The sequence below is a fragment of the Pelecanus crispus genome, chromosome 1, assembly GCF_030463565.1.
Source record: "Pelecanus crispus isolate bPelCri1 chromosome 1, bPelCri1.pri, whole genome shotgun sequence".
In the NCBI taxonomy this organism is placed as follows: Eukaryota; Metazoa; Chordata; class Aves; order Pelecaniformes; family Pelecanidae; genus Pelecanus; species Pelecanus crispus.
In genome coordinates this window covers 63,298,868-63,443,046 of record NC_134643.1, presented here as the reverse complement: position 1 = coordinate 63,443,046, position 144,179 = coordinate 63,298,868, and the positions used below count along the sequence as shown (strand labels likewise).

Genomic DNA, 144,179 nt, shown 5'->3' with positions numbered 1-144,179 from the left:
AAACTTTCTCCTATCCATCTTCAATCCTTTCCAGTCTTCTGCTACCCAAGATGGTATTTAGAGTCCCCAAGCAAACCCACTAAAGACCACATTTCAGGGATGTATTTGGCCATTTTACATTTTCACCTGTTTCCCAAACAATATCCGTGATGTGTAGGTTACATACTTATTTGTTCTACTGCTGAATTGACCCAAATGGGTCCACTGTGTTCACATGTAGGTGAAAATCAAGCAACATTCAAAAGCCAAAATATGCCAGCACTATACTGTCAGCAGTTCTGAAACTACAGGTCACAATAATAAATGAGGGGGTTTTTTTAATCCCAGGGATCACAGGTATAGTCCTGTGAAACTCTGTATGGAATAGGCTATCCTTATTCTCAAAACTGTTTCTATCCCCTCCACTATTATTTCTTGGAAGTTTATTGTTTGTAAGTTCCATACAAATATCTATAAAATCATTAGTAACTCCATGAAATGCAACAAAATTTCATTTTACCCAACTACCACAACACGCAAACACTGTGTTATAGTCTCATTTGCACTCAAAGGATCCATCTGTAAGTAATAGATAAAGTACATAGTACCAAAGGCCTTCTTTTAACAGTTTAATTTCTAAAAATTAAGCACTGGAAAGATAATAACTTCTCCATTTAGAAGCTAACCTACAGTTCCGTGTGACACATCTGTGCTGTTGCCCTCTTACCAACTTTACTCTGTGGCCTAGGATTCACTAGAATTATTTTTAGGGGAAAAAATATTATTAATGTTATGCATGTGACAGTTCAAATTGCACTAGGATATGGAGAGGGGAGCCTAGAACTTACTCCCCTTTTTGCAAGATTACCTATGTCTGGCAATCAGAAAGCAGAGCTCCCTGGCATCTCCGAATAAAGCACATCTAACACATCGATGCAGCATCTGCTCAGACTGGAGCCACGAGTGTGCAAAGATGGAATGACATGAAACTCTTTCAAATATAAAAGTCTGTCAGCACAGGTAAATAAAAATATTTGGACTGAGTTTAGTGATGAGGAAAAATGACTTTGAACGATGTTGAGCCAGATAATTAGGTGGTAATGAATGTGGAGCTGCACTTAGTATTCCACTCCAGCACACTGGGGGCGAGTGCGGGCGGGATGTGGAGCTGGGTCTCCGCCGCTCCTGCCATGCATCACTGAGGCCATGTGCAGCATGGCCTGAAGTTGATTATTGCTGCTTTCCAAAAGGTTGTCAAAACATGTAAACTGCCAGCAGGAGACACACTTTTAATAAAACTGCCTAGTCTCCAGTGATATTTTTCAGTTATGAAAACAACATCCTTTCATATAACATGTGCATGTGAGCAAGAGAGCATGTAAAACACTGCAGTAGCATTCCCAGAGAACAGTATTTTCATTACAAGTAGGCAAATTGGATGTCTATGTAGACTAACATTCTCCATGCTGTCTGTTATATGACAATGAGATGATTTATTGTGAACTGACAAATGCACTGTATCTGCAATGTGAGTAACATGAAGTTTCATACTGTCAGTCAGTCCCTCAATTTTTTCAGTTCCTATGTCTTAACTTTTACTCTGTTGGGTGAGAGCAGGCAAGCCCAATTCAGTATTGCTTGTTTGTGTGTGTGTGTCCATGCATGTGTGTGTGAGAATGGATGAGGACTGCAACACTAATGTTTTAGATGCATCAAAACACCCTTAGCACTCAGTAGGTCCCAGAACTCTGTGGCTTCCTTTGATAGTGTCTCCTGTCCTTCTTTAAGAGAAGAGAAGTGGAGATGGAGCCCAGCTAGTCCATAATGCCTGCAAAAGTAATCTCTGGAGATGTAGGGGTAGAGTTGACACAAGCATGTCTTTTATGTCCTGTGTCCCATTTCAAAAACAAAAAAAACATTTAACAAATGCCAGTTTCAGTAATTTCTCTGAGATTTAGGATCCTACATTTCTAAGCTGCTTTAAAAATCTTACCCACTGAGCAGGGGAGGGGAACAAGAATTAAAGAGATGCTATGGATGCAATGGACATGAGAGGAGGGTGAGGGCTGCCTCCTTCTAAGCAAACATCAAGCACCACCTGCGCTCCATTTACAGAGAAGGAATATAAATGCAGGTGAGTGCGTAGGTGAAATTACAATTAGAGGTCTAAATTTTGACACAAGTTCCAAAGGGCTGGCTGGGCATGGCTGTGGAGGAAGCCAGGAGCTCTTTTTCAAAGCCCCTTGAGTCACAGCGCTTCAGTTCAAGAGCTTGGCAGGGGGAGCGAGGGTTGTAGTGACGTAGTGCATACAATCATTTCATCATAGGGGAAGAGCAAAACCAGGATAGCAAACATAGCAAACGCTGACTTTCACCAATAAACAGCTTTTTTCCCCTTTATGATACATTTTGTTAGAAGTGTCTTCTAGACAGCTAAATACATAGGTGTTACCTTGTTGCTGCAGTCTATTAGCATGGCTTTTTTTTTTTGATGTTCTCCTACCTCCCACAGTCACAGACTCAATAACAGTGCCAATGCTTCATTAACTAATCTTCTTTTTTTTTAATTCTCTAATAAATGATCTTATTTGAAAATAGGATTTTCATTGCATTGATCAATACTAGTGGGAAAAATAACAGCAGCTTTTTCAAGAAAGACAAAGTAAAAATGGAAAACAGGACTCCACATACCGCATCTTTCACAAATACAAGTCAATTAATACATTTGCATTTGCAGAATTTGTCTTTTGGCCCAGTTTATCTTGGATTTAATTTCAGACAGAGTCTTTGCCTTTTCCACAATTTGTTTTTCCTACCACTTTACTCTTCCTTTGTACATCATTCTTCTTTGAAGTTTCTTCCACCTCCCCTTTTTCTGCTCATTGTATGGGCTTTTTTTCTTCCTTGCATTGTTACAAATGCCATAGAACTAGCAAAAGCCCATTTAATTTTTCTTTGCTATAGGAGAAATTTAAAATCATGTAGAAAAATAAGCTGACAGCAAGGGAACCCTTTATTTAAAGGGGAAGGCTTCCCCTGCAGTAGCACTGCCAAAAAGGAAGACAAAAAAGAAATGGTCATAATTTTCCATGCCTCCTCTTTTGTTCTTAGTACCAGAAATAAACTTTCTCAATCTCCGTTGCCAAACAGGGCAAAGATTACCTTCTCTTTGCATCTCAGAATCAAAGATCAAAACAAAGCTGGCAATAGGTGTACCTACACTGGTATTTGTCTTCATAAACAGTTGCTTTTTATTTAAACTCATAATTTTCTAAGCATTGTAGCTTTCTTTTGCTTTTTTTTCTGCCAGCAACAATGTCTTGAAGCAACTTTCTGTCAGGGTGCTCCATGATTAATAATCCATCACAAGCAGACTAAGGTAAGTAGTGTGCTTGATTCCTCTGCTGATGGAAATGTTTGTAAACATGGAAGAGAAAAAAAAAAAAATCACATTATGTTGTTAGGAGTAGTTAGAGAGCAGGAAAGTCGAATGCAGAAACACCCAGAAGCCAGGCAAGCACTCATAGCAATGGTTTCCTCTCTTTGCTCAGCCAGTCGACAGCATGAAAAAAAGACTCAAGCTATTCTTCAGTGCTTTCCTTCATGGAGAAATATGAATGCTAATCAGGAGGCTGACAGACAAATCAATAGACAATGTCTATCAGAGCCCTAATTAGCATACATAACCCAGTAATTCTCTCTTCATAAGAGACTCTGCTTACCACATTGTTTTGGGAATCATGCAGCAAGGAGACTCGATAGTTATTTTCAATCTTCTTTCAATCAGAAGGAGCTCCGATTTAACCTCTACCTTTTCTAATGGCTTTAGTTTTATCAGCCAGCATCTTGCCTCTGGCAACACACTGGTTTTGCATCGATGTCCTCCTGCTCACCGGTGAGCAGCACGGTACCCACTGGGACAGCACCTACAGGAGCGGTGGCAGTGGGCATCCGCACTGCCCTCACCTCCCCTGGCTGCAGGGTTCTGCTTCTCACAGGCTGACCCCATCTGCTCCAACTTTTGTACCTTTCCACCCATGTTGGACCTTGTCCTGCTTTACACTTCCTTTGACAACTGTGCAGGTTTTATCCTTGTTGGGCTCTGACACTGAGATCTCTCTTTCTGTCTCAGACTTTCTTTTTTTCTTGATGTCCTGACTGCAAATCCAACACATCCATGTTTCGGGAAAGTGCTGACCTTTTAATACAACTTCATTCTGGAGAGGATAATTTCTGTGGATTTACAAAGCCTGGCTGTGCTGTTTGGGATTATTCCTGAACTGCTTGACAATGTGAGGTGTTCAACACCAAAATACGGAGCTAACTACTGCCTACAGAGTTAATGAGACTTTTTCTACAGTCTTCTTTTACAGGTACACACTGATTGCAAGCACAAAATGGTGCACTGTTTAAGGCTTCCCATATTTCTTGAGAATTTCACCACTGACAGAGCATTTAATTGCTGTTTTCTTAATCGTTTTTACTCCTGGCACACTGTGGTATTTGGGGAAGTCACTGTGCCTGCAGGAACTCTGTTTTAGTCAGTCTGCCTCCTAACATCCACACACACAATCTTTGTAACACCTACTATTTTTCAAAAAAAATGCATTCCTAAAGGACTCCAAAATACCAGAATGTCCATATGCTGTCCTCTCTTACCATAGCGGGCACTCTGAGCTAGAGACCATCCTTCCCTACATACAATTCTTAAACCAGAGAGGGGATCATCTCTACGAAACCTCTTTATCAAAATCAAATTCAAGCTCAGTGATTGACAGTGAGATTGTCTCTACTCTGCAGGAAACAGTTGCAGGTCACCATGGAATTTGCTGCTAACTTGCTACCTCAGGCCCTAAAACCACCTGGGCCTTGGCAGCACAAAACGCAACGCAAGCTCCAAAGGTCACACAGAAGCTGGATAAATGATCATTTCTTCTGTCATGCTGAGACTACACTGCTACAGCTAGGTGCTTACTATAGCTACACGGCAGTAGTAACCCCTGCAGTTAGCTGAGAGGTAGCTCAGCTGTGTGTCCAGAGGAGCATTCATACCATTTCATCACATTAAACACATACATCTACACTAAACATCATGTAAGCAAGGCTTCTAGTCCACCTATTTATTAAATCTATATTTCTAGTCTTCTAGGGGGAAAAAAAAAAATCTTTAAAGGGTTTTTAAAAAGCTTTTTTAAATGCCCTGTTCAGTTTTCAGTGAATGTTCTTCAATTACAAGATGTATGATAATGCATATACTGCAGGAGACTGCTGAAGGTGATTCAGTTTCAGTGTTTGTTGACTCTTACACTTCTTTTTCACAATGTTAATGTTCTCAGCATAATGTGATGTGTCATTTTAAAACCGCTTACACAAAATTAGGAACAGAAGTATAAATCCCAGAGGCAGAGGTGCAATTATCTGAGGAGCCATATCTTTTAGACAGTATCATGTACAATTTCTCCAATAAAATTTTATGGGCAAAATGCTGAATGTGAGATAGCACGAAGCAGAAAACTTCCTTTCATCACTGTCTCACGTTAGTCTGAGAGCAGGACTCCACAAAGCTTTGTTCACAGGGACCACATCATGAGTTGGACATCACAAAATCTAGCCTCAAGCCAATATATAGAATCATAGAATCATTTAGGTTGGAAAAGACCTTTAAGATCATCAAGTCCAACCGCAGACCTAACACTGCCAAGTCCACCACTAAACTATGTCCCTAAGTGCCACATCTACATGTGTTTTAAATATCTCAAGGGATGGTGACTCAACCACTTCCCTGGGCAGCCTGCTCCAAAGGGATAACCCTTTCAGTGAAGAAATTTTTCCTAATATCCAATCTAAACCTTCTCTTGTGCAACTTGAGGCCGTCTCCTCTCGTCCTATCGCTTGTTCTTTGGAAAGTTCGTCTTCCGCATTTCCCTCCTCTGCTCCCTCCAGTCCTTCCACCTTCCCCAACTGGTCTCCTGCCCTGTCTCTTCTCACCTCTCTGTGTCCCTGGGACTGAGGACAGCACCTTTGGAAGAGACCTTGCAGAAATGCCACCCAGCAGGAGATGGGGAGTCAGCAAGAACATGAAGGAGGCAACTTCTGGTCTAGAAGCTCTCAGCCCCACTAACTAAAGTTAGTCAGGGTTAAACCAGAGGATATCAGTGGCTACCACATCAGGCTCCAGCAAGTTCAATTAACAGAAATAATTCCATGATATGGAAAGATATTCATCTACCCCGTTTACCCTTTTAAACAGGATTCTTCTCTGCCGACTTGATGCCAGTCTTCGTGTTCCAACACGTTATTGACATGCTACCATGCTACGTTGGGCTCTTCATGTTAGCCATTGCCACATACATCTAGGTGTTCTCAGTTCCCTGTTGCTGGTACACCTAGTTTCATGAGCTCAGGTTATGAATACAAATGTGATATATATTATTCATATTGCTTTCTAATTTTAAGCCATATTAGACTTCATAGTAAGGGCCATATTCTACACTCAGCAGGCTCTACCCAGTCAGTCTCCATAGGGTGGTACGCAAGTGAGAACAGAAGTGAGAACACAACTTTTCCCTAACTACATTAAAACTCAAAAAATCAGCCAAGCTAAGCCAGCCTTATTTTACATTCAGCTTGCAAGCAATAAATTATTCCTTTTTCAAAAAGATGCTTTTCACAAGAATAAGCATAGTCAGGTGGGCTTTAGTAACAGTGCAATGGTCTGGTAAGTTAGGTACACATGAAAAGGCATATAGCACTTTTTTAATCATTTTTTAGTGAATTGGGTCCAACTTATCAAAAGTATAATCACAGGGTTTGCAGCCAATAAGATTTGTAGTTCACTTAAAAAAATCATCTTTTCATGTATGCTAATTACTAAAATACTGAGAATAGAAATATGTCTAACAATGCTTTGCTAATGATCTAGACCTATGTTTTTTTCTTTAACGTTTCAATCTCTAATTCTAAATTCTGCATGAAATGGGCATGCAGATGGTTCTATACACTTTTAAAAAAAAATATCTGAAATAACCGAGTTCTAGCCAACTTCTCTGGATGAGAGTATGGAAAACAAACATGTCTCTTCTAAACAATGGACTACCACACTTATATCTAATCCCACTCTTGTCTGTGCTAACATAAATCAGGACAATAACTAAAGCCAATAGGATGACATGGGGTCAAACCAGTTTGAAATCTGAATGAAGACCACACACTTTTCATCCTTTAGAAACACTCATACCATTTTGCTGTTGCTTCTCCTAACTAGTCTTCACTTTCTGGTTTTTAAATACCAGCATACGACTAACACACAGACATTCATGGATTTAAATTGAAATTAAAAAAAATAAATCCAATTAAATGCTTCTCTCCAAGGGTAAGGCAGACAAGTTATAAGCTTTCCAATGACTTTTCCTTTAATTACAGGATTATTAAAACAGTAGTTTTGATGTAGTTTTCAAATTGAAAATTGCTATTATAAAAATTCCTGATCTGGTTATTTTTCACTGCATGGTGAGCCTAGAGAGCTTTCTCAGCTTGACCAAGGCATCAGGGGAACAGTTCCTTCAGTCTCTGACAGCAAAACAAGATAGTCATTGACTCAATAGAAAGGACACCATCCAAAAGCTCACTGAACTCAAGGAACCAATGGTGGTTTGGACCTGAGGCAGGTGAAAAAGGAAAACAGATATTCCAGCAATAGTTTGTCATCCAGAAAGGCAACAGACTCACAAGGCAGGGAAAGCAGCTCTCTATTCTGCACTCATTGACATCTAAGAATCACTGGATAATACTGTATTTTGAGGTCACAAGGCAATGCACGAAAAACTACATAATTAAATGTATTTCACATGTTTTAGCATATGTTTTGCTGCAGTGGCATTATCTTTTCTTTTTTTTTTTTTTCTGTTTTCTTTTCCCTTTGATGTTTAAATTCAGGTGAAAAATGCTAATGAAAAACATTCAGTCATGGTGCAATGTTTTTCCCTGTTTCATTCAAACTGCTATGGAGAACTTTATTTACATGCTTTCCTTGTTACATTTTCTGAGGTTTTTCTAATTAGCTTTATGTTTTGTTTCAAATTCTTTTCCCTTTTGTTTTAAATGTTGGAACTCATATCTCACTCTGTTTGTGGCACACAGATTCCTTCTGCAGCCTCAGATGGGAGTTTATGCTCTTCAACTGCACATGGTTCATTTTAAACAGTAGCTTTGTCCTCTTCAGTTTGAGATAAAAATCCTTAAAATCAAAGGCTACTAGTTAGAAGAGCCTACATTTGAAGCGCCTTGAAGTCTTTGGTTTTCCTTTCATTTCTGTGGGCCTCGGATCAGCCTGTACGGTCATCTTTGTTCATTTATAACCACAAAGAGGAGATTCGCTTTCATTTATCAGAACCGTAGCCACTTGGATAAAAAAGAAATTTTTTTATAAGTGATGTTACGGAGTTACAGCTATTTAATGATCTTATAAGCTAAAGGCTCATTACGTGTCTCCTTTTAGACCCCTGCTAAGGATCTGAGCAGGACTAGCCTACGCACAGAGACCGGGCTGGTCTAACTAAGCTGAACCTGTGTCTGCAGAAGACCCAGACTCATTAGAGCGTGTCGTCAGAGCAAAGCCAAGCACGAGCCCGAGGTGGCTTGCCAAAGCTGGTGGGGTAAATCTAGAGCCGGACTTGGCCCCACGCGCCTGTGCTGGAATCTGAGCTGTCACCACCACATGGAGCCAGGATTGACTTATTAAGAGTTTGATGAGAGGCACTTGGTATTCTGCGAGGAAGGCGGCCTTTGCGTGTGCATTGGGAATGAAGGAGTTATGGCGTTTCTATGGGTCCTGTGAGCCTTTTATTTCATTCAGCTCTCCGCTGCTGCACAGCATGAACTGACTGAGCCCCAGAAGAGGTTAACGAGCACAACAGCCATCATTTGTGAGGAGTGGGAAAGAGCCATGTGCTGCACCAGCTTCTTTTCAAGGCTCCTGATTTTTTTTTGTCTTCACACTGGCACAAGGGCAAGCACCCAGCGTAGCTCGTCTTGAGGAGCTTGGCAGCGCTCTCCTCTCCTGGCAAACCTGATGAAGCCAAATAAAGTAATCTGTGCATTGTCTATTCCTTCGCTTGGGTGACTTTTAAGTTCAGAAAAAAAGGAGCAGGGGGGGATAAGACTTTTGGATTTGGGGCCCTGTTACCATTCATACCATAAGCACCTTGCTTAGGACAAACTAAGTGAAATTGTCTATTGAAATCCCACCTATTAAGTAGAAATTATTTTTTGAGACAGCTCCCTCTCCCCCCATCCTCCTCCCCTCTTTTCTGAAGCCATCATTGCATAGATTTATTCTATTCAGCCCTCACATTAGCAGATGTGAATGAGGGAATCTGACTGAGCCTGTCAAGGCAAAGAAAGCCATGAAAGAAGAGAGAGAAGAAACATTACACAACTATAATGGCAGCCACAATGGAAATATGCTGGCGTGAAAACAATTAATGCAATCGGTGCTCTAAGTTCACGGCTTACCCTGAAACCAAGCAGCCCCTGGAAGCACGAAGCTTGTCGCAATGTAGGGACAAACCCCAAGCCACCAAGAAAAGCGTAAGTAAAAAAGCATTGCTGTGCATACAAAGCTGGTCCAGGAAGGGGCTTTAGCAAGTGTCTTCTTTGCCGTAAACTTCTGCGGCAGCTGTCACATTCCGGAGCCTTGCTCAGGGACCACAAGGTGGCCAAGGTAACGTACCCCAAGCCTTTGCCTCGCTGATGTGCACAAACCCTTGCAACCATACCACTGGGTGTGAGAGGTGGTCTAAGCAGCCTTCCTCTCCTCTGCCTGTCCGAGGATCCAAAATCTTTCCCTTCCCAATGGAACAAAAAGCCAAAATCCTGAAAATGTTTGCAAATCAATAGCCCAGGGGACAGAAGGAAGGGGAAGGTCAGCTGAAATGTTTTCTTTTGATAATCTCAAGTGCTCCAAACCAGAAAAATGAAAATTTTCATCTAGAAAATGTTGAAATAGGCAGTTTCAAGAATTTGTCCTTTCCTGAAAACAGGCTTTGTTGTAACTGAATACCATCTCACAGGAAAAAAGAAAGAACATTTCTGGAGGTATCTAACCAGCTCCATGACAAGTACACCCATCTACAAATGACTTCAGATGTCCCTCACAGCACTATGAGTCACGCAGGACTAGTAGTGCAGTACAACATTTGCACAACAGAAGTGTCAGTTTCCCAAAGCTCATGCCACTAATGACCCATGGTAACAGAAGAAATAATTGGACCAAAAAAGCGAAGTATTACAGAGCATGCAACTCCTTACCAGCCTGCATGGCAGCAGGTCTAAAACAGGATTAAAATTTATATCCTAATCTGGATATTTTTGCCTTCCAGGATTACTATAAACAAGACAGAGGAAGACAAGGGAGAAAAGTGGAAGTTTTCCCCTCTGAGGTGTTATGATGTAGGAAGACATACAAAGAGAGACCGTCTGCTGATGTCACTGATCAGATGCATGACCGTCTAAGTCACTAACCACCTCCTGGTCCTCAAGCGCAGGGATCAGGCATGTTAAGGAAGGAGTTGCTAAGGCTCCCTCTGAGCACCACCAAAGATTCTGCCCACCCATCTCCTCCACTTGCAGGAGCACCCTGAGGGGGCAATGAATTTTACCCATTGAGGCAACATGATACAGTGTCTTCTCCACAGCCTCTAATTTAGGGGTTTTCTTTGACCTGCTGCACAGTTACAGCAGCACTTTGACACAACTGTTACTAGATCTCCCATCTGGTAGGTACACATGTATAATTGCTCAAGAGGGCATCCAACAAACCTAGCTAGTCCCTCTTATAGCATACTGTGCACGTCCTGCTCATGTCAGGATTTACTTTTAAAGTACCTTAGCAATCTGAATTACAGACTGCATAGTTTAAATATATATTTTTTAAAAAATATTTTTTTGTTATTTACAAAAGAACTCTTTTTCTTTTCTAAAATTATATTTGCATATATTATGCAACAGATTTCTAGCTGTCTCCTCACATTGTACCATTTCATTTACATCATGTTTCCTTTTAATGCAGCAATAAAAGAATGGTATACATATTGTAGTTCTATTTATAACCTATCTCCTTGTATAAATAGAAATGATCCCTCAAAACGCAAAGGAGATTCATCAGGGTCTTTTTCCTTTCTTTCTTTCTTTTTTAAACCACTTCGTTCCTTTGTAGTTATAAATAAGGCTTCTTTTCTTCCCGTTTGTGAAGTTTAGGGTAGCTATCAGTCACTGCTGTAGGTCACAAACTTGTTACACACTGTGGTGATAAATCACTGTCAGGAGGTAGCTACTGTATGGTTAAACAGGGCTCTGTCCCACATTAATGCAGCAACACATACAAGTGGACCTGCAGTATCCCACTTCACATGAAAATCCTAAAACACAGTTATTTTCCAGAAGTCAGGGTCCCAGCAAGTCTTTTCTCCTTTACATTTTCCAGGGGAGATGCACATTTCCACTGAGCTCTGTAGCAGCCCAGGTGCCCCAGGGCAGACACTGTCAGAGCGCTGAGTTCGGAGATCTTGGGGGACTTTGCTGCTTTGCCATTCCAGGTCTGGCCCAGGAAACAATCAGTGAACCAGAGGGAAAGGGAGGGAGGGAGGGAATAAGGGGGAGACGGTAGGTGACACAGAAAATCTGGCCCTAAAGAAGAAGGGCTGAACAATAGTTTTACTGTTACAGAAAATAAATGAGTTTAGAATCAGTGCAAACATACAGCGCTATCGAAAATCGCAGCTTGTTAAGAGAAGGTTTGCTGAATGCCGAAAAATAAACCAGGTATTGAGTGTCGTACATCAACGTTTAAAGTAAACTCTGAGCCTCAGTCTTCGTGTGCTATGGAATTAGTTCATGTCTCAAATTTTCATTTCAAAATGACAAACTGCATATGCATCACCCAGTTACCTTATTGTTCCGCAGTCCCTAAGGCAGTACTTAAGCTATCCAAAGGAGCATATTTTCTCCACTCCTTTTTGTTCAAAATAGAGTAGACAACATAAACAAGATGTTATAAGCCCTCTATGCTAATCAGATTATTATTAGAACACGCAACATCTAACTATTTCACAAAAAAGCAGAGAAAATGAGGAGAGCAGCAGCAAGCAGCAGTGTTTGCCAGCTCCCTATTATGACAGGGTGTAAATAGAGGTTAGGCTCATGCCTCCGTCTGCGAGGAGGTCACATCAAACCGCTTTCACCCCACAGGCAAGGTGAAAACAAGACCACACAGACAAAGAGGAATTGAGCTTCAGCTGGCATGACTGGAACCAATGCCAGTCAAAGAGTTCATTGAACAGTTCAATCATTTATCTTGACAGGATATGATTCTTTTCAGGCTCCTTCTAGCACTCAGGCACAGCCAGCTCCTTAAATACTGACACAGTATTTAATAGCTCTAATGATCCAAATGAATATTTAGTCTAGAAAATTAACTTTTGATAACAGTGGCTGATATACCCTCTTATGGCATACTGTGTTTATCAAATGTTACGGTAATTTATCACTGGGGAAAACAGAATGTTAGCTTTTATGGACAGACTCCAGTACTCCTTTTTTAAATGAAAGTTTAGAGAGGCATTTACAGTGGTCCGTACCACACAGGTTGCCAGAGTATGAATTTGATGTCCTTAATGCCAAAACACATACCTCTGTCACTTTAGAGGAAGCGATAGTGCTGCTGGACCTCCCATTCAGCAGGGTTTAAATCGTGCTTTACACATTCAACCTGCTTAGTCTGACTTAAACCTGTAATTACAGAAATTTCACTTTCTCATGAATTACATTATTGTCGTGTTTTAATATCTCTACACAGGGAAAACAGAATTCTAATAAAGGTTTAGCCAAGGCTGAAATTAGACCGTAGCTGGTCCCAGTTTTCTTGTAGCTTTGGTGCAGCTGAGGACTTCCCAGGTTTCACACGAGTCTTGCTGCAAGAGGGGCCATATGGGGATAAAAGCACGTAAGTTTGCAATAAGATTCCTTCCCAGATCCATACCATGCTGCACCACAGCACTGTGCGGCTTCCTGTGTTTTACCATTGATTTTAAGGGGAATGGATCCAACCCTAATTATTTTTGTGGTCCCACCTGTGACATCTCTAGACCAACTGGACTCAAAGCCAACAGCCTATTCTCCCTTTTTAACCAACTTTGGACAAATCTCTCGCTTTCTTACAACTAACTGCCTCTTCTTCTAGCTGCTCTTGAATGGATTTTGGAAATACCTCCTGAAGTCACAAATCACAGGTCTTTTCCCCTTGTTCTGAAAACATTTCAATTACATTCAGGGCAATTTCACTACTCTCTGCTGCCACGAAACCACTTTTGGGGCTGCAACAAATACAGTACTCAACCTACCTGATAAATTCAGCTTTGGCGTCACTAACATCTCTTTTGTAACAACCCAAAATCAGATTATTTAAGTGAAATGTGCCATCTTGTCCAGTCATACTTCAAACATGCACCTAAGCCCAAATTTGCAACAGGGCTAAAGGCCCAAATTGCAACTTGGGCAGAAGTTAAGGACCAGTCCTCACAATCCACCCTAAACCCTCCAGCACAGCACTAAGTCCCACTCATAACTACGACTACTGTCGCTACAGCATCTGCTTTTAAAAGATACCTGAAATCTTCATTCAGTGCTTGGAGAATCCAGCTCACACCAATAGGTTGTTATCTGGACTAATTGCCCCAGCTATAAAAAATATGCATTACTTTTCTCTTCTGAAATTGTCTAGCTATGCTTTCCTCCTACATTACTGCCTTTGTTATAGAGGTACTAGCTAGCATTTTTGGCATTAGTTACCTCTTGGCTTTGTGTAATTAAACAGACTTAGCCTCATTAATATCTTACAGAAAACCAGATTTTCCAAGAGCTTCATTTTAATAATAATACATTGATATTTGTGCATTGCGGCAATTAATTTTTAATATCAATAAGAGTTAAACTTATGTTATTGTCTGTGTGTTCATGTCAGAATTCATAATTGCCAGTGTTCATAATAGAAGCAGGCAAAATACGTGAACTGATATTTTTGGACCAACGGCATCAATATGAAAGTTTCAATGAAAAACCTTAATTCTGCTTCATATTCCTAAAAGGAAAAAATATTTCATTAAAAATGTTCTGTTTCCCATAAATTTTACATGGCATTTAGAAAAAAAAGTGCTTTCCACCAAACAATTACAGAGATACCCTTTTAGGAACACCGTTTTTCAGCACGGCAGCATGCCCTGTCCCAGGGCCGGTGACATATTTTGCAGCGAAGAGACGATCGAAAAATAACCAAAGAGATCAAATCCCCTGTTTCCTGAATGCCTGCTCTAACAGCTAGGCTGTTCATGAGAAGACAAGTGGCAAGTGGCACCAGCAATGCCCTTGGCACCTACAAATGAACATATATATATATAGCATCTACGAACCACGTACATCCTGAATTTGGCGCAGACCACACTGCCCACGCTACTTTGCACGACAGGTGGGGAAGAGCTGTTGTAATCTTTGGTGGCAAGCATGGAGTACAATATCATTAGCAGCACAAATTAATAACACAACACATACACTAATACAGGCCTGGCAACTATTTAGGAAGGACAAGAGAGAGAGATCTGCTCACCTCTCCATCAGGTTACTCAAGCCAGTTAGGTGCAACAGGCTTTGCTCCGCTCCTGCCAGGCTGGCAGTGTTTCCAGGCACCCACAAACTGAGAGAGCGAGGGGATCCCCAGGCATGTCCCTTTGGGACAAAAGGTGGGTGCACACAGGAATGGAGGTGCCCAGGTGTGTGTGGTACTTCTGGAGCTCTCGTCATTTCTACTGCTCAAAGAAGGCAGGGCGAAGCGGCACCCAAATGCTTTGTGATCCCAGGCATATGTGTCTTCAGCTGCACTCAGTTGAGTTTTTAATTGATATGGCCATACATCCAAGCACTTCCTAAGTATTAACACAGTAAAGAGAACAAAATCCAAACCCCTTCTGAAGTCAGCAATAACCAGAATGAGAGAGATTTCCAAATACTTCTGTAAAGGACTCTGTGTGACCAAGTCTAAGAGATAAAAGATCTTTGTGCATCTATCACATGGAAGGCAATTACAGAAAAGCAATCTGTAGCACTTGCTGAACAAATAATAATTTAGGAAATAGAGAATAAAATACACCCTACCTGGAATCATAAACTCTAGTTTCACCAAGGGATTTTCATGGTGTTATTAAGTTTGAGAGACAAGCTCAAGTGGTTTAAATAATAGAAAGAAGAAAATACAACTTCCACAACATTATGTCTCAAAGCACACTTCCTTGTATGTAATATATAGGGCAGCCTCACTCCAAATACATTTGAGATTTTCTATTTCATGTTCTGCAGATGATGTTTGCAGCTCTGTGCAGGTATCTAATATCCAACCAATCTAAGACATTACACCGGGGGCAGCATGAGGTTAGAGCAGCAAGCCAGTCAAAAAACAAATTATTTAAAGACTGCTCAAAATAATACTGTACGTCTATCTATTGTGCAACCTTTGCTTTCAAAGGATAGAGCAATATGCTGTTCACTGGACAGATTTTTCCTAAAAACTAACATAAAATAGTTTAGATATTCTTACCCAACTTTAAGCAAAAATAATCAATATTTCACTTTACATTATCACTGCCATACTAATCTTAGTTCTGCATGAGTCCCAAATGACCAAACGCTTTATTTTCTCTGCCTCAAAGGGTAAAAATAAGTGGGAGTATAAGTCTGCACCAACACCTTGCCTTTGGGTAAAGAAATGACAGATGAAATACAACATTTTTACAGCAAGATGATGACGCATCTGAGCACCTTGGCCAAGAAACTGAGACAACAGATTTTCTTATGCAGCATTTACAAGAATAGGAATAGATGATTAAAGATTTGTGAATTCTTTAAGACAGTCTACTCTTCCAAGGAGTGTAGATCCCCAACTCCATCAGAGCTATACCCACTTATATGACCCAGCTACTTAGGCTCCAGAGTGTAATAGCCCTTTACAAAAGCCTCTGAAAGAAACCAAGTGATTATGGAATAAAGTTCCTCCAGTGGATTATTAACTGACTGAAACACAGAAAATAAAAGAAAGGAATAGATTGCCAGTTTTTCATGTTAGAGAGAAAATATTGGCCAGGAATTGAGACACATGACTATGCTGAAAGCATAGGTGAAAATGGAGTCAATAATGAGGCAACAAAGCATATCATGTTACAAAAATATTTGCAGAGGTCAACTGTAAGGCCAATTGAGTGAAGAGCTGCAAAAGGATTTCACAGCAAGTCGGGGGAACAAACAGGAAATGAAATCTTGCATTAATCCACACAACATGGAAAAAATAACCATGACCCAGGGATGGTCTTTAGATTGGTATTTGCACTCCGTAAAAAGATGTGGGAGCCTTGTGGCTCCCTCTCTGAAACATCATCTCAATGTTCAAGAGTAAGGCAGAAAAGCATATACAATGCTAAGGATTTTAAGGGGAATCGAGAACAGAAAAAATACTGTTATATAGCCATATAAATATATAAATGCTGTAGGCAGCTTGTCTCATCCCATTTCCAAAGCAACAAAGGTGAACCAGAAAAGGTTTTAGCTCAGAGAAGGGCAAAACTCAGGTCAGAGGTCCAGACAGACTCTCATATGAGGGGAAACTGGATAAACTATAACCCTTGTACATGGAAAAGAAATAACGGAGGCAGAGGGTGGAGGGATACGATACAATTCCACAAAGTCCCAAAGAGATTAGCAGCTATTTCTCACACCCCAGCAAGTAGGGACATGCAACCACAGTATCTGACAGGAGGTTTGAAATAAAAGAGATTTTTTTTCACACAGTGTGCAACTACGTTGTGGAAGTCACTGCTACAAGATGCTATGGAGGCAAAAGTAAGAACTTAAAACAGCTAAAAATAGGTTATAAGTGGAATCCTGGAGAAGTACTTTAAAACCATTATTCTACGTTTGGCCTGTTTCTTATACTCTTTTGCTAGACATCCAGTACCGGGCACTGTCAGGAAGAGGATACCAGACTAAATGGGCCTTTGATTTTACATGGTGTTGTTGCTATGCTCTTGCATTTTCAAATACATTAAGGGTTAAATTCAGAATAATGTCTTCACTCAGGAGTTTTGCCAAGAATACAAATTTGGGCATTTTGCCTCTTAAGCACTGTGACAGGAATTAGTTAAATCCAACTTTGTAAAAGATGCAGTGCTTAAAACCTTCACTGCTGTTGTCCTTGGGTGCAAGACTGTCATCAACACAGTCTCTTTTCCGCTTAGTCTTTGGTCTGAGGTATAACACTAACTGAAGAATTCACCCTCACTCTTCTACCATGTCTCCTCTTATTACTTATCAGCAAATCTGGAAATTTTGCTCAATAATGGCATTCAAGTTTTAACATGATAGGACCATCAGTGGAAAAAGACTGCATTGTATTGATCCTAAACTAACAACAGTACACCCAAGTGCAACCTCTAGCTGTTCCACTATTCTATTTTTGTGGAAATTGTATTTAAAACAGCTCAAATGCTGAGAACATATAAAGGCAAATCACATACAGGGAACATGAAAATTTAAGGATGATAATATACATCACTTTGTGGTAAGAATGTCCAGAAAGAGTCAGCTTTTACAACCAGACTCAGATGCTATTTACTCACCTAAACAATTATTAGGAGGTTTTCAAAGGAGCTCAGCACTCAGTGTGCTGAAATCTTTTGAAAACCTGGTCATAATAGTCACAATGGGAACTGAGCTCTTTTGAAAAACTAGTCACAGCTGAGAGTGCCAAGCCAGCGAGAGCTGGATCTCAGACAGAAAACTTGCATCATAACGTCTCTTGAAATACTCAGCGGTGGTTGATGGGAACAGATGAGTATCTACTCTACCCTCTGATTGCAGCCTGCATCAGATGAACAACCAGTTGTGATTTTTCCATTATATTGATTTCCCAACAGGAAACCTGGGTTCCAAAAAACCTTTTCTGAGAGAAGATATTGATTTTGAGGCATGTTTGATTTTCCCTCAGAACACCACTTCCACGCTCTGCAGCTCCCAGGACCTCCAGGCAGCCTGTGCTTCTCGACTTGTGGATCCACAGAAGCCAAACTAGTGAGCAAGAAGGAAATCTATGTCTTTAAAATTGTAATTCTATAGAATTTCACCTAATGGGACCTTGGAAAGGAAACATCTGTGGCTGTCTTAGGCCCAGCCCTCAGCAGTCCCATAAACACTGCAGCTCTTCATGCTTTCAGGTTTCTACTTCCCTGGAGTCCTTATGCCCACAGGGTGTGTTTTAGTTGCCTAGGACTGTTTCAGATGTCTCATGGTATCCCACATGACTGCCAGGTGCTACTCCAGAAGGCCACAGCACTCACAGTCCTGAACATCCAAAGGCATCTAAAGAGGCACTAGATGCCTGTGTTTAGGCACCTGAATTGCTCCAAGCCTTTCTGCTCCTTGGCAGAATTTGAGAAAAGCTACTACCTCTCTGAGGAGTCCAGTGTGCCAGGCAGATGGTTTACCCAGCAGGCAAGGTAGAAAAAGGTGAACATTTTCATTTTTTTCTGCATTAAAATGTCTTCAACTCAACCTGTGAATACTTACATTCAGAGTGGAACAAAACAAAGTTATTAAAAATCAAAGTATTTTCTACAAGAAAGAAGAGTTTGCTTCTTACAGAGTCTAGCTAAATGCTGCATAGGAAGTCTGTGAAACAGAGTTTTCTGCCTGGTTCCTCTCAATCACAAACTTCTAAGAGATATGAAGACTTACCTACCTACAATTAGACAATAAGAAAATAAGAAGTTGCACTAGCAGAAAGGACTGAAAGTTTTTTAACCTCTAATTTACAAAGAAATAACTTACTTTTGTCGTTTTTAAAGGTAATTCTTTCAAACATTCTCTTATTGCAGAATTACAATAAAAGAAAAGGTAAGAATTTCCCATTTACCCTCTCTACACACTTCATAATACCTCTATTCATTTTATCTCTATTTAGTCTTCTGTCTACACTACACAGGCATTTATCACTTCCTATTTTTCTAATCTTTGCCATTTTCATTCTCCAGATCCTTCCAGCCCTTCTATATCCTTCACAGGATGGGATGAATGGAACTGGACACCACAGTCAGAAGAAGGCTGAAGAGAATTTCTGTCATTAAATTATTCAGGCCACGTGTTTAATTATCTATTTGGTCTTCTCCTAGGAAGCAGAGGTCTTTCCCCCCAGGAGGTCAAACCAGAAGCTAACATTTAGTTCACCTTAGCATATTAATGCTATTGAACAAGGTGAGGTTCATTTGGTTATGCCACGTTTTTCTGCGATAATGTCATTTCCCCAACTAATACCTGAAGCTTTTACGTAATTTCACATCTGCAGGTCAAAATTTAAAAACAAACAAAAAAAGCTGAAGTTTGAATTGCATTGTCCTACAGTGCTGTTCCTTATCCCTAAATAGCTACACACAGCCAGCCAGCATTTGTCATGTATGTACACTCACGTGGTACAACTTATTGCGTCCAACACATGGTAAAACTCCAGGGACTTTTTGATTCTGGCTGGTCTAATGTCATTGATCATGCACAAGAAGAGGATGCTAAAGAGGGTGTGAATGTGGAATAGTCTGTCTTTACACTGCTAGAACGTTGCTTATGCTAATGATGTTAAAATACATTCTGCAATCACAGAGACATAGCACTGGGTGAAAGTCTTGGAAGACTATCTGACAGGGCCAGGCAAAGATACACCTGCAAAGACAGGTGATATCACTGGAGCCAAAGAGTTAACATTGTTCCTGCTTAGAGTTTCACACCATCAGACCTTGTTTCTGTTGCTTATAACCTCAGTGGACTTGAAATAACTACATTAATAGATCCATTTACAGGTTGTTTTGGTTTTTTTTTTTTTTTTGATGTAAGTTAGTTGATTACATCTCCAAAAGTTTTAAAAAAAAAAAAATCCATTTTTAAAATTTGAAAACAAGTCAAGCACTCGGAAACTAGAAAGTTTCTAACTCATAACTCCTCCATAACCTAGTTTTTCCTCTCTTCAGGTGAATACTTTGTGTTTCTGTCTCTAATTGCTAAACTGAATAATTCTCTTGGGATTTTTATTTAATTCCAGACTCTTCATACTTCTAAATACTAGACTTCTCCAACAAAACTTTCAAAACTGTAGTGCTTCTTTTTATATTTGACATATCCAAAACTTATCTATGTACGTAGATGAGGACTTTGCATGGTTCTTCACAAGTGCCTTTCTGTACAGAGCCTTGCTACACATATGTGAGCCCTTGAAGAGGTTTTTCTGTATATACCTGCTGAGCCTAGTCTCATTGCTAGTTACACTGACTTTACATTTTTACGCTTATTTAGACCTTCTGGTGTGTTTAACACAAAGTATAGTCTTTTTACCATACCTTTTGTACAATCGGAAAGGATGCTTGTATGTTTATTTCACCACAGTAAGAAAACAGTAAGCTTTCTACGAAGTTTAGTCTTCAACATACAAGGTACAAGGATTCTTTTAGATGGAACTTCAGTAGATGCTCCTATGCGTTTGAAATCACTCAATTTTTTTATTCGTAGTGTATATACAACTCAGTAGGAGTCAGGGGAAGGGGAACAGTTTCCCGGGTGCTCAGTTTTTGAGATGTAGCGTATGTTTGTGCAGGTATCTATATGTATCCTTTCCCCTCTACCTCGTGTCCTATGTAGTCTCTGCAACTAGATGAATGTTTCCAAACTTCTCCATCATACAAAACCCACACATCATTTTATTATTGCCATAATCGCATTTTTATATATTTATTTTATAGAGAATCATAGAATCATAGAATGTTTTGGGTTGGAAGGGACCTTTAGAGATCATCTGGCCCAATGACTCTGCAGTGAGCAGGGACAGCTTTAACCAGATCAGGTTGCTCAGAGCCCCGTCCAACCTGACCTTGAATGTTTCTAGGGATGGGGCCTCCACTGCCTCTCTGGGCAACCTGTTCCAGTGCTTCACCACCCTCACTGTAAAAAATTTCTTCCTTATATCCAGTCTAAATCTATTCTTCTTCAGTTTAAAACCATTATTCCTTGTCCTGTCACAACAGGCCTTGCTGAAAAGATTGCCCCCATCTTTCCTGTAGGCCCCCTTTAAGTACTGAAATGCTGCAATAAGGTCTCCCCGCAGCCTTCTCTCCTCCAGGCTGAACAACCCCAACTCTCTCAGCCTGTCCTCGTAGGAGAGGTGCTCCAGCCCTCGGATCATTTTTGTGTCCCTCTTCTGGACCCGCTCCAACAGGTCTGTGCCCTTCTTGTGCTGAGGTTACATTATTTTTATGATTATTTATGAGGTTACATGATTTTTATTTTAGGTTACATGATTTTATTTCATGAGGTTTACATGATTGTACCTCAATCATGTAAACGTGTTCACACTTTCACACCCCTGTGCATCTTCTGGGTTGCAAGTGGGGTTACCCACGCAGGGAGCCGCCTCTCCCCCGGCTCTCGCAGGGGGTCGTGGGGACCGAAGAGCACCTTCTTGGTGCTGCTGCCTGCGGGTTGGGGCAGGGGGGGGGTTGAAGCCGTGGCTTGGACTCTGCTGCCCTCCGGCGGTCCCGTCGGGAGGGTCCGGGGCTCGGAGGCGGGGGGGGACGGGTGGGTGTCCCGGGAGAGAGCGTACGCCCGTCCCCCGCCGCCTCCGAGCCCGCTGCAAAACCGCCCCAGAACAGAGCAAGCCGGACCCCGGAGATGCCAATTAGTAAGCCCACCCTTGTCTCTCCCCTCCCTAGCAGGCTGCGGCAGGAAAGATTTAAGAAAAAAATGCCCCAACTGAAGAGGGATGGAGGATGCAGGTGGAGAAACTGCGTGTTATTCTTCTACTGGAGCCATCCCCGCCCCAGGTGTCACTTTTGGAGGCACTGACACACCATCGTGTGCCCATCCTGGAAGGCAGGCAAACTATAGAAAGGCAGAAAGGAGAGCAGATGTAGCCAAGGCAGAAGAGAGAGCGGCTTGTCCGCATGTTTAAGCAATGGAGCCAAAAACGCAGCCTGAGCTTCCTTATCCCAAGCCCAGCTCTATTTCTTAGGGCAGTGGTTTGCAACCTTTGCTGGCCTGCACCCAGCTAACACACGCCCGGCAGCACCACACTTGGCTCTTCCCACCAATATCAGACATCCCCATGGACAACTTGTTGCCCTTGGGTCATGGCTTAGGGATTACCGTGCTGCATACCCACACTGCGTTACCCATCTAGCGCAGCACGTAACAGATCCCTGTAGCCTGATGCAAGCCACAGCAAGTTTATTTATCATAAGGATGAAGACAATGAAAGATAACATTGTGTTATTCTATTTGTGGAAATCATGCCAGCTTGTCTTCTGCGTGATTTTCTTTCTCAAACAAATTTTGAGATGTTTTTTCCTAGACAAGATAATTGGCTGAAATCAATTCAGTATAGCCATAAACACGCACGTTTGGATAATGTTATAAGGGCTGCATTTAAAAGAAATAAAAAAAAAAAAAAAACCTGAGCAAAGGTTGATTGCTCAACATCATTATCTGCAATTTAGTTCTATTACTAGTAAATTATTAACTATATTAAGCTAACTTTGTTTAAGTCTGACTCGTCAAAACAAAAGCATTACTATGAAAGCATACAAGCTCTATGTAGGCCAAAATTACAGCAAACTCTGCATTGTCTAGAGCAAGGGGGGAAGTCACCAGGTAATAACACCGCAGTAGTAACACAGCCTCTTCTGCTTCCCCCAGCTCCACAAGCTCCCTTACCTTACGGTGCCTGGGGTTTCCAGGTCCCCAGTTCTACCACGGCAAACTGCTAAGATCTGAAACATTGTGTGCCACTCTCTGTCCTGCTTCTCTACCATGGAGTTGGAGAAACCAATGTAACATTTACAGCACCAGAAATCCATGCTCCACACCCCTCTGTCCCACCCAAATACTGGAATCTCAGGATTTTCCTGGTATTTTGGCCTTACATTCTGCAATCTTAGCAGAATTGCAGAAGTACAAGACACACATACAAACAACCCCAGTCTCCTTCCTGCCTGGATGTTTATAAACTGCAAAATTGGTTTGCTTGAGAATTGCCATCAGGATCCATTTCAGCCACCTTCTCATCTTGTGTAAGCCCATTATTTGTTCCTGGTTTCCAATATCCTTTGATTGCATCTTAAAGCTGAAGCTTTTTACATGTTGACATTACACAAACAGACAGATGTTTCAAACTACAAGTTCAAACTACAAGTACAAACTAAAAACATGTTCAGACTACAAGTTTATTTTGGTGTATTTATCTAGCAGCTGATAACTGTGATTAATTTTATTCCAAATCTGTGCAAGAAATGTGTGTATTTATACTCCATTAAATATGAGATTTAATGATTCTGAAGAGTGTTATACTGCCAAGAAGAGCCACAATGTTCAACAAAGTCAAGATTTTGTACCAGGGCACTACCTTCTGCATTTACCATGCTGCTAGCTGGCAGCAACATGGGACCAGAGTCTATGCATGGTCTATCAAGAACTGCAATGCAGGAGATGCAGACAAACATGGCTTTAATATTCCTCTATGCCACCAGCACTTCCAGGTCCAAGTTATTAAGCCCTTCCCTTCACCCCCATGGTATTGCTACCCAGCAACCCTGTAGCTTCATCCCCCTGTACATCTTGGCCTGAATGTCACACAGCTGAACATGGGGAATGCTTCCCACAAGTCAGGGACTTATAAGTCCCATATCCTGCTGGACCTACAGGGCATGGGGCCTTACCTATGGCTAGAGCATGACTTTCATTTTTTTAAGCAACATGTTATTAGAGCATGAAAGGGTAGCAGAAGTACCCGTGAGCAGACCCTGGTTTTGTGGTTGTTCCCTTTAGAGCATGGTGCTGATTATAAGCTCAGCCTTACAGCTCACCCATCTAACACCCCCTTAAAATTCGTAGTAAATAACATTGTCCAAGTTAGTGCCGCGTACGCTACTCTCCTCATGTCTCCCTAGCAAAGCCCTCTCCGCCACAGCCTTAGCTAGAATGCCTTTTGTTTACAATTTCACCAGCTGAAAGACTCTTTTGAGAACAAAAAAAAAAAAAAGAGAGGAAAGAAAGAAAGCTGAAGAGGCCACTATGAGGATCTAATCTATGGCTAAGACCACCCCTTGACTGGCAGTCTGCATTGCCATCAGCTGTATGCATCATGAACGCATTTGGGTTTAGATCAGCTGTCTGTGCCTTCTCCCTCATTAACATTGATAAAAGCGATGGCCTCTGCCGGGCGCACGGCATTCCTCAGCATACCAGCTGCAGCTCTATCTTAATGCATCCTATGGGCTTGGAGAATTAATTAGTTCTGATAGTCACCGTGTTTCAAAATGATGGCTGTCATAACCCCACAGATAAAATTACACACCCCTAAAATTTTCCACATTGCCCATTCAGACTCTCCATGGGCCACCGTTGGCTTCCTCAGATGTATGGCACTGGCAAGATTTAACTTGCCAAACCTTTTTTTTTCATCTCTTTGTTACGTTCCAATTAAGTCTGTGTTAATCAAAGGCAGTATTTCCCAAATATTCCCCCCCACCCCTTCCCCCAAGCCTCCTCCTAGGCAACTTGATGGTTTGTGCTCCCCTTCCTCCCATCTACAATTAGCATTCAGACGTTTCTCTTGGCAGAGCCAAAGCCTCCCTCCCCCTAGGAAGCTTTCTTCTTCTGAGCACATTTTATCTTTTCCTACCCCTCTGCAAGGTGCTTTAGCCAGTGTCCAAACAAAGAGCAAAGTGACTTTCCTCAGACATGTGGAGCCCCAAACCGTATTCAAACACCCCTGGAACAGTTTCCCTGCTGTGACCGGCTCTAAAACAGAACCCACATACAGTAAAAAACAGTAATTCATTTATTTTCTGCTGCTTACTTTCAAATTACTAAGCAAGAATATTAAATTTAGCTCAAGATTGCCCTCACCCTTGACACTCCCTAAGATCTCACTAACAAGGCTGCTCCCCTGGGAGAGGAGCTGAGCTGCAAGTAGGGTGGGATGTACCAAAAAAGCAGTACCAGCTTTTATTACACAGAGCTCATGAATGTTCAGGCTGCAATGAGTGCTCTACTTCAAAATGGTCATATTTCTTTTTTATTTCTTCCTCTAAAATGGTGCTTTTGTCATATGATTGTTTGTGAAATGGCTGATCTTTGTATCAGTCTCTGAGAGCTCATCATATGCTGTTCAGCCACCTCTGGTTGAGAGTGCTTCACATTCAGAAAGCTCAAGGGAACGATATACAATGCGAGTCATGTAGTCAATAATAAATTAAAAATTTTTAAAAATGCAAGAACTTATGTGGTTTTCAAAACTGTGTAGAGGAAGGTGAGTGCTGCAACCATCGTGTCTGGTTTTTATTCACTTTTAAACTGACCTCATGCACCAGATGCCTGGCTCTGAGAAAGAACTGCTAGCTCATTGTAACACTGAAATAAGTTGTAGCACAAAACATTGTTTTCAAAAACACCTACATAAATGAACCGTCGTGTTTTCTCTGGTTGGTTGACATTTTCAGCACAGAAATGGAAGAGGCAACTTGGAAGAGAGTCAGTAGGTGGATGAAGAAAGTAAAAAGGCAACCAGCTCACATCTACTTAAAGTAGGAGCATCCAGTCCAGGAATGCAATAGCAAAGCGGAGGAAGGCTGTGACACACGCGAGTGGATGCCACAGCACATGGTATTTACAGTATTACAGCACACACAATGACTCTTACTAATCTTATTCACCAGGCTGCTTGCAACATGAAAGTTTTTAGAGGTACAAGGGTGACTAGCAGCTGAGACAGGGAGCATCTGAGTGGTCGGGATATTCCCAGGGAGGCTTGGCTGGGCTCCTCCATGTCAAATTGATCCCAGCTTTCAGGTGCATCCGTGCCCACAGTCACTGTCACTCCCGCGTTCCTAGCTCTCAGTTCCCTCACCTGTATCAACATTATTTAAAAAAAAATCCAAGGGGACCAACTCCACAGGTACATTTGTAGTTTGACATTTGTCATCTAAGGCTTCCAAAATTTTCACCTTCTTGTAGGAACCAAAGAGATCCAAGACCTCTCCACTCCAGCTGGACACAGCAAGAGGCATAGCACAAAGATAAAATAACATATCCTGCTAAAGCCAGGAAAAAGTAAGAGTAGGAAATGCCTACTCTTTTTTAAGAGTTGCTTAAAAAAGAGCATGAAGGCCTCAGCTGCACTGTATGAGTGGCAAGATAACGAGAATACGGTAGCTTGCCACCACGACCCTGGCGGAGGACAGCCCCAGATATACGCGGGCTGGACAGCCAGGACAGGATACAAACACATCAAGGGCAGGAGCTGGAGGAGAGCCAAGACAAAAGTCCGCGCAGATGCGGCGATGTGCAGGGTAACACGCCGACGGGTGAAATCCCCACCAGGGATCCCAGAGGTGTGCGGACCCCTCGGCAGTCTGTGGCCCTGGCACCAGCAGGGGAAGGGGAGGACGGATGTGGGTTCCAGACCACAGAGACCACCACCATCACATTTCTAAAAGCAAAGGGTGAAACCCAGCAGGCAGGGCTTCCTGCCCACGCTGACGGCATGCCAGCACCCAACACCAGCACAGACAGCAGCGCCGGAGCCGGCAGCTGCCCGGTACCTCGGGCACTGGCCAGGCTCCCGAGGCAGCCTCCTCCCGAGCAAGGCAGCACGTCAGCTCCCTGGCCAGCTGGCAGGTACACTGCCATCAGCAGCGGTGCCACACTGCACAGGCTGTTTTGAGTGCTGGAGTGCCACCTTCCCACCCCCTGAACCCCCAGGGAGCCCCATCCTGTGCGCCAGGTGATGTTTTAGCCTGTATTTCTGCTCAAAGCAGGGCAGAAGCTGGCCAGGCGGAGTTACAGTCGGAGCCTGGCACAGTCTGTATTTAACGCCTGAGAACAAGGATAATCCCTGTCACCGACACAAGGAGGGGGTGGTCTGTCCCTCTGGAGCACGGAAAGCGGTCATCGTGGGGGTTGGTGGGGAGACCGCGCTCCAACATGAAGGGAGAGGAAGGAAAGGGAAAAACAGTTTACTTCACAGAAATGCCTATACGGGAGGTAAGAGCAGATAACAAGAGAGCTGATGTGTGTTGCTTTTTATCTCAATCTACAGGACAGGAAAGGGACGTGCTTGATTTACAGCTCCTTTCACCACTGTGCTGTCTGAAGTGGCAACAGGCAAGAAACCCTGCTGACCTCAAGCTGCTGCGGATGCTGTCAGCTTCTGCCACGACGCATGCAGGGACCAGGCAAACGTGTTTTGCCCAGGTAGCGCAGACCCTTCCCAGAGAGCCACCCTGCCCACGCTCCAACAAGGCACAGCTGCAGAAGAGGGAGGATAAAGTTTTACTCCCAAACATCCCACGGAGGATGGCATGTGGCTGTGGGCTATCATCAAAGGGGAGAGAAGATCCTCCAGGATTCTGCTCTTTTGGAGAAAAACCTGAGACATTCCTTCCACCAGGCCAGGCTGTACATTGTATGCAAACCAAAGTAACACAAAAGGCCTTGACCTCAGAAAAGAGAAATGGCACTTCTCAGGGCCATACGTACCGTCAGCATGTACGTCGTGACCCCTGGCTGCTATGTTGTCTGCATAAACAAGAAATTATTTACTTTCCTCATTGTATAGCAGAAAGGAACAGGATCTGATGACCGCGCAGGAAACATCTTGCCCTGCCATCTTCTACCAGCAATTTTCAGTATTCAGTTAGAGCATATAACAACAGTAGATTAATTTGTGTATTATATATGTATTACCACTGAGTTCTTTAGGAAAATGGAGTTCAAGATAATAGGTTACAACTGCATCAAGCACTACATTTGTGGTCTAAAGGTGAATGCAGCACCTAGCCATGACTACCAATAGAAATTTGGGAGAAAGCACTACGTCTACAGCACTGTACTTCTGTGGATTCTTCAGTCAAAAACATAACATAGTTTTAAAATGCAACTTTGTATTAAGGCATGCTTATGCATTGCCTTCAAATGACTGAAAAATTATAATGCCAGGGGCACAAAGCAAAGCTGGCAAACCAGAGGAAGCCAAATTATTAGCTATTTAAGAAATGGGAGAGGCTGTCTGTACAAGACTGACCAGAGCAGCAGCAAAGAGCAGCACTAGAAAAGAGCTGAAGAACTCCGAGAGGAAAGAGGAACAATTTTGATTTGGGCAACTCAAAATGTCTGTCTGTCTACTCATCCCTCCTACCAATATGCAAGTAACATAGCCGAGTTCCAGGAAACCAGTGAAAATGATTTAACCAAAAAAAGCAACAAGAAAAAAAAAATCCTCTTTTTTTATCCAGCTCACCAAAGCTGCAAGATGTTCTTTTGGCCTCCTGAGATAAAGTCGGTAGTATTTCTCCCAGAACCACATTCAGGGGACCCACCCTTACGTTATTAGGGCTGATAAGCCAACTTCCAGAGATCCTTTCTCTGCCTTAGATCAGTTGAACAAATGTAATGATAACAGGCACAGCAATTACTCCAGTTCCCTGTCCATGCCCACCTAGAAGAAGAAAACATCTTCTGTCCTAACATTTCAGTGTCCTTGGTTTTGTTCTGTCAACAGCTTCAGAGAGAGGGATAAATGAACAGAGCCCCGTCAGGATTTCCTGTCATTCAGTTAGGAAGGGTTTATTCAGCTTTGCAGTGAAAACTTTCAGCAAATACCCTGCGTTTTTGAATTTTTCCTGCCTGCAGGCAAGCTTCGCATGCTGTATCCTTCACTCATATTCCTTCGGGAAGACAAGAGTCCTGTTAAACTATTTGCCTAAGAATGCAGAAGAAATAGCACCTCCAATGAATGATCACTTTACGTCAGAATTTTAGTTCTCGTATCTGGAGGGCTCTGAAGGAAAAACCCCAAATTCTTCACAATGGAAAAAAATCCAGTTGTTTTACTCTTTTTGGCTTTTTTGGCTGCAGTGAAACTGTGTTTGACATCACAAGTCCCAGATGAGGTAAGAAGCAGCTTTTTATTTAAGTAATGAATTATTATGTGTCTGTATTACATTATAGGGGTGGGGGTTGTTTCACTGTTATGGAGAGAATGGTTATCAGATACTGTGTCTTATAGAAGAAAAACCCACTTTATGCATCAGTCACTGATGCATATGACACTGAATTATAAACTAAGGTCTGTAATTCAGTCCTCTGAAATAACAGAAATGCATCTGTTTATTCCACATGAGAATTTGGTTCAAAGGATATGTCATGAGTACACTGGAAAAGTCTCTAAAAAGTGTCAAACATGGCAAAAGACTGTAGCTGGCACATTCATCAAAAACAACAAAAGAAAACGGTTAGAATTTCTGATAAGTCAGAAGATGATTTTTCCATAGTGAAAATTATCCACTCTACCAACCACGAGGAGGAAAAGCTATTTCAGACAAGTGGGGAAAAAATTCTAAGGAATTGAGCTACTGGAAGTAATTGTAGGAAGTTATAAATTTACATAAAAGATTTGTAGAGTTTTGGGGAAGTGGTGCATTTGGCATTACAAATCCTATGGATTTGTGGAACTTCACAAAATCTGTTTTCACCGCCCTCATAGAGAGGCAGAAAGTGTTTGGTTACAAATCTGAACCAGGAGTTCAACAGCAAGACATTCACTCAGTTAAACTACCTCTCAACATGAGGCTTTAAATTACAGTGTTCTGGAGAAAAAACACTTGTAGAAGAGGAAACAAAAGGACAGGGAGAAATGGGGGGGGGGGGGGGGGGCGGGAAAGGGCAGCCACTCAGGTTGGTTTTTTTGTTGTTTGTTAGGTTGAGTTTTTTAAATGGAAAAATAATTTGAAAAGTACAAACAGGTACTGGGTAATGGGTTAATCTTATTCTGTCTCTAAAAAAAGAGCCACTGACAAATCACCTTTCTTCCATTATTCCATAATAGCAAAAGGGAAAATGAGGAAATGGGAGAAAGTGGAAATAACTCCACCATTCCAAAATAAAGAGTTTTTTATAGCTGATAGTAGGGAAAGGGTACAACCTATTTTTATTTAGATTTTACCTTTTCAAGATCTCTTTGAATTTTCTTGTTCCAAATATGAAATTTTGTAAGGTGCTTTTTTGATGACCACTTCTGCAGTGAGATCATTTCAGCTACTCCTACCAACAGTTTTTTCAGTTCTGAACCTTCATATCCTACAAGCTCAGCAGTTTATCCAGACTCTTAATGGCTCACCCCAAGCACCTGTGAGGAGCAGGGCTTAAGTAGCATACTTGGTTAAAGACTCAAAAATCAGCCAATGCTCTGAGTTTATGATTCTTCAACATTAACAGTACTGATTTGACTCAGTGGAAATGCTCATAGGAGTTAAGGTGCCCAGACTGCGCGTTTGTGCTGTGTTGGTTCTTGCTGTGGTGCACGCAGAGTCTCTTGTTAAGGGTGGGCCGTTACGGTGCCTGCACTGGTGCTGAGCACCAGGGTTTTGAAAGGCTTGAAGCATTCAAGCTCCCTCATGTTGGTGCCTCATGAGGTGGTTTTGGATGGGAAGCAAGGTGCAGAGATGCTCTGGTTTGAGTTTGTGGGAGCCACCTTAGACCTGAAGCCCAAAGAGATGGGTCAGTCCAGTGCCCCACCAGCACCAGGCTCTGCCAAGAGGGCAGGGAAGCTCCTCAGTCCTCCTAGCATGGCATTGCTCACCACTGCTTTGCCAAGTGTCTGATCGAGCTGTAACCACATTATACCCACATCTGGAAAAAGGTCTCATTTTTATTTCACACACCTGAAATGCATCTACGCAACAGTAAGAGGTTTCACTACCCAAACGCTTGAATGTTACCCAAATCAGATGTCAACAGTACATTTATAAAGACTAAAATGTCACAGCTAAAATAGATGTTGAAATGTACTTATGACTGGGTGATGACTAGCAAGTGGATTCCCTCAGAGCTCATAAAACTTAATCTCCTTATCAGTGTCTGTGATACATCCTTACAATCTTCACTACTGAAATGCGTTGCTATCGCAAACCTTGAAAGAAGGATAACTAACAAGGGGAGAAACCACTGGGGTCAGGGCTTCATCCAGAACTACCAGGCTGTGGCACATGTAGAAATCCTTCCCAAGGTGCCAGTGTACCTTCCCAGGCCAACCGTGAGCTTCTGCAAAGAGGCTGCAGCATCCCACATGTGCCCAGAAGGTCCAGTACTGCCTGGACAGCACAGGGTTGCATGTGCACATACATTGTTTGGGAATACCTGGACAGAAATACTAGAGGATATCTCCATTGAGCAACACGTAACAGCACTGCGATGGGCTCCATCCTTGGAAGTGGTGGCTTTGAATATACCCTGCATAGGAAATAACCTGAAGCTCCTGCTGTGATGCTGCTGCACAAAGGGTTAACAGTCAATTTGCCAAGGCAGGGGATGGAGAAGACCTTGCAGGGGGAGTGTGCAGGTCCCATTCATGTGCACAGGAATTGCCCAGACAGGGTGGGTCTGACGTTCCCCATCCAGCAGGGCTATTGGCAAACCGGGCAGGCTCCAGAGGAGAGCTGGGGGGTGACTCAAGAATTCGGAAACCAGAGTCATAGCAGGGAATTCAAGAAATGCTATTTATTTAGGTGCACAAAGAAAATATACTTTGATCTCAGACTCTAAGTATTCATAGGACAGGAGCAGTAAACTGTGTACCAGAACAGATTCCTACCTGTCGTGCAAGCTACAGAAAAGCAATGGCTGGAGACTGAAGCAAAACCATCACAGACAAATTATGACAGAAGCAACATACCACAGTTTGTTTCTCCACAACTGGCCATTTCCAAATCAAATGAATGCTTTCTAAAAGATCTTCTTGTTCAAACCAAATTTCATGCAAGAAGCTCCATTTTCCTGCATTATGCTCCTCTGGTATAATTGTCCTTCTGGCTTTCTCATCTGGGAAACTACTTAAAACATCCACAGACAACTATTAACATATGTAAATATTTTCAAATGGATGATGCTGGTAGAACTGGCCCCTACATACATACACACACACATGCATGCACGCACGCACACACACAGTGGGCAGGTGCAGTTTTTCAAGATAAACATTAAGCATTTCCTCACATTGGCTGGCAATGATTCAGATGCTGTCTTAATTGACTACTCGACTGCTTAATTGAAATCCCATTCAGAGAGCTCATTTCAATTCTATTGTGTCAGATAGGAAGTCTCTCTTGGTCAATATCGCTTGAGTGAGTTAAGACCACCTAAACGGTTCCATACTTAGAGAACAGTGGATAAATGGTTATCTTGGAACAGAAAATGGAGCACTTCACAGTACTTCCTCTCCAAGAATGATGATTTCATTTGTTACTTTTTGTTGGTTTTAAAAAATAATATTTTGCATTAGATCATTTCTCACCATTTGTGAATTACAAACTTCTACAAACACTCACCAGGAAGAAAGAAGATGAAGCCAACATTAGATAGAGTTCAGCAAAGACTTTTTGCTTTAAAATAGGTTGACTATTTTAGTAGTAGGAAACAGACCCTATTTTGGTATACAGACATTTACAAACCTATGACTTCTACAACCACAAAATACAATGCCACCACTGTGACAATACCCTAAGCCTTTTCTACTTTTTGCCACCTTCTCAAGTCATTTGTCAGATTTGCATTCTCGAAACTGGGACCTCCACAGCAAGGGGCATGAGCCCTTGGCATTGGAGCTAGAGGACTACGGCCAGGTTTCCCAAGTTGGGCTGGTTCCTTCTGTGGCTTTCTCTAGGTAAAAAAAGAGGAGGCTCCTCTTCTCAGTGTGCTCTGGTGGAGTCAGGCACGTAACCTCTACCAGATTTGAATGCAAAGCTAGACGTCATTCTTTTACACCAATTTGAAAACACTAGCCATAGTCCCTTAGTTCTACATGGTGGTGCTGATAATATGAAACCCGCTTTTGAGAGGAACAAAGGCTTGTGCTGTGCTCTGTGCACACAGAGCCATGAGCAACTTCCTCCACACCTTATGTTTAGCTTTTCCATTGAATGGAGAAGGTACTTGCCGGCACTTGTCTTTCTCCATCCTGCTTTGGGTTTGTGAGGCAACTTCAGAACTAACGCTCCATAGGCTGATGCCGTCTCAGTAACCTGGCTTTTAAGTCTGCTAAACTTAGCATTTGTTGATAAAGCATCCTTAGGAGAAATATGACACTTGGAAGGGTTTATCCTGCAGTGGTTGGACATGACATATTTTGGGCAGACAAGACTACTGCAAAGCCCTAATATGTGGTCTATTACATAGTTTATCTCCAGAGCAGGGAGCTCCTGCTGAACAGGACAGAGCTTGTGTCTGTGCATGAGAGCAAAGCTGAGTTAAATTTGTCATTTTTCAGCAATGCCAATGGGGGCAGAGTTAAACCAATTCAGAGAACTTTTTCCTTCTTTTTAATTAATCTTCTCCTATTACAGATGAAGAAGCAATGTGATCAAAAGCTGCTCATTCGAATGAAAACTGAATGTGTACCTTGCTCTTTAAACCTCAAAACCCAGTGCCCTGCTGGTTACACCAAAATTACCAATGGGACTGGGATACCAGATTGCAGGTATATCTTCTGTCAGAGCTTTTCACTGTGAATACTGTCCTCCATGAATTAGGAAATGTTAATTGATATTACAAATGCTCTGTTCTATGCAATTTCTACGCTTCACCAACTCCAGAACTCAAGCTTCTCTCAAAGTACTTTAAGCCTAAAGTTAACCAGCAAATGATATAAAAGGAAAATCAACATTGCTATTGATGGCCTATCAGATTTTCTTTTGAGTGATATCATAAAATCACTTCCTTGGTTATTCTGCATACTTGATATGAATGATATGTAAATATCATATGATCTACATTATCATGTAAGTGATATTTATATATCATTCATATCATATATTATCATATAAATAACAGATTTTTCAAAACTGCCAGATCGGGGAGGTTGGGGGGGGTGAAGGGCAGGAAGAAATATCTCAAAACAAATTTGAAATCTTGCCTTTCAGATTAGAAAAAAAGAAAAGCACTATTTTAGGGAAAATGTAACTATTTTGAACTTACTTAGCATTTAAAGAACCTTGATACTAAATAATTTTTAAAATACTATTTCAAGCCAAGACTTAGAGAAAATTTGTGTGTTTAGGTTGCAGAAATGAAAAAAAAAAAAAAAAGATAAATATACTATGCAAAAGAAACAGCTCCAAGCATCTTTCTAGACCTAGATATGCAATGTGTGCTTTAATGAAGAAAAAAAGACAGATCAATACCACTAAGCTTAAAGTGCTCTTGTCTGACACTGAAAGGAGAAGAGGAGGTTAAGAATTTCATTTTTCCCCACAGGAGGCTTTTAAGTACTTTAAAGCAGGTCCAACTTCTTTTCCTCAGGTACTATCTAGAAATTAAAACACACACACTTTCTTTTCCGGGATGTCGGCATCATTGTATGAAGGAATTTGAACAACCTGAGTGTTGCCAGGGACACTGGGGCCCAGACTGCATGGGTAAGCTCTTTTTTTTTATTATAGAATTTGAGTAGAAGTAAAACAGTGATTTTTCTTCTTTTCAGAAACTATTCCCATGAGAAGATTGCTCCTCAGAGCTTATTATAGGAGTAGAAATAAATAGCAGTTTTCAGCCAAAACTTAAGAGGATTTGGAGAAAAACACATATTCAAAGCTTCACTTAAAAAGAAAAATTCATAGAAAAATGCAAAAAACTCAGAGAACCCCCTTGGTTTTGAGATTTTCAAAACAAGTTATTTCAGTCAATGCTTGCAAAGTGACTTTTCATCTGGGAGGATCTCCACAACAGATTTTAAAAATTAAAATTTTCAAACTGCAAGTTTAAATGTTTCATTTTAGGTCAAAAATACCCTCATCTGAGTCTGAAATATTTCCAAGTCTCTTTAATTCTTTACTTTTTGATGCAAGGAGGGTCTTTCCTTTCAGCTCAACTTGAAACAGGTTTTCCCTCCAAGGTTTTTGAACCTCCCACGAATGCTAAAGGCCATTACTGAAGCAGGGGTAATCAGGAGTGCCTCTCTTCCCGGTGCCCCTTCCTCAGGAAAAGCCTTTCAGCATCTCCACAAGTGCATCAAACCTCAGGCTACTGAGGTGGGCATCAAGGCCCGCAGAGGAAGTTTCCCTGCCCAGAGTATTTCCTCCTTTAGTTAATGGTTTAGATAACAAAGTAAAGGTCTGGTTCAACATCTGTGAAGTCCTTTTGTCCACAAAATAGATAATTTTTTAATTATTATTATTTATTTTTTTTAGGTTGGAAAAGACCATTAAGATCAAGTCCAACCATTAACCTAACAAAACCAACTCCACTACTAAACCAATTAAGGGTGGAGTAATAATTTCATGTTTCCTGGCTTGGTGGCTGGATTATTTTTCAATGAGTAAAACTAGGAATCACTAAGGTTGGAAAGGACCTCTAAGATCACCAGTTTTTAGCATGGCCCAAGCTATGATTTAAATACCAGTCATTTATCTACTAAAGCAAAATAGTCAAACCCCAACTTACAGCTACTTCTAGAGAAAAGATAGGCAAATAGCTGAGTACGTAGTGTGTGGTCCTGTCTTCTTCTGAAGATAACCACTTTCGTGGTGATTTACCATTTTTCCACCAAATGCAGCCTAAGGGCCTGGTAGGAGGAAGGCAATGCTACATGTGATTGTCATCCCATACTTCTGGGCGTTCTGGGAGGCCATGCAAGGGTCATGGGCGTTTCTAGAGAGGGGCAGAGCTCGCTGCCCCCGAGCCAGAGTCCTGCCTGCACTGCTGTGGGCAGGAGGCTGCAGAGGCGAGGAAGCCCTCTTTTCCTTTGGACAAACTTCCTGGCCCCAAAAAGCAAAGAATCAAGGTCTCAGCATTGTTTCTGCGCTCATCTGGAGGAAGAAAATAGCTCTTTACATTATCGTAATCTCTCTAAGAGCATATGGCATGCCTTGAGATGTTTGGAGGAAAGTCGGTCCTTCCTGAGGCCAGAGAAAAATCCCTGATTAGGGGTTTACTTCACAATTAGTATCTGACGGCAATGACAAAATTAGGTCTTAAATAGCACTCTGACTTCCTTAAATGATAGGACATGCTGAAATACACAGTGTGAATGAAAGATGTTTTGTCCCCTTCCCTCCCCACAAAGCGCCCCAAGACAACAAGCCGCACACCCATCCCTCTGTAAAAAGGCATCAAGGAATAAAGGGAAAAGTACGGGCACTGGGGAAAGGTCCAGGGAAAAAGAGCACAGCCTTTTAACACTGCCAGTGTCATCCAACCACAGATGCCAAAACTGGTGGAGCTCAGATGCCCCACATATGCAACTGATGGGCTTCAGCAGGAGCTACTCCCTACCCCAGCTCAGGTTGCCACTCTGGGCAAATATTTGCATGGCTCCAAAGAAAAGCCTGGGTACCAACTGAAAGGTGCCCGGTATGAGCAACTGAGTAGAAAACACTACAAGAAGAAAGAAAAAAATGTGAAAAAGAAATAAAAAGGCCAAGAGAAAAGATAATAAACCTAATTCTATCAAATTATACGTCTAAAATACATCTTCTTTACAAGTTCTACCCACTGCTTCAGCCTGCAGGGGTAATCCAAGAAGAGGCTGCATTTGAAAACACATGGGAAGTGCTGAATTAAACTCTATGAGGTAAAAAAGCTGGCAGATTTAAGCTCGTTTGGCCTAGGTATAAAGATTAGGCCTTCGTCCTCTGATAGCAGTAAGAGTTAAACAGAAACATCTCTTTTTTACTACTTTTCAAAAAACATCCTCAACAGAAGTGACGGTCTTGCTCCTCTCTGGTACCAGAGTGGCAGCAGGTGACTGTGCCAGCGTCACTCCAGTGTCCCAGCACTGCCTCCTATGGCCCCGCCAGCCTGACCAAACTCATACAACAATATCGTAATTTGCTAAACTTCTGATAAAGCTGTCTCTTGGTGCTGGTATCAAAACAAGAGACCAGAGGTAGTGAAGACAAGGGGAAGCGTAAAGAGTATCAACTGCAAAAAGAAAGTTTTGTCAGCAATTTTAAAGTATGCTTTCCTAGAATTTATACCATAAACTGAGTATTCTTGTGATTTCTCTATCTTTGCACATTCAATAAAAGCATCAGTGCAGTTAAAATTGTTTCCATTCAGAGCAAATATTCAACAGTTTGTGCCTGTGTCAGTCCTAAAGATGAGATTTAGCTATCACACGGTAGCCAGAAAACAAGACTCACTAAAAGCCACTTTAAAGATTAAAGTATATGTATTTACTATTTTACCTCATTTCTGGTTACGTCATCTCAACTCTTAATAAATCTTTTTATTTCAGCAAGTATGAAATAAACTGCACTAAAATTTTCATCTTTGAATTTCTTGGTCTTTTCACAAGAAGCTGACTCAGATCCAACAGACCTCACAGTCTCATCATTAAGGAATAAATTGAGAAATATTGACAAATTGATATAAAGCCAAAGCCTTCACTAAAATTAGATGTATACATATACACATCCACTTATTTGCTCATCACTCTGTCCAAATCAAATTAATTTTCATGAAAACTTCCGTATCACTTAAACACTCTAAAAGAGGATTAGGTTACTCAGTGGGAGCATAAATCCAGTGCTGCTCATCTCAACCCACACAGAACAAACTGAGACTCTTTATAAGCAATAAATCTACCAGTAAGGTACAGCAGAGAACCTAAGAGGGCAGTTCAAGTTTGCTACATTTAAATACCACCTGCATCAGGATTATGGTTCTTAATGGGAATTCCGATTATGGGAAGAAAGAGCTTATGGAAAGGAGTTAAATTATTTCCATGGAGAGGTTGCACAACTATAAAAAAAAAAGATATCCCTACAGGGGGAAAAAATGATGGAACAATCTGACTAAAAATATGTATTTCCTACAGGCAACCTTTCAGTAAAAATTCAAATATTGAAAAATATCAGGCAAAAGTTAAACTATTTTGATTTAAATATGCAGTTATTGTTTCTTAGTCTCTCCTGCTGGCTGGGGCTTTTGGTCAGACTCTGTCTCACCTCCTATACCACTGCCTGTAATCATGGTTTTAGCGCCAGAGGATCTGAAGAACACAGAACATCATTGGCACACAAGTTTTACTAGTAACTACAGCCCATTGGACAGAAGTGGGTAATGAGATACCCAAATTTCAATTTCCAAGATAATTTGAATCAAATATCAGAGTCTTATGGGAGGCAGCAGGAAGAATGGAAAACTTTCCACATAAAGCAAATGCCATTTGTGGGGAAAAGAAAAAGGCTTAGTTAAACTCTAATTTAGCATCAAATATAATTCTGACAGCACATTTTCAATCAGTCAGAGTTGTATTAACAAACAGAAGTGGTCAGGCAAACTCCACTTGTATCGAAAAAGTTAACGGTTTAGAGTGGCTGCAGATAGAGGTGGATCAGCAGGAATAAAATCAATATAGTACTCTAGAATAAGAAAACCTTTTTTTTGTACAATCTATTGATTATAGTCACTAGCTTAAGTTCCCATACTAGAGAGGGTGACAATCTCTACTGAAGCCGAGATTCTAGTGAAGAGATTCGGGCAGCTGCAAAATAGCAGCAGTCACTCGAGGTCCCTGTCTGGCCCCAAACCATGCAGCCTCTGAGGTCATCACCCTTAATGTGCAAGGGAGGCATAAGGGCCAGAGCAAGTTGACTGATGGCTTTAACGCTGTCATTTCTAGCCTGTCCGGGAGGAGCTGCATCACCATGCAACAGGAGAGGACGCTGCTCCCAGGGTATAAATGGGGATGGAACGTGCACTTGTCAGGTACGCCCCTTCTTTTAAATGAAAAAATACAGTAGCATATAAGCTCTGCTAAGAAATAATGCATATTATGTGGTACAAATACATTAAAGGAAAGTATTTCAGAAATAGCAGAGATGATCTGTTCATTTTTTGCTTAGTTTGCACTAATCTTCACACTATTATTTCTACAGATGAGCAAGTTTGGGTGATATTATTAAAGAGCTGTTCCATCTTGTCTTCCTGAAAACAGGTGGTTTGGGTTCCTCTGGTTTTAAGACTCTGCTATTACTTATGACTTTTTGCCCTAATTAGAAAGGACTTATACTTGGGACTAATACTCTCAATATAACGTTCCTTTGCTGAGAGTGCAATGTGCAGTGCTTAATAACTTCAGCCAAAAAGATTTTTTAAAAAAACAACTCGAATCTTTTCCACTTCCCCCTCTACTGGTTAATCTTTCCATTACATCAAAAGCACATCTTCTGGGGATGTGTAAAAAGAGACAGAGTGAGTAGTCAGAAAATACAACCTAACAATTGTAAGAATGATTTGGGCATTAGGCTTGATTACTGTTCTTTATTGTTAACTTGATATTCATAACATCTGATTTGATTTGAAGTGTAAGACCTAAAAATTTAAAATAAAAAAAAGACACAGAGAGGAAAAAAAAACATTCAAAAGACAATGTTTTCTAGATTGCGGTAGTCATCTCTGATTTTCTGACTGAACCTTTCATGTTATTTTCTTTTGGCAGCTAAAGATGCTGTTTTCAGGCTGCTAAGTAAGCATATATCTATATATAGAGATAGATGAGAAACTTCAGTTTCAATTTCCATTCTGTAATTCACAGAAAGGCTTTGGCGGGACAGCCTGTGAAAAATGTGCTGAAGATTATTTATTTGGTCCTCACTGCACATCAGGTAAGTTTGAGCTTTCTTTACTGAAGTGGGGAAAAAACCTCAAGATGTACATAAAGTTACTTCTGAAGAGAGACACGAATGGCCTCCCTTTAAACGGTCCGTGTTGGCCTTTCTACACTAATCCAGCACCACTGCTGACTCAAAGGCCCTTTTTCCACCAGCTGTCCACTGGATGCCAGTGTTGATACACAGAAATGTAACTGAGCCAACATTTTCATGAAAATAGGGTACCTGAATGAATGCAAGATTGTAAATGTAATTATTTTCCAAGAAGCTACCAGAGGACTCAACTGCATATTAATTTAAGCAATATTTTACACTTCAGCTTTCAGATATTTGAGCTCCTCCAAGTTTTCTAAGCACCTATATGTACTGTGCGTTTGTGACTAACTGCTTTTCAGCAATGCCTTAGACAGCCCTGTTTTTTAGATTAGGACTGCTAACATAGATAGAATGTTACTAATTAATTAATGTAGGTGATTCGCATGAACACAGGATATGTTTGTAAAGGGAAGAGGATACGCTACATCACTGCAGCTTAAACATGAAGTCACCAATACAACTCTGTACATCTTAGAGGCATTTCCAAGTGTAACTGTAAAGGACCTTTTTAAAAAGCATCATTATCATAATTGAAACAGTTACAACTAAAAAGCTTTTTAAGTATACTTAAGTCTTCAAAACCCACTTATAAAAGGGTCTCATAGTTGCCTGGACTCTGAATACAGCACTTGTGTGCATATTTGTCACAAGGTTTATAACCAGAAATAACAGAATGTAGCAACAGGACCAGAAAAAAACCCTGAGGCCTACACAGTGATTAATTACCCTTTTAACTAAATAAATTGTTCGGGGGGGGAAAAAGTCACAAAACTCATCTTTTCTGGAGGTGTTTGAGAGAGGCAAACAGAACTGAAGCAAAAATGAGCAATTTGTTAACAGTCATAAAAACAGTCTCTGTTACACGTTATATTCAATTTTGGCTCAGGGCTGTATGTCAAATTTCACAAGTTTTATGGTATTAGCAACTAGTCAGTTTGGTGTTTATAGCACATGTCCTGAAGATTTTCAGGCCCCAGGCTATTAACAGCCTGCAAAAATCAGTGTGTTATTTACTGATGTATGCAACTGTCAGTATTGATCTTCTCATTAATGGAAGCCTATCAATTCAGGAACTCAGGTCAAAGCTTGGTTTGGCCAAAGTTGTTGGCCAGGACACTGTTTGCTATGGGTAACCACTAACGATGTCTTTCCAAACACCATTATTATTCAGTAAAACCAATCCATCTCTCCATATAGTTTGCAACTGTGTTCATGGAGTATGCAACAGTGGAATTACAGGGGATGGAAGATGCATTTGCCTGTCTGGATACAAAGGGCTCAGCTGTGATCAGCGTAAGTAGATTGTTTTCTAGATAAGATATATCCAACAGCTCTGATACAGTTAGAATTGGCAAGGACGAATGTAAAATTAGTCTCAGGTTAGTCACTCTAGAGCAACCAAACATACACTGAACCTCAAACCCTGTGTGTGAACTCCCATAACCATCATCAGCACTTCAATTGCCAGAAAAATTATGGCAGCAATGGGATCGATGGTTCCTAGACTGGGCGTACTTTGAACTACTATACTGCAGAACACAATGCCTCCTGGCACAGTGTGCAGACACAGCTTAACCTGTCACACTCTGTCCCTCAGCGATAGCCGAATGCAAGGCCTTGCGGTGCCCTGCAAACTCCAGATGCGCTGCCTCAGGCGAGGATGGAAGACAACTACAATGCACGTGTCTGCCCAACTACCATGGGGATGGTACACAATGTGAACGTGAGTGATTTGCATGTCCACCGAGTTCTTTGCATACAACATCATTGGTATTATAGTTCTGATATTGAGTGTGCTTTTGAACCAAATCTCACCATCTAATTGTTCTTGGGTTCATGTCCCAAAGCAGTCTCATGTGCACAAACTAGATTCCTTCAGTATGAAACTAAACCCTAAAATGTGCTTCAGAAGCACATCAGTCCAATTGCTAACAAGTTTCAGTCCATGCAACCAGACTAAAGCTAGTAAACCCCCTTGCAATACGTAGTGTGGATACTGGGTCATCACTGCTTACAAATCCATTCCTATCACGTCCCTCTACTTGCTAAAGTTCAACCTCATAGTTTGCTTCCATAAAAATCAACAACAGCAACCAACAGCTTATATTTATTGAATATCCATCATGTGGCAGCTCAGCTTCATCACTAAGCATAAACTCTACAGTCAAGTAAAGCTCATTTTAGCTTTCCTATTTTTCATGAAACAAAGCTAATAGTATCTCAGCTAGAGGTAAAAGTCTACCTTAAGGTTGTCTTTATAGACACCTCAATTTGCCTCTGAATGCTTAAATTAACAATATTACAAGAGTCCAGATTTTCTTTCCTCTACTTATATTATGTCTTACAGCACCAGTTCTTCCTTCTAGACCAATTGCAATGAAGAAAATGGTTGTATCTGATACTGGAAGCACTATTTCGTAAATGTTGGCTTGGATCAGGCCACAAATACAATACATTCTTCTATGGACATTCTTCTAGTGGGCAACATAGACAAGCGAGAGACAAAGAAATTGCAGCAAACAGCAGAGAAGGAGGATGCTAGTATCCCTACCTCTCTTGGGTTTTGTATTGATGCAGTCTGTGTGGATGTTGCTCCTCTGTCCCAGTGCCTTTAGATACCGGGGTCATCTGTGGCTTAAGCCAGTGTCTTTTACATTTGACTGGCTGGGAAGCAGAGGGCCAGCAACTGCAGCACAGCTAAGTACGTAAGTGAGGATAGCAGCAGCTGCCCCAGACTCTGCTTGAAGGTGGCGTTGCTTATGGTCAATTTGAGCATGTGTCTATGTGTATACGTGCGTGATTTCACACCGGAACAGAAGAAAAGCTTGAAAGAGTGAAGCTGAGCATTGCCAGCTCTCTCATTCCCAGCTGAGGGGGGAAGAAAGGGAGGAGGAGAGGGGAAGACAGTTAGCAGCACCAGCTTTTAGATGAGCCCAGGGCCTGCCACCTTCCAGCTACAAGGTGTGCTTGACCATACCCTAAACTGGACACAAAGGTGTAAGAAGATGTTCTCCAAGCACTGCTGGACTATAAACAAGGACAAACAATGCCATTGCCTTGAAAAAAAGGGCTCATGGAAATAACTAGTAAGCTTCCAGTCCAGTCCTGAAACTACAGCAGTGTGGAAGACTCAACTAAAGCACTTGCTGGCCAGTTTTCCACACAGCTGAACAGGTGACATTATATTGTTTAATTACCGGAAAGAAAACAGCAAAGGCCTATTGTATTGAGAAATATTTTCCAACTGATCTAACATGTGCTTAAAGCTTGTACAGACCTCATATCACCTATCTGACCTTCTCTGGTTAAAATCCACCAGAGAACAGGGAAATAGTTGTGATATTTTAATGAGCACATTACATGTTTTAATCTGTTTATAACACAATTTGCCAAGTTAAGAGATCATTTTCTGTTCAAAAGCAAACAGTTGGTTGCTATGTTAGTATAAACACATTCCTCCCTTCTGTCTTCATGCCGCCACTATACTTCAGACTTGGCTGTTATGCAAAGTTTAGTCTACCCAGGCTTTGTTTGGCATGGAGGTGCTCTGGCAAATCCTCATCTTCAATTTCAGAACTGTGGGCAATAATTCATTTACTTTACTTCTTTTTTCACAAGCTATCAACCCATGCTCCAAAAAGGTCTGCGATCCTAATGCCGACTGTATTTACCTTGGACCAAATCAGCACAAATGTACCTGTCAAGAAGGTTACAGAGGGGACGGTCAAGTCTGCTTACCCATAGACCCCTGCCAAGCAACATACGGGAATTGCCCTGCACAGTCTACCATTTGCATATATGATGGTCCAGGAAAGGTTAGTGTTGAACGGGTGCCCCAGACATTTCCTATGTCAACCGCCTAGGAAGGAATAATGCTTTCTGTCCGAAAAGAAGCCATGAGGGTACAGGAACAGGCCTCAGGGAGGCCCAGCTCTGCTCCTAGCTTTGTCATGAGCCCTGCTGGTGACCAGGAGTGAGCCCCTTTACCTCCCTATGTATCTATGTGGTGCTTTCCCCTCTGAAAATGGGAATGGCAATAGTGTTCTTTTTCCTGGAATATTTAGGTTCAGATTTGCCTCCCCAAAATGAAGGCACTGAAATGAAGCTTCTCCAAGTTAAATTTTCTCTCTTTGACCACAGGGGGCTTGTAGGACCAGTAGAGTCCTTACGCAGGCATCACAGATAAATGCCTACAGTGAATGTATTTAGGAAAGAAGTAATCTGGGTCTTTGAGGACTACCAATGAAAGACACCATATAAAGGCTGCTGTCGGGAACTGGCTCGGGTTTCCATGTGTAAAACTCCTGCCACCGAGAAAGCGAGACCAGAAAACCATGCCTGTTTTGCCTGGACATCCTGAAGAGCCGAAAAGGGAGTCAGTCATCCAGGGTCATCCTGCAGTTCACGTTCATATAAGTGCTGATACACCTCACTCGTTAACGTTAATAATATGCATTGGCACTCATTTTGGGAGGCAGAGGGCTGTGGGAACAGAGGTAAAAAATCTGACCTACCCACACTGACTTTAAATGTTCTCTGGTCAAGGAAGTGAATCTAAAGGGCTTTATCTGATGGAAATTTTTCTGAGTCAGTAGTTTTCTGGAGTGGATAAAACCTAGAAGGGAGCTGTATAAATATGGATAAGCTTTATACTTGCATCTGAACTCACCATGTGATTAACTAAGGCTTTGGAAGCTCACTGTCTTTAGGCCCTAGTTCCAGAAAGTATGCTGAAATCCACAATTTGTGCATGTCTCATTTTTCTCTCCCCTCTCCCATCTTTCTGATCTAGTCCCACTGTGAATGCAAGGAGCATTACACAAACTTTGTACCTGGGAAAGGATGCAGCATGACGGACCTGTGTGAAACAAACAACACCTGCCACAAAACAGCTAAATGCTCAATGGTTGCACCAGGACAGATTATGTGAGTCTTTTTGCTTATTAAAGCTTTCACCCAGTTTCCCCCTCCTTCCCTAGTAAACAGGCTGCAAAAACAAATCCAGTGGATGAACACTTCCTGAAGTTATCATTAATGGCTCCTTTATCAAGGACAAATTACAAGATTTAATGGGGTTAGGATCAACCAATTAGTGTAATGTTTGATTTCATCAGTCCAATTGCTAAAACCTACCAAGTTTTATTTTTATAACACTCAGAGGTCATTTCTACAGTATTAAATAAAAAGGACCAAGACCTCTTTTCTGTTCCACAGGGCAAGCAGCATGGTCGTGCTCACAGCTAAAGTCTCTTCTTCCAAAACAGAGTCACTGCCTCTTGGCAGAAGTCCCTGGCACACACTATCCCTTCAGCTGTGCCTGGGCACTGCCTGGGAAAATGCTACTTGGTGTGGGCCAGAAACATGCCAGGCAGCATGCTAAAAATTAATCAGCATTAATTATCATGAGACAGCGCTGGAGCCCTGGCTCTTTTTAGTATACTAATACTAGGGAACCTGACTCCCATGCTGTGAAAGCAACACCAACCTCAGCAGATGCGTCCAAGCCTCAAGATAAGCACGTGGGAAACCGCAAAACCTCTGGCAGAGTTTGTTTTCCTGTACAGAAATGTGCTACACAGGTGTTAGGAGGTGTTAAACTTAACAAAGCTATCTCAAACCTAACAATTTGGATGACATGTTTCTATAGCCCAGTGATGGCTAGTACTGGGTTTAAAGAGGTGTCCCTGAAATGTTAGTTTTCAGGAGCTGAGAGTTTGAATGTGAAAGACAAGACAGGCCATTAGTTGTAAGTTGGGAACAAATTATTTGTCATATAGTTCTATATAGACAAAAAGAGTTCACTCGGGAGAATATTCTTGTTGCCAGTTATTGCTTCATCATGCAGCTTTCTCTTACAGTGTAATATCAACATCACTTTTGTGTAAGCTATTGTGTGTTTCAAACAAGTTTAGAATATCCCCTAGTTCATTTCTAGAGCATACTATACTACTCAAACTGCATTTAGTATATACTTATACTATACTTAGTATAGTATACTACTATACTACACAACATGAGTTGAAAATTAAAATAAAATTCCCCATCACATAAATCAGGACCTTTCTTTCCTAATTTGACACTACTTCACTGTTGCAATTCAATTTTCAATGGCTCAGGAAGTTTTGAGAATTTGGGAATGGGAAAATTAAAAATTTGTGACTGGGGAAGAAACAAGCAATCCAGACGCTTTGACATCATTCATTCAGTGACCTTTAATGGCAAAAACAAATATGCAAGAAAGGAGTGGGATTCAAATGAAACTAAAACTATCTATTTGGCAAAAAATTGAAATGATAGTTTCCAACTAGGGAAAATCCATTTATGAAAGAGGAACTTCGCAAAGAAAAACATTGACTGGTAAATGTGGGCACAGTAAATTGTTTCTGATAAGTGACAGACACTGTATTTTGGCTGTATCCCAAATTTTAAATGTATTTGGGAGGGCTTGTTTTGGTTTTTTTTTTTACTTCTTTTAAAACACAAAGCTGTAACAGAGGCCACAAACCTGGATTGCTTCCTTTCTTTTGTTTTCGGTTTTGTTTTTATTAAAGATGCAGTTGTGCTGTTAGCTTTCCCCATATAGAGTCACTTCTACTTTCTCCAGAATCAAATTATTTGTACAGGAATAAATCTCTTGCACAGACAAAGATGTAGAAAAGACAAATATTTAGTTTGTGAACATAACAACCTCCTGGAAAATCAAGATTGTCACTGTTTTCTGTTCCCATATAGATCTTTCCTGAGTGAGTGCTGACACTTTCTATGGCATTGCTTCAGCACAGTAATTATGTTCAGCCTTGCCCAGAAGCTACAAAGCTTCAACTGGTGCAGAATTACACTGCATATTAGACCATAACCTCTCTGGTTTCTGAGCAGAACTAGCTTTCTGTCAACTAAACTCAATTATTTTCTTTTTTAATCTCACCCTTATTTTTACTCTATGTCTTCAACATAGGAATTAGTAGCTTCATAAACCAACTCTAGTATGCAAGTTTCAGGTAAAATGGAGACAGAAAGCCAAGCTCCCCTTTTCTAGAGAGATACAATTCTCTTCCTCCTCTTGCGTAAGCTGAAGTAGTGACAATTCCCATCTTTTACAGTCCTGCCTATACTGTCTATGCAGCATATATGAAAACATCAAACAACTAAGTTTAAATAGTCCAGCATGGTTTGTTGTAAAGTTTTTCCTCTTCAGAGGCACCCAGCCCATACAGTATACAGTGCATTCAAAGCAAAACCTATAAAGCCATATGCCGTACAAGTTGCAAACCAGATACTCCAGACAGCTAAGGCAAAACTAATCTAGCCAGTCACCCAGCTGGTCCTTCCCGAGCCCAGCCACACAGAGTAAATTACTCCATCAGAAGGGGTGAGGGGACAGACAGGTTGAAGGGTTCAATCCCATGTAATAGGCTAAATGCTAATTGCTAAATGCTTTCCTTTGGCAGTCAAATCCAAACGTATTACTGGATGCCCATTCAGTTATAAGCAATAGTGTCCTCAGAAAAGAAATTTCAAACTATGTAGGTATTTCTGCAGTTCACTGTGCCCCCTGGAAATGATAGCCAAAAAAATTACTATGCTTAACCACCTGTTTCTTTATGATCATTTGCTGAAAAAGAGAGGTTTACTTTGAAACCCTGATCTGATTTCTGCAATATTTCAAGGCTAGTTTCTTTTTTCTACTAAACTATTCCTTGGCTCCTTTGAAGCCTCAGGTTTTTTCTTCTCTGCTCAGAAGTGAAGGGGCCTATGTACATCAATACAGCAATATTTACCCCTTCAGAAGAAAGGGGTCAGCTCCCAAGGAGAAGCTGCTCCTCTCTCCCAGCCCTAAACCCTCCATCCGGGCTCCACAGTCATACCCTCTGCCCAAGAGATCCCCTTAAAAAGAAGAGGGCTCACCATCAGAATTGCATCCTAAAAATTTAAGATGCTTTTAGACTGTTATTTTTAGCCAGGACGAGAAGGAGTCAAAGCTTGAGCCTCTTGGCCAAAATCCCAGCACCCCTCTGAGTCTATACGCAGCCCCCAGATTGCAGGGACTGTGGGGATTTTCAAATATTGATATCACCAGAGAAACAGCTACAGTAGAGACCTTACATGGGGAAACAGGAGATGATTTGACACCAGGTGGATACTACTGTGGGGTGCGAGTGACAGATGTGTGTTTGTAACAAACAGCACATGCAAATGATTCGGCCATTATCTATATAAAGAACAGCTTTTGCTTGTGTGGAGTAATGTTCCTTCTCTAATGATGCCTTTAGAAAAAATATCCAGAGAGATGAATCATTAGGGATAGGGCTTATACGAATACTGAACGTGCCGGAGACTTAATTAGGAAAGGCACTATTAAAAGCCGATGTCTGGCAACACATACCATATAGTTGTGTAGCCTCCTAAATATAGTTAGGGTTTCTTTCTGTGCATGCTACATGTTGAGAATACCTGCTTTAATTTTAGCACTGAAGATGAGTAAACAACTGAGCTGACACCACCAGCCAGTCTCCCAGGAGCAGCCAAGCAGGGGCTGATTTTCTGAAGACTGCAACAGAAAGAGCTGAGATCAGCAAAACCAGCAGGCGTCTATGGCCCCTCACATTGAGGCAGGTTTAAAGAGTCCAGATTTTTTAGAAAGTACTAACCACCTCTCCCAGTGAATAGTCAGGCTGACACAAGGTCAAGGCACATGCAAGTGCTAGTTGCTCTCTGAAACTCACAACCATTTGTACCCGTCAGCACCTAATAGTAAGCATGTGTCAATCACACTGACAAGCAACAATTTCTTCCCCACCTGCCTTGCAATGCTGAGGTCTTTGATGGCCATAAGATTCAGTTTTCATGAGACATGTTCCCTCCTTTATAGGACAGAAAATGTCAGACTGACACTTGGGGTTGTTCTTCCATAAATTTCCTTTAGATTTTGCCTTGGCTGCAATACACTACTTCAAATGCAGCCCATCCCAAGGCAGTGAGGACATTGAGCCCATCTTGACGCCTGCTTTGCACATACTTAGGACTGGGTCAACTGTACATCACTGACACCTTTCACAGGCTGGAGTCTCCAGGGGACAGCCGGGGTGTTACAGATGAGACGCTATTTCCAGTGCAGAGACAGCAGCAGCATAAAGCATACATCTGAACAAGCGTGAGATCTCATGCTTCAGCAGCTTCAGAAAAAAAGATAATGTTAAAGTACAAATACCATTGCCCAAAACGGTGGTGTTACTTAAGGGGCAGGGTAACAAAAAAACACTTTGCTTTGTTGAAAGGACTGACACCCCTTCCTGCCTTTTCCTACCAGCCCCAAATAGCTATCACAAGGATTGACGAGCTGCCATCACCCCCTTCATACGTAGCTACATCGATCCTGCCGAGTCCCACGTGGTAAGCGGGGGCTTCACGCAACCGTCTCCCTGCCACAAGGGTGGCACCCCGCACATTTATGCCAAAGCCCCTCCGTGCCCACAGGCAGGCAGGCTCAATGGCTTTCTGGGCTCCAGCAATCACAGCATTTGGGGACGAGAGGCTGCACCGCAGCTAGGGGCATCATGTAGCCCCTGTTCAAAGAGGCCCTGCAAGACAGACACCTCTGCCTCTTGGCCCAGCTGACAGAAGGACATCACGTCAGGCAAGCAGCCACCAGGCTGCCCTACATACTGACATACTTTTACAGCATGCAGAAGCAAAGGTTAAACTAAAATGCATTGGTGCTTCCTGAAAATGCCTTCAGAGAAGCAATTAAGTAACCCCTGGAGCAGGTTTAGCTAGAGCCTCGCTGACACCACAAGGCATCAGCCCACAGCTAAAATGATGATCCCCTCACAGGTGTACATGCCAGCAGGGCTCCGTGGGGAATGGGTTTGTGTGCTATGGAAACATCATGGAGCGCCTCCAGGATCTGAACACCGAAGTGGGAGGACGGTGGCAAGGCAAGCTGACATCTGCCTTATCGCTCATGGGTAAGTGACCCCACGCAAGCAGAGTCAGGTCCTGCTGGGTGGATTGATCTTGCCCTGTCTTCCCCCAACGCTCCCCGCTGCAGGAAGGTCCCGCTAATGGCATGACACAGCATGCACGCTACTCACCGCAGACTCCCTCTGACCACCTAAAGCTGCCTTTGCTCACCATGCCATGCAATCTGCAAGAATTTCCAAGCAGAAGTGCTAAACACATTCCCACAACCCTTCACACATCATTTGGTATCACCAGTGGGTTTTGCCTCATGGTAGGATAAGTGCAATCATCCCACTTTCTCTCCCTCCCATTGATTTGGATAATTGAGATTTGATCTAGAATGATGCACAGAAGTCTACCAAAAACATCAGATTCCCAGCTGGGTCCCTCTTCCCCAGTCCCCAGCCATCAGCAGTGGCATTGCTTTCACCAGGAAAGAGGAGAGAGGCAAGGGGAAGAGACTGATCCCATCGATGGTCTCCATCACCCTCAGGACCCCCCACCAGAGCACCTCGGCCACAGCTGGGGGGGTCTCCAGGTTTCCAAATTGTCTACAGAGGTGAGGTGGAGACCCTGTCAGGGCTTGCAGCTTCCAGCCTTTCACAGTTATTGCAGCCACCTCATGAAGAGAACAGCGTAACTGTCCTCATCATCTTCTGTTACATGGCCACAAGTGTGAGCTGTGAACAAACACTGCCAGAATCGAGCTGGATCTTCAAGTTAAATTTGTAAATATGAAAAATTTCCTCCTGTTTAATATAATTTGCACAGTCCTTTTCACTGAGCCCAGCAATTACAATAAAGATCCTGAATTCCTGACCAGAATGGAATAAGTCTCCCATAGCTGGCCAAGGACAAAGCCTGGCAGTGACCTTCACATTCAGCACTGAAGACCAAAGTCCATTGCCTCAGCACTGAGAGCTCAGTTGCAGTTTCTCTGTGTGTTTCTCCTTATGTGTCTGAAAAGTGCCTGGATGCCACCATTTGTTAACAACAATCCAGATTTTATGTTCTTTGGTTAAGTTTTGGACATAAATGTGCCATTTGATTTACTAGCCAGAAGCTACAAAGACACATTAACCGCACAGGTTATTTTGCAATACCTTCGCTCCACATTAATGTCTTTCAAAAACTAAGAACATACAGCAGAACAGTCCACATTGTTTTGCAAGACAGCATATTAATTTTGAGGTATATTCTCTGGTACAACATATCTATAACAACTGTAAAGATGGTTTTAGTTCTGATTTTAAACCTCTGGAAAAAGAGCTGAATATTAGAAGTATTTAATGCCTTCAGCTACAGAATCTGTGGTCTCATACGGCTGTCTTGGAAAGAGAAATACCATCTAGGTAGCAAATGAACTTTCAGTGCATCAGCTTTTATTACCAGCTATGTATTTGCTGATATTTGCACTACCAGCAGGTTATCAGGAACATATCCCTCACCCCATGAAGACTGAATTGACTTAAAGCAGGAGGCCATCTTCCTGTAAAGACATATCTCCAACGAAACACTGTTTTCATGTCTTTCACCCTGGTTTGCATGCCTCAGAATCTGGGGTGCCAGAAGCGTTCTGAATGTTTTGCCTCATCCTGTGTCAGATATGCAGCAGCGCCTGTATTTCACATCCCATCTGCCTCTCATCTTTCAAAGACTTGGATTTCAGAATCTTAAATTAACATTTAATAATCACAGATAGTGTTCTTTCTTATTCTGCACTTGCATACCTGGCACAGATTACACAGTCCCTTCCTCCATTTAAACTTCTTTTTCTCCCCCCTCTCTCCTTATAAGAAAATGTCTATGAATGGGCGCTGAGTACTCTGGGACCGTTTACCGTGCTCGTACCGACAAACAAGGGGCTCAAAGGTACAAATGTAAGTAGACAACAGAGAGGGTTTTTAATTGGGGGTGATTTAGCTCGTTCAGAAATCTCGTCTGTGTTAAAAGTGTTTTGGTGCAACAGACTAAGAAGAACTTTTTGGTCTAGTACACTTCTGGATACATTTAAATCTAGGGGCCAGAGACTGTCTTTTTCCTACTTGAAAGACAAACAAAATAATTTGGTGCGTTAGAGTAGAATGCAGTAATGCTTTAAGTAAGTTTTGAATTGTCTTACATGGCTAAGCTCAAGTTTTTTCACTTAGTTGAGACAGGGTCTGAATTAAGATCTCAATTTTCACCAGGGAGGCCTACAGGTCACCTTTTATGTAAGGGTGATAAAAAAAAATAATGTTTTTAGTTAAAAAAACCAAACCAAACCAAAAGTGGCCTGATAAGCAAGTGGTCAGCATCCAGTACCTTCCCCTGAAGTCAGGGCCACTCTGGAGGCACTTGCTGCTCATGCAGGGACATAAGGGTGTCATCTGACCTGAACTGAAACCAAAAAAAGGCCTCCATTTGGTTCTGACCCTATCACCTCACTTGAGAAGAAAACATATAATTTTCAGAATGTAACAGCTGGAGGGAAAAAAGCATTCACCATGAGATTATTTTTAGATGAAGCCTCTATTGAAATAACATCTGTTCTTCTGCTCTTCTAGGTAAAGGATCTTCTGAACAATAAACAGAAAGCACAGTATTTCGTGAAACTCCATGTAATTGCTGGTCAGCTGAATACCAGTAGCTTGAATAATACTAATGTAGTATATACTTTGACCGGCAAGTCAGGAGAGATATCAAAGGGAGAAAAGGTAAGTGGCCTGCCAGCCTACCTCAGCAAGAATACTACTCTCTGTTCACTCAACAAGGAGTATGGCAGGTCTTTCTGCAGCGAGACATCAGGTTGCGGATAGCTGCTGGATTATGAAAAACCACAGCTGTGGCCATGCATTACAAGGAGTTCAAGTGAAACTTGAAACCTCACTGGCATCAAAGTTCACACTGAAATCAGTGAAAACAAAAATTATCTTTAGAGATGCATCACCGCTGAGTGACATAGCAGTCTAACACAGACTGCTCTAAAAATGTTTCCTAAAATTAAGTCATCTTAAATCTGCAGGGATGACCAACAGAGCTAGGGGGGACATTAAGAAAGCCTTGGTGAAGTAAGAGGGGGTGTGGGGAGGGAAAAGCCCAGAGCTTATGCTGGAAACCTGTGCCTGCTGCTGACACAAAGCAAGCACCAGCTGCAATGCAGATCCCACCTCCCACTGAGCATCAGCCTGGGCATCCTTTGAGTGACGCAGCACACAGAAGTCTTCAACATAAATAAAATGCACATGGCAATTTATCATGAAAAACATGGAGTAAAGTTCATCGCTAGCCCAGCTTATTTGATGTCAGAAAACATCAGGGCAGTCTGATCCCACAGTTTAAAAGAATTGTTCTCTACAGCTGACAGACTAGATTTTATAATACAGAATTATTGTTCTTGGTCCGTTAAATTTCTATTAATGACTTGAGCCTATGTGAAGGCTGAAATCAAGTACTTCTCACCTTTTTTAGCAGATCAGTGGCATCTGAGAAGAGCGATCGATTTCATTTCTTTAACCATTAGGCACTCCATTTGTAACAGGAAAATATCATTGCTGTCTGAGGCCTGTTAGTTTCCTGCAGGCTTCAGTACAGTGCAGAATCAGCAACATTTTGTTGTTTTGAATATACATATAATATAAGGAAATGGATTGTAGTCCCGTAAGGTTACACGAATTGACCCTTTCAGTACAACCACATTTTAAATCATTTCCTGGCAGACCTTTATTACTAGGAGTCCCTCTTAGGTACACTGCTCTCCCCACAGGGCCTGTCCCTGCTTCTCTTCTGAACTTTGCTGTCCTGGAACAAAAAAACCACGGTCCTGATCCAAAGTCAAAGGAATTTTTTCCATTTCCTTTGGAAGCAACCTTTAGCCTCCCCAGATTTAAACAGCCCAGGTGTTGGCAATGGATGGGGGTGTTAGACTTTATTCAACAGTCATACTCTTTCTGTTGTCATTCCATAATAAAGAGCTCACTATCCATTGCCTGGCTTCTTTCAGGATAATCAATTAAGAATTAGACTCCAAGAAGGAAGGAGAAAAGGAAAACTTTTGCAGGGAAATATTATTGCTTCCAATGGGATTTTGCACATTATTGACAAAGCCATGGACAACCTGGAGCCGACATTTGAAAGCAGCAAAGAGGTGAGCAGTAAGCTATATACAAGTGATGTCAGACTTTCTTTTAAAATAGTTTCACATTAATTGAAAGCAAAGGAGCATGACTGACAACAGCTAGACAAACTCCACTGAGCCATTGTGTGTCAACTCAGAGAAGCAACATTCAAAGTGAAAGGTAATGATGCAGTTTACACAGCGAACAGACATTCACTCTTCTGCCAAGCTGGTCCATGGAGGATTTGGTTGTACTCACTGCATTGGAGTGGTTCCTTGGGAAATTGGCAGTCACAGTCAGTGCCTTTCACTGAATTCCAAAACAACATACTAAAAGGAGGGACACCTGGACAGATATCAGGCAAGACTTGTATTCAAAGCAGCAATCCCTCCCCCCGAAAAGGCTATTATAAAAACTGATAGTTTTGGATGCTTTGGGGTTTTTGGTGCCCTGCTTAGCAAAATTCCTTGAGAATTCACTCCTTTATGTGGTGTTTTTGCAAGCATTTAATTTCTCTGCCCTTTCTCATTGGGAATGAAGAGGTAATAATGCTTTCCCCATACACATACTGTTTGTATGTTCTGTGACTACATTGTATTTCAGGACCAGGACAAGAGTGCTACCATCTCAGCCATTTCCAGACACCACCAGCCACCCAAACAATAAGGAAACCCAAATGTATTCTATCTGTAATAACTGAGACTCATACAGTAATTCAAAAAGTGTCTTATAAGAATGGGTATTTATTCCATGTTCCCAACCAAAATAAATCTTACTTTTATCTTATTTTAGGAAACCATAATGTCAGTACTTCAAGATAATGGAAGATACAGCCAATTTACATCTTTGATAGAGGTAAGGATCCAGAAAAGCAATTCCGTAAAGCTATTTTCAGATGTTCTTCAATATTAATATGTAATTTCACTTTTATTTTTAAACCAAAACAGAAAACTGGCCTAGGAATGGATTTACAGCAGGACAACAGACCTTACACAGTCTTTGTTCCAAGTAATGAGGCTCTGAGTAATATGAAAGCTGAGGCTTTGGACTACCTCCTTTCTGCAGAGGTATAGTCTTTCTTAGATAGTAGATACATATGTAGATATATAGTAGATGCATACATACATAATTTCCCCATGTTCACCTAGTTTAGTGTTCATCTAAACTAAGCTCTTATGATCAAGGCTTAATCCATCTCTAACAATTAAAGATTGAGGTAACACCTAGAGAGGAATGGGATTTGGGATCTCCCATCCTATGAAGTGACACCAATCCCCCACACCAGGTCCTCGTTCTCCTGCTCTTGCCCTGCCAGCACAGCCTGGACAGCCACATGGCAAAGCTCTGAACCCTCTCTTGGGAGGTGTCACCCTTGGCAGGGACAGACAGAGGGAGCAGACGCCACAGGGCAGGTTGCGTGCCATGAGCTGAGCACCACCACTGACCCAGAGGCTTCTGGTGCACCAGCCAGTGATGCCGTTCTCATCCCCATGTCCTCTCACAGGACAGGCTGGGTTTGTGTGACTCATTTTGGGCTAAACCAGCCTCTTTTCTGCTTTGGCAGGGTTCGTGGAAGCTGCTGGAGCTGGTCCGATACCACATTGTCTCCGACACTGAGGTGAGTGTGGCTGCTTTACTGACCCAGAGTGCAAGAGCATTTTCAAACCCTTTGCCACTCTGAAGGCAGAGATTTTCCAAGAACAGCCTCCACTCCGTGTTGCACAGCAAGGCTGCAAAGGACAGCTATGCTTCTGCCTAAAGGTAGGGTAGTCACATAAAGGTCTCTAACAGAGAACACAAACCTTTCACCTCAGTGTGACTATTCAAAATAAAACCCTGCTAGGAGGCATGGGGTAGTCCTTGAATCATGGCAAATTAAAACTGTGTTGTGTCACACTACTGTGTTACATGCAAGTAACTATTTCCACTTTAAAACATACCTTTTGGTGATGGGGACTTAGCCCAAGTGTGGGGGGGGGGGGAAATATAGTCATCCTGAACCTGAGACCCGCTACCTTAGCCTGCTGTGGAGCAAGAACCACTGTCAATGGGTACTGTCAGCTTGGCAGGACTGCAGGAAGGAGTAGCAGGAGAAGTATCTGTTGCTATCAAAATCAAGCTCTCTATAAGCCAGTTCTGATAAGATCAGTCTTCTGTTTATCAGAAACAGGTGGGTTTGTCATTTTCTAAGTAAGCCCCCCATTTCCCCCCCCTTTTTCTACTGGAAACAAAGAGCAGAACCCAGCAACACCCCCAGCAGCTAAGGCTTGAGGAGACTGAGGTTCATCCGCACACCAGCTATTGCTGTGGAGAAGGAAGGATGTGCTCGTATCCTTAGCAAAAGGCCCTGCTTGGAGCGTCCAAAGCGCAGGTCACTCCCAGCACAAAGCGGGATCACAGGGAGCAGAGGCATGAGATCCACGTGTCCCTTCAGGGGATGTAAGCACTGCCATTTCCACAATGGTCTAAGGATGCAAACAGGGCTATTTTTAGGGAGTGGTGATTATTTAGACTGGTTGCTATAATTAGGAGAAAAATTAATATTCTTTTGGGCAACAAGCTCTTCACATGCAGCAGCCAGCAAGCTCAGTCAAAATTTAATCACTCTAACTTTGTTACACAAGCAACTCAATGCGAGGCTGCCCACATAACTAGAGAAAAACTGGTAGGGTCATTCACTCACCCTGAAGAGAAAGGTGGTCTTTCTTGTGAAATCCATCTGGATTTGAAAAGAATAATGATATTACATTTCTTTCAATCAATTTATATTCATTTCAGCTAGAGGTTGCCAGCCTTGTCTCAATAGAGCACATCAGAAGCATGGCGAAGCAGTTCATTTACTTTAACAGGACCAGCACTGTAAGTCAAAGGCAGCTTTCACCTGTGAACAGCTCTGATCGAGGCAACTGTTTGCATATGGGGGAATAAAAAGGGGAGGAGAGGGGACATTAACAGAGGAATTTCTTGCTATAATGAGGCAGAAATTTTCAACTTGCCATTCCTACCTACTGTTAGAAATTAGTATTATAAAGGACTGGTATATAAGGACAGCCTGCAGTTTCTTTTTTCTTATGATTAGCCCCAGTCCAGGAATGATCCTCATTTATGCTCTGCCTAGTTTTAAAGAAAAAAAAAAAAACACTATTTAAAATATTTTAAATCATTCTCTTACATATTTTGGTTATTTTAAACACTTCTCAGTGCACACATAGATATTCTTTTATACTTTTTAATATCGTAGTCTCTGATCCTGATAAACCTAGTGAACACATTTTTAAAGGTGTTAATTTGTCAGTACTTTTGTGAAACCAAACTCATCTGTTACGTTAACTCCCTTCTGTTCTTTGCATATTTTAGCCAAATATGAACATTCTGGAGGAGAGATGCACCTATAAAAATTCTAGTAAAGGCAGAGCAGTTGCATGAGTAAATGCAGAAAGAATACTTTTTCTTTTTTTTCCTCCTGTGAATTTGGATAGATCCCAGATTCTCTCTCACTTTTTCCCCCCTTTGTCAAAGCAAGGACCAAAGCATGCTTATGCCCACTGAAATCACTGCCTGAAGTCATCAGTAATCTTCTCATTTTGGCCAGTCTTTTAGTCACCATTTCCACAGGCTAACAGTGCAGATTAAGAGGAAAACTTTAGCTACCATTGTCATAGACCAATATTCAAGAAAATGCGCAACATACGTGTGCTTCTTGCATAAAACAAGTGTAATAAAAAATGGATAGCCAATTAAAAAGAAGTATGACTAGAAATACTTGAAATTAGATTATCAGAAATTGAGACGCTATGAAAAATTTAGTATTAATAAGAATAATTTATTGTTTCATAGGGACAAGTCTTGGTGAGTGGAGAAGAAATGGAAGAAACAGATATTGTTGCAAAAAATGGTCGCATTTATACCCTTGCAGGAGTCCTTATCCCACCCACAATTGTTCCAATTCTACCTCATCGGTGTGATGAGACAAGAAGTCAAGTTGCAATGGTAAGAGAATCACAGCAAATCAATAGCTCTTCACTGCTCCATATAATGCGCTCCAGCTTCCTCTTTACTGCTTTCTCTGATATTGTCCATAAAAAGGCGGGAATTTTTTGAAATTAATATATCAATGACATAGAGCCAGCTGGCTAGAAGTACTGCACAAATACAAATAATCTGTAAATAGGGAACTCATATAAGCACATCCTATATCACTTTAACTCATCTAGTTCTTGCAGTAACCCTTTTAAATATGTTGTCTCTCTGGTCAAACTCTTTCCTCCAGTTCCTAAATCCCACCTGTGCATACAAGTAGATGGTAAGTAGTGTCAAGTTCGCAGGAAAATTACTTTGGACCAGTGTTTTGATTTCTACTAAATATGCAGCGAAAGGAGCCAGTGAGTTAAAATATTAACATAATAATTAATTTTATATTAATATATTAGAAACAAGTTGTTTTCAGAAGCCACAATTTCCCCTAGCCCTGCTTGCTTCCAGTTTTCTTCAAATTAGGAATTACAAAACTGTTTCATATTTCAAAGGGTGGATTTTGACACAGCTTGTCCAGTTTGATAACACAGTACAGGCCTTTACACTTGGTAACACTCAGATACTATTTCTAGTAAGAAGGCTGAGTATCAGACTGAGCTTTTCATTTGCAGTAAGCGTGGCTCCAGTAAGCTGTTACTGGACCATGTTCAAGCACGTATCGAGGCCAGTAACAGTTCCGGTACAGTAATGCAAAACATTTACTATCTTAACTTACAACAGTCCAGAAACACAGCTATGAAAGAGCTTCCCAGCAGAGCTGGACAGCATCAAAATTTAATGAAGAAAACACAAGAGCTGACACTAAAGAACTATTACCTCTGGCAGTGACTACAAAGTGCCATATGTACAATATAATCATAAACCAGGCAGAGCACTGAGCTGCAAATCTCCAATACAAAAAGCAATCAACACCTTACAAATTCAAATTACACTCCAGTAATTCAAATTTCCTACCAGGAATCTATCTACAAACTATGTCTGACATCAACCAATCCTAAAGCAACACTATGAAAAATTATTTAAAGACAAAACAAATAGCATCTGTCACAAAAATTATTCCCCAAACTCAAGTCAGGAACTTTTGTCAGTTTTGAAAGCTTCACGCATAGTTTGACATATAGTTTAATATCCAAGGCTTTAAGCAGAGCACTGCTACCAAGGAGAATACCAGAAGGAGCAGTGGCTTTGCTGTTCTTACCTGCCATCGTGCATCTTCATCACTTTTGGAAAACAAGGGCAATGCCACCTTGTAAATACTACTTGTGGTACCAGTGAAAAGTGACAAACCTTGTAGGAACTGGCAGCTGTACTCACCTACAAGAACTGCACATCCCTAAAGATGAAGCCGTTTGCGAAAACATACATATCCGTGTAACTGTACCGGAATGCTGGTGATAACCACAGGACTCAATATCTTGCTCCACCTCCTCCCAGATGTCATCACTCCCACAGCAGGCTTGGAGCAGGAAGGAGGGAGCAGGTGCATGTCAATGGCTGACACCATCCCAGGTGGAGAAAGGGAGCAAATAGAATCATAGAATCATAGAATGCTTTGGGTTGGAAGGGACCTTGAGAGATCATCGAGCCCAACCCCCCTGCAGTAAGCAGGTGACACTGAGGGGCACCGAGCAGCAGGAAGAGCAACACCAACAGTGGGAAACACTTTCCACAGCAATCAGCCTGATTTTTAAGTTCTGAAGGAGCAAAGAAGCACTTTCAGGGATTTTCAGAAAGGCAAAGAAAGCTAAGAGCCTAAGTCAACTTCAGCCATGACTACACAGCTTATCAAAGAGCTTTTATAACACCCATATATGTTTGCCAAAATACATCTGATCCACAGACCTTTAAAGCATAGTAGTGGCATTGGTACTTCAACTATTTGATGCCCAAAGGCTTTTGGAAGTCCAGTCCTTTATTCCTTTAAGTGCTGTACAACATGAGCAACTACTAAATCCAAACCAGTACGTGATTCTTTCCCTGCAGCTCCAGTGATAAATCTGTGTGGAAAATGCCATAAGTCATTGTCCACTGATTATGAAACACACATCAGATGCCAGCTCTAGGATTTATTCTAACTGGGTTGAAATGCAAGACATTAGCAGTCACGAGCAACACAGCTTTGACAAACTCCATATCCACACACTGAAAGGCTCAACCTCTCTGAAGTTATTGCATGTTCAAACTGTCAGAGCACTCACCTTTAAAACTGCCACTGGAGTTTACAGCTCGTCAGTGCTGTAATTGCCAGTCTCTGTCACCACCACATGGTGAAAAATTAGCTAGTAGGGAAAGGCAGCCGAGAGGTGAAGACATAAAAATAGTTACACACCGCTGGATCGTAGTGGAGTACAGGATCTATGACATGGAAGCAAAGAATATTTTTCTCTCCACCGCCTATACACAAGACAAATTTCTGTTCACACTGTCTATATACGAGACTCAACTAATTTGTGGTCTTCCTAGGAAGAAATAAAAAAATTCTCTTAGAAGTTAAGTATACAGACTGCACCAGACCCTCAGATAATATTAGTTAATATATTATACTGGGTTAAGCAAACAACATCAGTGCATTCATGCCCATGCTTATCTTCTGGTTAGGAAGCTGCCAGTTCTTTAAAAGAACGGAGTGGGGGAAGGACAAATGAAGATAAAAAGGGGAAGGTGGAAATGAACAACCACTCAGCAAAAATCAGAGCCAGCAGATATAGCCCTGGCGCTGCTGTTGGGTTCCAGAACCATGCTATGACAGTTAAAAGTGATAGAACAGACGTACTTAAAATTTACAGGGTGTATCATCCATAAGTATGCATCTCAGTAGTTGGTACAATGCCTTTTCAACTGACTATCCTTATTGTTTCCATCCAGGGTGTCTGTGCAAGTTGTTTATCGCATGCATTGGCTCCCTGTCCGCAGGATTCAAACCCCATCGTAAGTGACATTTCCTGACAGATTCCTCAGTTATACAAATGCATAGAGGGAAGGGGTCCCCATATGTTGATTACTGCTCTCCCAATACAGTGAGCAAAAGAACCAGGCATGAATACAGGAGACTGCATAAAAATACAAATACAGACAGTACTTTAGTCTCTTTTTGGCAAAGATTGAAGCATCAAGTAATTTCTGCATTATTTTGTTTGCTGTTGCAAGATCCCTCATAGACTTCATAGGAGCTCTGACTCTTTTTCTCAGGTAAAGTACAATCTATTTAGGATAGGCTTTGGCAGAAGAGAGAGCTGAGGATGAGAATTGCTACAATTCTGCTTTGAGAGTTAGTAAACAAAAAACAGAGGAGGGACAACACATTTAAAATAGACCTCACATCTGTTAAAAATTTCCTTTTGATTAAGCAGCTTCCCAGAAGTAACTGTCTGCAGAAGTAGCTTCAGAAAGGATCAAAAATCTTCCACCCACTTTGCATCTAAGAGATGCAAATCTGGCTGCATGTTTCTCCACGTACAACACTCAAGTTTTGCTACCACAGGAATTTTATTCCCCGTGATATAAAAATTCACGGGTAGTTAGTCCTACGTGCCATATTCAATAATAGTCTGTATGCCATTATTCAGTAATAATGAAAAGAAAGCTCATATTATGAAAAAAATACATAATTTAATATTTTTTTAAATGCAACACTATACCAAGGTTCTTTCCGTAATAAGTGAAATTATGTTGTGATATTAAGACTGTATCACAGAACTGTACATTGCTTAGAAATACTAATGCTTCCTTTTTGTGCATGTTCCAGCCTTTCTCAAAACGGAGATGCATTATTGAAGGCCCAACCTTTCAAAAAACTGGCTGTGCTAGATCCTGCAATATAACAATAAAGGTACAGAGTTACAGTTTCTTAAGGTGAAATGTATATAAAAGTGTCCCAAAATATTGTCTTTTGTATTGTGAACTTTGCTTTTGGAGTTGAGATGTGTTTGGAGATGTCCATGTAGTTTCCATACCCTTCTACAGGGGGCTGAGATGAGCTACTGTAAAAAAGCAAAATACCAGGCAAATTCCAATGAGGTTTTTTTAGCTGCCATACAACAACGATCTCACACTCCGTAACTCAGGAGTTTTCACGTAAGACTCCAAGCCCAAATGTTGTCATTGCCAGCTTCACCCACAAAAAACAGGACAGCTTGTTCACCCCTGGTCCCAGCACCTCCTGTCCCAGGGCTTTACACGGTATTGGATAACAATGAAGGGGAAACACTCCCAAGAACCGCGCTCCACTTGCTCTGCTTGGCAAGCCTAGTCCTTTCAGAAGGCATTAGCCCCGGAGAGGTACTTACACCTTTCTGGCTCCTGGGGCTCCTAAACAGGCTTCTACATTTCATGACCGCCATTAAGTAACAAGCAGAGAAGTCGACAAATTCATAAGCTTTGAGAGCCTTTTGCTAATTCCTATTTCCCTTGAATCACACATGTAAACGAGGTTTTCTTCTAATACACTTCATGTGCTTTTGATGAATAAATGGATGAAGCAGCCAATTCACGATTAAAACAAAAGATGCAGCCGAGAAAAACATTTAGGGCTGTGAAGCGGCTAAATCCCATACTGGTGCAGAGGGGAAGGAGGAAGATCAAAGCAGCGTGTCTAGCTTTCACAGCATCTCCCTGGGGTAAAACATGCCTTCGAGTTCCTGATCTCAGATGCAAAGGAGACTGCCTGCCTCTGAATTGCGCTGCACTCCCACAGGCAGATAACGAGAGTGCACTCGATATGAACAGACAGGCACACACAGGCACATTTGTAACTGGTGACAGGACGGGTAGCGCAATGAGTCTGATAAGAGCAAGGGAAGGATCTGGGGGTCTGTGCCTCCCCTTCTTGGGCTGCCAACACCCCTCTGGTTTTAACAAGGCCATTGCAGAGGTGGTTCTTGTTCAACACAAGCCTTTGAAGAGCCAGCTACCCCTACAGGGCTTTGCCAGAGGGCCAAAACACGATGGAGTGTTGTCTTCTGCACTGCCTCTGCACTAAGGCACTGGAAAAGAGGATATTTGCTTTATTTCACAGGAACCAAAGTGTTGCAAAGGCTTCTTTGGCCCTGACTGCAGTCCGTGTCCAGGAGGTTTCTCCAAACCCTGCTCAGGAAACGGGCAGGTAAGCAGAGCATCCGGCAGCACCCTGCGCTCCCATGGCGGGAAGGGCAGGCTGTGTCCCAAAAGTCCGTGAAGCACTTCTGCACAACAGGAATGTTAGGCTCCACGAGAGCTGCACCCTCCATTTATGTCCAGTGATGGGCATGAATTTCAGGTTCAGTTATACTGAGAAGGGAAAATGAATCGGTCTCCTCTCAGTTGTCCAAATTGCAGGTTTCTGTGGTTCCAACACACAGCGCACAGGGAAGGCTGGGGCTGGGTGACCCACTCTGATACTCTGACTTTGCACAGCACAGGGTAATGACCCAGCTCACTATTCTCACTTTAAAACTACAAAGGAAGGTAGAATACACAGCAGCAAAGTACCAGCACAAGGAAAGCTTTTGCTTTGGGACACCTTTTTCATCAAAGCTGAGGTTCTTCCTGGTAGGCTGTCACAGTCATAATACGGACAGGCATATAGTCTCTTCTCTAGGGGAAGGATAAAGATTTATTTCAATTTGCACATAGAAATAGCCTCTCTTCCATATCACAGTGCATGGATGGCCTGAGTGGAAATGGGACCTGCATTTGTGCCAAGGCATTTCAAGGCTCGCGCTGTCAATTCTGTTCAGACCCTGGCAAATATGGACCTCAGTGTGACAAAGGTAAGTACAGGCATACTTCCTCAGCCCAAGAGCATGGTCTATTTCTTTTGGACACTAGTAAAATTAAGGTAGGAGTTAACTGCTCGCTAAACAGTATCTACAGAGGATGAGCAAGATCTCTCTGGGGTACTTTCATTTCTTATTTCAAAGCGATACATCATAAGCCCAGAGACAGTGAAAATCTTCTCACTGACTTAATTGGGCTTTCTGCAGGGGGCATAGCTTGCTTTATATTAATTTATCGTTCTTTTCATTTCTGTCTTCCTCATATAAGTAATTGAAAATAAAATCTTTGCTATTCCATTCCCATCTGGTATTGCCCACAACAGAACACCTGCCTGCAATGACAAACATATGTAATCTAAGAAAAACTAGTCTATAAACAGATTGTGTTTAGGGCTACTTCATAATCATCTTTACTGAATAATTTCTGATCTATTGAATAGCTTATAGTTCTAGCAGTCATCTTCTATATACTGACAGATTTAATCCTGCTATGTCAAACCATACTACATTTGAGAGTCTACAGAATATACAACATCAAACATAGATATATTTTCCCATTTACAAAATAATTTTTAGTCTTATTTGCTCTGAATCAGCCTGTCATTCATGAAGGACAGCTCACTCGAAGGTTCAGAGGTACATGGACAAAAACCAAGACAAATTCCATAAGAAAGGGTGGTATCACCTAAGCTCCAGTCCTGCCAAAGCAATACATGTTGGCTTAACTAGTCACCACTGGCACTTCTTGAGATTGCAGAAGGCTTACCTACTGTGTCCTTTGGGCACCTTGCTGTGCCTCCCAGCAGCACTAATCATAGCATCGTTTACGTTGGAGAAGACCTTTAATATCATCCAGTCCAACCATCAAGCTAACACTACCAAGTCCACCACTAAACCAATTAAGGGTAGAGTAATAAATAATTTCATGTTTCCTGGCTTGGTGGCTGGATTATTTTTTTAACAAAAGTAGAACTAGGAATTGTGAAGGTTGGAAAGCACCTCAGCCCAGCCCCAGCACAGTGCTGGTAGGTCTGTGCTGCTGCTCTGTGTACTAGCCCAGCACTGTGCAGTTTGTAGGATTGTGGACTCAGTATTAAAAGGCTTCCCGTATCACTGAAAGTACGCCAAAGTTGTGCAATGAAATAACCTTAGCCTTAGTAGCCCGGGACATAGTATTTTGTTCCTACTTCTCTGAAGTACTTTGACTTTCATTGATAGGTAAGCGCACTATAAAGACAAAATAGATTTTAAATAGTTATCGATAAAACACACCTGAAAACACATGGATATGATAAATAAAGAATAAGTCCCCCAACAAAGTGAGACTTTAAAAATACAGAGGTTTAGATTCTAGAAAAAAAGGAGGACCTGATTCATAAGAAATGCTATGTAAGGGTAGATGCCTTTTACCGCTATGGAATTGCACATTGTAATTTATCTCTGGTAGCGTGCCTCTGCATTTATGGGAAGTGCGATAACCGAATAGACAGCGACGGGATCTGTCTTCCTGGTTCATGCAGAAGTGGATACACGGGGAAACTCTGTGATAAGCAGATTGTTCCCTGCGAGTCGTCCCTACAGCTCTGCCACACACATGCAGACTGTCAGCTTAGCGATGGTGCAGTGAGGTAAGTCAGTAACTTGCATCTAATTACTATTAACTATGATGCAGCTCTTTCCTATTTGCTTGATCAAAACAGCGCCTTGTAGCAGTACACAAACATCAGCCACTGAAATACTGCTATGCGGCAAATAAGCATAAACATGCACCGCATCGACCTTGAGTTGCAAGACAGTGATTAAAAGTTCTCAATGCCCTATCCTGTACCTTGTATTTAACACTGATAAGATAGATGCATACGGATCTGACCCTTGCTCAGAAGGCTGCCTTCCTACCAACATCTACAAAGGCTCTTAGGAACCTCTTATTTCTAACCATCCCTTAGTGAATTAGGAGTTTGAGCCTTGTTGAAAAACAATGAAACTCTCAAGCAGTTTGGGGATAGGTAGCTCACTCCAGTCAGCTCAGGTAAGATTTGCATGCCACAACACCGCGGACTTCAGCACAGGTTCTCCAGTCCTCACAGGACTGGTCACAAAACTCCATTACTGCTACAGCTGCTTTGTGCTTGCCTTGTGCTCACCTTCACATGCATCAAGTTTGCCTCTTGCTGCAGTGTATTCATAATGAGTCACCACAGAAAGCAGAATGTGGGATACTGCATAACGTGAGTGCTTAAGAAATTCCCTCCAATATGGGTTAATCTTTGAGGGGACCCATGGAAACAGGGGGTCTCCTTGTCTTGCATGCATTTCAGGGAGAGCACTATCTTCTGTGTCACTGAAAGCAAAAGCAACCCCAGCTCATAAGTAATTTAGAGCTATTAGCTCACCTTTGCAAAGATCACATTAGTGCAGAATTAATTTCACTCCCCATCTCATACACAGAGAATGGATCCCTGATTTGACTTAATTAACCCAGTCGATATTTTGGAAAAAAACCATAATATATGCACTTAAGCTATTTGCATCATGAATCCAAGGTTACCGATTTTAAGCTGCCTATAAATAGCATGTTACAGTGGAAAACAATCGCTTCACTTTACAGCTGTCCTATCACATTTAATGCCTCCCTCCTCCTCTTGTCTCTATAGCTGTGTTTGCAAACCCGGCTACAAAGGAGATGGCATGAGCTGCAGCAAAGTTGATCCTTGTGCTGCTTTAAACCCAGGTGGCTGTAATATCAACGTAAGTATGTGCTTTTCCCACAGAGCCTGACACCACAGAAAAATAGGCAGTAAGGAAGGTTTGGCCAGAAACTTCTGCAGAAGGAAGAGTCACAATTTTCACTGCAGTTTCAAGTTCTTTCCCCCGATAGCGGCATCGCTATTGCTTAGACAAACCTTACACCTAAAGCCAGATGCCACCTAACTGTCCTCAATGGGTGCCTCTTTTCCCCTCCCAGGCCGAGTGCATTCAGATGGGCCCGGAAGAGCACACGTGCGTTTGCCAGGCAGGATGGACAGGCGACGGAAGGGACTGCTCAGCAATCAACAGCTGCCTGCTGCCCACTGCGGGAGGGTGCCACGAAAATGCCACCTGCGTATATGTTGGGCCGGGTCAGGTACATCCTCTCGCATTTATTGCCACCCTCGGCACTAGTTCTCACCCATTTTGCCCTACCGGTGCTTCCTAACCTTTTTTTCTTCTGCAAATTCTCTTCTCCCTCCCAGCCACAAGGCTATTTCCACACAGCACGCTCTACCCAAAACAGCCTCTTTCAGTTCCTGTCCCAGTGCTCCCTCCCTCCTACATGGTGGTGTTCTGGCAGCAAATACTTTTTAGTAAGTACATTAGTAGATGTCAGGTATAAGGTCTTCTGGAGAGATTAATCAGTGTCATTCCACTGAAGTCAATGGAGCTACGCAGAAACACAGACTAATTCACCACATCTAGAATATGCACACTATTTTAATCATTTTAATGAACTGCTGTGTTTTATTGACATGACAGAATGACTGCAAGTGTAAGGATGGATTTCGGGGGAATGGAATTGAATGCACACCCATAAACTCATGCCTGGAACAAAATGGAAAATGCCATCATCTGGTGAGTAATTAATCATTCCCTGAACAAAGCGTTCAGATACATATCACACCTCGCCTCCTGCGCACACCATGGAGTTTCCTTGCCATTTCAAGCCTGCAATTTCCATTTGAGTTGGATCAAAGCTTTCCAAGCAGTGCCAGAAGCACCAAAAATGCTATGTGAACCACGTCAGTATGGTACATGCACTAAGGGCAGACAACAAGGGCTGGTCCCAATTCTGCCTGTACAGAAAGGCCTGTCTCAAGCCTGGAGTAAATAAATGCTGCTTCTCTACCAGCAAGTACAATTTGGATGCAATAGTCTGTTGAGATGTTTAGTCGAGTCATGCATCTCTACACAGGCATCTATCAGCTTTATCAGTAGCTGCACGCGTTTACCAGTAGCTACATGACCTGCAGGCTCTGCCGTGCTCTGTAGTGCCTGCAAGAGCCGCACCAGCCTCAGGCGGGACACAGGGACAGAGCTAAAGAAAAGAGCACGGGGGAGCAGAGGACGGGTCTGCCGTAGCCGAGCGAAGGAACAGGGCTCAGTTTATGGAGCAAAGGTTTAGCCTCCTAGACTGAGTACATGGTGGGCAGGTTAGTGCCCTCAGCTGGTGAAGTTTGTCCTATAGGAGGGTGAAGATGTCCACAGGAGATGGTATGAAGATCCTTTGTTAAGGTTATGTCTGTATATGAATGTGTATAAGGAAGAGGGTTTACAGGCCATCCTTGCTCTTGAGTGGTCTTCTGAGTATTTGACAAGTTCTCTCTTTCCATTTCAAAGGCAACTTGTCAGTTCGAGTCTTCACGTGGCTGGGAGTGTGTGTGCCCAAAGGGCTATGAAGGAGACGGTAGAATATGCTATGGAAATGCTGCAGATGTAAGTAAGATGGTCATCTTCTCTAAGCACAGGACCTACTGCACAGTTCTCACACTGGATCTTAACCAGAGAGATAGCAAAGCCATGATAAACAGTTAGAAAAATATGATGCCCACCATTGCTATCTGCAGATGGTGTTCCTGCTGAAGACTCTTGCCCGATTACAAAAATGATCTGTTGTGTTTAAAAACACAGCTTAGAAAGGGGCCTAAGGGATCCGAGCATATTTCTTTAAGACAAATTGAAAAATGCCAGCCCCAGTGGCCTAACATGCAGAAGTGCTGTAAGCATTCACCTCCCAGCTGGGAGCAGCGAGCACCCAGATCTTCTGAAGTTCTGCCTTGAGGTGTCTCTCAGTGGAAACAGTCAATTTATCATGTTAAAACAAACCATGCTGACCGGCAGGCAAATAAAACCAAAAGTAGTAAATGGATGAAAAAAATATGCATTTAACAGCATGGGAAAAACAAAAGCGTCAGCTGTCACAGCCATTGGCAATAATCTTACATGGCTCCTGGCACTATCTGCCATCCCTGCTCACACCATCATCTATCTCTGTTTGAAGTACTGCAGCAGAATAAAGGCTTTCCACTTGCAGGATGATATGTAAGATGATGTACAAATACCAAGCAAAACAACATATCTTTTTTCAATTAATTTTGCATTGAAGAAAAGATTTAGGTTTACATTCCCAGAAAATTAATGCTTAGCCTGAGGCCAGTACATGTTACATACCAAGGTCAGGCACACCTAATACACCTAAGCAACAGATGGCCTGATTTTCAAAAGAGTTGGTAATTCACCATTCTCATTACCAGAAAGTATCAGTACTAGAAAATCATTAATGTCCTCCCTTTTCACACACACTGAAAACATTCTCCTCCATGACACATCAGGCCAGACACAACGGGTTACACCACAGGCTACAGCAAGAGTACTTTGGTACAGCTAATTATAGCTTGCATACTCATTGCTCTCTCTTTTTCATCAGGAGTTATCTACTCTGTCAGAAGCAGCTGCATTTAACCAATGGGTTAATGTAAGTACACTTCATGGTTGATTTTTTTTTTAGTATGTTCAACTTATAATACATGAGCCTTTTAGCCTTTACAAATGGGAACCTCACAGCAATATTCCCATCACGCAGCAGAGGCCCAAGCTCTGGAGAGGGATTGGAGTGTCGCTCCTTCCACTCATGGCGAGGCTGATCATCTGGTTCCCTATTCCTGCCTGAAAACCAAATTCTGATCCCAAATTCAGGCAAGTGAGGAAGCTCCACAAGCAGCAGAGCAAGTTACAAGCCCATTCTCTGAGGCAGTGGGCTACATAAGCCATGAGTCACTCGGTACATAAATACAGCGCAGTCCAGCTGACCAGCAGCAGGGTACAAGCAGAGCCTGAATATGCGCCCAAGTGGCTCCTTGCAACTTCCCCCATGCAATAAAACTACAAGTAAGTGGAGAAGGAAGGCAATGCCTTACCCTCCCTATTTTCACTGAGCCCCATGCCAGGAAAACGCAAGTGTATGGCTGGTCAGTGTGCTGCTGCCACAGCAAGCAAGAAGCAAAAAAACAGGGCTTGACTGAGATGCTGGAAATTAAGAGATTAACTTGTTTGGCTTCAGATCAGGGAAGAAACACCAATTTAGATAAAAAAAAAGGTTCTAGATAGATTGATTGTCACTGTCTACTTTTTATTTTCACATGCTATCATCTATTACTAGGACAGCAGTAACATTAGAGGTCCTACCCCACTGTGGCTGGCACTGTATGAATAAAGATCAAAACCAGTTTCTCCCACAAAGAGCTTAAAACCTAAACATAAGAAGGGTATAGCAAATACATGGCAAACAGAAAGGAACAGGGATATGTTAATGAATAGCATCAGAAGCAGAAGTCACAGCGTATTAGCGGCTTTCATGCTTCAAAGTTAGATGGCTTGGGGATCATTAAAGCACGCAATTGCAACAGGGACCTTAGGGAGCTGCTTAAAAGAGAGGCCAGCGTGGCTAATTTAAATCAGTTATCTGCCTGGCCCTGGGCTCAGGCTGCAGCACTGGACACTGTAAAGAGAAACTAATGAAGTTAAAGAAATGAGCACAATAGAAAGGCTGTTCACCTGCTAATGTGCTCTTTAGACAATGAAGCAGGAGGGGCTGGGGGTGGGGAGTGGAAATCAGGGAGCAGATTCTGTATAATCTATTGAAACAGGGATGTGGAAATTTCTGCTACACTTGAGAGAAATGGTATCCCTTAAATTAAATAACGGTAGCTACAACAAATATGAGTAAAATACGGAGGTATATCCACCTGTGGGGTTTTTAACTTCATACTTGAGCCGGAATGTGATGTTTACCACTTTTCATAACCAAGTATTTTTCTTGCTGGCAAGGAAGGATGAGAAAGGGAAGTCCGTTGCTATTTCTGTATTTAAATATTTGGAAAGTGACAGTGATGATGGCTAGAAAGAAAGATGATCTTAACAGAGACAAAATTCCCAGCTATTTAAGGGAGCCGATTCCCTTCTTGACTTAAAACCCAGTACAGGTATTGAAGGACCATCCAAAACAAGCCAGCTTCCAGGCAGCATACCAGCTGCAAAAAGGTAGAACCCAAGCTCATATTGCTGCCTTAAGTTTTGCAGTATCAAAAATGGCAAATTGTGGAGCCTGTGAAAAGTTTGGAGAGCCACATCTTCAGCAAGATCACATTCAAATCTTTAGCTCTCCTTTTTCTGCCCCACAAAAAAAATCCACGCAACTGGAAAAATCCTCTCAGTGGAGGCTCTCTCCATCCTTAAGGCAGATACAAACATATGGAAGATGAATCAGTCCATGCATACTACAGAGCCCACATCCCCTGTCTAAAATTAGAGCTGTCAGCAGCAAGCCCCACTGCAGTGCTAGTGGGCACAGATATCCCTTGGACATCTTGAAAAATCCCAGCCATCTTAAATAGCCTTGTTCCAAATGGGAACATTGTGTCATGTGGGTTTCTTATTTCATGGTTCATAAGCCTTCTACCTATTAAATAGCATGGGGTGCTCTGTAAGAGGTTACTTGAAGTTATCGGTAACCAGTAGTATTTATCACCATGATTTTTTTTTAACATTCAAGTCCATAAAATAGAATCCATGAGACAGACTAACTTTTGTGGGAGGCAACTTATGTGTTTCATAATAAAAAACAATTCTGACCTAAACGTTACTTCTGCCCTTTAAATGCTGGCAATCTATTCTGTAAAAAATAGGCACTCATTTACCATTTTTGTACAGCTCTAAGTACTCTTGTTCAAGTCATTGCTCAGTATAATAGTTTTTCCTCTCCAGGCCGGTCACAAAGCACGTCACATACTCCACCTTGCTAAAAAGTCACTAGCTGCTATTTATAGATAGTCCTCAAGAAGAATTATTTTATGCTCTTTACTTTCATGCAGGAGGCTGAGATAAATTCGGTGTTGTCCACCACCTCAAACCTAACTGTCCTCGTGCCTTCTCTTCAAGCAATTGAAAACATGGATGAAGATGAGAAAGCCTTTTGGATGTCAAAGAGTAACATCCCAACTCTACTGAAGTATGTTAATGGTTTGGGGTTTTTTTTTAATGAATTGCTTTCCATTCCAAACAAGACCTTGGTCTGAAGCCTCTAAAGCAAGACAGCTGTTACATTTTTTAAGGGAGGGACATAAGATTCTCCTTCTAGTTACAGTGGTATAAATCTCTGTAGCAACTCTGCTGAAAACAAAGATGTTATTTGTATTACATCAGAAATGTTTAAAGGCTAAGCTAAGATCAGAACATAGCTGAACTAGGTATTGTACAAACAATTCCTGCTTTAAACCACAGTTTTAGACACACTAAGCATATTTTTCTGAAAAAAAAAAAAAAAAAAAAAGAGAAAATACAAAACCTTCAAATCCAGTTAATTTCCTTTAGGTATCATGTATTGACAGGAGCTTACAGCTTTGCTGATTTCCAGAATTTATCGTCCTCTGACATGCTGCCAACATCTCTACAGAGCAACTTCCTACACTTGTCTAAAGAAAATGGGGTGAGATGACCTGCCAACCTCTGTGGTATCATACACCAAACCTTGACCATCACTGCCACTGGCTTCCTTGCATTACAAAACCACACAGACATTATGTACCCATATTTAAAAAAAGACCATCTCATAAAATTAAAGGAATAAATCAATTATATTGGGCCCTTTGGGAGAAACATTAACTTGATTTTCTCCACCACCTTACCTAGCTGAAATTTGTCCACAATATTATTTACTCCTAATGTCCCAGTAGCTGCTGCAAAGGCTGGACAGTCTCGTAGCCAAACGGAAGCACAGTCCCTGTCTGGAGCAGCCTGTGTGAACTAATTTAAGACAAAGAGTATCAAGGAAACCCAATAATTTATTTTAGGGAACTGAGAAGGTAGGAGGAAGCAGTGATACCGTGCACATGTCTACATGTGCAACTTGATAGTCCCAAACCACCCGACGGTATTTTTAATGGTAAATAACTACAACCGACAGCCCTTCCCCCTCAGCCTTTTTATTTAGTACTCCATGTTCTGAGGAGGATTTTCTGGGAATCTATATGGCACATTTAAGCACTTCATCGCCATTAAGGGAGGGAAAATTTCCCTTTGCCCCCCTTCCCCGAGGGAAGAATCATAAATGGGGACCTTCAAAGCTGCACAGACATGGGAGCGCGTGAATTGGTACAGGAGCTCATCCTGCCGTGGGGTGGGGGTGAGCACACCTACCCCCAGTAACCACCCCAGTGCGAGCAATCCCATGGCTTTGCCAGTCTGCATGCAGGGAGCAGCACCAAGTCCCAAAGTCACCTCTCCTGCCCACAGTTCCCCAAGGGCAGGTGCACGCTGGCATGAGCAGAGCTGTGGTGGAGCCCCAGGCAAGCGTTTGGGAAGGTGTGGAAATCCACAGCACGAACCACCAGGAAAATGCTGCCACTGTAGATGTAAAAGCAAGCCCTTTCTCCTTTCCCTCTTTCAGAACATCACCCTCCAGGGCGCTCACATCGTGGCTGGCGACATCGCATCCACAAACGGGATCATACATGTTATTGATAAGGTATACGGCCACATAGGGAGGATTTGTCTCTCTGCACCCCAAACAGTGGAAAATAATTAACAACTCTTGGAAAAAAGTATTTGCACAGATTTTCTCCTGTATCTGATCCTTGCAGCTGCTACCACAGCATGTGCACATGTGCTGACGTGGGATATCTGCTCCCTTTTCAGGTTCTGACCCCCCTCCGCAGCACCGTCATGCCGAGGCTGCTGGCCCGCCTAGAGCAAATGCCCGATTACTCCATTTTCAGGGGCTACATTATTGTAAGTTTTCACATCCTTTTAAGAACAGAAGCAGTTCTCTGCTTTATTTGCATTTGGACTGGTATCACACTATCAGTGGTCATTCTGATTGTTTTTTATGTGTTTCACAACAGCAATATAGCCTGGCAAGTGAAATAGAAGCTGCAAACACATACACAGTCTTTGCCCCAAATAATGAAGCCATAGAAAATTACCTAAGGGATAAAAAGTCTGCTACTCTGGTATGTATTACTCACAAGACTTGTCTTAACAACTCAGTATCCCACCTCAATTTCAAGTGGATGGATTGAGAGGACATAGAAATAGGAAGAGGGATTTGTTTTCCCGAAATCCAGTAAGTTTAGTTTTGTTTTTAACACCAGCAGAGGTGAGGAGGGATGGATCCACCTATATTTTCCTGGCTTGCTAGAAGAGCCTAGCTATTTGTTCTGGGTTTTGTCCTTCTCTAGATTAAAACCATGGTGATAATATCCAGGACATTTCATCAGTAGACTTTTTTTTTTTTTTTTTTTTTTTTTCTTCAAAGATCAGTGCAGGAATGACCAGGAATAACACTGAAATGAGTTTCCTAGGTGAACAAGTCCAGTCCCCTGTCATCACTGGCAACCCTGTCATTAATAATGCTACAAAATATTCTGACTCTTCCTTAAAACTATCCAGATGCTTGCCCTGTCACTTCTGTAGGAATGCTATTGCCCAGCCACTTTCCGCATAGTGTTTCTAATCCCAGTTCACAAGCACTGTTGGCCAGTCCCAGGGCTCAGAAAAATTTCTGAAATTTTCCTGGCTAGTAAAATTTCCTTGGGCAAACCCTGTTGCTGCTGCCCACTCCCAGGAGCCCCACACCAGGCTCATGGCTGACCTGGCCACCTGCTCCTCCCACCAGCATGGACATGTCCATCCCACCTCCTCTACCAACCTCAGTCCTCATGCCCAGAGCTAGTTTATATTATTTTGACAGCACACCTCTGGCCAGTTTATATCCCTTTATTCTTACGCCAGGAATATGCTTTAGCTAAAACAATCTTCTCTCTGGCATTTGTGTCCCTACGTATTTACAAGGCCAAAGAGCCTTCTCAATCCTGTTGGTCTCCTCCCAAGATAAGCTATCCATTTCCTGCGTCATCCCAGTGCCTTTCTTTGCATTTGCTCCAGTTTGAAACAGCTTTATCAAATGTGCGTATCGAGAGCCACACCTTGCAGAGGAAGCTTCATTTACAACTTGCTCAATGACATTAATACTTCCCTGCTTCTTCCATAAATGTTTACCCTGCTGCACTCTGTCCCTACTTCCATGGTCTCCATTTACAGCCAGGAAGCTGAAGAGCACAGGGTTCAAATGACTCATCCCAACACATTTACCACCAACCAGCACTCATGGCAAAAGTCCTGCTTGCTGCCTCACCGGAAGAATTCACATGTGATCAAGCTATGTAGCCAGCCGGGTTAGCTCAGTTGGTTAGAACATGGTGCTAATAATGCCAAGTTTGCAGGTTCAATCCCTGCTTACTGCAGGGGGGGGTTGGGCTCGATGATCTCTCAAGGTCCCTTCCAACCCAAAGCATTCTATGATTCTATGTCTGCTCAAATGACTTTTGAACACTATTCTAGTTAGTTTCATGACACGACATCATCATTTCCACATGACTGTAAGAAGCATTTATAACAAACTTTGAGAGACACATAGGACATTAATCCCATTGGATTCGGGTTACACATGCACAGAAATCCTTTTCATTGCCACAACTTACCAATATATTCTTCTGTTTTTCTTCCATCCTCCCAACCTTGCCTCATGTGGCAATCTGACAAAGAAAACCAGAAAGCAACCATGAGGTTAAGACTGCCTAAGCCTTATCCTCTTCATGAAACACCTTGGGAGAACTCTGCCGCAGAGGGAAGAGCTTGGCACAGGGAAGAGACCCCATTTCTTGTCCTCACTGGAAGCAAGGTTTTGTTCTCACTCTGATTAAAGACAGAAATGGAGATGCATGAGAGTTAACTTTTCCTCCAAAGCATCCAAGTCAGGAGGATTAAATAGGGTTGGACATTGATGGAGGCCTATGCCTTAGTAGATTAGGCCTATCTGAATTCTTGCCTTCTTGCCTGCAAATATTTCTTTGTCAGATCTGTGGAAAACAAAGCAGAGTGAGTCCCACCCTATGAGATGTAAAGAACACTACTTCACCCTGTGGGCAAAGCCAGACAACATCACAAATCTTGCAACCTGGGGGTTTTTCATGCTTTCACACACTTTTGAAGGAGCTGAAGATCGAGTTGTAGTATGAATGTTCAGAACAAGGGGACGGCAGGCAATGGATTTCCCACAAGCACCTTCTATTGCAAAGACATACTGCTGCAGCAGCACTATATTTGTTGGCTAGGTAGCTCCTAAACCCTCCAAATGCCTCAGCTTCTCTCACATCTACAAATCTCTCACAAACACATCTCCCTTCTGCTTCCTCCTCCAAGTCAGGGAGAGCTCTGGGAGTCCCCTGCTTCGGAACAAGATGCAGAAGCCTTGGGAAGCCCTCACAATATTTTGATGTACAGAGAATAATTTCACCACATCAATGAAAAATGAATACACTCTAGCAATAACACATAGAAAGCTTTCCAATTAACAGGTGTGGTTCTAGCACTTTGCTGACTGAAGATGACCTTGAAGATTAAAAAAAAAAAACCCAACCTATATATTGCTGTAAATGTTCATCTATAGGTTATTCAGGGATTCACAAAGTAAGAAGGAATGGGTATGGGGAAGATTATAAAAGCATTCATGAATATGCAACTTTTGATGTCAAATGAACTTATGAAGGTCAGAATCCTAAAAAATCATCTGACCAACTTTTACCTGAATCTGTCAGCCAGCCCTACACACAGAAAGAGACACTGCCAGGCACAAGCAAACCTTGGTCCTACCAGTTCAATAGCCTTCCATCCTCCATGGTCAATAAAGTTTCATTGTGACAGGAATGTAGATTCTCCATAGTACGAAATATGAAATAACCTGCCAGCTGGAGAAACTTCTCCTTAAATTCAGACAATCTGTGTTTGGCTTATACCCTGTGGGAAAAGCTATCCCAAAGAGCTTTCCACGCTTTGTTATGCAACTCTGAATTTAATCATGTGTTTGCAGGATGAAGGTCAAATCCGCTATCATGTTGTGCTGGATGACAAGCTCCTGAAGAACAACCTGCATAACGGCATGCACAGGGAGACCATGCTGGGGTTCTCCTACCAGGTTGGGTTCTTCCTCCACAACGGCCAGGTACTGCTGCCTGCATTTGCTCAGAGAAACAGGTTTCCTGCTTTTTAAAAATCCAGCTTCAACTTTAAACTAACATGCAGTCAAAAAGAGCTCTGCACCCCACATTAGCTTCTGGGACTTAATAGCACAAAAGATGTCACTCAAATGCAATGTCTCTCTCGGACCTGCTTAATTCAAAGTCACCCTTGAAGGGATCTTTGATTGAATTTGATTTCAGTTATGCTGTTCCCATTTAGCACTACATTTTAGAAGCTACCATGGTGGACGTGCATCTCAAGCAGCTACAAGCCTGCATAGCAAAGCAGTCATTAATCTGATGTCCAAGTGCTATTAGAAACCCGCCTTCAATTATAAAAAAATTAATTCTATTTCCTGTGGATTTACTCCACTTGCAATCCTAAGAGCTCGAAGCACTTGGCAACAAATATGAATTGCCTTTCAACACCACATATGGGAAATCAGCCACAGCAAGACTGAGCACCACACCCAATTCTGTGGCACAGCCAGGAAGAGAACTTGGTCCTCTTTCTTCTTCTCTGTCGCGGAACTCCCTCCAGGCATAGGCAAAGGGGGACAGAAAGCTTCTCACCAAAGCAGTTTCAGCCCTGTTGTTTGCTCTGCCCACAGCAGAGCCTTGGAAGAAACATCTGCTCGTGGGGCCGTTGCTGGTGAGGGCACAATGGGAGTGTGGGGTAGCAGAGAGATGATAAAAGTCTGCCTTGAAGAAGCAGCTGCTGGGAGGTCTTCCCTGAAGCCCATCATCCCCCACAGACAGCAAACCCACCTCTTGGCTTGCTTTAGGCTCCTTCTTCAAAACCTTTACACCCCACGGTGGAAAAAGCTGCTCTGCCAAACCCTATTGCTAAGAAACTTCAGCAGGCTGCATGTCAACTCATGCCCTCCAGTCTGGTAAAGCTCTTAGATGCAGCAAAACTAGGATGTGAGCAAGTGCTTGAAGTTAACAACGTTCTTAAGTTTTCCTGCAGTGAGGCTTGTACACATGGCTCCTTCTTTTACCCACTACTGCTACAGTTACCATAAAGCTACTAAACAGCTCTACTGCTTTCTAACTGATAGCATTTCTTTTGCAGCTCTTCATAAATGATGCACCTATAAGCTATACAAATGTTGCAACAGACAAAGGAATTATTCATGGTTTGGGAAAAGTCCTGGAAATCCAGAAGAACAGATGTGATATAAATGATACCGTGATCACCGTAAGTGGTTCTGTTCATCTCGATATTTAAAGGCCCATCAGAGAGATCTGTAGCCAAACACAGTTAAAATGTACAGGATACATGACACTGTATTTCCCAGTAAAGAATGCATGCATTTTCCACAAAGGATACTCCTGCCAGAGTTTTAGCATCTATTAAGACTGCTTTGATCCTGCAATCAGTGTACTGACAGCCTAGATAAAACATAATTAGAGTAGTACAGGAATAAGCAATTTCTGAGCTTTAATTTTAAGCAAATAATAGTAATGTGCTATTCTAATACATCTTCTTAGCCAGGCTACTTGTTTATAAAGTAAATAAGTGAAAAAAAACCTGGAAAATAAAATATTTTTAGTAAGGAAAAATGTTTCTTTTCATTCCAGGTGTAGATTACCGCTGCACATACACATGAATTCCTCATGCACTCTGAGTAAAGCATTCTCCCTCTTTTGTTCTTTTACATAAGAAATACAAATGGGTTTACGTTCCTTTAAAGAATAGGATGTGGTTTGCTTAAACTGGCAGAGAAAGGTTCTCTTTGTCATCTCTCCTAAGTGAGTCAAATAGGACAGCAAACGGGCAGATACCTCCCTTCTTTACGGAGCATGCAGTGAACTAGACAAGGAAGACAAAGGGAGACTTAGGCTTCACTTAAAGCAAATTTACCAGGCATGAACTTTTGCAGTTTAATTCTTTTCCTTGGGATACAGTCCCATATCTGCGTGTATTTCACTCAAGGCTTTCCCCCAGCTTTGCTCTGTCAGGCACTAACCAGATTTTGCACATCATCCTTTGTTTTCCCATGGAAAATTATTTTCCCTGCTGTGTTCAAATGCAGCAACATACTTAAACATTCATTTAAGACTTACTAAAACTAAGCACATATTTACCTAAACAGGAATAATATTAAACGTTGTATATTAGGTACAACATATACCTAAGCATTTTGCAGAAACTGACCTTACATGTGCAAATGAGGCACACGCACATACAGCATAAGACACATACACCCTACGAGTTTTCCATTTCCAAGCTCCTATTGCCCTTGTAGCACAGGCAAACTATGTCCAAGCTCAGGATTTGCCTCCTATTGTGCTTTTGATGGGGAGGCCTCTGGGAAGCATTGCTTTAGAAGAGCAAAGCAAAATATCCGGAAGAGCTTTCCTTCTCCTTCCCCTTGGGAGAAGGCTTCCTATGGGGTGTCCCTACAGACCCGCTGGTAGGAATGTTCTTCCTTGCTGAGCAGTCACTCACCACCTTTACCAAAGGGATTATCCTGACTATGCACCCTGAGGGCTAGGTTTAGAAATACAGCTATAGCTGGAAATTATGCATTTTCTATTAAACAACCTGTCTGCAGCCCTATACAGTCTGTTAACTACCTCCCATTTGTGTTGCTTAAGGAAAAGTGCAGAATTTGTTTGCAGCCATCAAGTTGTCCCCCAGGAACAAAAGAAATAGTAAGTATTTTATCATTAATGCTAATTTTTCCTTTTTTTTAATCTAAACTGAGCATAGATGCATTCAATCCTGGTTTTAATCTAATTGCCTCAGTTTCAACAGAAGTTATCGTAGTTTCTTCAGCCTGCTACATACATTGCTTACAGTCAATGGACACAATACACCCCGAGAGCAAGGTAGCAGAATCAAGGGCAGCTTAAAGATAGTTTTATCTTGAAAGACCAGTTTCTAGTATGCACTGGGGTAACTGAAGACTCCTCAAACTGCAAAGGTTACCTCTACCATGCAAAACTGAGGGAGTTGAACATGGTCTGGAGTATGCTTGCTACAGGAGGAATTACAGAAGCAGATTTAGCCCTTCAAATCAAAGATGTACAGAAGGGCAAACTCAACCTGTCCCCAGCAATATGCCATGAGTTATGGTCACAAGGAGACTTGGAGACTATAGAGACTTCAGGTACCCAGGTCCAGTGCATGAGAACTTCAGATATATAGCAGGTCCCTGTCAACCACGATAAGACCCAGAGTTTCTTGACATCTAAATTTCTCTGGGAAAGCCCCTCTGTTGGGACTATATAAGCATATTTTCCTATATATTTTTTTATTTTTTAATTAATTATGCCAGTAATAGGATTCCAAAGCAGGTCAAGTCCCGTCCACCCCTTCAAAGTAATTGGCTGAAGTGCTCATGAGTAAAACTCAAAAATGTTAACAATTTTTTGACAATGAGCCGGTGGATGGATGCTTATCTCAATCTTCTCACAAGTGTACAATGAGACTGGCAAGTCTTCTGCAAGCAATCTTTCCCAACTGTGTCCAGACCTGGAAGATAGAGTGTCAACAACTGTTTTTGCAGAACTTTGGCTCTCAGTTTTCCAAGAAGAATGAGGAAGAACAGGAAATGCATCAGGAAAAAAAATGAAATGTTTGTCAAACTTCAGAAAAAACTTCTGTTCAGTTCTGAGCAAAGGCAGTATTAGACACATCTTTAAAATGCCACAGGGCACTGAGTTAAATTGATATGTTCACTAGCAAAAATCATTTAGCTATTGCATTTTATTTCTAAAAGTATTTCCTTCATTTTCATTGTGAATGTGTAAGTGCACAGCATGCATAAAGTTAATGTCCCATTTTTTTAAATATTTGAAAGTAGCTGATTAATATTACTCAGAAGTGGAGCCATTTCTCCAATTTGTGTTCAGGCAGGGGAGAAGAAATACTGCGTCCTCTCGGAAAACAACATGAGACTGTACACCATCCAGATCGGGTGCCAGCCAAAGTGTGCTAAAACCATCATTGTGAGTATACCGTTTCTGTTGCAGTAAAAGCCAGGAACCCCCATCCCTGAAGTTCACCCTCCTCGTAATCCCCGCTAAATGCACGCAGCACATCAAGGCAGTCCCTGAAAACAGGCCTTTTATTCTGGATGCCGCAGAGATTGGAAGGCTAAACGCTGCTGATGACTGCAGCATAGGAAGGGCTGGGAGCTGATGTGGTACAGAGGGAGCACAGGTTTGGGAAGGGTAGCCCCATGCTTGTCCCTAGCAATCCTGTCCACCTTTCCCTGGGGTGGTGAAGGGCACCTGGGTCCCACCAAGGGATTGGGGGGGCAGTCTGAGGCCCAACACAGTAAGGAGCATGGCCAGAGACCAGCAGAGCTGAAGTGCTGCTAAAAATCATAGAATCGTTTAGGTTGGAAAAGACCTTTAAGATCATCCAGTCCAACCATTAACCTACACTACCAAATCCACACTAAACCAATCAAGGGTAGACTAGACTAAACCATGTCCCGAAGTGCCACATCTACCTGTTTTTTGAACACCTCCAGGGATGGTGACTCCACCACCTCTCTGGGCAGCCTCTTCCAATTCTTGACCACCCTTTCCGTGAAGAAATTTTTCCTAATTTCCAGCCTAAATCTCCCCTGGCGCAGCTTGAGCCCATTTCCTCCTAGAGCTAACTACGTGGGAGAAGAGCCCAACACCCACCTCACTACAACCTCCTTTCAGGTAGTTGTAGAGAGCGATAAGGTCTCCCCTCAGCCTCCTCTTCTCCAGGCTAAACAACCCCAGTTCCCTCAGCCGCTCCTCATAAGGCCTGTGCTCCAGACCCTTCACCAGCTTTGTTGCCCTTCTCTGGATACGCTCCAGCACCTCAATGTCTTTCTTGTAGTGAGGGGCCCAAAACTGGACACAGTATTCCAGGTGCGGCCTCACCAGTGCCGAGTACAGGGGGACAATCACCTCCCTGCTCCTGCTGGCCACACTATTCCTGACACAAGCCAGGATGCTGTTGGCCTTCTTGGCCACCTGGGCACACTGCTGGCTCATGTTCAGCCGGCTGTCTACCAACACCCCCAGGTCCTTTTCGGCCAGGCAGCTTTCCAGCCACTCTTCCCCAAGCCTGTAGCGTTGCACGGGGTTGTTGTGACCAAAGTGCAGGACCCGGCACTTGGCCTTGTTAAACCTCATACAGTTGGCCTCAGCCCATCGATCCAGCCTGTATCTAATCCAGATCCAGATCTATAGCTCACCTCCACCCAGCAGCAGTCCCAAGAGATGATATCCAGCAGCCACGTGCTTGCTGCCATGCTTGCTATCCTGATCCTGACCCTCAGCATGACATTTCTTGCTTTCCAGACCAGGGAGTGCTGTGCAGGTTTCTTTGGGCAGCAGTGCCAGCCCTGCCCGGGGAAAGCAGGGAACGCCTGCTTCGGAAACGGTGTCTGCCTGGATGGTATCAACGGCACAGGCGTCTGCGAGTGCGGAGAGGGGTTTATCGGCACAGCCTGCGAACGCTGCATTGAAGGCAAATACGGCCGCAACTGTGATCAAGGTACTGAGCATCCCCGAACCACACAGGCACCTTTGCTAGTCTTGTCAGATGCCAGAACCCTCCCCTTACATGTTCTAACCACGTCCATTCTAGATCCTGGAAAGGTTCATCACTTTCAGGGTAATAGGCCAGTCTCGAAAACATCACTAGCCCTTTTTCTTTCCCCATTATGGTATTTTCTCTCTGCTCCCTTGTTTGCAGACAGTGCCTCCTACTCTGGCACGCTACAGGCTTAGAACAGCATCTGGTGAGAATAAGCCTCTTTAGCACTGCTTTTTCACCAATGCTTTCCCATTAAAATACAGTTTCAGTCCCTTTATTCGGGAACAGAGGAAAGATAAGGATGTTCTGAATTTAGATTTATTCTGTAGGAAGAAGCTAATAGGCACAAGCCAAAGAATTTCTCGAAATAGCCTAGAGCAGAAGGTGTCATCAGCAGAAGATACCTGGGCCATCCTCCTGCCCTTCCTTCCCCCCGCTGCCTTGCTGCACACTGCTGCCCTGCCCAGGGACAGTGGTTTCCTCCCATCTCTCCCCGCAGCATGCACTTGTGTCCATGGGAAATGCAGCAGTGGGATCGACGGGGACGGCTCCTGTGAATGCAGCGTTGGCTGGAGAGGGGTGACGTGTGAGACTGGTGAGTGTCCCCCCTCCTTTTTTTCTGGGGAGAGAAGTCAGCATTTCAGGAAATGCCAGAACTACAGCCGTGATCAGATCCCAGTGCAGGAGGTCCAAGTGCACTGCCAGATACCCAGCAGCTTCCCACATGCAGTGAAATACAGGTGACGTTTGTGTGCTATGGCAATTAATTACCATATTAATAGAGAGCCAGCTGAGATACTGCTCCTAAGACTTAAATGCCTTACTTAGCTAATTCTTCAACTGTATCACCCTGTATCTGTCACAAAAGAATATCGCATTTGTTAAGGCTATGTATTTTGCAGAGTTACCTAGCACATTTTGATCCTCTGATCAAAAGCCTCTCAAGTGCTTCAGTAAGTCAATTTAGCTATACAACACTGGGCATTAAATTAAGTTCTTGCTAATAAAATAAAATTAATTAGCAACTAAATCATTTTGTGTTGGTTTACTACAGCTCCTATAACTAATAAAATTATATTTGTTAGACATAATTAAAATGTATTAAATAACTATTTCAGAACTCTATATATAATAGTATAAAATCAAAAATGTATAAGCACAGTAATAATAGCATTCAATATCTGTTTTAAACTTGTTTAGAGAAAAACTAGTAATGAAATTAACTTTATAGTCAAAGAGTTGCTATATCTGAGCAAATTTCAGTTCCTTTGGAAAACCTACACTTATATAATTAAACTAATAATGTGCAAAACTCACCAGAGTAAATACAGATAAATGACAACAGGTGAAATGTTTTCCTGGCAATGTGTTGCCATGCCTCTTCCTCACAACTGAATTTAAGTGGTACCCACTGATCTATACAGATGGGGTCTCTATACAGACTGAGAGAGCAGCTGTCTGGTGCAGAACTCGTAACAGACTCCAGCTCTATACAGTGGGAGCAAAGGCCTGGGAAATGAGAAGGACATTGAGCCAAAACGTTCTGATCCCTGTTTCTTTTTTTTCCTCTTGCAGAAATCAAAGATGATGCATGTAACGCCTCATGCCATACCAGTGCTAAGTATGTATGAAATCCACTTATTTGGAGGAGGGGGGAGAAAAAGGGGATCTCTTGCAAGCAAAAAGCATAGTCCATCTTGCTCTCTATGAAGACTTCTCAGCAGCACAGATAACACTCATGTTTTCCACCACAGAGATAAGGGGTGATGTTAATGTAACATATTCAGTGATTAGGCCAAAAAGTTCAAAACGTGCATGTTAAAAGGGAAAGAAATGAGATTGGGGGGGGGGGGGGGGGGTGTGTCCCACACCCGTGAGACATCCTACCATGCAGTATACAAAGAAATGGAGCCTGCAGCACTAAAGAGAACAAGAAGGCAGGGCAAGGCTGACCACAAAGCTGGGTTTCTGAGGTGGGCTTTATCTGTTCCTCCTATTTCCCTCATCCGTCACCACACATAGAACTAAGAAATGTCACTGGCACTAGGGACTTCACTAGAGAGCTGCATTTGAGAAGACACAGCTCTCCTCTTCACATCAAAACATTAAAAAAAAATGCTCTTGGTCCAGCACCAGTATTGGGACACTAACTAGTTTTCAAAGGAGCAAGTCACCCCCATTGAGCCATTTACTGACATGCACCCACCCCCCACCTGACAGCAAGATTTACATTACCCAAGACATTTAAAGAACAAGGAAAGGTGGCTGGGAAGACTCCTCACTTTCAGCCACAGCTCTTCTGTAGGAGCGGTGAAACTAGAGGGGCAAAACCCCTTTTTCCCAGATGTAGATAACTCTCTCCCCAGTGTGTTTGTGAACTGCAGTTCACAGCACTGATATTTTACCAGGCTTTTTTGGTAAAACGCCACTCTCAAATTTGCTCAGGGGGATCCCACACATACTGGCATCAAGACTGTGTTTCTGACAGGAGCAGCAGACTCTTCTTCTCTTGAGCCTTATTCATCCACTGCCGTACCCCTGTAGGTACGAGGATAGGAGCAGTCATGGCAGGAGCTGGGGGGAAGGACGGGATTGTGCTGGCTGTGTTGTGACGTTGTCCCTGGGTAACACCAGGGAGCAGTCCCTGTATTATACAGGGCTCATGGGGCAGTAAACCCAAGCTTGCATACAGAAGGCCAAACTGTCCAAAAAAACCCAAACTTGAACCCAGGGGACTCAGACACCTGGCTCCCACCCCTGCACATCAGTTCTGCTGCATCCCTCAATAAATTGTTTGCACACAAACAAAAATTTGTGCACATTTTTTGGGTGAGCAGGCAAGCAACTTCTGGAGTTCTGCCTGAGAAAATAGGACACTTGATGACCAAAGCGTGCATTTTTAATACTTAAAATAATACATCCAAAATGCATTTGGAAAACTTTGTCCAACCAGGTTCATTTTTATGGTTGTAACTACATCATACCGTATGGTTAAATGCCTTGTTATTTCTGTGCAACACTACCTTCAGAACAATGCACAAAAACAAGGGCTGTACAGAAGAACTGACTACAATTTTTTTTTTTAATGCCGTCTCCCTCCTTTTACTTCTTTAGCTGCCTTCTATCAAACGGCACTGCCTATTGCAAGTGTGCAGCTGGGTTCGAGGGGAACGGGACGTTCTGCACAGGCAAGCGGACTTTGTTTCTTCCCTTTTGAAAAAAACATGCTTGAAGCAGTCTGTGGTCACGGTGGAGCTGATGAGAGACAAGCACTTCCCTGTGCACTAGTGAAAAAAACAGGAATAGCTGCCAGTTTGCTCAAAATGAGTAAGAGCCCAACAGGTGCAGATTCAGAGGAAACAAAGGGCTCAAAATCTCCCAGTTGCGAGGCATTGTGCTAAGGGAGACCAGCGAAAAGGGAACATGCCCTGCACAACCCAGGCCCCATTGTTTGCAGAGTAAAGAAACCTGGATTATGACTTTTACTCCTTTTCCCAACGAAGCCCAGCAGAGAGAGGCCAATTCAGGGTACAACAGCACTTCCCGCTGTTGGAAGCTGTATAGCCCTACCATTTCCTCAGCTTTCTGAACTTGCAGAGAGTTCTGGGGTGGTAAAATCAACTTCTTTAGACCAGAGAGATCTGAGAGACCCTTAGAAAGGGACAACAGCAGTTTATCCTAGGTGTCCCTCCGAGAGTCTGGGATATCCAGACTTACAAAATAGACTGCTTCCAGCTACAGTACTTTTAATTAATTTTACAGTTGTTTTACTTAATCTTTATCTGATTAAAATACTAATTCTCTTGGGAACAGAAGCATATTTGTCTACTTACAATGTCTGGCAGGGTCCTAATCCAAGATTTTAGCACTCTTACTCTGTCTGCTTTCATTTTCTCTTCTGGCACAAATCAACCAAATCCATTTTAATCTGCTGGTAGGAAATGCCCAATGTGCAGGAAGAGCTGGGTGACACAGGTCACCCGTAGCAGCTCTGCATTCACCCTTACTCCCCTATACAGGATTCCCAGGCAAAACCATTTACAGCTCAAGTCAGCTCCCCAGCCTGGCTGTTACAGCTGCTGAAACAGCAATTTGGGGTCATTTGAGGCAAAAACTAAAGCAATGTTTGCTGATTTGATTTACACTGAGGATCAGAAAAGAATCCCTCCCTGCTCTCAGGGTAACCCAAGCAAGCTCAATTTGCCAGCCTCTGACTCATCCAGAGTTACAGAAATGGCATGAGTAGCCATCTGAATAATAGCCGGGACTTTTTGTCACAGGAGGGGGCTGGGTGGCATTACAGGTATTACCTCCTGCAAGAGAAGGCCATTTGATCTGTGTGCAGAAAGAGGCAAGCTAAGGGAAAGCTTATGGCCTCTAGACTAAATGGCCATTTAGTCTAGAGAAGAACGTGAAGTTCCCTTTTTTGGTGCTTGGTTGGAATGGGCAGAATCAGAAGATGGGAAGTTACTGAAAGTCAGTCCTGGATGAATTCTTATCTTCCAGACTAGAAGAATCTTCTCAGCTTTCCCTCTTGTAATCAATAAGATGTATTAAATATCTGTCACTAATGAAGCCTATGGCCTCTTAAATCAGAAAGGTTCTGTGTTCAGAAAATGTTAGCAAAACCCTTTAAAATATAGAGACAGCTTAACCTGAAAAGCAAAAAGCCATTTAAGCACATTGTTTTAATCTGGGTTGTTGTCACTGTTCAGCTGTTGATGCTTGCAAGACCAGCAACGGCGGCTGTTCTGCCAAAGCAGAGTGCAGAAGAACAACGCCTGGCAATAGAGTGTGCGTCTGCAATACTGGGTACACTGGAGATGGAATAGTCTGCATCGGTAATTGCTTGCAATGTCTTATATATCGCAAGGAAGAAAATTACAGGAGTGAGTTTTCCTGTAGATGGAATATCCTTAAGTGCAGTTTCCTGATACTATAAACCCTAATGCCAAAGGCATGTCTACGTGCCACATGGTTGATACTACTTGGCAAACCATGCCACTACAGCAGTGTGGTGTGACACCAAAACTTATTAAAAAAGATATACCTCTCAACAAGGATAGCCCCATCTTCAGCAGCTTGATACAGTCATGCTCCTCTGACCATCGCAAACTTAAAGACTTTTAGATGCTGTTGTACCGTACCTCCCCAGGTATGGTTTCAGAAATGCTGACGGGAAGGTTTTAGCCTTCACCAAGACAACTGCAAGACCTAGACCGAGGTATTAAGCAGCTAAGGGAATGAGTTTCATTGATTCACAGTTGTCATAAATCTGCATTCCTAGTATGCTTTACTTAAAATTCTCCCTTCTTGGGTTTTCAGAAGTCACTCTTCTTTTTATTATTATTATTGTATTGTTTCTGTTTTATAAAGAAATCAACCCTTGTCTGGAGAACAACGGCGGATGCGATCGAAATGCAGAATGCACACAGACTGGACCCAATCAAGTGAGTACTTTGTCAGTGCAGAAAAATAAGACTGGCCAACTGTTTACATTTGGGTAAAGAAAGATTTCCCCATCTCAACTTTGGTTTTAAATGGGAAAGTGGATTTCATAACAAAAATTCTGAAAAGTATATGCTTCCCTTAAAAAGGTATTTGAGGGGGAGTGTGGACAAACGTCACAAAATTAATTTCAGTAAAAGAAATCCAAAACTGCAGAGGAAAGCAGTGTTTTGCTATTTCAAGCAGTTGTTTTTCTCCTTTGGGAGGTTTTGATGTGAAAACCTGTCAGTTTGAAAGTATTGCCAGATAATGTTTCTTCTATTGTTACAGAAACTGCCCATGGAAAAAATCCATTTCAGGCTAGCCCTTCTCCCAGCATAGCTCAAACGTATTCACAAGGAAAAAAGGGCTGAATCCTAGTTCTCCTGTAGGGGTTACAGCATACCAGCATCCACTCGCTCCTCTGCTGTTCTGCATCTCCCATACGGAAGTACCACATAGTCCCCAAAGAAAATGAAGTATAAAAGGACAAGGGGGGAAAGGAGAAACAAATTGGCCCAGGCAATCAAGTGACACAGATTAGTGTTTCTATTTTTATAACAGCTTCAGAAGAAGCTGAACACCCCGACTGCAGCACTTCTTATCATGCCCCTGTAATTTCATATTGGCTATTGGCAGGACTGTAAGCCTCCAGCGAGCACTGCAGAAAATGGTGACCAGGAGTCAGAGGCCACCTCCTGCCTTCCAGTTGTCCAGGAACAGGAGGGGCCATAACCCCATCAGCCCTTTTTGCCAGTACCAATCAATTAACTCTTTGCCTTGGCTGTCATTTGCAAGTCAGTACATCTCTAGTAGGAGCACAGAGCCACTTAACTCCTTCTAGACAAGGCAGGTGATGGCTATTTTCTTCTATCCCCAGCGAGGGTGTACGGAAGTAGTAGCTACAACATTATTATTTATACTTCCTTACCCATGGGAATACGGTTAACGTCAAAGCAATAATAACCTCCGCTACAAAATCCCACTGCAGCAGAGCCAAACTTACAGGACAGAGATGAGTCTGCTTTCTGTAGGGCTTTCAGTCATACAGATACGTAAAACACTGCTATTACACTGCCTACCAGTTTTATTTCTGCTGCAGAAATCTCCTTGAATTTTCAATCTCCTATATATTAAATGTGAATTCTAAATTGAGAACCACTAAGCACTGAATTCGCGAGGAAGACAAGTCATTTCTTTGCAGCCCTGCTAATTTTTCATCTTTGTGATAACTGCAAGTGCAAAACAGTAATCGCGACATAAGTGTCAAATGCATTACTGCTCCATGGGAAGCTGTCAGTAACATCAGGACAAAATTGCAAGTGTGTTTTGAAGATATGTTTCATCACTTAAAAAAAACAGGGGAAGGGGAGAGAAGAGAGGGGAAAACCAACCTATGCGAATAAAATGAAGGGTACAAATTAGGGGTTTAGCCTGTTTTGCCAGCAAGATGACTGTGTGCAGGTGTCAGAGGGATCATTTCAAATGACCAGGACAGCAGAGGAGAGACAAGAGATGGATATGCAGAGAAAGGGCAGATAGAGCCTCTTGGAAGTTGTTATTCCTCAGTCTCAGCCTATGGTTGCTCCTGCTGGCTAAGAAACTGCCGCAGGAGACATGATACACACCATATAACTTTGAAATAATCTGGCAAAAAAGTAAATTAAATACAAGTGTGCTGAAAAAAGTCAAACATCTTTCCATGTATGCATGTTTTCTGGTTTTGTTTTGTAGGCAGTATGTAATTGCTTGAAGCGATACTCTGGAGATGGTAAAAGATGCACATACATCAATCTGTGTTCACAGGTAAGTATCCATTTAAAGAGGGTATTTAAGGTCTTGTTATAATCATTGCACTTTTGGGTTTTGTATGCATTCAAAACTAAGTCAGATGGGTAGAGCTGTGACCTTCTATGCCCAGAATCCACTTACGTTAACTAAACCAATTTTTAAACGTGCTTAGTTCAGTACACACTTCAGTGCTGTCACTGTTTTAGAAACTACACATGTAATAAGGGCTTTTTCTGGACCACAGCTTGGACATAATACAAGTGAGGGCGCAGACTTGTCACTGAGTCTTAAAAAAACCCACTTCAGATCTAGAGAAACAGACCCTGGTCTGTAGTGGTAACGTGCAAGTCACGTCTTCTCAGTGGATTTTTTTGTCATTGGTAGAAATCATATAAAAAGCCACCATCTATGTTTGTGTAGGCTTGCCAATATTTCAGTTACTATGGGGAAAAAAAATGCAGCTTCTAGGCAAGACAATTAAAGAGCTTGGTTCGAATGATAAAAGGGAGAAGTGTGATCTATTTCATGTTACCTGTAATGTTAAAAAAAAAAAAAAAATAAAAATCAAAGGTTCAGGTTGTTGATGCTCCGGGGCCAGTTCTAGCTGTTCAAGGAGCCAGGTGATTGGGAACTAAAGAAAATAGCCTATGGTAGATCAAAACCCCTATTTATTTTTAATATTTTCCTGTCATTAAGTCTTCTGGTGTGATTTGGGACTGTATCTGTGCAGCCTGAACAAGAGAAACGAGCGAGTGTCAGCATACACATCCCTTTCTCAGTCTGAAATTTTTATAGCCAAATCAGAGTATCAAGTCCTCACACTGCTGGGTCATTAGCAGTGAAATCCATGTTGGGGCAATGGAGACTCAGGAGCCTCAGCATTCCTGGGCTCCCTGGAGTAGACGTTTCCAGCAGAGGCCCCAGCCTGCAGGCTCACCTAGGGCAGAGCTCCCATGGAGCAGCCAAAGAACAGAGCCCCACAGCCTCTACAGCCACACGTAGGCTGCATCCCAAATGCATCCCTGTGGATGCATCATACAGGATAGCAACACTGCAAGCTGCAGCAGGGGCGGGTTAGTGAATAGTGAAACAGGAGATGGGGTGGGAGGATGGAAACCTCTCTTGATGGGGAGGTTGAAAGAAAAAAAAGAAAACCAAAGAGTGTGGGGAAAAAAAGCATTCTCCGCAGAACCCCTTTCCCTCCACAACACGCAACAGCAGGGCTTCCCGTGGCATTCCTCATTCTGTCCCTTATCACTTCAGGCTGAGAATTAGCCACATTAGTTTCGCACGAGCTAGCTCGCACACTGCGAGCCACGTATTTGCGAGCAACGTGGTGCTCTGCACCAGCCGCATTGCTCTGCTTCTTGGCAAGCTGCAGCAGGGACATAGCCACTCTCCTGTGCACATTAATCCCTTGTACTCCAAGCGCAGTGACAGTAATTCTCACCCTCCCAGCCTGGCCTGTCAGCAGAGTTTCTCTAACCTTGAAAGGTTGCAGAAATGAAAGAGCAAGGGCAAAAACAGAAGCTGGAGAAAGGGAAGCTCAAAGTTATGAGCCGCTGCTTCCTATGATTTTGTATGCTTTTGCTTTTTCCTATGCCTTGTTCCAGCAACTCTGCTTCCACTTGACTAATTATGCCAAGCTAATTATATATAGAAAAAAAGATAGTCTTGAGAAGTGTCAATGTTAGACCAGGAGCTCATCTGGCTTCACCACGGCCAAACCTCTGTGCAGCAAAGCTTCACAGGAAGCTATGACACACCCAAGATTGCCAACATTCACCTAAAGCTAGCCAAATAAATAGCAAGTGCACCCAAACCCACTACTTACAGCCTGTCAAGTCAGGCCCCGCTGGTGGCTCCCAAAGGAGCTTCTGCTCCCACTCATGGCCTGTGGGAAAGGATCCCTGAGATGACCAGCAGTGGAAAGGACACCATGAAACAAGGGCAAGGAAAGAAAAATATGACGGCTTCTCAATTTTTCCTGATTTGCTCTCAAGTCCAGGATAGAAACGTATTTGCAAACTGAGGTGCTAACTGGGGAGCACCTACTTGTAACTGGGGAGAGTTCTGAACCCCAGCGTGGTGCTTCTGGATGAGGAACATCTCCCCTTAGCACAGAGAGCTTCCTGGAGCAGGTGGCCAGGTGAGGTGCATCTGCTGCTCCAAGCCTTAGGTTGCACTGGTGGTGCACCCATGGGCAGACAGGATATGTTTTAGAGGAGACACATTGCGGCACGTCCCCGTTCAGCTGGCCTGGGCCATCAGACAAAGAACAGACAGTCCTATACTAATGCTCCTCTAGAAATCCAGGCTCCTGGCGCTATAAAAGTGATTTACGGCTGTAAATAGTTCCCTTCAGTGTACGTCAATGCTGCCTCGGCAGAGCAGCTAAGACTCATCCCCAAGGTCCAGAATGAAACCTGCCCAGAAATCTTTTGGATCCCTATAGCACCATGAACTGAAGATATAAGGAGAATCAAAACTACATCCTCTGCATAAAAGGAGAGTTATTTCTTATGAACCTTAAATGCTCTTTATTGTTTGCAAGAAAGTATATACCATCAGAAGTTCCCCTAAGATCTGGTTTCAAAAAGCTGTTGGGATTAAGTCTCTCTAAGCTATGTACAAGGGAAAAAAAGTGATGAACTAGGATTGTTTTGTACACCTGAAGGAATTAAATATTTTAAATTTTGATCTTACAAGAATAATGGAGGCTGCAGTGAATTTGCCATCTGTAATGACACTGAGCTGACAGAAAGGACCTGCACCTGCAAACCTAACTACATTGGGGATGGATTTAAGTGCAGAGGCAGTATCTTCCAGGTAAAGTGCTGCACATGTTTGTTGTCCCTTATTTTTCTTCTGATAGTTATTAATACAGTGGTTGTCTCTTGAAACATGCCAATTTTTCTCTTGGACAAATTGGTAAACCTACCCTAGAACTGGAAATAATCCCAGTCCAAGAAACCAGGAACAAGATGCTGCAAGATAACCTTACCTGCCTTAAAAAAAAAAACAAAAACAAACACAAACAAACAAACAAAAACCACCAAACAAAAAAAACCACAAACCCTGATGGACAATCATTATGACTGCAGTACTAGGGAGTTAATATTGGTATTTTTAGCTTTCAAAGAAGCCTGTTCTTTGATAGAGCAAGGTAAGAACAGAACAGGAGCAATGCAGATGGGCAGCATTTATTCCAAAGCAGAAGTTCCCTTTCTTGTCTGAGTGTTGCATTTGTTTGCACTCCATAGATGTTGCCTCACATTTGCAGCACTGTTACAAAGTCTTGTTCTTGATTGCAGGAACTTCTCAGGGACTCCAACACATCTAGGTTTTACTTCCAGTTAGAGGTAAGAAAAGGTTGAGTGGTGGGGTTTGGGGTTTTTTTTTTTTGGAGGGGGCAGGGTCCCCTCTGTTTTTTTCACCTCAGGGGTGTAGGGAGGCGGGGAGCAGGCAAGAATCTGGCACGTACCAACATCCTTTAACTTAATTGGGACTGGATTTGGATCACCAGTCACTAATATTAGAGATGCTCTGATTTAAATATTAACTGCCATTAAAACCTCTAGAGAATTAATGATCAAGACCAAGGTCCCAGGGAAACGTAGGGCCTCCAGACCAGGCATAAAACTGAAGCTTTCACCCATTCACAGTCTGAGATCTTCCAGCTCACCTCTCATGAAGTCTGATGTGAGCAAATACCACTCTTCTACTACCCCTACCGCATTTTCAAACCGTGATGCTGTTTTCAGTTGCCCTTCTGAAACATCTCAGGATGCTGCTGTGTGTTGCTAGACAGCCAATGTGCACCACCAGTTCTCACTGCTTTTTGGAGACTGGCAGTAGTAATTCCCCATTTACCCCAAGCCTCAGGGCAGCACAAATCTGCATACTGGCCTGCTAGTCCAAAGACTCATATTCTAGCTTCAGTTCTGCTACCATGGTAGACAGATGGCTTCCTCTCACTTTAGCAGAGCTCTCTTCTTATTTTCATCTGTCAGTGGTCATTGCAGAGTGCCTTCAATACCCCAGGTCCATTTATCCCTCTAAGAGTAATTAATCTACTCCCAGGTATGAGCAACAACGTATCAGCTAAATGCATGTGCAAACACATGCATATATCCACTCTTGACTATCTCAAGATGAAAGGGTTTATTCATCCTCCCTTGCCCAGGAGGGAATAGCCCTCTCCACCCTCCCTACACTTAGTGTTTTTTGCAATCTTTTCCTCTTCTCCTGTTTGTATACTGCAGAGGAAACGGAGACTTGGCTATAAGCTGAAAACACACAGAGAAAAATCTTCCATTTTATACCAGAGGTGACCAACAGGGCTGGGAAGGAAAGTCCGCACCATACAAGAGAGTCTCTCTCATTGCAGGGAAGGGAACGCAACACGCAGCAGCAACAGGGCCATGGAGCCCACCTCCCACTCAGCAGGGCTGTCCCCGTTGCTGCATGATGTTATGAACATTAATGACTCATTACTGCTTTGTCCTCTTAAATTTGGCAGGCCTTGTCTATCAGAGATATTGCAGGCCCTGGCCCTTTCACTCTGTTTGTACCTCGCACAGACATACTAAACAGCGACCCACGAGTAAGTAAGAAGGCCAGAAGTTTTTGGTGAGCTGGCCATGAGTTTTTGGATTCAGATGCCTTGCTCAACTGCTTCTCAACTCCTCCACTTTCTGCTGCAGGTCAAGGACTGGATTGCCAAAGGAGTGATGGCTCAAGTCCTCCGGTACCACATGGTGGGTTGTGCCAGTCTGCTGTACAATGACCTGACAACAATCACCAACATCACCTCTCTCCACGGGGACCCAATACACATCAGCTACGCTCAGGTAACAAAGCATGATGAGGCAGGGGACAGAATAATAAAACAGTCTGCTCTCATTCAGCTTTTCTTTTAAAAACCTGAATGGTTCCATTTCCTCCTCTGATGCACAAAAATAAATGAACAGCATTAAAAGAAGATTGCCCGTTCAGCTGAAGCGTTCGGCACTTATCTGCTATGTAAAGAGTGGAGTTGTACAACCCTTGCTTTGACACAACTTATTTCATCCTCGGACTCTCGCTTTATGAGCATAATGAGAATTTGAAAAACCAAAGGGAAATTTATTAAAACTGAAGCTACTGTTTGCTGCAAAGAAAGGATGATCTGGGCTCACCATATCAAAGAAATTTGGCATAAGCCTCACCCTCCCGCAAGGTTCCACAGAAAACATGTTTTTGTTGCCTTTCCAGAACTCGCTGGTTTTGAACAACAAAGCTGAAATTATACTCAGAGATATTGTTGGCACAAATGGCGTGATCCATGTCATAAACCAAATTCTGGTCCCATCACATATGCAGGATTTCCCCCTTAAGAAGGTATGTGCAGGTCTGCTGTTCTCAATGCAGGGGCTTTTCTACAGTTACTGTTAGATATATAAATCATGTGAGTCACAAAAAAAACCAGTGATACTAAAAAGACCTTACACAAACATTATTTGACACTGCTGAATAAGTTACATGTTGTATTTAAAATTAGTTCAGGAATTACAGTTATACTGAGAACAGTATAAGAGGACTCTGCGCAGGGCTTTTACAGTGGCATTGATTTCATTACAAAAAGTGACTCACAGTGGAAAACAAGCTAATATCTGCTTTTTAAATACCCATATAATGTATTTATTACATAAATTACTGAAATTCCTTTCTTTGTAGGAAAGCCTTAAAATGGTTGCAGCCAAACATGGATACGTCCTATTCAGCAGTTTGCTAGAGGTAAGGACACAAGAGACAGGAGCCATTGAGTGAAGGTTTTAAACACTTTTTTTAAAGGCCAAAAGCACAGACATGGCACATTGCACTACTGGCAGGATGGTGTTCAGTGGAGCCAAAGGGCTCACAACACAGTACACGACAACCCTGGTCAGCACAGACAACCCACAGAGGTGGGAGGATGTCAAGCAGACCCATACCCACCTTTCCCCTCCCCGCTCAGCTCTGTCCTACTGTCAAATTACATGGCCAAGGTATGACCCAAGTATGACTTTTTGAGCCCAAAGTTGGGCCGTCAGCCTGGTTTTCAGTGGGCAACCCTGGGTGATGAAGCACTTCTGAAAATTCAGCCATGTAACTCAACTTGAACAGCTTAACTCAGGCATCTGATTTTTAAAGTCACGGTGTTTGCAGGCTGGTGACCAGGCAGCCCACAGACCACTGCATCCCAGTTATACCAGACATTCACTCCTTCAGGTCAATATCATTTTAGATGGAGCAGTAATACTCTGCCCCAATTTTTGGTATGTTGCAGAAAAACAACCTGCTTGGGCTGATCAACGATCCTATTCACAAACCCGTCACGCTCTTCTGGCCCACAGACGCAGCTATCCGTGGGCTGCCGCAGGAGCAGCAGGACTTCCTCTTCAAGAAGTCCAACACCGACAAACTGGTGCAATACCTCAAATTCCACATTGTCCGTGACGCTGCGGTAAGCCCTTGCTTTTTAGGAGCATTGCCAAGACCAAGACGTGCAAGCCCAGACACGTGCATTTCTCCTGTTCTCTTCCCAGGTGTTGGCCTACCAGCTCCCTGTCTCCACCTCACTGAAGACCCTGCAGGGCTCCAACCTCAGCGTTAGCTGTGGGAATAACAGGGAGATTGTAAGTGTTCACTCTGCTGGCACACTTACCCCTTGCCCCTGCTGCAGGATCCACTCATGCAGAGCCCACTGTGCCTGGGCATAGCCCCGAGAAAGGGTCAGCGGCACCAAAACTCAGTTGGTCCTCACCAGTCCATGCCAACAGCCACAAAACCAGGGCAGCCACCCCAACAGATTCAGCAAACTACATCATTGGCAAGACTCTTTGGATCTGTCATTTTCTCTCTTGTAAGGTGCTATTTGTTCAAAACAGCTCACAGTTACCTCAAAATTGAAATACCAGCACATGATTTTAACTTCTCCTGCAATGAAATACACAATCAAAAACTATTTAGGTGAATCTGGCTTTGGCAGAAACCTCATGAATGCAGCACCTGCATGCAAACTCTGGTCTGTAAGCACTTACAAGCTAAGATTGCAAGCATGCGTGCAGCCTGTTAAGCCAGAACAATGGCACATTTTTCTTTGTAAATGTATCAAATCATCCCTGGCAAGCATCTGCCTCTGAAAACGTGACTAAGCCTAAATGTTCACAAGGTAAACCTGTGGACATAGGGCTGGAATACTCTGTCCCCTTCAGGAAAGGCAAAAGATCTCCCCATCTGTGATGTTATAGCATTCAGCTATAGGTCCCCCAATTGGTTTAGAGCAGAGGATTATCCCTAACACCCATGTAGGACCTGGATTCAGCCTGGCCCCAAGGAAGACTGCCTCATGACTTGTCACATCTCCCCATCCCGTCTCTCAGGGCGCCCTTTTCCTGAACAACAGACAGTGCAAGATAGTGCAGCGGCAGCTGGAGTTTGACGGGGGCATCGCCTACGGCATCGACTGCCTGCTGACGGACCCCAGCCTGGGCGGACGCTGCGACAGCTTCTTCACTGTGGATTTCATGGTCAGTCCCCTTTTTTGGTCCCCCACCCTGGCAAAGACAAAGCCCAAATGCCAAACCCTGTCCTCACAGAGACCGGGGCAACACTCGCAGCAGCTTCGGCGCTACTGAGATTAAGTCCCACCGCTTCAGGCTGTTTTCATCTGCCACACTGGTTAGCGCTAAGGTTAAGAAGCACAGCACAAGGCCTGAAGGATACACAACAGAAATCCTGCATCCACACTAAGCAACACACAGGACAAGTGGTTTCAGTTAAGACCAGCTTAGCGAGCCCTGCCCTGTTTTCCATAAGAAGAGTACCTTACAAATGCAAGCATGAATTTGAGCAAGGGCAGATCTTTCTATCATGTTTTTAAATTAATACAAGTTCACACTATGCATTTGGTCATACAGATTGCCCTTACCAAGTTGCTGTCCCAGCTGCACAGGGTATTAAGGACACAAGATAGAGAACTGCCTAGTCTGTTAGCCAGGCTCTCGGTCTCTCACATTTCTTGCTTTCACAGAAATATCCTTTAACACACCTGAACAGGCACTGTTAGCGTGGAGGAAGTTTCCTCCGTGAACTTTGACGGGTCCCACAAACAGGAAGTTTTGAAACGCGTTTTGAAATGGTTTCAAGACCAAATTTACTTCAGTTTAATTCAAATGTATGAAAAGATAACCTAGAAGTAAAAAAAAATTTCATGTAGTCAGTCTTAAAAAAGCTTATTGGAATTTGTACTTCAGTTATAAAACCAACACTTGTGTGTATCACATCTGCTCAAGTTCTCTTTTGTGTCATGATTTTGTTAAATAAAATAGATATAATCCCCTCATCTCTGGTCAGAGGTTCCCAAGAAGTAATCATTTACCTCTACTCCAAATTAGACATCCAGATCTGATGCAGCCCATGTCAATATTTGTTTGAAGAATATCCACTATCTTTTCCCTACTTGTCTAAATGCAGAGCAAAGTTCTTGTTGCAGAACTTATATTCTGGTATCAGAACTAATTTCTTGCATTTCATGGCACTAAATCAATGCAGCTATTTTGTTGTCATTCTCCTCTCTTCTTTCTCCAGAGTTCTTATAATCTGTTTCAAGCATAATAAGCCTACACTCTTCTCAGCTCATATTTGCTGCTTTCATAAAACAGACTTTTTGTCCATTTCAAACAGCCTTTTGTTGCCATTATTTTAACATACTTTTTTTTTCTTTTCCATTTTGTACAACAGGGGCATTGTGTTAGCTGTTTCAGTAATTCTAAATGCCCTCCAGGGACAAAACCAAAGGTAATACATTAAAATCTTGCATTTAAGCAGTCTAACCTGCTCTTCTGTGTACTTCACACAAGCAAACTAGTTGCTTTGAAAAAATAAAAGAACCCTCAGCAGTGAAACCACATTGTTAAGTGATGCCATAAAGCCTCTGGGACAAAGCTGTCCCTGGGCAAACACCCAGACACTGGTGGTGGGGGATGCTTGTCGGTCTTACGCAGCATCCACTGTAGCGAGCGCTTCGGTTGACTTTGGAGCAGCACCTCCATCCTCATTAACGGTGCTTAGCAAGTCAGGAATCAAAGAGGAGGCGGGGGCCTCACACCTGCACTCTTCACACATCACGTTTTGATTCAATGTACATCAGAAACTGTGATTTAAAGAGGGGAAAAAACCAAACCCCCACAAAGCACTCATCTTCCTGTGTTTTTCTCCCTCTCTGCGCCGGCATGTGCGATGGCCAGGAAGGGATCCACTGGTGCACGTATGAGTCCTATGGGCTGCGGAGGGACGGCTGCCGTAGGAACTGCTCCATGGTCATCCACGTGGCCAAGTGCTGCAAGGGCTACTTCGGGCCAGACTGCCAAGGTAGGACCCCTGACTGCCCCCCCACCGGCCCGTGGCCTCCCGGAGCACAGCTGCGTAGCGCCCAGCAGGCTGAACCGTGAGAGCTGGGATGGGGGCATGAGGAGAGACCAGCCGCAAGTGGGGGAACTCCATTGCAAGAGCTGAAGTAAACAGAAAGTATTACTGCTTTTCCACTCCAGATAATGTCTTTTTCACATTTACAGCAAGCTTTAAACTCCATGCTAGTAGCAAACTAGGTGAATGCTATAGAGAGTAAAGACTGCTTTGCTGTAACCAAACCTAGCGAGTCTTAGCCACCAGCTGAAAGCCCTTTCAACACAAAAGCAGACATCAAGTTCACAGCAGTGATACCAGGACACATCAGAGACACGGTGTACAATTCCTCAGCCACCTGCAAGCATGCACACCACTGGTGTAAGCTCAGAAATTGTAGCTTTAACCAGGTGTGAGACAGTTTGGGCAGCTTTATCTCCAGCTGGTTGTTAGCAGACACTGATAAACTGTGTGCTCCTTCACCTGCCAGCCCCACGGGGGAACAGTACCGAGGCTCTTACCAGGGCACGTAGGGTCAGGATCCAGGTTAGGATCTCTGCTGGCAGACAGGCCCAGGGACACATAGCCCTGCCAACTCACTCTGTCCAGATTTCACAAACAGACACATGGGAGTCCCGAGCAATTTTGGGCAGCCCAACCTGAGCTGCTCTTTGTGCTTACCAGCACATGGAGGTGCACAAGCAAAGCTGGATTTGGGCAGGGGCTGGGCAGTGCCATTCACTGATGGGTCTCAATGAGCAAGCACCCAGGTAACAGCACCCAGACCCAGGGCTGGAAGAGTCCACACCTTTCTGACAAGAGCTGTAAAAGTATGTCAAGGAATTTGGAGCAGGAGGCTTGCAGTCGCAAGTGTCATAGCTGCTTTTACATGCCCCAAAGAGATGCATTTACAGGCATTTCCTTGTTCAAGGTTTTTTACACAACAATAAATTACAAACAGTGACAATGAATAAACATGCACTTGAGCTAAACAGCCACTTTTTTTTTTTTTTTTTTTAAAAACCTTTCAGCTTGCCCAGGGGGCCCAGAGACCCCATGCAATAACCACGGCTCCTGCGACGATGGGTACACTGGGACAGGAGAGTGCCACTGCAACAGCGGCTTCAATGGGACTTCGTGTGAGCTGTGTTTGCCAGGCAGATACGGCTCCAACTGCAGGCGTATGTTTAAGTTACCTTTCCATATCACGGCCCGTGTCAAGCCTAAACTATTTTGTCAGCAATGAGTTTTTAAGTAAACCAAGGAACGCTTCCTGCTTTCAACACCAACATTTTTCCCCAAGTGCCTCCTCACACGGAGGGGTGGCACAAGGTCTCAGAAGGAAGGAGAAGGCGGGAGCACAGAGGCTTATGTAGCTTTCTCTGCAGGGCTCCTCCTATTCTCATAGGGTACATAAGTAACAGGGAATTGAGACAGAACCTCCATCAACAAGTGTTCTCAACTACAGCACAGCCTTCTCCCCCATCCCCATAAAAGGCAAGACAGCATTTTAGCAATGTGGTTCCTCAAGGATTGCAGGAGGCCAAGGCTGTGCACTGCTTTTACAGAAGAGAAAAAAAAAAGGATGAAGATGAAGGCACTTTGTGAAGACGGACAGCAGCCAAGAAACTGCTCATATAATGTACTTCACTGTGGTTTTAAGTGTAAAGTGGGTGGAACCAGGATCAATAATCACCTTTTAAACTTAAATGCTTTCCCAACATAAAGCCTTCAGGTAGGAAGCTACAATAGTAATGCCTCCATCCTAACCATGTACACCTGTAGTGCTCATTAGGCACAGATGATGGAGGGTTATAGGTTAGACACCCTTGCAGCATAGGCAAGACATCAGGCTTGGACACCAGTGCTCAGGATTATGCTTATCTACAGTTTATCCATTTTATAGGACACCATAGCATAAACTGCATGAGCTGTAAGTCTGAAACCCAGATTGTGGTGTCTAACAGAAAAGTTTTATTGCCCCTTCTTTTTAATGCGTATGTGTATCAGCCAAAAATTATGTAACCAGGCTAAATGAAATAAAGCCAGAGGATGAAACACCTTTTCAGCAGGACCAGGTTTTCAGAGAATCCGTTCCCCCACTCCCACATCATTTTCCTCTTTAAACAAAAATATTTCAGGAAGAGGGATAAGAAGCAAGAAAGGATGCTATTTCATTACATTATAAAACAGAGAGCCATCAATAATTCCTTAAGAAGGACTTAACATGTATAGCTTGAATACTGTGTTCAGTTTTGGGCCCCTCAGTACAGGAAAGACATTGAGGTGCTGGAGCGTGTCCAGAGAAGGGCAACAAGGCTGGTGAAGGGTCTGGAGCACAGGCCTTATGAGGAGCGGCTGAGGGAACTGGGGTTGTTTAGCCTGGAGAAGAGGAGGCTGAGGGGAGACCTTATTGCTCACTACAACTACCTGAAAGGAGGTTGTAGTGAGGTGGGTGTTGGTCTCCTCTCCCAAGTAACAAGCAACAGGAAAAGAGCAAATGGCCTTAAGCTGCATCAGGGGAGGTTTAGATTGGATATTAGGAAAAATTTCTTCACTGAAAGGGTTGTCAAGCACTGGAACAGGCTGCCCAGGGAAGCAGTGGAGTCCCCATCCCTGGAGGTATTTAAAAGACATGTAGATATGGTGCTTAGGGACACGGTTTAGTGGCGGACTTGGCAGTGTTAGGTTAACAGCTGGACTTGATGATCTTAAAGGTCTTTTCCAACCAAAACAATTCTATGATTCTACATAAGTTTTTTCACAACCCAAAGAGTAGTGAAAAAACATCACCTATAGATTAAATCTACCCCTCATGCTTCAGTTTGCAGGGCACAAAGGGTAACACCCCACATACAAAAGGAATCCAGAAGCTTTTAGTCATAAAACCATCTAAAACCTAAAAAACACATTACAGGTAACTGGCCCACATTTTACAGCAAAACTCACTAACCTCATATTTGGCTTCCTTACTTACACAGACCTTCTCCCAGACAGCAACCAAACACACTCCCTCTGTACACCTTACTTCTTTCTGGCTAAAAGGCTTCCCCACAGCTCACAGCTGCTGCATATTAGGATAGGATCAGGCTGGGTCTTCAACTCAGCCATTAACTCCTTCCTGCCACAGTCCTTTGTGAAATTTGCTACTCTACCATAAGGCAGATTGATACCCATTTTCATTTCCAGAGGCACATTGAAATAATGCCAGTTATAAAACCATAGGACCACAGGATAATTCGGGTTGGACGGGGCCTCAGGAGGTCTCTAGTCCAACCCCTGCTCAAAGCAGGGTCAGCCCCGAGCTCAAGCCAGGTTGTTCAGGATTTATCCTGTTGAGGCTTGCAAACCTCCCAGGATGGAGACTGCCCCACCACTGTGGGAAGTCTGGTCCACTGTTTGACTGGCCTCATGGTGAAAAACCATGAGGTTAGATTTATCTGAATAATTGCTAAATAATACTGTATCTAAACTGACAGTATAGGTGATGTTTCTGTAGGGAAAGATTTTCGCCTTTCCCAATGGCAGCTCTGTAAGCGATCCCTCTGTGTTCCTTTTGCAGCCTGCGAATGCAAGACCAACGGGCAGTGTGATGAAGGATATTCAGGAACGGGACGATGTTTCTGTGAAACAGGATGGACTGGCCGGCTGTGTGAAACCAAGCTAGGTCTCTGCCTTCTCTCACTAGACTCCGTCACGTGGAGCCACAGGTTGAAAGCACTTGCAATTCAACAGAGAGTTTGCATGGAGAAGAGAGAGAAAGGGTTAATAACATTAGAAGCCCTCAGAGGAGACTAAGGGACTCTGCTCTGGACTGAGGACAAGTCCCTTCACCCGCCTGTGCCCTCCTTTGTGAAATGGCAATATGAGTGCCTACCTCCCCTGTGGAGAGGCTTTGGGCTACATGAGGGAAGGTATCACCTGAGAGTTAAGCAGTCAAAAAAATATTCTTACAGGTTTTCCAGTTAGCAAGACTGGGATGAGGGCTTTTCCTTCTGCATGAAACAAGGGCACTGCAAGATAAATAGCACTTTCATCCCAGCTCTTCTGCCTTCCCCACAGCTCTGACACCAGTGTGTTCCCCAAGCTGCTCCGCCAATGCCGTCTGCACGGAGAACAACACGTGTCAGTGCAAGCCGTTTTACGATGGGGATGGGTTGACATGCACAGGTGAGCTCCCTCTCCTATTTACAGCCTGCTATGTCCCCTCTTGCATGTGCACGTGCATGCAGTTACTGTCTCATATGAAATGTTGGCTGTCAAACCTAACAGCTTCCACAGTGCAGCAAGTGACACAAATTTAGAACATATACAGAGCAGTTTTTTTCTGAAGCAAGTGGCTGGCTTCACCAGGTTTTACCGAGCAGGAGTATGAGCAAGAAGTGTGCTTCAGTCAGGTTTTGGAGACAGCAGGGTTTTCAGCAGTGTTTCACTTACAGGATTTTCTTTGATGAACTGCAAGGCAGTTCCCCTGTAACTGCAGAAACAGTCATTCTTCCTGAGCCAGGTGTCTTGCGTCCTTCAAAGTCACCCTGGCCAGAGCAGCGTCCCCAAAAAAGCAGCTCTCTTGGGCCGCCAAAAGGCGAAGCAGAATTTCTGGGGGGTGGTGCCATGTCTTTTAAACTGAGGACATCCTGACAAGGGCTTCAGACCCCTAAAGGATAGCGTTCGCACAAGTTCAGGAATGCCTCAGGAAACTGAAACGGGTTTTTTCCCCCAAACGAGTGTTCTAGTATTTTTAGTGTGCCTTAAAAATCTGGAGGTGGTTTGTCTTTGTGAAGAACATCCTCTTTAAAAGCAGACTTTACTCACCTGTTTTCTTTTCCCCCGTGCAGCTGCAGACCTTTGCAAACAAAACAACGGTGGGTGCCACAAGGCAGCCGACTGCACACAACTCGGGGTGAAAGTCTTCTGTAGCTGCCAGAAAGGATACAAAGGCGATGGCTTTACCTGCCTTCCAATAAATCCTTGCGCCGATGGGTTCAACGGAGGCTGCCATGAGCATGCCATTTGCACTGTCATAGGACCCGTAAGTTGAACGATTTCAGTCACCACCAGGGAAGTCCGAGGCATTTCTTCCTGGTGCTAGCAGAAGTCTTTTCTCTGGCTGGATCACCCTCCGTACCTCTCAAAGTCCCCGTTTTCCAAAACAGCCTTTACATAGCTCCAGCCTACTTTCCACACCAGTTTGGTATCCTTTCAGCTGAGGGGTGAGAAACAGTTTGACATCTTTGCTCTAGGGAAAGGGGTACTACAGCAGATGGGATATTTTGCACGTGTCATTTTTCTGTCCCCTTCTTAGCTCTCCCTAACTGGATATCCCTATTTGCAATAGAGGTTTGTTGGATTGAAACTGAATATATTTTGGTAGCTAAATGTAGAGACAGCTGGGGGAATAGTGTCACTTGTTGATTGGGCAGACTCAGCTTAAAAAGTTCTGCAGCCACATGATACAAATTCCTTGGCCTGCATGGCCAATTCATTGAGGAAAATTTGTGCTAGTGACCTGATCCAGCATTTGTCCTGGTGCTTTCAGGATCACCTGTCCGTTCCATTTTGGTGGCTCGCCTGATGTGTCTTCCAGGAGCTATCTAGAAACGCCTTGCCACTAATCTGTTCCAGCTGCCAACCATCACAATCCCTGGATGTCACCAGCTCCTGCTTGGTTTATAGTTCTGAATTTATTACTATCAGTGGACTGCTAAATTCCTTTCATGCTCCCATGCCCAGTCATTTAAATATAATTTTGATTGGTTTGCCATCCATTTTTGTTAATTATGTGTCATATAATTCTCCAATGCATGTTATTAGCTTTGTGGATGGAATTATGCCTTGGTATTAATTCAGCAAAGCGCCCAAGCACATGTGTAAATGTTTTGCTTAGAAGAATAAATGCCAGCATCAGAGTTTGTGGTCTGTTGAATCACAGTTGTTAGTAGCAACTTTCCTGTTTGTCCATTCCTGGCTATATTAAGTGAATTTTTTCCAACAGTTCAGAATGTTGCTTGAAATACCACTTTTATGTCAGCTAAGTACTTGGCTTGGCCTTTTTTATTCTCTCTCTGACCAGGACAAACGCAAGTGCAAATGTAAAAATAACTATATTGGTGATGGGCTGAACTGCTCGGTGATGCAGCTTCCTCTCGACCGCTGCTTGCAAGACAACGGGCAGTGCCACCCTGACGCTGACTGTGCCGATCTCCACTTCCAAGGTGAGGATGGCATGCCATGCACGCCATGGGATGGGGACATCTTCATCCCTGTGCCACTGCAGTGAAGCCAGTGGCCAGCTTCCTCTACCTATATCCCCTTGAAACAATGAGATTTGAGCATGATTAAAGTTAGAATATGTGCTTAAATACTTTGCAATACCGGATTTGTGAAGCAACAGATGAGGGCATTCCAGGTAGGAATATTACCCGTAAGGGATCAGTCTGTCCTAACTACATTTCACAAAATTCACAGGTATTTATATAGCACACTTGACTCTGCATCCAGACATGGAAACCCCTTCAAGAAGAGCTGGTTCTTCTCTCTCTTTGCAGATACCACGGTTGGGGTTTTCCATTTACGGTCCCCACAAGGGCAGTACAAAATGACTTACGAGAAGGCAAAGGAGGCCTGTGCCAATGAGTCAGCCACCATCGCTACGTACAACCAGCTGCTGTATGCGCAGAAGGTGAGGCAGCCTCGCTGCGGGAGCGAATCCCCGGGGCAGACCTAGCCGCAGCGTAAATGGGGAGGGAAGAGCAAGGGGGCTGCTCTGTGCTAAGAAGCTTCATTCTCCCTCCTTTCCTTCCCCTGTGCCCCAGGGAGCAGTTTTCAGACTGTTTATTGGTTTCATGCTTGCTCATACAGCACTGAAACCAGTTGCCGAGTTCTTATTTCCAGTGATCTTGGAGTGTGATGGCAAAGTCGCTTACAGAGTGTTTTCATGGGGGGTTAATTATTAACACTTCTTAAAGAAATGTATACTTCAGAATTATGCTTAGATTAATTTTTTTTTAATGTAAGGCTCCAGGAATCTTTTCCCCAAAGGCTGTTAACTTAGCAGAGCCATTTCCATATTCTTTTCCTTGAGTGTGTTACAGACAACACATGGCTGACATCAATGGGATAAGCATCACATCTTGGCTTTGCAAAACTTGATTTAGAAGAGTGGGTCAGACTGACTGTGCCTTTCTGGCTCCTTCCCCTCTGAGGAAGGAAGGAAGATGCTCACTGTTTAGAGACACCTTTAGCAAAATGTGAGGCTGGACCACAGCCAGCATGTAAACCTCCTTCTGCTGCCTGAGGATATTCAGATTGCAGCTGGAGCTGTGTGTCCCCTGCACCTCGTAGTCTAAATATTTCCCTTGAAGCAGCAAATTCGGCAGTGGGGCTGGCTCCAGTGCTCCTGGGCATTTATTTTCTGTATTGAGCTGGCTTATCAGCCCTTCCCATGCTGACAAAAGGTGGGCTGGCACATGATGGGATAGCACGTCCCCCTTTGGTTTTCACACCCACCTCTGATCCTGCCCGGCTTTGGGCTCAGGGAAGCTCTTCCCCAATGTTTTTTCCTTATGGCCATGCCGGCTGTAGGCAAGGTACCACCTGTGCGCTGCCGGTTGGCTAGATGGTGAAAGAGTGGGCTACCCAACTGCCTTCTCCTCCCCAAACTGCGGCTCCGGGTACGTCGGCATCGTGGACTACGGGAGAAGAGTCAACCTGAGTGAAACCTGGGATGTCTTCTGCTACAGGGAGAAAGGTAAGAGGGTCCTTTGCTGCATCCCTCTGTGCAAAGGGGAGCAGCAGCCCAGATTTCAGTTACTTAGTCATCCCAAGGCTGCTAGATAACACTGCAAGAGATTCTGCCTTTTTAACTTAAAAAAACCCCAAACCTGTTGCCTGCAAGTTGTTCTTCAGACACAGGACAGCCTAAAGCCTTCTAGCAAAGGGCGTTTCCCCATGCAGCTATCTGTGTTTTTACCTTCCAGAGGTGAACTGCACCTGCAAGGCAGGCTACGTGGGTGACGGCTTCTCCTGCAGCGGGAACTTGCTGCAAGTGCTGACGTCCTTCCCAACGCTGACAAACTTCTTGTCGGTACGGCCCACAGCTGGCGCGCTGCTCGGTCGGGTGAGCGGAGCGAAGCAGGCTCCGCCACCAGGTTGTATCTCAGTGTTTGCTCTACTAGCAGGTAACAACACCACACCAGCAAAGCAAGGTGGAGTGGTCTGCACCATCAAAATCAGAACTTAGTCGCTATTTTTTTAATTACTTGCTCCAAAAGAGGTTTTGGGGTTTTTAAAACTCATTTGAAAATGAAATGTGACTGCAGCTTTAGCTTAAAGAAGGTTCTGTGCACAACTGCTCCTGGCTTTCTAAGCATCACAAGGAGCGCGGTGCTTTTTTATCATTTTATTGAATTGCTGCTGGGGAAAAAGGCAAAGCATTAAAAGGGTCCCTTTCTTGCCACTACTCAGAAAGGCATTATATGTGTAAGGAGCCTCACAGACAACAAGGGCTCAGCTCCTGCAAGTCACTTTAAGATGTGCTCGCCAAATCAGCAGCTAAAACTGGGTTTTGAATACAAACTTCTTCCATAATGTCGCTCCAGAGTTTCTTTGTGGCTATTAATAGAAAGCTTCTTTATTTATACAGTCTCATCGTTTCAGCTCCCCACACAGAAGCGCACAATTGCTCTTCAGTAAAGCTGGATTCTGTTTGTGCCTAGGACATCATGGCTTACTCCAACAGCTCTAGGAAGGGGAGAGAGTTCCTGCGGTACCTCACGGACCTGTCAGTGCATGCCACTCTCTTTGCTCCAAATGATAGCGGGCTAAGGGAAAATGAGGTCAGGTTTTTTTTCTTTTTTTCCTTCCTCATTTTAATAACACTTTTTAAACAGCCATTATGGGTTTCTGTATCCCAGTGAAATTTAAGTTTAAAAAAAAAAAAGAAATCTTAGTATGACATGACTTCTGTGAAACCCCACATAGTTTGAACTGTGCTTCTGAAAGAGGTGAGTTCATCGTTTCCATTTCTTTTCCATAGTAAGGAGTGTAGGGTTATCGAGTGTTCAAGTCACTACAAAGACTTTTCCATCAGGGATTTTAGTTACCCAGTTATAAAGGAGTCTGCCTGAGATGAAGCCTTCTCTGGCTTATTAACATCAAGCACAGTTATTTGAAGAAAGCAGTGCACAGCTTTGGCATTTCCCACAAATACATTAAAGGCATCTGCTCCTAGCTTCATTTCTGTGCTTATCCCTTTTTTCCTTCCTTCCTTCAATCAAACAAATTGTCTCAAACAATTTATATGGGTTTATGCCCTGGCTTGCACCTTCAAGCTGTTTGGAATATCTCTGAGGCTCATCACTTCAGGTCATCATACAAAGGAGTAAAATCCTTTGTCCCACCAGAATCAAGGTAGTGCCTGCTGCAGGCAGCCGTCGGAGGCCAGCAGGGACAGAAGGTTCACATCCAGATTTCCCAATAGCCTCTACCCCATATTGCACCTGCTGCAGCATTAAGAGCAAAGAGCGGAAAAGGTTACAGGCACTTAGCCTACTGCTAAATCCAGAGAGTTAATGAGCTCAGTTAACGTTCCTTGTGTTTTGCTCTCATTTGCAGACGCTTTCTGGGCGAGACATCGAGTATCATTTATCTAATGCCAGCATAATGTTTTATGAGGACTTGACCAATGGAACCACTCTTCTAACTCGTCTAGGGGAAAAACTCCTCATTACAAACACCAGGGGCCAGGAACATCAAGCCCCCACTGCTGAACAGGTACCTTTTTAATAAATCTCCCACCTTCGTGCTTTTTCCCCTTCATGCTATACCCTGTAATTGGGTGGCACGCTGACCCAGAGAGCAATTTGGTAAGGTTATAGAGGACAGCAATGAGAGAGGCTGATTTCAGAAGGCTCTTTCCTGCCCAGAGACTGCAGGATAGCAGCTGGCAAACTGCAAATTTAGAAGTTTGTAAATGGCCAAGGTCTGACCCACAGAATTCAAAGCAAGCTGTTCAGGTGGCCTGCAGGAATCACAGGATGGGGATACAGGCTTGATTCAACCCTTCTCTCAGCCTGGCAGGATTATGGGAGATGGCAGTGCAATAGGAGGAGAGATGAGAGCAGCAGCTTACCATTAAAGAAAGGTGTTGGCATTTGTAAAGTTTCTTGGTAACTTTCCGGGAGAGGCAGGACACGCCAGCACAGCCTTGCTCAGAGCAAAAGCAGACAAAACAGCGGTTTGCATTTTTTATTACCATTTCCGCGTTTTTTAAATGCAAAAATTGATATCCTTTTTATCCAAATGGAAAGTATCCTTTGACATTTTAGGGGAACACATCCTTTGAAAACACACCCAACTTCTTACTTCTTATTAAGAAAATACTCACTGCCCAAGCATTTCAAATTACCTCTGTGACAGCAACCCCTTGAGACTGAGGTTGGGACTCTGCTGCGGGTGATGCAGTATAGCCAAATATGAAAATAAGAAATCCTGCATCTGTGGGCTTGCAGTTAAAATGTGCTCTAGAGAATAGCACTGGGCCCAAGGAAAGTTGAGTGCCCAACATGCCAGCTGGGGGGGGGGGGGATTTTCACAAGCACCATCAAGAAGGAAATAGGCACTGCAGGAAGAGGTGCACAAATGACTCATTTGTGGCAGCCTTTGTTCTCTTCCTCCTTCCCCTTTCAGGAGAAACTACTTTGGAATGAGAATTACCATTTATATTTTTAAAACCACCCTATACTGCAAACCCAGTAATCGCATTAATAAAGTATACCCTTGTGAGAGATGGGGTATACCAGCACAAGGCTTATCTGTATCACTCGTTAGCATGCCAGGAGCTCTTTTGGATCACTTTGATCTGATATTTGAGTTAGAAGAGATTCTCCTTAAAAAAATCCTCCTTTCTTCAAAAGATGTCAAGGGGAGGCTCTGAGCGCATTAACACAAATCTTGCTCCTGCCCTTCAAAGCTGGTTGGAAATTTGTAGCTTTTTTGTAGCTGGAGGACCTGAGCAAGCCCCTGGTTCCCCCGGCTGCAGTAAAGCTTGGTGGGGTGCCAAGGTGGGAAGGAGAGGTGTCAGCCGCTTTCCACGCATACTCCAGGCAGCCAAGCACCCACCTGTCCCAGCACACCAGGTCAGGGCCCACAGGCTTTCCCCAGGACCCCGGCAGGGCAGCGGGAGGAGGACATGGTGCTCCAGCAGCAGAGTACCACCTCGTGCCAGGGGCAAGAGCAGGCAGCAGCTCCCGGTTCTGCTCACCAAGGAGAAACCATTTTGCTAGGGTGCAAGTTAAAGCAGAGTTTGCAATAGCACAGACACCCATGAGCCCATCCTCCCAAAATGCTGGAGAGACTCAGGATCGGCTCGAAGCAGTCAAGGACTCCCATTATCAGCAGAGTCTACAGAAGTGTTGGGGTGGGTGGCAATGACTGATCCCATCCCTCTCCCTTCTCATACCCTGATGAGCTGCCAAATGGGACCACCTTCCAGCTCACTGATACTAGGCCACCAAATAATCTGCAGGCAGCAGGCCCCCATCAGTGCAGACCCAGTTATCTCAAGCCAGCAAACCTGGTGTGAGTAGCATCCCCACCATAGAAAGCAGCTGTAACAGCACTCCTGGGAAGAGCTTAGCAATTGTACAAACATCATAAAAACCTTTATTTAAAAAAAAAAAAAAAAAGAAAAAGAAAAAAAAGACAAAGATACGCAAGTAATGATGATGGCCACTTCATGGACAGGAGAGCCATGAGCAGCCTGGGGCCATCCCAGGCTGACGTACAGGGAGGCAGCAGTGTAAGCCCCCATGTGATTTTTCTCTGTGTGTCAGTAACTGAGGTAGGGAAATAGTCTCAAGGTTTATTTCAGTCCCAAAGGGAGAAGGGTCAAAGCTCAGCTCTCATCGCTCTTTCTCCTGGCAGAGCGAGATCAGATACGTGGATAGAAGTGCTATTGTTGAATGGGATATAATTGCTTCCAATGGGATAATCCATGTCATTTCAGAGCCTTTAAAGGCTCCACCAGCACCTGTAAGTACACACATTTTTTTTTTTGGGGGGGGGGGGGGGGGGCAGGTGGCTTATATCATCCCAAACTCATTGCTAACATTCATATATTCCCAGTTTCCCTCCCATATATGCAGTTTTGGTTTAAAAGGTTACTTTGAAAGAAAATTAGAAGTTGAAAACAAGGGGCCAGTGAAGCTTGTTTGAAATTTTTCTGTCTGAACAAGTTCTTCTCACAATAATTTCATATAAATAAAAGTTCCATTTTATAGTGGAGCTTATTTTTGTAATGCAGGTTTCATAAGGCTCCATTTCAGTTCTTCCAAAAAGATCTTTCAAGCTTCTAAGGAAAATTTTTTACTCTTGGCTTTGCATTCATTCCTATCCAAACAAGGTGTTTTGAAAATAAGTATTTGTTGTCTGCATGAATCCCTGCAATGGTCCCAGTTGGCCAATTATCTCTCCCATTAGAAAGGCCAAAGCAAACAGTGCATGGTAGAACAGTATATTTTGTATGAAAGGAAGGAAAAACATTTCTTCCCCTGCAGTGCAACTGGGATGTTCCACAAAAGTGATCCCTGCTGCCCCTGGGAGAGGTGCACACCGAGCACCTTTTTTTCCAGTACAAAATATTTTCCTTAACAAAGTAAGTGTTCACATGTGCAGTGTTAGCGCTCCCCAGCTCTGTACCACGCAGGATACTCTGTGACAGCCCAACACAGGCTCAAGCTGACCTTGCAAGAGCCACCACTTATTTATCTGAAGAACTTCCCTTCAGTTGGGGTAATTCATTCTGATCCCTCTCCATGCGCTGGAGGGGCCTCGCATTTACAACCCATCCATCCCAGCTCTGATTTCGGAAGTGGCTAACCAGCTGCCTCCTTGGTCCACAAGATTACTCCTATCAATACCCTATTTCTCACCTTCATTTTGTTCTGAGCAACCCTCTCTCCTTTACAAACCAGGCGCCTTTTTTTGTAGAAGCCCAGTAACATGCCTGCACAATCTTGGTTTGCAAAAATCCCTTGCAGCCGGCAATCCTCACAAGTAGGAAATAACACACGTGGGTAAAAGCGTAAATTACTGCCTGAAAATAATTCAAAATAATAGGCAATTTCTGTCAGTCTACAGCAGCATGATATTACAGTCTTTATAATACCTTTCACATGCTAGAGGGCAACTAAATGTTTTCTAATATTTAGCTGTCCAGCTGCACCATGTAAATTACTGTGTTTTCTAAAAAATAAATGAAGAGAGCATATCTATTAAGACAACAATGTGATTATTTTTGCCAGGGTAACTTTAATAATTAGTTTTCTAGGCAGGAGGTCACAGAGCTAGGGCATCACATGGAAAAGCAAGAGTAAAAGCATATGAATCTCTTACCCATTTCCAGACCCCTCCTCACCTCTCGGATTGCCAGCAAAGAGCACAGTGCTTTGAGGAGATTGCAGCCTGAGTGGCTGCATGCCCTGGGATCCCTCAAACTTATCACCACCCCAAAACTGCCGGTCACCTTCACGACATCAGTCTATCAGGCCACAGAGCTGCAGAAAGCAAACCAAAGTCAGAGTCTGGAGGCATTTCTCCCCTTTAGATTAAATCCAGATCACATGTGAACTTCTTTCAGTCCTTCACCTATGCATTTATTAAAATATTTATAAATTATATACGGTTACTTGGGTTGGCACTGTATCTGCTTGACTGAAGCATGATTTCGGGTTAAAGGCATTGCATGTTTTGGGAGAAAATGACCTAAAGAAGGCAGGTGTTGGGCCGCTGGTGGAGCCCACCCTCTGCACAGGCTGGCAGTCCCTGTCCCCAGCGATGAGATGGGCCTCATCTCAGACACGGTTTGCTTTGCGCCCTGGTGAGCAGGGCTCAGAGGGTGGTACGGCTGCCAGTAGTGGCAATAACCAACACCTCCCCAGTGCACAAAGCAGTAGGGAATAAGCTGGAACCCATGCAGAGCCCTCTAGGGTTTGTAGCACAGGTTTCCAAAGTTGCTTAAGGGAATTTGGTACCCGCTTCTCCTCCTCAGGCCAGTGGGGTTTCAGCCTCATGGTAGCCTCTATTGCTACTTTGAAAAACCTGACCAGAAAAGATCACTTTGGCATGCTCTGTAACTTCCAAAACATAAACAAGATGAAGCTGTACTATGCCCAGTGTCCAGTCCCCTGAAAAAAATTTGTAATTACTATCAAAAGGCCATATTTAACTGTCTCTAGGGATCACGTATCAGGAAACTCAAGCACAAAAGCAGTTCAGGACTAGGGTATATCTCAAAGGGACACTGCATGTGCTCAGGTGCTGGACGGTGACCAGTGCTCACCCCATAGCTCACTCACCCTCTCTCTTGCTTCCAGGCTCCTCTCCATGCCAGTACTGGGACAGGAATATTCTTTGGCATCTGTCTGGTTACTGGAATTGTGGCTTTTATTGGATATTTTTACCTCAGGTTCAAGAAGAGAAACACAAGCTTCCAGCACTTCAAGGTAGGCGGCAGACAGGAACACAAAGCAGGGGGACAGCACTACCCAGACCCACTGCACCTCCCAAACTCACAGCCTTCAATTCCTCCTTGCATTTTATTAAGCTAGAAACATTCCTAATCACTTCCCACTTGAACCATTCAGACTAAGACATGGAAGTGGGGAAGGCTCACACACTTATCTTCGGCACAAGCTTACATCTGCCTACTGCTCCCCGAGACCTATCCCTCCAGGGTGCCCAATGGGCTCTCACAGACACTTCCAACACCAAGGATTAGCCAAAAGCTTATTTAACTGCACAGCACCAGTGCAGAAACCTTTGCCTCACCAGAAAGCTCACCCTTAGGGAAGCAGGTCATTACAACCACTGAAAGGGCACTTGTTCTCTTCCCCCTCCTCCATGGCATTACTAATAATTTTTGCTGTTCTGGAGGTTGAAACATGTGATAGGAAAAAGGCCAGATGCAAAAGACAAGCAAACTGAAATGATTGTCAGGATTGAAAAGTGCAAATTTTTATAGTGATGTGCTCTCACGCTTGCTTTCTCTTAACTAACTTTGCTAGCCTCACATAGCATCATGATGATGCAAAACCAGCGAGCAACAGCCAAGCTACTCGGAGATGAGGGATGACAAAAAAAAAAAAAAAACAAACAAGTGTTACAAAATGCACAAAAAAAATCAATGCAAAAAAAAGTCTGCCTGGAAGTAACCAGAAATCCCTTCCTACTCCAGCCCTTGCATAATGTGAATTGTCTTCTAGAAACAAAAACAGGAGCCATCAGCCAGGGGAAACACTTGTATTTTTATATAGTTGCAATAAGAGTGCCCAGGACCAACCAGGTGTCTTTTTATCTCAGGCACAATGCCAGGGCAACATTTCCTCTCCCATTCTTTGCTGAGGCTTTAAAATAATAAGGGAGAGAAAAAAGGTACCTGTGTTAAGTGACCTGAGATAATACAATAACCTCAGACACAGTTCACGGCCAGAGACACTCATTTAGATGATAAAGCCAGTTCAGTCACAACACTGCACCAGTCGGTAGTGAAGCGTAAGTGCCCCACTTAATGCACTGTTAGGGGGAGGCTGGATTTTAAGCAGGTTTCTGTGATTTTCATGTAGTCAAAAGATGACACTGACGTAACATCACTGGACAAGTCACAGCCTTCAAATATCACCAACCCCTCATATGAAAGGTCTTCTGCACTGACTCCACCAGAACCTACTTATGATCTTTTCTCAGTAAGTGTTCATTTTGACTTGAGACACAACTAAAATCATGGTAAGAGGGAATGACTTTATGAAAGGAATATGTCTAGTTGGAAAAAAAGAAAAAAATAATTCAGGAAAACACCATTCAAGTTCCTGGCTTTCCTGTCTCACCACTGCTAAAAATTGGGTCTGTGGTCTACAGCTCTATCTCAAGTCTACCTTCAAAGAGAGTTGAATTAAATTGGACTTCAAATGCTACTGGATGCCAGTGACATGTCTATACAAACTTAAAAAGCCTTCCAAAAAAAAAAAAAAAAAAAGTCTTCCCTTCTCTTTGCTGCAAACACAGCCGAGTGCCATGCCAGCACTCTGCAAAGAATCTGAAATGCAGCGGGGAGGGGGCTGGGAAACAAGGGAAGGAAAGATTGAGTAAAGCTAGAATATCTGAATAGCCTCGATGGTCCAATTTAGCAAGACCCTCATGTACATGCAGTCTCTAAAATCACAATAAACCTTTTTGCATCCAGTAAAAAGACTTGTTTGGTGCAAAAATGTCAGGTGCAAAACTCTGCCATCTATATGGACAAATTTGCCAAAAAGTGACTTTCATTTCTTAACGCAATGTTCAAGTCTGATTTTCTTTTCTTCTATTTTATAGGATTTGGATGACCAGCAGCTTGTGATGAGTGGTCCTCATGACCAGAATTGAAGACTGAATTTGGCATTAGTCAATTATAAAACACATTTCTATTTACATTTACTGTGAAAAACAGCACCTACATGTTTGAGGGAATAAAATCTTGTTACAAATTAAAAACCAAAAGAGCACGGCTTTGTTTAAGATGCAGTCTGTAGAGTTCACAGAGTTACCAACCTCAGAAGCAGTGGCTGTATCTGAGCAATATCAGCTAAGAGTGCCAAATGCAAAACTGAGTCTCGACTAACCTACCCAGAAGCAAACAGACACTTCTCAGTGAAAAGACTTTCTCGACTAACCTACCCAGAAGCAAACAGACACTTCTCAGTGAAAAGACTTTCACTAGCCTGCTACTATTTAACCGCTTTTATTCCTCTTCACAGACTTTAGCGTGGCCTCAAATACACTGCTAACTTGGCAAATATCCTAAATTTGCTAGTACTCCAGCTCTACGCTTTTATTTTGGCTCAGTTACAACTACAACCGGCAAGTGTGAAACAGAACATGTGTTAAACCTGTATTTTTAAACTGAGGAGGTTTTTTTGCTAGTATACTTTCTTGTAAGAATTCCAGCAGCAGGAAACACCAACCATCCTGTCTGCCCTGCTTGCCCACTCTAGCTTTTCTGTCTTTCTTCCAACTTGACTGTGTTTTGTTTACATCTCACCTCACTGTACAAAGGGAAATAGTAATTGTAGCAGCTTTAGCAAGAAATATAGGTGCTACGAGGGTACTCAAATAGCAATCAATTTTTACTTGAGCTATTTTTGTGAAAAGTGGACAATGAAGATGATGTACTTGCCACCCCACATCCACATTCAGATTTTTGGGTCTGTGAGGACCAGAAGTTACCTGCTTATTCACGTACTGTAATTTTACTAAGCATGTTAACATTGCCTTTCAATCAATGTACAGCAGTAACAGCTCCAATTTTCACCATACTATTAGATGTGAATCGAACTTGAGTTTGATTCGCTGTCGTTTCCTTCCCTCAAAACATTAATATCATAGCAAATTGTGAGAACACTATAGAAACCACAAAACAGCAAGAAAAGGAAGATTTTCTTGCTGGCAGCAGTAACGTTCCCCTACGATACGCTTCCTGGTGTCTACCACACGTTGGGGGCAGGAGGGAAGGTGTCCCTGCAGGAAAGCATTAGTTACCTCTGAGAGCCACCCCAGGATGCCTCCCATCAGAACAAGGTATGCAGGCAAATCCAGGGTTGTTGATGCAGCTATCAGGCACTACCAAGGAAATCTAATGTGTAAATATGCCTGGATGAAAGAGCCACAGACTGAAGTAATTTCCCTAACTCCTTCCCTTGCCCCCCTACATGCCTGCTTGTTTTTACCTGTAAGATATTAAAAAATTTAGAACACACACACACACACACTTAAACACACACATATTTCAGGGAGTTTGCCCCACAGGGTGTTGCAATTAATCCAACTCATGTTCCTTCCTTCTCCCCAGTCACCCAAAATATTAAGGCTCGTAGGGACCAGAAGATAAAGTCCAAGCATTTATTTTTGTAATAATCATTAAATATTTATTATCACAAAAGAAGTTTCCACAGTTCATTAAACGCTTCTTTTACTGACAGACTATTCTCTTCAGAGTTTTTGATAGAACAGAAAGAAAATTTCTTCTTCCTTTGCTGTTCAAATAAACTATACTCCCAAAATGAATCTAAGAGACACTGCCCTTTAAACATGCTCAGAAATCTCAAAGTCAGTAAGATAACAAGCTTAAAATAAATAATGCGGAGCGCGCTGAGGTGTATAGCTCAAGTTCTCTGAAATTATTACAAAAATGTCTTGCATTTTTGTAAAAGTTAAAGAGCAGCATTCTAGTGCTGAAAAATGAGTAATACACTGTAAAATTCTCACTTAATTTCATATTATATACAGCTGGGTTGTTTTAAAGGAACATAACCCTCCCATAATGATTTTTTTTCATGCAATGTTGTTTATTTGAAGAAGTCATGCAATACAAACAAAATTTTACTTCAGCTGGCTTTTGTAACATAGCTTTGTACAGAAGTTTGATTTGTAAGTTAAGAGAAAGGAAGGGTGAGAGGAGGAAATTATCTTGAAACAAAATGTGTTATGTGGATAACATCAACCAACCCAATTAAACTGTTCCTGCTTAACGCAGGAAAATTAGGCAAACTGACTCCTAGCCAGCTTTAAAAGGAGAAACATCACAGAGCTGTAACCAACAAAACATTATCAAATTCAATAATGCAGAACTGAATAACACAATACTGTTACTTGCTGGTAGTAAGATGAAGAATGTGCAGTGGTTTGGTTTTTGGGTTGGTTTTTGGTTTGGTTTTTTTCTTTGTAAACAGTGCATTGAAGTCTGGAGCACGAGAGGTGCTACACACATGTAACACCAAATTCGGTTCTAGCTGAGCATTAGGATAAAGAACTGAACGCAAATCAGGCATAGTTCCATCCCCACATTTCATTATCAAGTTATGCTAAATATTTCTCGCACAGCCCCACCACCAAGTCTCCTGATAAAGCCAAACTAAATTCCTGCAAAACTTTATCTTTTTCTTCCAGCAAAACAGCAGGACTGTCAGATGAACTTACTAATTTCAAGTATATTCATCTGTTTAAGTAACACACACACACTCTCTTCAGGAGTGTCGCATGTCAAGTTTGAAACAGGAGCACAAGCAAATCACAAACATAAAATCTATAACCACCTCTGAGGACTTCAGACTGATTTCAAGCATACAGGAAAACTGCTTATGAAATTGTGCAGGCTAGATTAGGATACATTCTTTACTTTGCAAACATGCTTTTAAAAATATGAAAGATACTGCATATGAAATGCAATATAGGTACTTGCACATAATACAGACAGTTTTGGGTTTTTTTAAAAAAAAAAAAAACAAACAACAAACAAGAAAACTTTTGGTCACCAAAAGTCTGTTCACCTGACAATCATGGTAGGAAGCAAGTGCTATCCCAAAATTAAGTGAAGAATACCAACTGCTATATATTTTGTTAATTATATGCTTTTAAAAACAGAGCGTTTAATAACTAAAATTTGAAAAGTATTAATCATATTATGCCTTCTAAAATGGCTGGGGTGGGAAGCACCAGTTAAAAAAAACATTTCCTTTGGATGCAGAGAAAGGAAAGCATCCTTATTTAAAACCAACTACAGAGCAGTTCTATAAAGTGCCTGTTTGAGGAAACACATCAACAGATGTTTTCCTTGTGCAAAATAGACATTTTTCAGCTCAAATCTTTGGAACATATATGCTACCCAGAGTTTGTGTTCATGCATTACCTGTAATTTCAGTAATTTTAATAAAACTTCTAATCTGCACCACCAGAATTATTTTCATTGATGCAAACTGTCCACTACCCCCAATTCAGCTTTGAGGACTTGAGCTAAAAAAATGTCATCAGAAAACTCTGGGTTTTGTTTTCTCATTTCTTAATTTTTCTTTCAACTCATTTGCCCATTGTGCGTGTTTACCTTTGACCGTAAAAGTTCATTAATGAAGGCTATATGAAATACATTCTCTCCTAGGGAACAGCAAAACCACGTTGCATACCACAGTAAGACACTTAAAATTTTAAAAAGCAGCATTTAGGATCAATCTAAAGCCTGACAGAGATCTGTCTCCACTTTGAAATGCAAAACGCAAGACCTCTGGAAACGGCTTTATTATCAGAGAGTGGATATTTGAAGTGTTTTGAAACTTAAAAAGAAAGGTGCCTAAAAGTTAACGAAAAGGAAGCTGAAGCAGCCCAATTTACTGCCACTTTCAGTTTTAGGCTCAGGTCCACCTATAGCCAAGCACAGACATTACAAGAACAGAAACTGCAGAAAGAAGAAAAAGCCCTCAACAGCCTGAGCCCGCCTGTGCTGCAATCACTGCAATGCAGCAGAGCCACACCAACACTACACAGCAGTTAGTTCAGTTACAGGTAAGGCTCTAGCTATGGCAGCAAGGAAAGTTAAAATGCGTACACCATCCCTCTCAGTCTCACTGTAAACTGGCTACTAAACTGTGTATCATTGCCTTACTAATACTGGATTTAAGCTTTTCAGTGCCAAGATCCATTGGCTCCAGCTGGAGTTCTGATCAGGGCCACAACAGAGAGTACAGGTATCTCTTTATAAATCAAGGCTGCAGGTCAAAATTTCCAATGAACAAAGAAACAAAAACAACCACTCCAGAACACCACCAGTCCTTCCCCTCAAATTTGCCCTCCCTCCCAGCCCACTACTATTTTGGCAGTCCATCATCTCTTCTGTGCATAAGAGGAGTTTTCACATCTCCAAGCAGGAGTGGAGAAAATTAGTACAATGCTTACGAGAACAAGTATGAATTATATCTAAATCAAGATAACAGATTTTAAGTGACTTAAATAAAATACATATACATTAAAAAAAATAATTGCCCATTTCAGAGAGAACAAGCCAAGTGCTTATTTGATCTGAACTGCATCTTGTAGGAAAGGTATTCTGAATGTACCAGTGCACAGCTGGCCTGACCAGCCAGGAAGTTCATGCTGCAAAGGAGTCCTTCTTGGATAAAACGTGTAATCAGGCTCATAGTTCAAGAGACAACTCAATGATGCCATGTAGATATCTGCAAATCTAGACAGACGTCTTAGGAAATAAGTTGGATTCTCATCAGTTCTGAATAAGCTTCCAAACTGCGCATTGAAGAAATTCCTGTTCATCTCCCTGTTCCCCCAAAAAAAGAAAACAAAGAGAATGAAGTGAACATACCTGCACACACCTTTCTACCAGCTAGCATCCTGAACCTGAAGCAAGCAGTTCATATAATCTGTTCTATGCATTATTCTCTTGCCATTGCACTTCAAACCACTTAAATGCACCACGTAAGAAATTTTTGCACCTCTTGCACACATGTAGCCCAGATCTAGCAATCACAGTAGCGAACAGAAGAGCTTCACACTTCTCCCACTAAAACGAGTGATAAGTTGCTTCTGACTTCAGAAACACAACATCTCAAGCTTTATTTTCTAGACATTGTGAAAGATGACTTTTGCCTTCATCTAAATCCTAATGAGATCCACTTGACCCAAAGATAAAAGACTCTCTAAAAAAATGCTAAGATTTGGCTTAATGTACACAAAAAGTATAAACACATCTTGGAATTAACTTCTGTTATTAGTCACTGCAAAGTACCATTTCCATTTCATTTACTTCCACATTTCTGGGGAAGGCTGCTGGTGGTACAGCTGCTGACCTTGCCAACTGTGCACTCCAGACACCCTGCATTCAGGGATTGCTCCTTCATGACAGTAGAGTTTGAGGAGTTTTAGCCCTATTACCTATCTCTGTGAGGAGTCCACTGCTAAATCCAGTCTAGCACAGAGCCCAGTTTCTGCATATTCTAAGATGTATTGTAAGCAACCTGAAGCAATCATCTGAAAAAAACTGAAGTGACCTAAGTCTTGATACAGAAACACATTTTTAAATCATGCAGAAGTTAAGCTGTGTAATCAATAGCAATGGTGACAGCTGAACACAGAGGGACAGGAGACCTAAGACAAAAAGTAAAAGTATTTGATCTGATGTTACCCTTTCATGCAGAAAACTAATATCTGTTCCAAAGAAGGGAAACAGGGAAAAGGGGTTCATATGCACCAAGTGTCAGAGGAAAGAAGAGCTGCACAGGTAGAATATTACTTTATGCAGATAATTTTAGAAGGTCTGTAAGTACCAGAGAATATAAATCAGGGATGGACAGAAATTCTGAAGAAACCTGTGGAAGAAATCACGTAGAACGCTTGGCTATCATGAAGCATATTGCAAATTCTTCGTCCCCCATGTCTTACCTCATTTCCTTTCTCTCCTTCTTCCATTCTTCTAAAATCATTTGTGAATCAGGATCACGGTGAACCTGGAATGTAAAGTATGGATGACAGGTAACTAAGGATGCCCTTGTAAACGAACCTTTCCATTAATCAACCCTTACCAGCTAACAGTACAAGAGCAATGCTTCAGAGATCAGTATACAGAAGTTACCCACATGCACTTTAAGCAACTGAAAGCAGGAATCAATCCAGGCTGACAAGTGGAGGAAGGGAACAAGATTTTGGTAAAACTCTTATTAACTAGCCAAACAAATAATTGCATTTATTTATCTACAGTCAAAGTGGTGAACTTTAATGAGACAGAAAGCACTTGCAACGTCAACATCCAGCATTTAGAAACTTGGCTGGATCCCTTCTGCTATACAGAGATGATTACACACACACAGAACAAACCTGCATGTGTTCCAGTAATCCTGTCAAGGTTTGCAGCCAGGTCATGGTTTGAATGTACTTCTCTGTGTTCATGATTTTAATCTCTGATCGTAACTCTGGAATAATTGCACCAGTGCGCCAGCCATGCTTCAGGGTCAAATCCTATTTACCAAGAAGAATTACAAAATACAAGTATTAGTCTTAAAAAGAACTACTTAAAAGAACTGAAGAATTTGACCATTGTTTATCCCAAAGGGGCACTAATTTAATTGCTTGTTATGTGTAAGAAGAAATATTAAACAGTGGGACTTAACTGTGCCAATAGGCAACAGATTTTAATTTCAGAGTAAGCTTCAAATCCCACATTTTTAAAGAGACAGAAACAAAGAACACACAAGCATTTGCAAATAAGCACTAATTCATTAAGTTTAAAACAAACACTAGGAAATTACTCTTGTGGATGAGAAGTATCTGGAGGAAACTGCATGTTAGGTTCGTGGTATTTACCCATACGCTCAGCTGACAGAAGGGTCCTATTGGGACCCCCAGCTATTCAAGCTCCTGGCAAGTACAGGATGAAGCAGCTGCCACCTGTGCTCTTTCCTCCACTGTGCCAGAAAAGAACGGAGCTGCGTCCTCCTTCCTTTGGCCCTCAGCCTTCTGGAGCACCCAAACTACTCTTCTTTTTAAAAGCAGATAGGGGCAAAAATGTTAATATCTGCTGCTGCTGAAACATGTTACCACAGCTTCGCAGTGGAAAGTCATATCCAGGCATTCATATGCAATCACTTACAAAAGACTTAAGCGGTGGTCACTTACTCTAAAATAACAGTTAACTGTACATTGGTTCGTAAGGTAGTAAGAAAACACCTAGATAGTGGGGCTACAAACCGTAGCAAGATCTTGGGAAGAAAGATAGTTTACCATTAGTGACAGGAAGATTGCCTCCTGCATTCAAAACAGAAGTTCATTCAGCTCTTACTATATTTGGCAGTAAATTCATCCATATCAGCCACATCCTGTAGGTGTGGATATCTGTGTTTACTCTCTGTTACATCTGACACAACCAGTATCTGGATCAGGAATACCAACTCACACAACTTAAACAAGCTAAATGCTACACGTCAGGTGGAAAGTATGGGCAGCCTTTTACAGCACCAATTTTCTTCACTGCAAGACAAGCAATATGGCTTAATTACCAACTCAAATTTTGTTGTATTTAGAAATCTCAAATGAAAGCGTGTTATATTGAATCACTAGGGAGGAAGAAGAGGAAAACAATAAGCCTCATCTTTTATCCTGTTTCGTGAAAGTAAACTACTTACAGCCAAGTCACTGTAAATGTGATCGCCAAAGTAGAGAACCTTAGAGCCCCTCCAGCCAGTCAGCTTCAGAAATTCGTACAAGTTACCCTGCGGAAACAATGACATATTCATCGTAGCAGCATGCAACTTGCACCTTTAAAAGCCTGAAAAAGGAATTCAGTACACCCCTAAAAATATTTTCAAATCAAGAATCTTGTCCTCAGTTTATATATTAAAAATCCCAAATTTTACAGGCAATCTCAGTAATACTATCACTTCAAGAGGCAAGTAAACTGCAGACGTACAATGAATTTGTATCACTTCAATCACTAAAGTACTCTTAAAAAACATACCTAGTTTTTAGAAACCTTTATGATGTCTAAAGAAGCTTGGGATTCTAGAAAATAGGTATTAAATTCGAACTGAAAGAGTTTATTGAAAGCGTACCTGTTTGTAAATCTGACCTTTCTGCAGCTTGTGAATTTTGTCCCAAAGCAACACTCCCCTTTCATTCACCTTCCGAAACGGTCTAGAATAGAATTATATACAATCGTTACATTGCTGTGGAAATTCTGTCACTTTTTAGGAGGAGATTAGAATTTTGATATTAAAAATACTCGTCCTTCAAAAGGAAAACATGCTCTCTAGCATCTGAACATTTTGTAATAGAAAAAGCAAAGCTCCAAATCTTCAGCTTTAGCCAGTGAAATGCAATGTATCTATCCAGTATACTTATGGTGTTTACAACAGAGTTTGAGAACAACTGTTGAGACCTAAGGCAGGGATCCCAGACAGAGGGGAAGAAACAGAGTGAACTGTCTGCCATTAAGGAGAAAAGACAACACGGAAGAAGTGAAGATGTGTAAAAATCTTGCCCAGTACCTCATTTTGTACAACTGAACAACTGAAGAAGAAGGGGGCAGAGGACTGGGGGCCAGACGTAAAGTTCTTTTTAAAAGTAAATGAAAAAAAGGGAAAAAAAAATCCCACCTCCCTCTATCTCACTTTCAAATCATAAGTACACATAAAGGAATAGGCCTTTTTCAAGTGTAAGAGTAGTGCATACACATTACAAATGTGTTTAATTGAACACCTAGTCCAAATACTCCAGTCTGTCAGCCAGTCTGCCCTTTAAATATCATGTATGACTAAACAAAACCAGAAGCAATGAAAGACATTTCCAGATAAGGGGCTGGTTCTGAAAGGCACCAAAATTTCTCAGGTTTATTAGGAAAGGAACACACTTCAATTTACAAGCTAAGATGTTAAAAACAGCTTCTGTGACCCTCAGTCCAGTAGACCTGTAATAGCTACTGGAACTTTCTTAGGTAAGAAATAGTAAATATTTGAACTTCAGAATTGGGTGTTGCTGCATTCTGTAATGACCTTAAACAGCATTTCATCAAATACGATTTCATTTTTCATTGCATCCAAATGAAAATATTTCATAACATGCTCTATAGTCTTAGATGGAATATGCTGCTAGAATCATTCTTTACTGACTAAATACCCACCTTCGCTTATCATTGAAAAAGTTTGGCTTATCAGCCTGTACAATGACCACATCAAAGAGATCCCTCCAGTCCTTGCCAACTATGAATTTCATGCCTTTGTCCCTAAAAAGAACAGAGGCATATTAACAGTGAAGCATAATAGAAATGCAGTTACCTGTGCAATACAATGAATTACATTCAAGAACCTCATCCTCCCCATCCTCTAAAAATGTATAGTTGAACAGCAAACAACTATTCCCTTACACGAAGCTGCTGGGACTGTTTGTGATGAGAAACATCTTCTTGCCATGATCAGCCAGCTTTGCTAACACCGCACGAGTTTGTTCAGCATAGCAGATGTATTTCTCTGTGAGGATTAGGGAAAATACAATATTAACTGGAAAAGATTTTCATGAGAATTTTCTCTTCATTCAACCAAGGGTTCAGAACATAAGGTTATACCTAACAAAGGCACCTTAGAAAAGTGGCAATAACTCTTTCAAACTTTAAAATTTAGAATTTGTAATCCTAAATAAGGAAGCCAGAATCCTAAATAAGGAAGCCAGAAAGATCATTATACTATTGGTGAAAAAAGCTTTGACAGATGATCTCATTAGTACTTACCAATATCTGCTTCAATTGCTCTGTACATTATTCCTTTGATGTGGACATCCCTGATTGAATCCTGTCAGGAAAGCAACAGAGCACTAAAGAACCGAAAAATCTTTTCAAGTATAAAAACCGTGCTCACTGCATAGCAGTAGTAATTTGTTTTTAAAACAATTCCTTTCTCTGAATTACACTTTCAGCTTTACAGAAATGCCATGTGATGTTCATGATACGTATGTCACCCCTAGACAAAGAGTAAGCCTGTCCTCCAAGAAACTAACTTCATACTTTTGGGAGTACAAACTGTATAGTGCAGGGGTTGTTCTACGTAACAACTGTGAAAGGGCGCTCAGAAGGGTGAAGTGGGATGAAAGCCCTCTGCAGAAGCAGTCATCACAGATTTCCAATGACCTTTGGAGCAGAGCACATTCCTTTCCTCTTGGGGGAAAAAAAAAAAACCACCAAAACCAAACAACCCAAAACCAAAAAGTTAAGCCAGACAGATTTTAGATTATGATCACTCACAAATGCCCCGGTTATTTAAAAAAGTAATTTATTAACAGATGAAAGAAGCTAAATGCTTAAGTAAGTACCCATAAGGCCCTCTGAAGGCATTTGGCAGCTCTCCTGAGCCAGCTCTACACTAGACTGCTTTGTTTAGGACAGCGGTGCTGCCATTTTGGTACTTACATGGAGTATGTCCTCAAATCTCAAAAAAATGCCAGTATAGGGCTTCCAAAATGTTGGTAATGCTGAGCAGTAGTACAGAAGTTTCTACAAAAACTTCAGCAGAAACCACAGGAACTAGCCTTCTGACTCTATGTAACCATAGGCAGAAGGGAAAATTACTCTGGAGGTCAAAAGTTTCTTAAAGCCCATCTGATGTACTCGGGAAAGTGAGAAACTCAACATTTGGGTGCATCACATATGCTGAACAACTACACAAGTTTAATACATGTCAACAAGGGACCAGGAGAAGGTTTTGGATGGAAAGCTTGTACAGACAAATACCATCAACTTGGGCATGACCTCTTCTGTTCTTAAATAACCATGACATAAAATTATCTCATCTGCAGGACACATCCTGAGGAATCAAAACGGTCAAATTACTCTAGTCATGACTAGATTTTCTTTAGAGGAGGAAAACAGGCAAAAATACATATGCCAAAAGCAAGAGACAGCAAATGATCGTATACTAGCGAAGATACAGAGGCAGTACAACTGAAAGCTCCAAACTAGAATTCCCTCTTACAATTCCTGCTAGTGAGAAAAGTATACCTTTAACAACAATCAAGAGAAGTCTTATTGACATACAAGTGCTTCTTCGTTTTCCCCCATCCGCCTCTCAAACCTACAAAAAGAGCAACAACCCTAGAACGTAAGATTTAAAACAATTTTCAAATTATTCTATGTTTATTTTCCAAGGTCTACCTTCATTTTACTTATGTTTTTATGGTTGTATAGTAATAATTACCCTACACAAAACCTAAAGTTGAGGTATTTCACTGGAGCTGATGCAACAGGTTGAAACTTCCTGAAGTGCTCACAGAGAAGACGCACAAACATAGAGGTTTACCTAAATCTTCAAAGCTAGTACCTTGACATCTTTGTACAGATGAACAGGCTCATAGTCTATGTTGTTTTTCAGAAAATATTCATTCACACAAGAAAGAAGTGTCATTTCTGGCAAGGAAAATATATCCATGAATTGCTTCATTGTATTTCCGTGTGAGCTCTACAGGGGTGGAAAGAAAAAAAAAATAAAAAAAGGTCAGGCATTTCTCAGATTAGAACACTTTCATTCATCCAGTATAAACACTTCAGCTTAGTTGCAGATACACTTTTGCCATCGCTGTTCACACTGCTTTAGATTCTTTTTGAACTAACACACTTTCAATAAAATAACTCCAACAAAAGTGTTGGCTTTATTTTAAGAATTAATCATGACTCATTACTCTTAAGAGCAGTATTTTAATTCATAAGCACACAAAAGACAGTGCTCAGCTAAAAATCAAGAGGACTTAGAAGCTTCACTGGAAGTCCACACTTCTATAAATAAGAGGCAATGGGTACTACGACAGGGGGGTGGTTTTGTTGTCTTTTTTCTTTTTTAAATAAGCGGAATACTGATTAGGACTGCAAAACAATTTACCTCCTTGAAAAGAAATAATAAAAAGTTGTAAGAACCTACAGTAACTACGCAGTAACAGAGGAAAAGATTTCTAGTCTACAAAAGCTGTAATTATAGTTAAGTTTCACAAAAGTAGAGAATCTCATTATATAAGAGCAAATACAAAGCAAATACTTCTCAAGAAAAGAGGTAAAGCAACGAGCTCAAGACAGCACACTGGTCAAGATCACAGAAACACAAACGACTGAGGTTGCAAGGGACCTCTGGAGGTCATTTGTCCAACCCCCTTGCTCAAGGATGGCCACCTAGAGCCAGTTGCCCAGAACCGCCAAGGATGGAGACTCTACAGCCTTCCTGGGCAACCAACTCATGCAAGTGCTCAGTACAGAAAATGTTTCCTGGTGTTCAGAGGGAACCTCCTGTGTTTCAGTTTGTGCCCACGGCCTCTTGTCCTGTCACTGTCTGTTCCAAGATCAAAGAAAGCATAGACCTGCACAGACCAAGGCATCCCACAAGGAATGCCAGGGCGATATTCAGAGCTGCTGCAGAGACCAGATTTGGGAATTCTAAGTTCAGCTCCTTAAAATAAGAACAAGTGCAAGAACAACAAAATGCTCCACAGCACAAAGAAGGATCTTTTATGTCAACATGGAATTAACATCCGGAAGTAAAAGGGGTAAAATAAACTTGTTTTTTACTAAAAAGACAGCACTGTTCTTCATTTGGGAAAGAGGAAGGAACCTACCAGCAAGATCAACTTCCCCCCACAAAGTCAAATCCTAAACTTAAAAGCTTTGTCTTTTATCATTCATCTTTTACCAAATCCTCTTACTGTCACTCTGCCAGCTGGTATGCAAGAGATGCCTCCATACATTTACTTGCTGCTACATCAGCTAAGCCATTAGACCACCAGGAAGAAGTACATAGCCAAGCTAAGGCACAAGATATGGTTCGTTTCCCAGCTTTTATCAGATTTGCTGTGCAACACTGAGCAAGCCACTTGATTTTTCTATGTTCTGCTTCTCTGTCTGTATGACTAGGCAAAGGAACAGTGAAAGAAGAAACTAGTGAGTGGGAGAAAGAAAAGATATTTGTCGCTTTACAGAGCAAACTTCACATCTAGCACTGTAAGTCAGTCATGTATTGAGAAAATATAACTGCTAGTAAGAACAAGAACTAAATGCAAACACTACTACCCCCACCCCAAAAAAAAAAAAAAAACACCCCCAAAACATTTTTAAGAGCAGTTCGTGGTTTTACCTTTCCATAAAAGTCACTCATTTGTTCTAAAGGGACATGGGAACCATCATACATTGCAATAACTTCTTCATCTGGGACAACACTGAGGCCTCTGGAAAACAACATTAGCTTTAGTTCCAAAGACAGATTAAAATTTTCAAGTATTTACCAAATGAAAGTCTGACAGACTAACACTTAGATCCGGAGCTTATTAAAATACTAATAATGTCATAGGAACACTTTAGTCTGTAAGTTAAAACAACATCTTTCCTTACAGAACAAGTAACATTTTAACAGGCTGACGCACACGGAACACATTCCAATTTTAAGTCCTTTTTACTTTCTTACGGGGAAAAAAGCTAATTAGTCTCCATTGAAACTATGCCTCAAGGGTTTGTAAGAAGTAGTTAGAGCTTCCAGTTTCTTAACACAAAGTAATTCCGCACTCTGCCTTTGTTTCATACAGCACTGATGATGCGATAGTGTTTAAACCAGATTATTCTGCAGCATGACCTTGAAGAATCAAGGGAAAGCAAGCCATACACAACCTTTAACTAAGTAAGAATTTCTTTTAAACTGTATCAACAGTTCAATTTCTCAAAATTTAAGATTACTTGAAGGATTGTTGACAAGTAATTAAAATATAAAAATATAACAACAAATGGTGAAGGAGGAGACATCCTCTCTCCCCAGAGCTTCTTTATCAACTATGAAGAGATTAAAGGCTTCGGTTTGGTTTGGTTCTGAATGTTTACAGTATCAAGCATCTTGCACTAAAGCTTCTAAAACACTGCAGGCACACAAACATCCTCACCAGAGGACACAGAGGTGTTGAGGTTTTGCTTAAGATTAAAGAACCCAAATGAAAACCAGATCATCTCGTCCCTTTTTTCCAAGCTTACTTACGGTGTTTTGCAGCCTTGTAAGACAGGCAGTTACTTCAGTGCCTCCCCTCCAGTGTCTTACCCTGATGTGTTGTGAGGCATTAAAAAATAAATTACTTAATAAGCCTAGTACCTTCAGTGTTTAGTGTCCATACCAGCTTTGCAGTGGAAAGGCACGATACATGAACTTCCTCAGGGCTGCTATGGTAGCAGAGTCCCACGTTAACTAGTTCCTTTACCGCACTTCTCAATACTCAACTTGCACATAGCTCTGTGCTAGTGCTGGTAGGACTCCAGCATTCAAGTTAGTATTGCGCACCAACACGGCAGATAGTATTGGTTTTGTAACGTACAGAGCTCAGCATCACCCACTCCACAGCAGGAAACACAAATAAATGCAACCAAAATGTTAAACACATACCAAGTAATACAGTCAGAATTAAGAAGGACTGACTCATCTTCTAGTCTGCAGACAGCTATGCCAAGTAGTATCTGAATACTGCTACAGAAAACACTTGTAGATCAGGAACTACTTAAGCACAAATCAAGAGAGGACAATAGACATATGTGAAATCCAGAGAGGAGACACGGCTGTGTAAGCAAAGCTGTACATTAGTTTTGCCAGAAGACCCATAGTCTTGACACAGTTCACAGTCCAGCTGTATAACTACTAAGTTTATTTTATTCCACCCACAGCATGGACAGACTGCTCTAAAAGCATCACAGTTCACCGACAGCAGTGCTCCCATTGCTGCTCTTGGAGATGTGCATTGTTAGAGGGATACCAAAACTGCTTACACCTCTCAGTGCAAGTGAGGCTGTACACTTGGGCAAGTCCTGCTACTTTCCGCAGTATAATTGTCCTACACATGTACAGAACACACAGAAGGCTAAAACTAAGAACTACAGATACACAACAACTGACAGCAAAGCTCAGTGTTGGAATAGAAGAGAAAAGGTAACGTTATTTGAAACAAAATTAAGAGACAGTATTGAGTGAAATGGCAGCTTTCACTCTCTCTCCCTCACACACACTCACAAGTACCAAGACGTGTGGCCTAGCAGCCTGTCCAGAATTACTTTGGGTGACGCAGAGAACAAGGGATGCCAGCTCTTCAACAAATCTCAACAACTCTCTGGAGTTTTCTTGATCAGTCATCACATGCTGGCTTCAGGTGTGCCTTTTGTACTAGAGGTTGACAGCACCTGTGTTCTTCTGCCCCTTCATTCTGTCCCACTCTGAGTCATAAGGCAACACGGCTGATGGACTCACCACCCATTCTTCTTCTCGTCAAGGTCACCATACAGTTCCAGTCATACCACTGTTCTTCCTGACATCTTCTCTCAAAGCCTCCAGCCTCTTTTTTGCTCCCCCTGCCCCCATACAGGTGTTTGGAGAAACAGCATGCAGATGTGATGGTATCTTGATGACCAGCTGATCCAGGTACCACCACGTGCCATCCTTTTGTCCCTTCTACCAACATTTCTTCTGGTGTTCTCACACATACATGTTTCCATTCATACCTCATTCATACCAATCTTCGTATTTCTACTACATACCTCTACAGATAAATGTATCTTTAATTACTTCACCTAGCCTTTAATCTAGCAAACTAGCATTTTTTAACAGTGAAAAATGTAAAAATGTGACAGCCTTTTAAAATGAATCTTACAACTAGTGACCTTCACTGAGTTCTCCGTTTCCCTCCTAACCCTGCAAAAATGATTCCTTCAAAAACCACAGGAACAGGTTTTGTCAGTTGAAATATACAAGAATTATTCTATATCAGCATGTATAAAACACAAATAAGTGATATGATGTTTCACGTGGACTCTGATGATGTATACAGAACACACATTGTTTTGGCAGCTTTAGACAGACACTGTGTTGACAGTATGAGCCTAATGCTGGACCCATGCCATCTTGTTTCCTCTTTCACTTTCCTTCCTTTCCTCTCCCCTCTCCCAAAGGAGATCTCAGACCAAGTCATAAAAGAACAGATCAATGACTAAGGCTGAATCATCTACCTATTTGCCTACCTGGCAAACAAAAAGTAACGAGTGCATTATCATCACTTCATGCTACCATACACAGTTCCATGCTAGCCCCCATAGTAAATTAGCTCAAGGTGGCATTATCTCTTGGCCCCAAAAGAAAATTTTTTGTCCAATGACATTAAGAAAGGTGCTCAGCCTTGTTTAATTTAAAATATGGTACCAAGTGTGGTGTTCATGTCAGTCAAATGCGTACTGCTTCATTACAGCAAACTGAGCCATACTAAAAACTCTCCTGTCAAAGATCACATACAGTAAATCTATACCATGTAACAAAGCACACACCAATTTTACATCAATTCAGTCAACTGAAAAAGTGTCAGGCTGTGCAGACACAAAGCAGCTGTGCTCCAACCACATCATACTTGCAGAATGATATATCTAAACTTAAAAGGTCTGTGCAAATACAGTAAGACCTCTCAAGTGTCTCTGCAACCACACTAAAATCATGCTAACAGGCACTACGTGACAAATTATTTACATAGAAAGCAACAGTGGAGAAGTCATCAGCGTATTTTTAGATGTCTTTCGGCACAATTTAACAGCCGGAAACAAAGTGAGTCAGCACTATGTGACCAACCAGCTTGCCAACTTCCCCGCTCTGAACTGGGGGATCAGCTGTGCTGTATCAGTCAGTAGGTGTGTGCGCATGTCTGTTGTGTACACAGAGGTGCAAAGAAACCCCCTCCAGTAAGACTGCAATATTCATTCACGTCCGTGCTTTTCAGTGCACTGTTCCTGATACGAACTTAAAATGTACGCTAATAAATGCCATTAAGAGATTCAAAAACAAGAGTATACATTTTATTATAAATAGGAAATAATTTTATCTACCTGTAAACTGTTCCCAGCTGAATATAATGAAAAGCATCAATCTTCATTAATAATGCCTTGCAGGGGAAAGAGGAAAAAAAAATATCAGTTTTTAATCACATCAACTATTTGACATGAAATTATAGAAATCAAGGCAACTTTATCTATAATCTTTCCATCTCGAGAACACCTGAGCACCTTCACTTCAACTTCCTTCATAGCTTCCAAAATACTTTATCAATGGCTTTTACCTAGGGCTTGCCAAATCACCAAGGAAACTTTGTCCAGTGACCTGAGCTAGGTCATGAAGAAATATCTTTTCCTATTAGCAGATGCCTGCTTAGTTTTATTTTGTTGCACTCCAAGTTGACTTTCTCCCTCCCCCTGCCCACCATGAGAACAAAACACCCAAAACGCTTTATACTTAAGAGCTATTTAAAAAAAAAAAAAATTAAAAAAAAAAAATCAAGCTTGCCATGAAAGAGAAAAAAACCATGAAATAAAATCCTTACACATTAACGCAGAGTGAAAAGTTAGTAGACTTAAAAGCCCTATTTATTTTCTTTGGCTAGGTTCTCAGCACTGCATAACTCAGCACAAAGTTATTTATACATACCCGGTGCACATCATAATGAAGTCCTCTGATTGCAAAATTGGGATCATAATCGTATTTTCTTATTTCTGCAGGATACTAAGAAAAGATGGCAATGATTTGATTTTAAATCCATAACAAAAACAAACAAAAAACGTTTCTGCAGAATTTTAAAAGCTTAAGTTTTCTATGCTTCTGATATTCACTATTCATTAAGAAAGGCTTTTTAATAGGTTGGTGAGATTTGCAGGAATGTATGTACAGTGCAAGACAAGTCAAACATTTTTCCGAAATCCAAGGTCAACGTTTTAAATCTAAGTCAAGCACAGTACCTGAAGTTGGACATCATATACTCTGTAGTGACCACCTTTGAACATTAGCCTCTTGTTCAAAAAGTTATTTTAATTTATGCACCTTTGAAAACAAACTATATTTTATTAACTTCCTAAAATTTAATAGCTGAGTTACCTTGCATTATGAAGTGTCATCAAGAAAAAGACTATACAAACACAGCTTCCAGCTCAACCTTCTAGCTAGAAACCCGAGAACGTGGCCTGATTTACAGAGATACCCAAACTTTACTGCTCATTTCTACTGAAAGAAAAATCAATACAATATCATCAATATTAACAGGAGAAAAAAAAAATCTCTGGCATTTTCAAGAAAAAAGCAGAGCTATCTGTTTTGACTCCCTAAGTGTGGATCATACTCCTGATCTTAGATTGTTGTGTTTGAAACATTGACCCCAGAGGTGTTTAAAGATACGATGCACTGTAAATAAACACCGATGGGAAGGAAGGAAGGAAGGAAGAAGAATTTACAGCAGCTAACGTTACCTGAAGAAGCCAGGCTCCCCCAGAAGGGACTTTCCCCAAGAACAGTGCATTACAAAGATCAGATTCTGAAAGAAGTCTGGCATTAATCACAGCGAGTCACTTCAGGAGAACACTGCAGTGACCCAAGTGTATTTACCCTGGACAGCATTTGTAACACCTTGCTGTTTAGAGGTGCACATGAACTGAATGTCTGTGTCATGTACTCTTTCCTTAGGTTGTTTATAGATAGCATAACCTATCGCACCACCTATTAGGGAGTTTTCTAACATTTTTCGGTACAAACCCATTTTCAGTCGATTGTAATTTTGTCCTGCTTTAAGCATAGGTTAGCCATGAAAAAAATGTTAGGTGTGTGCCTTGGGCTAAGGGTTTTGTTCATTTGTTTTTAAAAGGTAAAGTGCTTCAGTCATTTCTGGCAAGGCCTGAGAAAACTATCACTTCTTTGATTAACCAGCTGAAAGGTGATCCTTCATTTTCCTCCCACAGGCTACAGCACTCTTAGAATTTGACAAATGCATCTCAGGCACACTCTTCACCTTCTCAACACCAGTCTCCATACATATATGGCTAATTTACAGGCCTTCAAGGAAAAGTAGTAGATTATACAGCTTCAACAGAGGCTCGAACTACTCTTACCAAAAAAAAAAAAAAAAAAAAAAAAAAAAAAGGCAATTTCTCCACAAAGTTTTTATCTATGTTGAAGAGGACTTGCTCTGCAACTGCTGTAGATTGTGCTGGTATTGAGGACAGGCATCTACAGTTAAAAGAAAATAGTCCTTTCTCCTAACTTCTGAACTATCATCCCTACCATCGCTTCCAGAAAACGTGGGGGAGGCTACTGATCTGAACAAAGAACAGCATCAACAGCCTACAAATGCACTGGGAAGATGTCTAGATTTGGCCAGGGAACAGGAATCAGAAAAGGAGACAAGAGAAAACATCAGGGGATGATACAGAATGTGATTAATTAAAAACTACAGTGTACTGCACATGCCTCAAAGCAGCCACATCAAGCATGAACAAGGAAATTCAAGCATGAACAAAGAAATTTATTTCTGACTTTTTCAAATTTCTGCATGCTTGACTTTCCTACTTTATTCTACTAGAAGGCTGTCTTTTTGCACGCATGCCAGTACACATGAGAAAAAGATTGAGCCTATCTTGGCACACAAATCAAAGCTTCCTCACAAGCCAAACAAAATAGTGATAAAAATTGCACTGTTTGCTTACCCCACTCTTGGTAGGGATAGATATATCTGGACTGAAACAGCAGTCCAGATAAGGTGGCACAATGCCTGTACATTAGGAAAGAAATAAACCTAAGAGCAAGAGTTTACATTCAACACCTGCTGCCACCTCCAAGATTAGCACTAAATTGATGTTTATTCTCTTGGACACACTTCAAAATTCCTTGATTCCTTCACTGTATTTTGCAATTTCTGACAAATTACCTTACGCTGCCATGACCAAAATTGGCCATCTTTTAGGTTGACTATGACAGTCACAATGGGCAATACTATCTAGAAGCTTTTTCTAACATTAAAGGCAAGATAAACATTAACAGTATAAGCAGCTACAAAGATAGCATTAATAAAAACTGTTGTCCCCAATAAATTCCAACAGGAGAGGTTCTATTTCAATAAGTGGTCTCAAAAAGTAATTACAGCTTCATTTACTAGAACTCAAGATATTTTAATTGAGACAAACTGGAAAGTTATTACTGCCTGAATTCATTCAAATAGCAAAGACAGAGCACCATTTTAATTATTGTCGACAAGAATTAATTTTGACTCCTATGGTAATATTGATTTTTTCAAGAACCAGGTAGCTTTATTAAAGCGTATTTACACATTCTACAGAAATTGCTACCAAGACATGCCAAAATCTTAAGGGGATCAAGTTGTGTATGCTTGTAGTGCCCATGAAGTTTTGTTTGTTCTTCCAGGGATATTTATAGGTGTTTATATATAGCTCCTAACCTTTAGGTTCAAATACGGACATAGAATAACACCACTCATTCAGATTTAGGCTGTATAAAATACACAAGCATTTTTATTAATAAAAGTTACTCTGTGGACTTTTTGTCTTTTATTTTCCTGCAAGTCCTACAGTTCAATAAACTTTGACTCTTTCAGACCACGTTTTCTTCAATCTTTTTCCCTGCAACACCTTCAGTTTCCCAAGTCACCCATCTCCCCCCCGCTTTCTGACACACAGTAACTTCTCCCAGCCCCAACCTACACAACCAACCAGCTCCAAGCTGCTTGGATGTCAGCTGGTCACAGATGCAAACACACTGCTTGGCGAGGCAACAGGGCAGTGCTCCCTCTTAGGGCACTACTGAGCTGAACACTTACGTGGGTTTCTCTTGTATCCAGCCTCTGATTACAGCGTCACTGCACACACTGCCCCTTCAGCTAACTCAGCTGAAACACCGGGCACATACAGAGCAGCACCTTGCAAGCACACAGTGCACTCAAAGATCTCATAAGAAGTCAGGCTAAAAATATTTCATACAAAAATTAATCACTGCACTCACAGCAATGCATAAAACAGAGTAACGGTAACTTTTAAGCTCCTTATTTATTAGGGTGACTCCAATAATTGACAATCAGGAAAAAAACAAAAAACCATACCACCACGTTAAAAAATAAACCCAGTAAAACTCTATTCCATAACAGTTGTCAGATTGTGCTCTGCTCAAAACTGCAGCTGAGAATAAACCAGGACTTCTGTGGTTCATATATAGCTGTTGTACAAAGTGTGTTGTAAGGGAGCCAAGCTAGGACTAAGGCATGAAAAGATGAGTTATGCCCCTCTCAGTTAGTAATTATTTATTACACTCTTTATTCATAAGTTTATTATATTAATTTTACTTACCCGATGCTCATTAATAAGAAGATCTCGAGCAGCATTGAAGATCAGCGTGTGCAGATGTTTAGAATAAAAGACCAGTGTGTAGTCGTAATCAAAACCATAAATTTCAATGTCTGACAGGCTCATTTCATTGTTTGAAAAAATAGCATCCGGATTCAGCATGTTACTCATAATTGAAGGAACCAACTCTGGGAACAGGGGAGAGGAAAAAAAAAAGTTACACCAGCCTTGTAGTTTTATTTAAACAAATATGTAGAAATCCATTAGCAATTTCTAAATATATATAACTAATGATGGAAACTATCAAACTAATTCACACTAACGAGCAAATCCTTAACAATAAGACGCTATTGAAAATGCTGTCCCTAACTTGTCTTGGTGACACATAGTTTTTATTTGAAGCAAACTTTTCTCTGTCCAGTTCAAGTAGGAGAGAAGGAGAGAAGATACATTTCAGCATCTCATTCAGAGAACCCCAGACTTAATATATACAATTCTTCGCTAACTCCATTAACACATTTCTTACTGCTTTTGAAAATGAACTTTGGAGAAGGTAATTATTATTACAGTAGCCTTGTCTTCTCCTGCCATTATTTTATCCAGCTTCTGCCCCAGAAGCAGAACTGAGATTGTTTTTGCTTTAGCATTGCTTTATTTTCTTTTACTTCACCATTTCAAGGTTACCCCATCACTCAATTTCAACTCAAATAAGTAAACTTGAAGTGATTGCCATACTTTCCAAACAACAGTTACACACACATTGCTATCCTTATTAACCTTCTAGCAAGTCAGGAAGCCAAAAATATTATAGTTATTCTCAACACACATGTACCTAGTGTGTGTAAATCACTTCCATTTTTAAGGGTGTGTTTCTCCTGATATTTGTTTGAAAAGTATACTGTGAAGTTAAGACCACTTACATAATGCCATGTTAACATTAAGTAACTTTAGAACCAACACCAGTATTAAGGATGTTTGTATTTTGTGTTCAGAAAACTTGGAAGAGCAACATTAGCAGGCTAAATGCTACCCCTCCTGGAAGCATAAAACATGGGCATGTTTTCCTTTCTTTCCTTCCCATATACTATCTTTATAATCCAGCCTTCCTTACTAGTGGAAAAAAGAAGGGGAGCTTTCATCTTAAATCTGTGCTTGGAAGGGTGAGTCTAAAGGGAATAGGCTTTGTTTGGTTACTCTCTACACATAAGACTAGAAGAACTTGGTCAAGCTCATCTCAACACCTTCAGCTCTGAGGACTGATAACGCTACGTGCTCCACCATGGAAGGAAACCATCTCAACAAGGCAGGTAGGCAGGGGGACTCCAGATCTGTTACAAAGATAGTGCTCCATTTTGAAAACTCTGGCCAACTTGTAGAAAAGGAAATAACATTTCTTTTGTAAAAGCAATGCCTTCAACTGCTGCACAGTTGACAGGCAGATACAATAAGAAACTTATACAGATGCCAAATAACAGATGGTAATCTGAAACCATTCAGTTTTATCAGATGCAGATACGCAAGTCTTTTAATTTTTGAGAGAGACAAAACAGCAATTTCACAGAGTTTAATTCCAAGTTTCAAATAAGGTCCAGCATCTCTTTCACCAAAAAAGATCTCAGGAGTTCCCCACGCTTAAGCTGACATGAAGAACTGTCTCTATCATTTCAGAGGATTTAATAAAATAAGCCTCAACCAAAACATTAGCTCCTACTATCTCCAGTCACTGCTTATAGTAGTACAGGAGATAAATGTTATGGTCAGTTGAGGTAACAAAATAATGAAATGCAATTTGACATGCTACTATTAAGGCAAATACTTTTATTCTATAAAAAACCAGCCATGAATCATCTAATTAACCGGAAGTCATAACCATAGTTGTGAGTGAACTTCCAAAATCATGTTACAACACCCATTTCTGTATTAAAGTATTTTTTCAAATGTGCACCCTGAAGAGTCAACATTTGTTTTATAAATAAAGATATTTAAGTATATATATATAGATATAAAGATACTTCAGATTAAAAAAAAGCTTGACTAGCACCTGCCTGAAAACAGACAGTATGAACAATTTGTTGCTATTAGACATTCTGGCTGGCAGACAGCATCCCAAGCACTATAAACCTTGGGTCAAAATCAGGACAGCTTTGTCATGTTAACGCTATAACCAAGTGAAACATCACGTACTTGAAGCCATCGGGTGACTTAGGCTGTAATAAAATATTCTGAATTATTCTAGAAGCACTTGCCTCGTCTTTTGCCAACCCACACCCACTTATTTTCTCTTAACACTACCCTGCTCTCTAACCTCAGCTCTCAAGTGTGGGTGTGGTTTTCAAGAAGTTCATTCCAAAAACAGGAAAAGAAAAAAAGATTCAAAATAAAAGGCATTTACTCTCTTCTTCCTATCCCTTATCCCACCCTCTAAAGTTCATAGTACTCTTCCGAGATCTCTAACACAGCTTCTTATCTCACGTGCGAAATGCCACCACTATCTTACGTTTGCAAATGCTATGTTTGCACTCGGCACACTGAAGCCCCAGGTCACGCTCAATACTCTTAAGCGTAGAATAAGACCATACGTATGTTTTTGGTTGGTTTTTTTGTTTTGTTTTTTTTTTTAAAGGGCAAAACATGCAAGACTAAAGCATTATCCATTGCCGCTACAGGATAAGTTTTCCCACTCGATGGTGTGGAACACATGCTGCCTCTTTTGGCTCTCTAAAAAGATCGCATATTCAAGCACCTTGGTAATACTCTTCTCACCAAAGCAAGGGCAGAAGCAAGCAAGCTTCAATATCTGGCCCTTAATTTTTTTCCTAGCCGGGCTGACAAAGAGGGCTTCCCAGTCACGCAGGTATCATTAGCATTCTACCCTGGCTTCACTGCATCACAGCATTATAACGCAAACATAGGCAAAACTAAAAAAAAGTCAGCTAAACCTTGCCAGCATTTTAACTTTTTGGAAGAGCGGCCTGTTGCAGAAAGCCCCTCAAACAGACGACCAACTTCCTGACCTTCTTTTTACCTTTGCCTTTCTCCACCACACAGCACACCCCCAACGCCGGGCGCCTTGCCCGGCCCAGCCCGCGCCCCACGGCAGGCTCCTTCCCCGAGGCACTGCCCCACAGCCGCCGGCCCGGGGGGCTCGGAGCGCTGCGGGCCCAGCGGGCGCCCGGCCCTGGGGACCCCCCGAGGCGGCGGTCTCATCACTCGGGGAGAGCACGGGAGCCCGCCAGAACGGAGAGCGCCCCGACGCCGGGAGCAGAGGAGGGCGGCTTCGGCGGGCGCTGCGGGGCGGCCCCACCGCCGCCCACCGGGGGAAAGCCCCCGGGTGGAGGCGCGCAGCGGCCCGCAACCCCCGCTAAGCGGGCCTCGCCCCCCGAACCCTTCACGCTGCCGCAGGGGCTCCCACTCGCCGCTCCTCCTCTCCCAGCCGCCGGCACGCCATGTATTTTGCTTTAGGAGCGGCGGCACTCCGACCTGCAGCAGCGGGAGGGCGGGCAGGGCGGGGGAGCCGCGCCGCTGCCGCCCGCGGGCCCCGCTCACCCTTGGTGACTCTCTTGGCCTCCTTGTAGCGCGACCACAGGTAGCTCCTCATGTCGGCCGGCGGCTGCTGCTGCTGCTGCGGGGCCACCGTGCAGTAGGGAGCGGCCCCCGCGGCGGGCAGGGCCCGGCACCGCCGCCCGCCCGCCCGCGCCCGCCCCGCCGCCAGCAGGGACCGCGCCGCCGCCGCCGCTGCCATGCTGCCCCGCTCCGCTCCGCTCCGCCCGGCCCGGCCGCTCAGCCCCGCCGCGCCGCGCCGCTCCGCCGCCGGCTGAAGTCACTTCCTCGGGCCCCGCCCCGGGGCCGCGCCGAGGCGGGAGGCGGGGCCCTGCCCGCCGGCGCAGGTAGAGCCGTCCCGCCGCTCCCCCGGGCCCCGCCTGCGGGCTGAGCGCCGCGACCGGCCCGGCCCGGCCCGGCGGGGAGCGCTGGCCGTCCGGACACCCCCGCCGCTCCCCTGCCTCGCCTCCGCAAGGCCGGGCTGCGGGGCCGCAGCGGGGCTGGCGGGGGCCGCAGCGGCTTTCTCAAGGGCGGACCCCGGCCAGCGCGCCCCCGGGGAGCTAGCCCGGGGGGGCTGGGGCCCGGGCCCTCAGCTCTGCCGCCCCGACGGGGGAAGGCAGCTTCCCCCCCGCCTGTAATCCCAGCAGCATTTATCAGCAAGTGCTGAAGGTTCATCCCTGGGTTCAAGGTCAAGCGGAGCTGCGTGGGGAAGGTACCCCGACTTCACGCCTCCGCTGCTCCCCGCGTCTCCCGCTCTGCTAGGAGCCGCCTGGGATTCTTTCACAACAAAGACCACCACAACAGCAAATACTTACTTTTCCAGCCCACCTGCACTTGAGAAGTGCCATATGCACCTGCTTACATCCGTGAACAAAATAAGCTCAAAACATAAGCTGGATATAAAATGTGTAATACAAAGGGATCTCATGAAATCCACAGAAGTCCTAGTGCTGTTTTGAGGCCCCCATCTCCTCGTGAAACACTTGCCACTCATAGCTGTAGACCACGGCAGTCTGAGAACTTACACCATGTCTGTTAATACTTGTTAAAAAAAAAAAAAAGAAAAAAATTAGGTGATGCATGGATGAAGAACAACAAAGACCTTTCCGCTGTGGAAATGGTCAGGTTACAGCTCCACATGCAGAATTCCTGATGTGCTCAGAAACTTTCTTTACAACAAAAGGAACATTTTCTTTTTCCAATACAGTAAACATTGAACATAGCTTGTTCTTATACCAAGGAGATCCACATAACCCACTGTCACTTATGTCTGGAAGTTACTCAGCCATTCCTCCCCATATATCTCTAAAGCAGCAATCCTGTACAAATCCGAAGGAATTCAGACTAAATACTACTCTGAACATTCTTTTACAAAGAATGAGACCTGCCTTATTTTTACAGGCAAACCCACAACAAACTGAAAGAAAAACAATCAGCCTTGGATTTCAAAGTGTCTGTCAGTGGGTAGCTGCGTGCTCTATCCTTCCAAGGCCGAGTTCTTGATTGACATCACAATTGTGATTACCAAAAGTCCGATACCCTGCAGACTTCCCAGACTTGGTTACTTGTGGAGATCACATACAGCTTTCATCAAGGTTCCTACACTATCATTTATGTTAGTGTCAATTTGTTATTGCAGTATGTGATTCTGGTATACATTACTACAAATCCATCATGATAAATTCTGGGAACAAAGGGAGAACAAGATGGTCGATATTTAGAAAACAGACAAGGCAAAAGGAAAGACAACTTCATAGAGAATTTCTAATCTGGTACTTGCTTTCTCTGATCTTTCTAGTCAGAGAAGATTTTTACAGAACTCTTTCACTGCAACACCCTGGGGCAGAGAAAACGAAAACTCCCATTTACCTTTCAGCATCAGACTTCCCATGTTCCACTAAGAAAAAAAAATATTAACACATCTATGAAAGTAGAAGACTGTGAAAGTCATTCTGAATTCATGGCACAGTTTAGGGTATTGCAGGTTTTCTTGTCACCCCAACTCCTAATTAATCAATCACCTTCAACAAAGCAAAAATGCATTAGAACTGCACAGCTTTTTCACTCCAGCCTATGGGCTAATTAATCCCATGTGCAATTCAATTGCAATTAATAGAAAAAGGCACATCATTCTTCTCTTGAACACAGCCTAGCCTGGTCTCCAAGTCCCAAGACTATAAATATTGTGAACAATAACCACATTGGTAGGTGAGGCATTCCCAAGGAAGAATTACAAGAACTGCTCTGAATAATACAAGAAGGAGCAGTAACAGAGAAGCCATTTCCAGCAGTCAATGGAGGTGTTGCTGTTCTGGCACAGGCAGTTAAGAGAATATTGCAGAACCAGGGATTTCTGTTCTTTTAATGTGACACCAGCATTAAGGTTCGAAAACTTCTCTTTAACAGAAGTCTGGAAAAAGATAATACAGCACTCTATAGCACTGTCACCCACCCCTTGAAACCTGAAGGCTTTCAACTTTCACATTATTTTTTTTTTTAATATTCTCTCAAACTAGAATGATAGTATTTCTATTTCTTCTGCAAGCATGTGCAAGACAGGGTCTTGAATGTGAAAACCACTATTGTGGGTAGAAAGCCCTATTTTTTCCTGCAGACAGTCTGTGGTTAGCTCCCCAGATAGCCAGGACTAACCAAAAAAAAAAAAAAAAGGTGTGTGTTTGAGGGTCTGGTCCCAGTGCTTTCAGAGATCATTCTCCCTGCATTTCAGACAACATGCTTTTGTAATGTTAACACATTCTTGATGTATGCGATACAAATAAAAAGAAAAGTTGTTTCCTTTATGTAATTCCATTAGCTAGAGCAACATTCATGGGGTGTTTGCTTCTGTATGAAGACCTGTTCAGCCAGTGGGTTATTCACACAAATTAAAGTAATCCCTAAGTGTTAGCAGTGAGACTAGAGACAGAACTAAAACATGAGGTAGTGGTGTTTAAAAATAAGTTAAACAACTTCAGGCAACTCTGTCCTTTCCCTTGTCTGCTAGTCTAATGACTCAAATAGTGGAAAATATGTGGTAATGTAAACTGGCATGAAGAACCACACATGGAAATTATTTGGGGTCCATAGAAGATAGATGAAGATACATTCCTTCTTCCAAAAGTTGTATCAGTTTTTATTTAAACAGAATGACATATATAGAAGTAGAGGAAGTCAACCTACAATATTTTTTCTGAAATTGTACTTAACATGAAATACAATCCTACAAGCTAATGTAACTTCAAATGTCCCTTCTTAATCACACCAGTCCAAGTGATCCTAGCTGCAAGATGACTAAAAAACATGTATCCAGTACTTTATACAATGCACAAAAGAACCCAGACTTTCCCTCATGTTATTGTCAGAATTGACAACATCTATGACCCTTATCTGGTACAAACTGAAACGTGTTTAGGTATGGTTGGCAGTTTAAAAAAAAAAGAAAAGAAAAAACTCACAGCCAACATGAAGAGCTTCACAGAATTTTCCTTCAGAGGGCTGTCTTACTGCATGGATACAGCAAGAGATAGCATGGACCTAAAGCCAAAAAAGCATGCAGTTGCGTTAAGTACATACCACATACCCCGATTTGTACCTGGCATCCTACTACTATTCAGGGCCCTGTGGGATTAACTAGGGTCTGAGTGGGGATAATATACACAATTCCTTTCAAGATAAACAGAACACTTATGAACTGTTTGATTCTTGGCTGAATGTTGTGACCAGGAGTAATTACAAGAGAGGCTACATACTATCCTCAGTTCACAAACACCAGCTCTATTAATACTGTTGAAGGCTCAGGACATAAATGCATACATAAACCACCTTTGAGAACCTGTTAAGTGTTTTACATATAGTATGTATGACAAATTAGACCTATAATTACACCACTATCTAATTTCTTTGCTTTTCACAGTTTTGTTCACACACGGGAAACATGCAAATCTCCCTGCAGCCTGCTCAGCCCTGTCAGCTCCTTCTCACATCTGATTACTGAGAGCACTCAACACCTCAGAAACCACTTGGCTAATAAAGACACTCCTGCACTTAAGTGACTGCTGGATGGATTGCTAGTCAGCTAGTACAG

At 42.4% G+C, this 144,179-nt stretch overlaps 2 protein-coding genes across 2 annotated transcripts; one reads left to right on the top strand and one right to left on the bottom strand.

Moving 5' to 3' along the window:
- The first annotated feature begins 28,967 nt into the window (after positions 1–28,967).
- Positions 28,968–115,479, top strand: STAB2 (stabilin 2). The gene is made up of 69 exons (XM_075708114.1): positions 28,968–29,051; positions 33,498–33,631; positions 34,453–34,568; positions 38,777–38,862; positions 39,692–39,761; positions 41,061–41,156; positions 41,461–41,586; positions 43,482–43,678; positions 44,656–44,789; positions 49,695–49,828; positions 51,621–51,703; positions 52,370–52,519; positions 53,806–53,949; positions 54,713–54,775; positions 54,868–54,987; positions 55,485–55,538; positions 56,699–56,779; positions 57,758–57,910; positions 60,821–60,883; positions 61,701–61,784; positions 62,970–63,056; positions 63,591–63,702; positions 65,156–65,336; positions 66,363–66,456; positions 66,674–66,832; positions 67,222–67,317; positions 68,083–68,178; positions 69,170–69,217; positions 71,613–71,749; positions 72,112–72,226; positions 73,187–73,264; positions 73,435–73,527; positions 73,641–73,748; positions 76,667–76,798; positions 77,890–78,015; positions 79,419–79,475; positions 80,679–80,774; positions 82,116–82,311; positions 82,853–82,948; positions 83,929–83,974; positions 85,468–85,541; positions 87,069–87,194; positions 87,730–87,803; positions 89,575–89,646; positions 92,341–92,460; positions 92,946–92,993; positions 94,154–94,237; positions 94,338–94,484; positions 94,888–95,013; positions 95,350–95,409; positions 95,942–96,118; positions 96,201–96,290; positions 97,038–97,184; positions 98,398–98,454; positions 98,904–99,027; positions 100,092–100,241; positions 102,623–102,727; positions 103,123–103,230; positions 103,896–104,089; positions 105,131–105,272; positions 105,606–105,739; positions 106,642–106,807; positions 107,037–107,143; positions 107,775–107,894; positions 108,673–108,831; positions 110,983–111,090; positions 113,433–113,561; positions 114,681–114,800; positions 115,429–115,479. The coding sequence occupies exons 1-69, from the start codon at positions 28,968–28,970 to the stop codon at positions 115,477–115,479; spliced, it is 7,644 nt and encodes a 2,547-aa protein (XP_075564229.1).
- A 4,449-nt stretch (positions 115,480–119,928) lies between these two features.
- Positions 119,929–140,297, bottom strand: NT5DC3 (5'-nucleotidase domain containing 3). The gene is made up of 14 exons (XM_075716557.1): positions 140,102–140,297; positions 136,559–136,743; positions 132,867–132,941; positions 132,272–132,327; positions 128,520–128,610; positions 126,726–126,863; positions 125,144–125,204; positions 124,784–124,886; positions 124,541–124,642; positions 123,474–123,555; positions 123,048–123,134; positions 121,744–121,884; positions 121,312–121,376; positions 119,929–120,190 (listed from the first exon to the last, which is right to left on the bottom strand). Exons 1-14 carry the CDS (start codon positions 140,295–140,297, stop codon positions 119,929–119,931), a joined length of 1,644 nt encoding a protein of 547 aa, XP_075572672.1.
- Between the last annotated feature and the right edge of the window lie 3,882 nt (positions 140,298–144,179).

What these genes read in the sequence shown, in the direction of transcription:
- STAB2 (XM_075708114.1), top strand. Translation starts at nt 28,968, where the DNA reads ATGGAAAAAAATCCAGTTGTTTTACTCTTTTTGGCTTTTTTGGCTGCA. An exon ending in ATAAAAAGTCTGCTACTCTG is followed by an intron (nt 73,749 to 76,666) that starts GTATGTATTACT and finishes ATGTGTTTGCAG; the next exon opens with GATGAAGGTCAAATCCGCTA. An exon ending in GGTTTTACTTCCAGTTAGAG is followed by an intron (nt 92,994 to 94,153) that starts GTAAGAAAAGGT and finishes TAAATTTGGCAG; the next exon opens with GCCTTGTCTATCAGAGATAT.
- NT5DC3 (XM_075716557.1), bottom strand. Translation starts at nt 140,297, where the DNA reads ATGGCAGCGGCGGCGGCGGCGCGGTCCCTGCTGGCGGCGGGGCGGGCG. An exon ending in AACAGTCCCAGCAGCTTCGT is followed by an intron (nt 124,643 to 124,783) that starts GTAAGGGAATAG and finishes TGTTCTTTTTAG; the next exon opens with GGACAAAGGCATGAAATTCA. An exon ending in AAGGTCAGATTTACAAACAG is followed by an intron (nt 123,135 to 123,473) that starts GTACGCTTTCAA and finishes TTGTTTCCGCAG; the next exon opens with GGTAACTTGTACGAATTTCT.